This window comes from Lissotriton helveticus, chromosome 11, assembly GCF_964261635.1.
Source record: "Lissotriton helveticus chromosome 11, aLisHel1.1, whole genome shotgun sequence".
Lineage (NCBI taxonomy): Eukaryota > Metazoa > Chordata > Amphibia > Caudata > Salamandridae > Lissotriton > Lissotriton helveticus.
In genome coordinates, this window is record NC_136072.1 from 762,576,313 (window position 1) to 762,720,491 (window position 144,179).

Consider the following 144,179-nt stretch of genomic DNA (forward strand, 5'->3'; position numbering starts at 1 on the left):
AAGCTAATTTAGTAACTATTTTACGATGGCGCTGGCAGCTTGCCGGCGCCATCGTAAATTAGTTACAACAACAGGCCAGGAAGGCTTGAACTTTTGGCCTCGGAATCCGCCGCTCGCGGATTGCGAATTTCCGGTAAATTCGCGAGAGTTCGCGGAACGCGGATTTACCGAAAATTCGCAAAATCCGCGAGCGTAGCGGATTTTGCGCTCATGCTTAATTGTCGGTCTTCCGACCAAGCTGTCTGCAATCGACCATCTACGGTGGCAATAGTTCTAGGCAAGTATAGTACAGTTTGGAAACAAGGTGTTCACCTGTGTCATCCTCAATAAAGGCAATAAGGGGAGTTGAGTTGTATGGAGGAATGGGATAGGTTAGAAAAAGGGCACTCAGGGCACTCTACATACGATGAATAACAAATCTGTCCAGCGGCGTGACATAGGTGAAGCGGGTGTCCGACTGCGAGATAGCATGGCCCTTGGGGAATAAACCTCCAGTGGTATGCAATGTAAATCTACTAAGCATGCGCCTGACGGTGGGGTCAACAATTGGGGGAGCCAGCGATTGCTCATGAGCTGGAGCGCAGGCAAGTATAGGTGCCCCTCCCTCAGGAACCGCTGCAATCAGCGCCATACCCAGCAGGTGGTGGAGAGGGGCTGAGGGAAGCCAATGAGGAGAACAACATTGAGGGGAGTGGATCCCACCAGGTTCCTGTTTATCTGGCTGTATGGGATTCTGGCATCCCCATGGTACCAATGGTACGCATACTGACACTGGGCTACTAGGTAGTAAAGATGAAAATGGAGTAGCTGAAGCCTCCCTCTACATAAGGGAGTATCAGCACGCACCAACCAACATGCAGCCTGTGACCCGCCCAGACCAAATGCGGCAGCAGACCCCACAAAGTATCAAAGAAAGCATTGGAAAGAGGGATTGCTATGTTAAGAAACAGATAAAGAAATCTAGGCAGTACAACCATTTGAGTTAACAGCAGGTTGATCCATCATTCTGCTTGTGATGTTAATTTGTCTACAGCGGGCCTTAGTTAAGGTGGAGAAATGGTTCACTATCGCAGTGGACATGGATACCCAGATATTTAACTATGTCAGCATACCAAAGCAGTGGAAAGTCGCTGTGGAACTGCTGGGAAGCTTCAGTCAATGGAAACTGTTTGGCCTTATTCCAGTTGATTTGGAGCCCCAAGAATAGCCCAAATTTCTTAATCGGTCCGAGGCAGGGTGCTGAAGAAAAAGCAGGATGTCATCCACGTAGAGCAACAGTAACAGCAGTAGTTAAACTGTAACCTTCCCCAGATGTACTTCTCCTGCAGGTGCCGGACCAGCTAGTCAACCACCACAATAAAGAGGAGCAGGAAGAGTGGGTATCCCTGTCTTGTGCCTCTCGCTAGCGTGCATGAAGCAGTCAGCGAGCCATTGGCACAAATGTGGGACGTTGGGCGAGAGTAGAGAAGCTGAATCAGAGATATATAGCTGTGTGCGAGACCGCGATTCAGCAGGGTTGCCCATAGAAAAGGCTACTCAAGGGAGTCAAAGGCCATCTCTGTGTCAAGCAGGGCCATAGCTGCTGGCACCTCTGGAAAGATTCTGTTGACCACGGACAACAACGTGCACAAGTTTCTTAAAATAGAGCGGTGGGGAACGAATCTCGATTGGAGAGGGGAGATAATGGTTTCGGGAAGAAGCGAAAATCTATCCACCAGAACTTTCGCTAGTATTTTAGTATCAAAGTTCAGTAAGGCCAACGGCCTATAAGACTGGCAATATTGTAGGTCTTGCTAGGTATTAATATTAGCATAACCACAATCCCCTTGAGAAGCGCAGGGGGAAGTTCACCTTTTTCCAGGGACTTGGCATAGAGTTCTAGCAGTCAGGGAGCAAGGAAATGTTTGTAAGTCTTATAGAATGGGCCCATAAGCCCGTCGGGGCCAGGGGCCTTCGACCCATCCATGGAGTCAATTGTGGCCTCTATCTCCTCTGCCGAGATCGGATCACTGAGGAACTGCTGCTGTGGGGAGGGCAGCCAGACCATGGCAAGCTTAGACAGATAGCCTGCCAGACCGCAACCCCCCCTCATTGAATCTAGAGGCATAAAGGTGAGTATAATAGTGCAGCAATTCCACAAGGACCTCCCTTCCATCTGTGGAGAATGTGCCATCCCCAAGAACGAGTTCTGATATATAGTCGCTCCTCCGTTGTGGGCGAAGTAGTTTTGCCAGGGTACGGCCCGGCTGCTTACCCTCACCATATCGGTGGGTCCATGCATATTTCTCCAGAAACTGCACCTCGTGCTCCACATGTTCTCGAGATTCCTCCATTGGGGCTGCAACCCGACCCCCAGGATGCAGAGTCCAACCTCCGAAGTGTAGCCTCCACCTGCGCCAAAGAGCACCGTATGTCAAGTAGTATACCGTTATGTTTAGCGATCATCATTCCACAAATGTACACCTTGAAGGCCTCCAAATGATGGCCTGTGCAGCCATTGTGCTCTCAATCAGGTCAAAGTAATGCGTACTGGCAGTATGGAGTTCCTTGCAGAAAGCTGATTCCATGACAGACTGACTTGGAAAGCGCCACATTCATAACACGCCACCAGTGAGCAAAATGTGAAGAACCACATGAACCACAGCATGGTCAGATAGCGTGTGGGGTTGGCATGTCACCTCCCCAGCCAAGGAAAGACTGGGAGCGGGAGGAACCAGAAGCCCAAATGCGATCAAGTGCAATGGGGAGCGGAATAAAACGTGTAGCCTGGGAGATGAGTATGTCGGTGGAGCCAGGCATCTCTAAGGGACCCGCCGGTGCAAGCATCCTGCAAGACACATGTGGCAGGGGCTTACCAGTCCAGGCCATCACCGATAAATCCACTTCTGGATTGAGACATAAGATGAAGTAAACCCCTATTATAGTGTGGTTCACATTAGTCCTGTCAAGGAGTGCTGTCAGTGTCGTATTTTGGCAGTTCCTGAATTAGCGTTTAGCTCAGCTATATGATCTTTTCTCTTAACTTGACTAAAATATACGGGGGCCATTTTGAATCCTTTGGCTTCCATTTGTATGAACACGCTGCCTCGTGGTCAGCATGCCCTTTTGTCCTTTCTCGATACCCTTGGTCGTCTACTTTGCCCAGCAACAAGCTATTTTTAGTACTGGTCAAGCGCACATGCGCATTATACATCAACTGGTCATTCTTTAGGAATGTTATCCCAAACTGACCAGTACTACTGGACTCCTCCCACATGCTGGCTGTGTTCCAAAAATGACCTTATATGTACCTAAAATGTGTAAACTTGTAAACGCCTATCTTTTTATTGCTATTAAACTGTATAAAAGAGGTCGTGCACCGATACTCGGTGTGCTACTTCTTGCATTGCCGAAGGGTGCTGTAGGAATGTACCACCACCCCATGGGGTCTTAATAAACCTGTCTTTTGCATTTTCCAGTGTCCGTGCCAACTTCTATACTAAGGTGTTCGAGAGTTTAGCAAAGTATGTAGGCCTGATTGAACCCAACACCACAATTGGCGACCACGAAGGGACTCATCGGCGACTCGGATGCCCGAAGGAGAGGTCTTGACGAAGGATTGGAAACTCGCCATGGAAGCGATCGCTGCCTTTGAGTGACCCGAGTCTTGGCACCCACGGTGTTTCTTCCTTCCTTCTGATCCGACCTTCCAGTTGTGGCGCCGGTCCTCGACTGAGATTCTGATCTTGGATTGTCGTGTAGTGCCGTTTGGCTGATTCGACTAAAGAACTTGGCAGTTGGACCTTGGACGTTTGAAGGTACTTGGTAAGCTTATGATTGGTAAGGTAGTCTACTGACACTTACTGTGGCTTTTTGAATTTAAATTTGAATTTGTTTGAGTTAGCTAACGTTTGGACCTATGAATTTGACGTATATGTGGAGTGCACCTCACATAGGCAGGCATGTAGGGATATTTCTCTGATTTTGCTTTTTGTTTGAGCGGCACACCGTGTATAAAGTATATTAAGTGCCATTTTATGTAGTATCACGTTTTCGTGATATTTTTGACATGCCTGTTCTCAGCACACTCCGAGGGATGTGCTGCTTTGGAAATGGTACCAGTTATCGATTAAATAAATCACAGCCGGCTCCCCCAGAGGGGACTCCAAATCGAGAGATGTATGTAAAATTTGGCATTCCGCCAATAATGTATAGTTCATTGTGGCATAAGTATACCAAAGCCGATCATGAATTGCAATGGCCACTACATGGGTCATTTGATTTACGAAAGGTGCAATATGTGGAGCAGTGTTTGTTTCAGCGTAGGTCTAGACAGGATATGTTTGTGTGCGTATGTGGGAGAAAGAGGTACGTGAACGATTGAAGCGTGAGGAAGCCTTGGCGGAGAAGGTGCAGCGAAGGGCTGCGCGTGACAAAGCTTTACAGCTACAGGAGAAGGAGTTACAGGAACAGAAAGAGAGGGAGACTCGAGAACGTAATTTGCAGATTAATGGGCAATTCCCTATCCGACGTCCTCTTTATCCGGTCCTTACTAATGAAATAGATGATTTTTCGTTATTAGATCGTTGCCCGCCTCCGTATGTTGCACCTACAGCTCCGAATGAGGAATCGGATGAGGAAGATCAGAATACACAGCGTACTAGGTTATCTTCGGATCGAACTGCGGAATTACGTTCGCTTGCACGAAAACTAAATGTTAATACTATAACTGTTTCTGAGATTAGTAAGCATATGGAACAGTGGTCTGATAAGGAGCGATTGTATTTCTTAGATCATTTTGGAGATGAGGTTGTTGACCGATTTAGAAAGTATTCTTCTGAGTTAGAACCTAAGGATATCTCGAAGGGTCGTGATAACTTTCGTAAAGGTCTCTTTATTCTTTCAGATGCGGATGAGTTTTTCAAGCGTTTGGTTCAGCTACGGAATGAGGCGTCGCGGCTACGGGAGTTGGAAAAGACATCGGGTTCACCTACGTCTGGATCGACGGAAATATCCAAAGAATGCTCTATCTTTGGAACAGATAAGAACGCCGCGATTAATGTTAGACCTATGCGGGAAGCTGCGCCTTTGTATGTCCCTCATAAAGGGGATGGCACAGATGACGATAAAACGTCTAAAGACGCGAAGGGTTATTTTATATATAATTGGGTTTATACGCCTTGGAATAGAGCAGATGTTATGGCGCTTAAGAATGCTCTGCCTGATCCCCGTAAAAATCCAGCGGCTTTCTATGAAAGTGTTGAAAGTGCAATTTCTTCGTGTATTATGACACTAGTTGATATTGATCTGTTTTTTGGGCTGATATTGCCCCCTGATATGTGGAGAGCGATTCGTAAGTTTGATGACCAAACGGTTCTTGGGGCAAGTTGGAAGGATATAGCTCAAGCTGATTTAGACAGGGAACCAGCATGTAAGCCTTGTCAATTAATATTGGAACTCCCAAGGGCTATACTAAACAAATTAAAAACGCTTGTTCCCGCTAAGAAAATTGATTGGACCATGTTGGCCTCTTGTAAACAGAAGATAGATGAATCGGTCTCTGATTTCTTTTCTCGTTTTGAGGAAGCGTTTCATGATTACAGTGGCCAATCATTAACAGAAGATACAGGCAGGCATTTATTTGTTTGTGGCTACCGGAGATTGCAAAACGATTAAAGGCGAGTGAAAGTTCATGGACCACGGCAACCCCTGCTTCTTTATTGACTATGGCTCAATACTATGAACGACAGGAATTGGAGGCAAAGGAAAGTAGTGATAAGAAAGTGAAGGATTTGAAGACGAAGGTAATGTTGGCTCAGGTCCAGGCTACGAGGGGGAATGATAGGGGTAGACGAGGATCGTATAATAATGCGCCTCCTCCCCGTTCCGACATCTCTGGGGATCAGTGTGCATACTGCAAACAGTTTGGACACTGGGTTTTAGATTGTCCGGTGCTGAGAGAACAGCGTAGTCAGCGTGGTCGAGGAAGTGGAAGGTCTAGGAATAATTATGGGGGATCGAGAGGTGGAGCGAATGACCGTGGAACGAGTGAAGTGAGGGGTCGTGGACAGACAGATTATAACACGTTTGATCGACAAAATCAATACCAGATAAATGAGGGTGACTCGCCTGAGTCACGTGACGAGCGTCATGCATAGGGTTGCGTAGGATGGGGTGTGGAATCGGTTGAAGTACCAGTTGATCAAAGGGGTCCATATATAGAAGCACATGTCTTGGGTTCTACTGATCAGTTTCTGGTAGATACAGGAGCTACTCGTAGCGCTTTGTCCAAACACTTGGTTGCAAGGGCTCCCCTGTCTGGCGAGGTAGTTACAGCTATAGGGTTCGATGGAACACCTACTTCTAGCCCATTGTCTCAACCTGTTACATTTTATGTTGATAAATTTGCTGCCCCATGTCCATTTTTGCTGTCCCCAAACACACCAGATAACATTATGGGGCTCGATATGGTAAAACATTTTCGAGCTACTATTCGTTGTGCTCCGGAAGGAGTACGGGTCGTGTTAAATGAAAATTATCCAGAAATTGAGCGAGTGTGTCTTCTCCAAGAATCGGGAGTATTAGCCTCCCTGCCAAAAACGTTGTGGGCCACTTCTGATACTGATGTAGGACAGATGATTATTCCTCCAGTGCGTATTACTGTAAAGGAGGGCGTATCTCTGCCCCGTGTCCCACAATACAAGATATCTAGGGAGGGCGAAATTGCATTGATACACATTGTAAATGATTTGATTACGGCAGGGGTGGTTGAGGAAGTTCCCTATAATGTTTGTAACAGCCCAATTCTTCTGATTCTTAAGAGAGATACAGATACTAAGGTTTATCGTTTTATTATCGATTTGAGGGAAATTAACAAGATAGTAGTGCCTCAGTACCCGGTGGTATCTGACATCACCACGTTGTTTACGTTGGTTCCACCGACGGCAACTACTTTTACAGTTATCGACTTAAAAAATGCACTTTTCTCGATTCCTGTACATCCTGACAGTCGATATCTTTTTGGTTTTACATTAAATACCAAATCGTATAGATTCTGTCGAGTTCCTCAAGGTTATACAGAAAGTCCTAGCATTTATAGTCAGGCTTTAAAAAGACAGCTTGATTCTTTTGAATTACAGGCTGGGGTGGCTCTTATTCAGTACGTGGATGACATTTTACTCGCAGCAGACACACAGGAACAATGTGAGGAGAGTACTTTTTCTTTGCTTTCCTTCCTTGCTAAAAACAATCATAAGGTTTCGAAGAAAAAGTTACAATACTGTAGACCTAAGGTGACCTACCTCGGTCATCTTTTGTCTAAGGAGGGCCGTGCATTAACACCAGACCGAATTCAAGCAGTTTTAGACACACTAGTCCCCCGTACTCAGAAAGATGTTCGTGCCTTCATAGGTCTGACGTCTTTTTGTAGGCAATGGATATTGGGATTTTCTCACATTGCTAAACCATTGCTAGCATTGTTGTCCAAAGATACACCGATTCCCATTGAATGGACAGATGAATGTCAGAATGCTTTTGAGCAATTGAGGCAAGCTCTTTGTTCTGCACCAGTGTTCGGTACACCAGATTACATGAAGATTTTTACATTGTACGTACATGAGAAAGATGGGTGCGCATTATCAGTCTTAGTGCAGATGCACGGAGACAAACAGAGACCCTGTGCATACTTCTCGGCGGTACTCGACCCTGTGGCTCGAGGATTGCCTGGATGTTTTCGAGCAGTTGCAGCGACAGCAGTAGCTATACGGCAAAGTGAGGGGATAGTTTTGTCACACAAATTGTTGGTGTTAGTCCCCCATGCGGTAGATGCTTTGTTGAATCAAACGAAAACACAGCATCTAACTAGTGCACGCCTAACAGGATATGAGCTGACGTTGTTGGCGCCACATATCACACTAAGACGATGTGCTACACTGAACCCCGCTACTTTATTGCCCTATCCTGTTGCTGAGACCCAGAAGGAAGAACAACATGACTGTGTTTTTCTGACTGAGGAACAGACAAAGGGTCGTATCGATTTACAGGATACACCATTTCCAGATGTAGATGGGGAACTGTGGGTTGATGGATCATGTGTGAAATTACCAGATGGAACAACTTCTGCAGCTTATGCGATCACGACACTTAAAACAGTGGTAGAAACAGCACGAATACCCCAGAAATCGGCCCAAGCAGCAGAATTGATAGCCTTAACGAAAGCATGTGAGTTAAGTGCTGGACTATGTGTGAACATCTACATGGATAGTCGCTACGCTTTTGGAGTAGTGCATGATTTTGGCCTACTCTGGAAAGAACGAGGGTTCTTGACTTCACATGGAGTGCATATCATGCATGGAGAATTGGTACGTGATCTCCTGAATGCACTATTATGTCCAGAGAAGGTAGCGATAGTGAAATGCAGTGCACACAAAAAGGTGACAGATAAAATAGGACAAGGAAATGCTTTTGCAGATCGCATTGCGAGAGAGACTGCTATGCTACAAAATAACTCTCCCATGTCTGTGGTGAAATCACAAGCTGAGCGATGGCACGATGCTAGAGAAGAAATATTAGACATACAGAGATCAGCATCTGAAGCAGAACTTGTGAGATGGGCCACTGAAGGAGTGCTGGATGATGAGGGTTGTTGGCGTAGTAAAGATATGGAAAGATGGAAATTACTTACGGCCTATTTACAAACAATGGTTCAAATGACACATGGGCTGGCACATGTTGGAGCTCTTGCAATTACTAAATTGCTTACACGGGTTTGGGAAAATCATGAGATTGCTAGTACGGCCAAGAGAGTGGTTCAGACCTGTCTGATATGTTTACAGCACAATCCTGGACAAGGGACTTATACTCCCAAAGGAGGGTTTGTTCCACCTACTGACCATTCGAAGTACTGCAAATGGATTACATCCAGCTGGAACGCTGTAATAACCTCAAGTATATCTTAGTGGTGGTGTGTGCCTTCAGCAAATGGATTGAGGCTTACCCCACGAAAGATAATACAGCATTGACAACAGCTAAGGTGTTACTCAAAGAGTACTTCCCGCGCTATGGTGTTTGTAAGTTTATGTGGAATGATAATGGTCCTCATTTCATTGGGAAAGTAGTGGAGTACGTCCTGAAAGGATTGGGAATCAAGCAAAGATTCCATGCTGTCTTTCACCCACAATCAGCAGGTTTGGTAGAAAGGTATAATGCAACTCTGAAGCTGAAGCTAGCAAAGATCGTGGCATCCACATCTTTGAAATGGCCGGACGCTTTGCCTTTGGCATTGCTGTCTATTCGATCAGTGCCACATTCCCGATCTGGCCTCACACCCTATGAAGTGGTGTTTGGAAGGCCGATGAATATTTGGGGAGTTCCTAAGCCTCGTTTGATACATGATGTGCTTTGTATAATGATGAACGATTATTTGGCACGATTAACAAATGATTTACTTTCTATTCATCAACAGGTTCGAGAAGCGCTTCCCGATAACTCCACTGGAGAGGCTCACGATCTCCGTCCTGGTGACCATGTTATGATTAAGGTATTTGAGAGAACAAGCAGCCTGGAACCGAGGTGGCGTGGCCCAGAACAAGTGCTGCTAGCAACACGGACGGCTGTGCGCGTCACGAACAAGAAGCGGTGGATACATTCGACGCACTGCCGACGTGTCTCTCCGGACCTGGTGAGCCCTGTGGTGTTATCTGACTACAGATATATTCTGGATGCAGAAAAAAGCCCAGCTGTTAACGAACTGGAGGGAGCCTTCCTCGACCACACTGTTTCTGATGGAGTGAAGTACAATCTACGTCCTAGGAAATAATTTTTCTAGCATTTTTTAAACTGGTTAGTTACCGTTCTGAGGTTTGTGAAACGGAAGCCGGGAATATCAAGGGGGGGGGATCAGTTCTGTCCAGTGTAGCGACACCCGTCTTGAATCTCGGAGAAAAAACCAACGGCAGCCTCAGTCCAGAACTACCTTTTTATTTTTTAGTTTTGCTTCTGAAGAATTTTGTTTCGTGAACTATGGCACCTCCTCCGACAAGAAAGGGGAGAATCTTTGGTGCTGTACTGTTTGCTTTGACTATAGTGGTAATAGCAGTAATAGCTTGGACTATAGAACAATTGTTTCCTGCACGAGAACATTTACTGCCTACCACTCCAAGCCCATCTGAGCATTTCCATTTTACTTTGCCTTATCATGAAGAGAGACATAGACAGACTTATTTGAATAACAGTTTCATTCAGATTTTGCATCACACTCATAACATGACCAACATGTCCAATTGTTGGGTATGTGGAATGTTGCCTGGACATCAGAAAAGGGGAGGAACTCCATTCATTCCTCTCCCGTTTTCTCATAATGGTTCCTGCAATGCTTGGTACACTCTTCTTTTCACTTTACGATGGCCAACGAAAGGTGGACTACTTTTTCGGTTAAATAAAATATGCTTCAATGACAAAGATGGCTATCCACAAGCTGAAGGAACTAAATTTGAATGGGAAGAATACCGTCCGGACAATGTATCTATACCTCGTATTTTTACAAATCAAAGATTCATAAATCTATCGACCTCTCATGTGATAACTGTTATTGATACGAAAGCAGATCTTTGTATTCGAAATAAAGGTACAATCCCTGTAGGCCGCAGCGAATGTAATATCACGCTTACATTTGATACACCAAATGGAATTGCATTCGTAGCATCACGTAATACATATTTTATTTGTGGAAATAAGGGATATCATCGTCTTCCAATTGGATGGTTAGGAGCTTGTTACATATCTTTTGTATTACCGCCTGTATTCATTGCCCCACCTATGTATCATAATGATTATGTATTGTATCATGATTTTGTACTAAATAGGGTTAAAAGAACATTAGATATCGATGGAGTAGACCAGACCGATACCTCTTTACAGAAATATGTAGATTTCAATTTAGGATTATTTTCATTTGTAGGAGCTGCATTAAACAGTAGAAAGATAAGACGACTTACACGTGTTGTGGAAGCAGTTGCTAATGAAATTGCCTCTGCTTTGGGAAACATAACTGAAGAATTGCAGATTACTAGAATTGTAACGCTCCAGAATAGGATGGTTCTAGACGTGATACTAGCTGATCGTGGAGGTGCATGCCGCATTATCGGTAGTAGTTGCTGTGTGTACGTGCCAGATAATTCACCTTCCGTGTATGATGCTATTACTAAGCTGCATAAAATAGCTGCTGAGATTCACCCAGAGAATGGAACATGGACCTTTTCTAGTTGGTTCTGGACTCTACTTAGTACATGGGGTTGGAAGCTATTAACTATTCTATGTATTATTATCTGAGTACTGTTTTCCCTGTGTCTATGTATTCAATGTGGTCCTACCTTATGCTCTGTATGTATCACAGCTTGTATTCCGTCCAAACGAGCTATTATTAAGTAAGAGAAACTAATTAATGATGAAATGATGAAGATAATGGCCATCAATATTGATGATGAATACCCTGATTACTTCAGTTATGAGGTAGCTTTTGCTAAACGCTAAAAGGGCCGTCTGTCGTATTTTGGCAGTTCCTGAATTAGCGTTTAGCTCAGCTATATGATCTTTTCTCTTAACTTGACTAAAATATACGGGGGCCATTTTGAATCCTTTGGCTTCCATTTGTATGAACACGCTGCCTCGTGGTCAGCATGCCCTTTTGTCCTTTCTCGATACCCTTGGTCGTCTACTTTGCCCAGCAACAAGCTATTTTTAGTACTGGTCAAGCGCACATGCGCATTATACATCAACTGGTCATTCTTTAGGAATGTTATCCCAAACTGACCAGTACTACTGGACTCCTCCCACATGCTGGATGTGTTCCAAAAATGACCTTATATGTACCTAAAATGTGTAAACTTGTAAACGCCTATCTTTTTATTGCTATTAAACTGTATAAAAGAGGTCGTGCACCGATACTCGGTGTGCTACTTCTTGCATTGCCGAAGGGTGCTGTAGGAATGTACCACCACCCCATGGGGTCTTAATAAACCTGTCTTTTGCATTTTCCAGTGTCCGTGCCAACTTCTATACTAAGGTGTTCGAGAGTTTAGCAAAGTATGTAGGCCTGATTGAACCCAACACCACTCGGTAAATCCATGTTGGTTGCATAAACATTGAATAGTAGCACAAACTGGCCTGCTAGGCAGCCAACGACGGCAACATATCTCCCTTTGGTGTCAGAGAAACTGTCAGAGAGAGTAAAAGGGATTGAGTGGTGAATCAATATTGACTCTGCTGGAATATGTACTGTAGTTAGATAAAAACCTGTGTGGGCCCTACCCTGAGGCAAAGGTCAGAGAGATGCCAAGGGATAGCTGAGGTTCCTGTAGAAAGGAAATTTTAACCACATGCCTGACCAAATACTGTAATACTAACTTGCCTTTGTGGGGATTGTTGGTGTCTCGGATGTTTCAGGTCATGACTGGTACCTCAAGGTCTCGGGTCACCATGCGTTCAACCCCAGTCATGTATGAAATTGATTAGGTAGGCCCTTCTAGTTGCAATGCCACAAACATTCTAGTATGGTGGTATGCATTCAAAGACAAAGAAAATTTCCTCCCAACCCCTCCCCCCACACATCCAAGGCAAATAGTGCCAGGGAACATTCCAACAAAGAACAGAACCAAAAACCCTCCCCTACTACTGCACAGAACATATTGGTGTACACTTTGGAAGGGGGGCAACACATACATAACTGATCATAAAATGGGTTAGAAACATTAATGAGGAGGCATAACAAAGTTGCTGGTCTAGCATCGCAGTGGGGCACAGCCGGCCAGCCACCGCACCGGAGCCGAGAAACTCACCACTCCAGGGTAGTCTCTGTAAGGTGAGTACAATGCAGCTCAGCCATCAGAACAGTGTCACAAGGAGCAGACGTGAATCTATAGCCATGTTCCAGGCCAGGCGGACAGGTCCTCATCACCAGAATGGCCAATAAGCAGGGCGCAGTGCGTTTGGTCCACTGGGAAGAGATCTGAGCTGTTTGTGGCCTGTAAGTAGGAGGTCGAGCCCCCAGGATTGTTACGGTGCTCCCTGGTACAATTCCTGGGTTTTTGGCAGGGGTGTCAAACACATGCAATTGTTCCTAGACATCGACGCATAGACGTGCCCGGTAGAGCATGCCGTACCAAAGTCCCATCTCACGGAGCAAGGGCTTTACAGCAGAGAACTTGTGGCAAGCCTCCTGTACCATCAACGTAAAATCTGGGTAGAAAGATATTAACGTGCCCTGGTATTAGACCAGCCCACGTTCACATGCCATTCGAAGAGCAGTATCTCTGTCCCTGAAGATGAGTAAGTGCGCGATGATGGGTTGCAGCATCACCTCCAAGGGGGGGGGGGGGTAGGCCCCAGCGATCTATGCGCACGCTCCACCAGGAAAGCAGTAGAAAAGGCTTCATGCTCCACCAGCTTCACCAGCAGCTTTTCGACAAACAGGTCGATTTTCCAGTGGCTGTGGATTCCGCAATCCAGTTATGCGAAGATTGTTGCGGAGCAACCAGGCTTCGAGATCTTTCTTCTTCAGAGATACAATCTTGAGTTGACACTCAAGCTTCTCCAGGCACATCGACATGGTTGCCACGCCATTCTCAAATGCCGAAACATGTTCCTCAACTCCCTCAATCTGGCCCTGCTGACAGTCGAGACGCTCATCCACTCCATCCGACCTGCCTGATAGGGCGTCCAATTGTGAATCCATGGCCCCAACCCCCTCTCGGATCTCAGACTTCAGGGCCTCCACAGTAGCGGGTTGTGTAAGCTCCAAGGGTCCCCCACAGCCCCTGTCTTCTCACCAGGACCATTCACTCCCTCTCATCCTCCTGTGTGCTCAACCTGCAGCTTGCGCTGTTTGGGATCCAAGCTGCTCATCTCAACCTTAGCCAGTCACACAGCAGTTACCAGTGTCCATAACCAGCACCTGCAGAGAGTAGGCACTGTCACCAAGAGTGTTAACTGTGATGGAGAGGCCACACCAGGGGCATATGTAGGGAAAGGAGCTGCAGATCCGGAGGGGCGCGATCTTTACAGACAAGAGTGCCAGGACCAAAGTCTCACCCAGGGCTTAGCATTCACTTCAGGCAGGGACAAAAACGAAGCGGCAAGGGCCCCACCAGTTCTGCCAGGGTCTGTCATGTTCCAATGCCGCAAGGGGGGGAGGGGATGGACTACTTTTCCCCCGGGGGCAACTGCACTGGTATAGGGGTAGGATGGCGCAACCAAGGTGACAGGCCTGGGCCACCATCCCTCGGAAGCCTGCAGCCAAGGCCCGGGCGTGCCACCACTCAACACCCTGCTGTGGGCCCGACCACACCTCTCTCATCACTCCATGGTCCCCAGCCAACCACAGAATCAGGCTAGTAACAGCAGCAGGCAGCCACCGGACCAAGCAGCGCTGGCTAGCCCCGCCTAGCTCCATGGCTTCAAAGCACGGAAGCCAGATGTCTCTCCGTGTCCCCAGTGGGCTGCCTCCTCTTCAGCAGTGATCTGCTGGGTCAGAGCCCACCTCCGCCCAGCAGCCAACAGTGCGGTCTAGGGCACAGCACGAAGGCCAGGTCATGGGACCCAGAGGGGCTCAGTAACCCTGGCCTAAGGCTTGCCCACGGCTCCGTTCTGCGGGTTCTGCCGGGTCTCTGAGGCGAGCCTAGGCCTGCTGCCCAGCAGGATCAGGCAGGGACACTCCCACACCCGGCAACTCCAATCCAGCCAAGGTCAGCACCACTCCAGGACACCGCGCGTGCCCCCATCCGCTGGTGCCAATGTCCACAAAGTTTTATCCCGGGAAACCAGCATATGGAGCTTCAGCGCTGTCCGGACATCTTGGTCACCAGGCCACGCCCCCCCAACCTTCTATACTTGAGACTAGTTGGACTGCAAGCAGAGGGAATAGAATCTGGAAAGAGTGTCTTGTTTTGGGGAGAATGAACCCCGGGATCCACATCAAGCTCATTAGTAGGATGTTGAAGGGCTTACGGGGCACAGCTCCATGATGCATTTCCGCCCTGGGGCTCCACGTGGGAAGGAGGGAGGAGCTATGGCCTATTTATGCCTCCGATCTACATGAATAGCCCTCTCTTTTCCGATCCGAGTCCTAGGAACGTTTCTGTGGCTGCTAACTGCAGTTTATCCCCAATGCCATTTATTTCATAGGGAGTGTGGTGGATTGGCAGCAGACTTAACGAGGATGGGGACCATGCTGAGTTTTGGCAGTGGAGCATGGCGTCGGGATTTGGAGACGGACGGGGGGCCGTGTTGGTGCAGGAGTCTATAGGCTGGTCCCTCGCGTGGATAGAGGTAAGGTGTCGGGGGCTTGGGCTAGTTTGTGGGCAGCCTCCGTGGGGTGAGCGGGTGAGGTTTATCCCGGTAATTTGTTGCTGGGAGCGCAGCCGACCCTCAGAGGCTGCCTTTGAACTGCTTTTGAGGACTCGGCACAAGTTTCCGACACGAGAGGGTACTGGCGGGTGAGGGCGAGGCATAGCGCGATTATAGTGGAGGATCGATTAATTTCAAAGTTCCCGCCTTGATAGCGGACCCCAAAGCTCCCGCCGGAATCGCTTGTAGTGTATGGGATTGTCACGCGGGTTGTTGCAGAGCACGTAGAAGCATAGAGGGCACATTGCGGTGGAGCAGGGGTATTTTAAAGTTCCCGCCTGGCAGAGCGCTGATAAAGTTACGGCCTGAGTCGCGCTGGAGGTTGGAGCGGCACGCGTCAGTTCAGTGCAGGGAAGCGGGCCCTGCTCAAGTGGGGAGTGCCTTAAAAGTAGTGTGAGCGCCCGAAAAGAAGAGCAGGGGAGTGCGAAGAACCAGGGCCCCTCCACAAGCAATTAAGTAGCATTTGCCTGCGGCAATAAAGCAGAGAGCACAGGGTTGGGTGGGCAATCCCAGAATCGGTTCCCAGCATTTGGTGAGCATGGCAAAGCGGGACATGGGCAAGTGCAACAGCCTGATAGTGCATTTTTGAGGTTGCAAAACAGCGTGCGCAATTGTTAAAGGGCATTAGCCAGTGCCAGGGGAATTTTGGGTTGTCAGCAGTCTAGGGAAAGAATGCCTGCAAAGAAGCAAAATAATAAACGCAAGGGGGGTGTGGACCTGGACTTGGCACAGCTCTTGAAGCTGATGCTAGCGAAATTGGGTGAAAACGAGAGTAGCGAGGATGAGCAGGGGGATCAAGAGGTGGAACCGGACAGGGACCAAGACCCAGAGCCGGGCCCAGACATGGAGTAGGTAGATCGCTCGCGCAGACCCAAGGTCCCTACCAGGGCAGCGTTCCCTCCATTAGAAAAAAGGCCCAGGACGCAGACAGGGAAAGGAAAAGGGAAGAGCCCCAAGGCCACTAGGCATACCAAAAATAATAGGAAAGGACTAGGGAGCACTGAACCAGAGCAGCCGCTCCCACAGCCAGAGACTCCCATAGCACCACCCTTACTAAAGCCGGTGCAACCAGGCCAAAAGATAGGGGAGAGCAACGAGGTGGGGACAATACTGGCCAAGATCAGGGGCGCATTGAAAACCTTAGCGCCGGTGCCTAGTCCAGTGCATCCTGCGGGCCAACAGAACCACTAGTGATTATACCTGTGCCCCAGAAGGAGCAGTAGGGGGCACTACCAGTAACAGCTACAGGCCAACCTAAAGAACAGCCAGAAGGAGACACGAACCCCACAGCTAACATTTTGGCATCCGTGGCTACATTGTTGGCGTTGTTAGCGGCCCCGGCAGCAACAAGCAAAACCGACAGTACTCCAGTAGCCCCATAGGTGCCACAGTCTGCCACCGAGATTGCCCTTCAGGAGATTAGTAAACAGGTGGCGATCTTAGGTAAATCGCAAGACAAGGCAGTGATTGTAACTTCCCCGGCGGTGGGTCAAGTGGCCCCCGCTCAATCTGAGTCAACGACAGGGACCGCAAAAGGTAATGCGGTTGGTGACGCTGATAAACCTGCAGAGGGCAAGCCGACAGCAATTGGGGGCCAGGATACAGTGTTATGCAAGCGCTGTAAATTGGCTGCGCATGTGTCACAGGACATGAGGGAGAAGATGTGGAAGGGGGAATTTATTGATATGTATTCCTTAATCAGACCAAGAAGACGGGAAGTTGAGCTAAAAGACAAGGATGACCAAGAGGGATCTTTCAGAGATAGGAAACCTAGAGTGGAAGAGTCTATCACAAATTGGCAGTTTGGTTTGAATGTTTTTTCTTCAGTGATGTCAGATAACAAGCCTGAGTTGACTATCCCATTTATATGTTATGCTAACAAGATTCTGAAGGCTCATACAACATACGGGGGGCTGCTCGGATGTACTATGACAGGGATTTCAGATGGGCGAAGGGATCAAACTGAAGTCAATGTGTGGTTGGAGAGTATAAACAATAGGCATCAACGTAGCAGCCCTTTCGGACTTGACATGGAGGGGCAGGCGAGAAAAATGTGCTGGGCCTTTAATAGGAAAGTGTGTACATGGCCAACAGGGGCATGTAAATTCAAACATGCGGGTGCATTCTGCGGCCATCCCTCTCACCCCAAGTTTAAGTGTAACAAGAATTCAAAAGACAGGGGCAGGGACCACAAGCCGCCACAGCAATAGGTTACCCACCCCAGTGGAGATAGGGAAGCTGATTTTCTGGCTGAATCAGTACCCTGACAGGAACGCAGCCAGAACAATTTTCCAAGGGTTTTCCAAGGGGTTTCGCATTCCAGCTCAAGGGGTGCCTCCAGTGGCATATTGTAACCATTTAGTGTCAGCACGCATGCATGCCTCAGTTGTGTCCCAGAAGGTCGATAAGGAAAGGGTACTGGGGCAGATAGCAGGCCCATTCCTTGCCCCCCCCCGTTGCCTGGTTATGTTTGCTCACCACTGGGAGTGGTCCCCAAAAAGGAGCCGGGCCAGTTCAGGATGATTCATAACTTGCCAGCACCGAGGGGGGCATCAGTGAATGACGCCATAGTTCTGTCGCTGTGCTCAGTGGCTTACTCTTCTTTTGACACAGCATTACAGAAGCTGTGTGATTTAGGGCCCAACGTCTTCACGGCAAAACAGACATTGAGTCAGCCTTCCGGATCATGCCTGTACACCCCGATGACTATCATTTGTTAGGTTTTCAGCTTGAACACCAGTTTTACTATGATAAATGTATGCCAATGGGTTGCGCAGTGTCATGCAGGTAATTCGAGATGTTCAGCTCCATGCTTCAATGGCTCTTTACTGTTAGGACTGGTCGCAAGGACATTGTGCACTACTTGGATGACTTCATGGTCACGGGTCCCCCATCATCGGGCGAATGTAGTCAAGCACTGGGGGAACTAGTTGAGATGTTGCAAGAGTTAGGGGTGCCATTGGCCCCGGGTAAGACCGTAGGTCCCGTAAGATTCATGTCCCTCCTCGGCATTGAGATAGATACAATGGTGGGGGGATGCATATTGCCACTAGACAAGGTCCAGGCTTTTTCAGGGGCAATGGATGCAGCCCTGGCTGGACAAAAAGTAAAATTGCATCAGCTTCAAGTGCTCGTGGTGCAGTTGAATTTTGCATTACGTATCATCCCGATGCGGCGCCCCTTCTCAAGATCAATAGCGAGGGCAATGTCAGGATTGACACAGATTATTTACAACAAGGGGTGGTGATGGACAGAGTCTCTGAATTAAGCAGAGTACTCTCACCCAGTCAAGAGATCAGGGCTAGATCCAACACCGTTTTTTAGCTCATTGCACCATCCCAGTTTCAGAACCTGGCTGTATGCAAATTAGTCTGTCCCTGGCCCAGTGCATCATGGGAACAGGGCAGACCAGACTACAAAAGCCAATTCTTACACTGGGAAGGAAACAAGCTTCCGGGGACCGGTTTCTGCCATTTCAGGCGTCTTCGGCCCGGCTTGCTTGAATCCTGATGGTGCAATGAGCAAGGGACTCACATCTGAGTATACCCTTCCACGCTTAGGGTGGACAAAATTATTTACAACAAGGGGTGGTGATGGACAGAGTCTCTGAATTAAGCAGAGTACTCTCACCCAGTCAAGAGATCTGGGCTAGATCCAACACCGTTTTTTAGCTCATTGCACCATCCCAGTTTCAGAACCTGGCTGTATGCAAATTAGTCTGTCCATGGCCCAGTGCATCATGGGAACAGGGCAGACCAGACTACAAAAGCCAATTCTTACACTGGGAAGGAAACAAGCTTCCGGGGACCGGTTTCTGCCATTTCAGGCGTCTTCGGCCCGGCTTGCTTGAATCCTGATGGTGCAATGAGCAAGGGACTCACATCTGAGTATACCCTTCCACGCTTAGGGTGGACAAAATTATTTACAACAAGGGGTGGTGATGGACAGAGTCTCTGAATTAAGCAGAGTACTCTCACCCAGTCAAGAGATCAGGGCTAGATCCAACACCGTTTTTTAGCTCATTGCACCATCCCAGTTTCAGAACCTGGCTGTATGCAAATTAGTCTGTCCCTGGCCCAGTGCATCATGGGAACAGGGCAGACCAGACTACAAAAGCCAATTCTTACACTGGGAAGGAAACAAGCTTCCGGGGACCGGTTTCTGCCATTTCAGGCGTCTTCGGCCCGGCTTGCTTGAATCCTGATGGTGCAATGAGCAAGGGACTCACATCTGAGTATACCCTTCCACGCTTAGGGTGGACAAAATTATTTACAACAAGGGGTGGTGATGGACAGAGTCTCTGAATTAAGCAGAGTACTCTCACCCAGTCAAGAGATCAGGGCTAGATCCAACACCGTTTTTTAGCTCATTGCACCATCCCAGTTTCAGAACCTGGCTGTATGCAAATTAGTCTGTCCCTGGCCCAGTGCATCATGGGAACAGGGCAGACCAGACTACAAAAGCCAATTCTTACACTGGGAAGGAAACAAGCTTCCGGGGACCGGTTTCTGCCATTTCAGGCGTCTTCGGCCTGGCTTGCTTGAATCCTGATGGTGCAATGAGCAAGGGACTCACATCTGAGTATACCCTACCACGCTTAGGGTGGACAAAATTATTTACAACAAGGGGTGGTGATGGACAGAGTCTCTGAATTAAGCAGAGTACTCTCACCCAGTCAAGAGATCAGGGCTAGATCCAACACCGTTTTTTAGCTCATTGCACCATCCCAGTTCCAGAACCTGGCTGTATGCAAATTAGTCTGTCCCTGGCCCAGTGCATCATGGGAACAGGGCAGGGCAGACCAGACTACAAAAGCCAATTCTTACACTGGGAAGGAAACAAGCTTCCGGGGACCGGTTGCTGCCATTTCAGGCGTCTTCGGCCCGGCTTGCTTGAATCCTGATGGTGCAATGAGCAAGGGACTCACATCTGAGTATACCCTTCCACGCTTAGGGTGGACAAAATTATTTACAACAAGGGGTGGTGATGGACAGAGTCTCTGAATTAAGCAGACTACTCTCACCCAGTCAAGAGATCAGGGCTAGATCCAACACCGTTTTTTAGCTCATTGCACCATCCCAGTTTCAGAACCTGGCTGTATGCAAATTAGTCTGTCCCTGGCCCAGTGCATCATGGGAACAGGGCAGACCAGACTACAAAAGCCAATTCTTACACTGGGAAGGAAACAAGCTTCCGGGGACCGGTTTCTGCCATTTCAGGCGTCTTCGGCCCGGCTTGCTTGAATCCTGATGGGCAATGAGCAAGGGACTCACATCTGAGTATACCCTTCCACGCTTAGGGTGGACAAAATTATTTACAACAAGGGGTGGTGATGGACAGTCTCTGAATTAAGCAGACTACTCTCACCCAGTCAAGAGATCAGGGCTAGATCCAACACCGTTTTTTAGCTCATTGCACCATCCCAGTTTCAGAACCTGGCTGTATGCAAATTAGTCTGTCCCTGGCCCAGTGCATCATGGGAACAGGGCAGACCAGACTACAAATGCCAATTCTTACACTGGGAAGGAAACAAGCTTCCGGGGACCGGTTTCTGCCATTTCAGGCGTCTTCGGCCCGGCTTGCTTGAATCCTGATGGGCAATGAGCAAGGGACTCACATCTGAGTATACCCTTCCACGCTTAGGGTGGACAAAATTATTTACAACAAGGGGTGGTGATGGACAGTCTCTGAATTAAGCAGAGTACTCTCACCCAGTCAAGAGATCAGGGCTAGATCCAACACCGTTTTTTAGCTCATTGCACCATCCCAGTTTCAGAACCTGGCTGTATGCAAATTAGTCTGTCCCTGGCCCAGTGCATCATGGGAACAGGGCAGACCAGACTACAAAAGCCAATTCTTACACTGGGAAGGAAACAAGCTTCCGGGGACCGGTTTCTGCCATTTCAGGCGTCTTCGGCCTGGCTTGCTTGAATCCTGATGGTGCAATGAGCAAGGGACTCACATCTGAGTATATCCTTCCACGCTTAGGGTGGACAAATTTATTTACAACAAGGGGTGGTGATGGACAGAGTCTCTGAATCCCAGTGTAAGAATTGGCTTTTGTAGTTTGGTTTGCCCTGTTCCCATCATGCACTGGGACAGGAACAGACTAATTTGCATACAGCCAGGTTCTGAAACTGGGATGGTGCAATGAGCTAAAAAACGGTGTTGGATCTAGCCCTGATCTCTTGACTGGGTGAGAGTATTCTGCTTAATTCAGAGACTCTGTCCCTCACCACCCCTTGTTGTAAATAAGGATTGACACAGAAGCACCATCATGTGCGACTGCAGGCAGAGGTGAGAGAAGACTTAAAGGTTTGGCGCAGCTTCTTGAGTGAGCTCAACTGTAAAGTTGTGTGGCCAGCGCCGATAATTTCCAGCAAAGAGTTGGGTTTACTCACAGACTCAAATGGGAGTGTGGGATTTAGAGCTGTGTTAGGGATAAGCTGGTGTAGAGAGGACTGGCCAGCGTTGTGGCATGAGATGGGCCTAACCAGAAAGATAGCCTTTTTAGAGTTTTTTCCTATTGTAGCAGCAGTAACAGTTTGGGCACAATTCTTTGAAAACAAATCAGTAGTTTTTTGGTCTGACAATATGGCAGTGGTGGAGGCCATCAACAGGCAAGGGGAATCATGCAAACACGTACTAAGACTGCTGAAACATTTAGTGTTAGCTTGCCTGAAACTGAATTTGCTGTTTAGGGCTGCACATACTCCAGGTGTGGAGAATCAGGCTGCTGACGCTTTGTCTCGCTCCAAGTTACAGGACTTCCGGAGATTCCACCCACAGGCAGAAGATCGGATGACAGTGTTCCCAACATCTCTGTGGAGAATTGGTACCCCGCTTTAACGGGGCTGGTAGGGGCCTCATTGAGCGAGCGCACCTGCAGAATTAATCAACAGCATTTCAAGACATATAGAATGTTTGTACAGCGCGCAGGGCTGGTTTGCCTATTTAGTCCATAAACCATAGGCGGCTTCCTACAGGCTTTAAGGGATCAGGGCAGCTTCATATGCTAGGGCACACATTACAGCCGTGGGTTTCTTTGCAAAATTGGCTGGCGAACGCGATCCGGGTGCAACATTTTTGGTCAGGAAAGCACTTTCCGGTTGGGCCAGACTCTAAGGGGTTAAGAAGGACCACAGACGGTCACTAGATATTATCAAATTGGGAAAAATAGTAGGGACCTTGTGAACAGTATGCTGCTCAGAATATGAGATCACCTTATTTGGGGCGCCTTCTCCTTAGCCTTTTACGGGGCTTTTCGGCTGGGGGAGTTAGTGGGGTCTTGCAAGTCTGACCAAACTGGGCGGGACACAGAGATAGTGCAGGGAACTCTGGTAGTTGTTCTGCACAAGTCCAAAACAGATCACCAATATGCCCAGTGACTAGGATGGTGGCATACTTAAAGATCCACCCAGCAGGGAAAGGGCAAGCCCTTTTCTTACACGAGCAAGGAGATTGTCCGTCCCAGTACCAATTCATGGCGGTGTACAAACCCAACATGACTATGTTGGGGATAGAAACAGGGGGCTACTCCTTGCGCTCATGCAGGATCGGTGCAGCAACTCTGGCGGCAGGCGCAGGTCTACCAGTAGAGGCAGTTAAAAGGGTAGGGCGCTAGTCTTCAGCTTGTTTCCAACACTATGTGCTTCCCGAATTATTATAGGTAAAGCATCATTGAACTGGCCTGATAACTAACTTTTCCATTTCTCTCTATCATTAGTATGCCCCAAAAGGTGGTGTGGGTGTTGGAACACTCGTTTGTGCAGCGCGCCACTGTCCTGTTACAACAGCAACGAGTGTCGAAGCCACCGGGCTTAAAAGGGGTGGCGTTTCTTTGGCGAGGCTTCAGGGACCTGCGGATCCGTCAACTGCGGCAGCTGGTGAAGGAGACAAGCACGCATGAGGGACAGCAGTCTCCGGACCTGATCATTTTGCATTTGGGTGGCAACGACCTGCTGGATCTTGGGCGGCAGACAGTCAGGGAAACACTGCTGACCGAGTTTGCCTGGCTTGGACGAATGTTTCCACGAGCATGGATAGCCTGGTATTGAATGATACCTGCAGGACCTGGGGCACCAGGGCACGAGCATTGAATGTTTTGGTTAAGACGCCATAATGGTGAATTGGCACAGCTGTGCTCAGGTCAGGGCTGCCTGTGTCACTTCCACACAGACTGATCTTGGGAGAGCTAATGTTTCACCACAATGGCATGCATTTATCGGACATTGGAACAGACGTATGGATCAGAGGAATTTGGTATTTTGTACAGAACTTATTCGATAGGGGAGGGTGAAGGACCTTTGGGCCCTGGTCACCCTTGTGGCAGTAAAGAGGCCATAGAGCATTGACTCGCAAAGTTTTAAAGGGAGCCCTTCTTACATACTTCCTAGGCCAGCACTGGGGGATGGACGGTAAGCTCTCCACGGGGAGAATGGGGACACCGGCTGGGGATGCCAGGGCACCAGGTCATGAATTGGGACAGGTGGCAGCGGCCCCTGATTATCCCCTTCTAGCCTCCTTGGCAGCCTGGTGGTAGAGGGGTGGGCCCCAGGTAATGGCGGACAAAGTCCAGAGGGCTGGGGCCTACCTCTCAAGGATGCAGGTGGGTTGCGCCTTGTGTGGTTCTCTATCTGGTAGAGCCGAACCAGAGGGCCCCTCGGTGCTGGGAGCAAGTAATATAAACATTTCTGAAGATATGATTATTGATTTGATTGTTGATATTAAAATTGCCAATATTGATTTATATAAAGCATGTGATATGTGTTATTAATATGCATCATTAATTTTCATGTTTGAATGTGTTATGAAAAATTAAACATGGCCGTTTATACCCACACTTGGAAAGTATTAAGTAGTGTTTGTGGGTAACTTGGGAGTAGGGCGGAGATCGTACTGGGGGGTCTGTGTCCTATGAGTTCTCTGGAATGCAGATCTACCTGTGATGCAGCTGGTGCTGTTTTCCTACGGTTTATGACTTGTAAAGCTTAGAAAGATTAAGTCAGTTCTCCTTTGTACAGCATGTAGCAGCACTGCAGACTGTTCCTTAAAGAGTAGTATTCCATATGTAAACACATAAACAGCATTTTAGAATCCCTTTCAAACATGTACGACCTAAACACAATGATACACTTGTACTGATTACCTAAAACAATGCACTGTTAATTAGAGTCTCCAGTACTGTCTTTCCTCACGCAGATTGAGTCATGCTGTAATCTGTTCCTGGCAGACACTTTCTTGGTAAGTCTTTAACCGTTATTCTGTTCCTTGTATAGGTTTTATATGCCCGCATTTAAGAATAATCAGCATTTTGTAGTAGCGTGTTCCATATTTCTTTCTTACTTTTTGAAAGTTTTATTTCCTTCTTTTACAGGTCCGGAAATAGATATTGAAGATCGGGAGGCTGTGGAAATGAGAACCTTAGCAACAGTGGCAGCAACGAGCCGGGGACGAAAGGTCTTTTTGCAGGTAATTCTTTAGCGGGAACAAGTAACTGTGGCATTTACTGTGGGAGGGTTGCAAGGTAAAGCACTTGGGCCAAATGTACGAACTGCAAAATAGCGCATCACAAATTACGAGTCATTCACTACTTGCAATGTGCGATGCGCTATTTTGCCTGTGCAACAGTTGAACACTGTGTGCGATTCCCAATGGGGTCGCAAATGACGAGGCTCATGAATATTTATGAGCCTCTCGCAATTTGCGAGCCCATTGGAAATGACAGGCCCTCCCAGGGATGGTGGCCTGCTGGGCTCAGCACACCACCATGTCTACGACTGCTTTTTTAATAAAGCAGTTTTTTTTTTATATGAAGCCCGTTTTGCTTTAGCCCCTTCGCTGCGGGGCTAATTCCCCCACCGTGCGAGGGGAGGGGGGCCGTGCGCGGCACCACGGTGCTTGTGACAAGCTTGTCTCGTCATGCTGCACAGTGGCGCTGTGCTCATGACGACCACGCCCGTTTCCTTGGAATGCTCAGCACAGCATTGGAATTATCCCTGTGTGGGCGTTCCACGGCGGTCATGGCGCGCTGAGCTCGTCATGAGCACATTACCACTGTGCCTCATGATGAGCTGAGCTCGTCATGAGCACCCAAGGTGTTAAGGAAAAAGGGATGCATTTAAAAAAGAAAAATTTACCTTTTAATTGTAATTTTTTTAAGCGCAGGCAGTGGTCTCAGGGACCACTGCCTGCTCTTAAAAAATATTTTACAACATACTCACGAAGGGGGATGGGTCCTCTGGGGACCTCTTCACCTTTGTGAGTGGTTTACCACCTACTTGAAGTAGGTGGTAAACTGCAAGTGTTTTGATGCCGAAAATGCGGTTGGAAAACACTAGTACATAGCATGTTGACTCGCTATTAGGAAGGGACGTCCCTTCCTAATAGCACGAGTCGCAAATGCATTTGTACATGCTATTACTCGTTTGCGATGGCAAAAAAAGGTCATACATCTGGCTCCTGGTCAGCATTGCGTGAGGTCTAAATAGAACCACCTCCAATATGGCTGCCGAGATTTGCTTAAGCCTTGCAGGAGTTTAGAAATCTCGTGAGACTTCGGCAAATAAAGAATGCAATCAACAATGCAGGCATGAGGCTCCAAGGAGCGTGTACGGCGACTTGGTAAATCACAAGAGTTCCGTGTTCAGGACAGAATGGCGCACTGAAGCTCGGGGGGCTAAAATCATTTGGGGTAGAAACCTCGGCGAGCTGAAATCATTATGGGTAGAGATCTCGCTGGCCGAGATCATTAAGAGTAATGGCTTGTCGGAACAGGGAGCAAGGGTGGACTGGGGGCAAGGACAGTTTATGACAGGGGACCCCCTAAGAAACTGCCAGTACGGGCAGGGGACCACCACCATGACAAATACTTTTGTTTACTTCTGTGCAAAATGGGCGTTGTCTAGACTGAATTTAAATCAGCTTCTATTTCTGTGATGTAGTTTAGGTTTATGCTCGATTGAACTGAAAGTTATTGCGTTACTTTCGCAGGCCAATTTCGATGCCCCAATAATTAAACATTTATTTATTTATTTATTGCCATTTATAAAGCGCGACAAATACCCGCAGGCGTCTTGGCGCTAGTCAATTTGCATAAATACAGATGGTGTTATTTACTCCAGCAAGTTACCTTCGTTTCACAGGGACTATTGGGAGAACAGCCAAGTCTTAAGTCTTTTCCGAAACTGGATGAGTGTAGAACTTGATCTGATGTCTTGGGGCAGGGTATTCCAAAGTTTTGGGGCAGCGACCAAAAAGCGACGATCACCCCATGACACTGTTTTAGAGCGGGGAATCACTAGGTGGTTGCGATTAGAGGGCCGAAGCTGACGGGACGGTTGATATGGGACCAATTGGTCTGTTAAAAAGTGCGGGCCTTGCTTATTTAGCGCTTTGTAAACTATACATAGTGACTTAAACTTGATCCTATTCTGGATCGTCAGCCAGTGAAGTTTTTTGATAGTGTCCGAAATGGCCGCAAATCTGGGGATTCCAGAGAGCAGGCGTGCTGCCGCATTTTGTATCGACTGCAACTTTCTTGTAACCCTAACCTGCGTGTTTATAAATAAGCCGTTGCAGTAATCCAGTGATGACAAGACCAAGGAACTAACCAAGGTTTTTATGGCGACTGCTGGCAAGAACGGACTGATTTTTTTGATCATACGTCATTTATGGTGGGCTGTGGAGGCAACTTTATTTGCATGATCCATGAAATTTAGGCCGTCATCAAAGGTGACTCCCAAATTTCTGACCTTGGTTACTGGCTTTGGAAGTGCTCCAAATGTGGAAGGCCACCAATGAGATGACCAGTCTGGTGAAAGAGGTCCAAAAATAACTACCTCAGTTTTTTCTGAGTTGAGTTTCAGGCAATTTGTTGCCATCCACTCTCCTATCTCCGTCATTCCTTTTTGGAAGCGTTGGGCGACTTCCCCTCCGTCACCCTTAATTGCCAATACCAATTGCGTGTCGTCCGCATATGAGGTTAGGCTCATCCCGTGTGCTTTGATGACATTAGCAAGGTCCGACACATAGATATTAAATAGTGTCGGACTCAGGGATGAGCCTTGAGGCACCCCACATGGTAACGAGAGCTTAGCAGATTGGTAAGGTCCAAGGGTGACGGCCTGGGTTCTGTCTGTGAGAAACGAGGCGAGCAGGTCTTTTGCTGTAAGGCATATGCCCATCTTTTCGACACGGTCGACCAAGATCTTATGGTCGACCATGTCAAAAGCGGCTGAAAGGTTCAACAGTACCAGAACTGCTGTCCAAACATTAAGCACAGAGAGCCTGTGATGTAAAACTGGTAACTAGATAGAATCAAATGGGCAAGGCATGTGTTTTGTGTTGCCCCTTTGATGTCCTTGGCATTTCAGCAAGTATGGGCACAGGATATGCTGATTAACCCTGGGCGTAGTTCGCGGAGCCGCACTCCGCGGAGCTACGCGAAGACGCAGTTGCACTCCGCGACCTTCGCGTAGCTCCGCGGACATGCGTAGTAGCTTGCTAGACCCGTTCGCGCGCCGTTTTTCGTCTTCGGGAGCGCGGTGCGCGTGTTCGGGGCGCTGCCTGCATGCTCGAGATAGCTAGCGCGCTAAGTTACTCAAGAGGTTTGTCCCGCCCGCTTGCGTTCCCTTATTTCCAAAGTGCGTGATCGCGTCAAATATCGCGCGAACTTACCCCCGGCGCACGCGATAATGTTATTCAGCGCGCGAGAACTACGCTACGCACCGGATCGCGGAGTAATCGACAGCTTCGCATTCTCCGTAGAACGCGGAGTTGCCAAAACTCCGCAAGCTCCGCGAACGGAGCGTAGTTCTTCGCCCAGGGTTAATGCTGATACATTTTCAAGATCACTCTAGAACATTTTCTAGACCCTCTGGCGCCAAGGACTTAGTCAATGTGCCAACCCAAGACAGAAAACCAGTTGTTCTACAATCATCCCACAACCTGCTTATTAATATTGAATGTGATGTGTATCAAGTCAATCCTAGAGGAAATCACAGGAATAGTTAGTGGAACTGCAACCATCTTTCATTTAGTAAGAGCACACACACTAGAAGACTAGGAAACATTGAATTAATTTTAAAGATGTATTTTTAAAAATCAAACTACTGTTCTAGAGCACATAATGCGAACTGTTACTACAATAAAGATAAGCAAAGTGGTAACTGTAATGTTTACTAAAATCATGATCAGGAATAAATATTCAGTCATTTCACAATGTATTTTATAACAATTCCATCCTCATTACTTTACTAGAACAAAAAAAGTCGAGTTTGAATTTCAGAAGGTTCACACCTCATGACTGTTTGAACAATAAGGCTTTTTGTTTGGAATAATAGCAAGGTCTGCTGTACTTGTCTGCGCTCACAGTTGGGCTGATAACCTCAACAGGCGAATCTCCCGTACCTCCTGTTGTCATTCAGAGAGGGTGTTTAATGCAATTCAGTATGGTCTGACTACTCTGTGTCACCAGGCAGGCTGTCTCGTCATGACTCCTTCACACTCTGTGCTGAGCTTATACAACATCATTTAGTCATTGTTAAACCTGTCAAGATAAACAATTAACAGACAATGGCCTGGTGCACTTTTACTTATTTTCATATTGTGAATCTGTATTGTGTAAACAGTAACAGCAAACTAGAAATATAGTTATCAGTTTTCCATGGAACTTTATTCAGTACGTAATAATCATCATTTAGACCAAAATAGCAAGCTCGGATTAAATACTGTAAATATATTTAGGCAGACTTCATTATTATGCTCCAAAGAAAACGTGAGATAAAATAAATGTTCCATTTCATAATAATCAAACACAGTAACCTTTAAATGATTAACAACTGTAAGTTAAAAGGGAAATACCTAGAAGTGAAAAAGCAAAAGAAACATAACAATGTTGGGTACCATCTTAGTGGGACCAGATGGCTCATTCTTTGGTTGATTTTAGTATTAGCCTGCCTGTGGTTTGATGGTGCATCAGAAAGGTGATTCTTTTTGGCAGCGTAATTGTGTATTGGTGCTACTCATGGTACAGGTTTCCGACTAACACTGTTCGATTTCCTGTGCAGACAATGTTGTCTTTCTCCTGGAAAAATTGTAGAACATCTCTACGAAGTACCTTAGTTTCCTGTTGACTTGATTCACAACAGACCTGTTGCTAATGCTGAGCTTTATATTTCTGAGGATTAAGGGGCTCATTAGGATGGCGGGTGGACTTTGTCCGCCCGCCATCCTTACGTGGAATGGGACTGCCCACCATTTGTGCGGGTGTCATGTTGCTGACATTAGGATGCGCCCGCCACCCCGGCGGTCTTTCCGTCCGCCGGGGTCTCCCCGCCATGGTAATGCGGCGAGGGGAAATCCTAAGCAGGCGGGTTTTTAGCGGGCGGATCGCCACCGCCCTCTATCCAGATGACCCCCTAAGAGTTGTTTTCCACGTAGAGTCTGTGATCCCCTCAGATCACCACAACCCTGGACATAGAGGGGTTTGACAAGAATATCTGTTATGAAGCTCGCAGATAGCAGGTGAAAAAGAAGCTTGTTAAAGTGATGACAATTTTCTTGAATGTAAGTACACCTGCTTTAAGAGTCAATGTAAACTTTTTCTGCATGGCTTGTTTGAACCTTTGTATTGAATTTTTTACTGTGGTGACACAGTAGAGTAAATCTTTTTAGTCCTATAATGCACAGATGGTTTCCAGGCCCTGCTTCTAGTTGGTCAAGCCAATTCCTAAATGGGTGGGCATGGACAAAGGAGATTTCAATTAATTTGAGAGAAGGCCTAATGACCCGTCTTGCAAGCATAATGGAGGTACCAGAGTGCAAAGCTCGGATGGATTCTTGCCAAACCTTGGTAGAAATCTACTTCTTCACAAGTAGCTTCATGTCAGTTGCCCACGATTCTAAACAATTTAAGAACCCAAAGGAAAATACCTTTGCTGTAGTGTGGTAGAGTGAAATTAAGTGGTGCTCGTTTTTATAGCCAATTTGTATTGAGTTTTGCACAAGAAAACATTTACAACAAACAGCCGTCTTTAGCCACCATCACAAATACAATTGCCAATTTTTAGAATAAATGCCAAATCATCAGTCAACAGTAGCTGAGCCCACCCATGAGTGCATGTAAACAGCATTAATATAGCATGTCAAACCCAAAGTAGACCTACAACTTACTTCAGACCTTAGTGTGTTTCATTGGGCTTCATACACCGGCCTCTCATGCTGTGCACACTAGTTTACAGCTCAGCACCTTTGGGACACCGAGGACGGTGTGGGTTATTTTCATCCTTAGGCTATATCTTGTTTTGCAACCATAGTGGCCACACCAACTAGCACCCTGTCGGGTCTCATACCCCCATCCCCTCAAAAACTCACAGGAGAACAACTTTTGGGGACAACTCTACCTCCCAAACCAGCACTCCAGATAGCGTCCAAGTCACCTCACCCCAGTAGCGGCAATTAGGGGACATGTCCACACCATATGGTAAAAGTCTACTGGGGCATGGGGACACCTAAAACATGTGGGGCTGGGGAAGAGATTTAACCGGCACTTGTGAAAATAGGCATAGTGCAGGTAGCATGATTGCTCTAGTTGCAATCTATATTAGATTGTTTTGGTGACAGGGGCCATCCTGGGGTCCCACCAGTTTTCTTCTTCTAAGGTTCGGAGCCACTCCTCCTATTGGGCATGCATCTGTGCAAATGTGTCTGGAGTATTGATGATAAAGCAGTGGTAGATTTGGGAAATTCCCCTCTTTAGCAACGCCTGTATCAATAGCTGAGCTTCTAGGGGACTGTGTCCAGGGAGTTCCATGCGTGGAGGGAAATGCAGCCTCAATGCATACCAAGAGCTGAAGGTAATTGTGATATTGCATGGATGACAGGGCATAGGCTGATTGGAGCACCTGGAAGGAGTGTAGGTGGCCACTGGACCAAACGCCCCCCTGCTGGGAGATGCCTATCAAGTCGCATTGGATAACGCCCTCTAGGTCGACCGTCTCATGCAGCCAGATCCTTCTCCGTGAAGGGGTCTGCATCATTACTTTGGATTTCCAGCCCGTGAATCGGAGTGTGGCACGCCAGGAGAAAAACTACCCTAGTCACCTCAGGATTGTTTGGGGCTTGGAGGGGCTATAGAGCATCACTAGCACAGTGTTGAAGCTCATCGAGGCCAGCTCCACCCTGTATGCCGGGTCCAACCAGCCCTGCAAAACTAAGCATTGATGACAAGGGTTTGAGATGCCAAGTAGTATAGGTAGAGATTGATCATGCCTAAGACCCCATCATATGAAGCCTGATGGCATTTGGTTAGAGTAATTCTCGGTCTGGATTTATACCACAGCAACAACTTTGCCAGGAAGTGAATCTCTTTAAAATACTGACGGGGATCCGCTTGCTGGAACTTTTGGAAGAGGTACAAAAAATGCAGTAGAATGATCATTTTGTAAAGTGCGACCCTCCCCATTACGTTAACAGGAGGGCCTCCAATCTCTTCAAGTCGGCTATAACTTTTCGGACCAACGACGCGAGGTTAAGGCTCCACTCCAGTTGAAGAAGGAGAGCAACATTGATCTCAAGGTAACGAAAGCTCAAGAGCCTCACAGGAATGGACAGCTGCCATTCAATATATTCCAGGAAAGAATGGAGTGGAACCAACACCGACTTAGCATGGTTGGCTAGTAGACTGGAGGCCTCCTCGTAGAGCTGAAAGGAATGTGGAGTCAGTGCAGGCCTGTCAATGGTTGAGGAAGTTGACGGCCTACAAAGCGATACAGTATTTTTGGACAATTTTACACCTCCAACCTTGAACCTGAGCATCACAATGGATGTTTTGCCAATGGCTTGATCACAAGGGCAAAAAGGAGGGGGGAGGGGCAACCCTCTCACTTACCCCTGCAAATAGGAAAGGGGTCAGAGACCACACCTTTAATCTGTACCCGTGGAGATGGATTTGAATAAAGTAGTTTGAAATACCCACCGAAGCGGGACCCAGGCCCTACCTGCAGAGGACCTGGAACAAAAAGGACCAGTACACAATGTCAAACGCTTTTTTTTAAATCTATTAATTATTGGGCAATGGATGTTGTCAGTAATTTTCAGCCTGCTATGGTAAAGTGTAGTCTCCTGAGACAGTGCCTCGTGCCTCCAGCCTGCATAAAGCTACATTCATCAGGATGGATAAGGGTGGTCTGGGTCGTCTGTAACCTGGTGACCAGAATTTTTGCAAATAGTTTAACTTTCCCCATTGATCAAGGAAATGGGCTGATAGGAAGTCACTCTGGGAAGAATCTGTATCTCAAAATGTGAAGACATGGCCAGTATGAGTCGAAGATCTATGTGCATGTGAGTGTGGTGTGCTGCTGCTGTGTATTGTCACTCTCTGAATGCCAAAGCCTCTATGTGTTGCATAAACTGAGGGAATCTGCTAAGTTGGATAGCCGGTGGGCCCGTGCTCACCTAGATTTTGAAGGAGTGCCCTTGTAATCAACCTGGGGTTTAGGACAGTGTGGAGTCTCCCCTCACTGTTGTGCCATGGGGAAATGCCAATATGGAATTTGTTAAGGTCTCTAGGAAGGGCTCCTCAACCAGGGGTGTGTAGATGCACAGCAGAATGAGGCTTTGTCCCCCCACTCTACCCTCCAGGGCAATATAAAGGCCATGAGCGTCAGGGAGGACTCAGGTGACTACCGTGGGGAAGGAGCAGTTAAGGAGGGCAGTCACCCCTAGGGAGCCCCACATGAAGTCAGCAGTGATGGTCCTGTGATACCAGTGACGGAGCAAGAAGGAGCATGGAGTGCCCAGCAAGTGCTTTTCCTGAAGCAACAGGATTGCCAGGAGCTAGTGGTGAGACAAACACAGGACTGTAGAACGTTTAATATGGTCCTGCAGCCCAATGATATTCCAGGAATGGACCTGGTAGTCAGTGAGAGCAGGCATGGGAAATTGGGTAAAGCCAAGGTTGGGGGCTTCCCTTTCACATTGAAGGTGGCAGGAGCTCAGAACAATTATCACTGTGCACACAGATGTGGATGATCTGTTGTATGTGTTGGTGTAGCATGGTACCATTCAGAAAGCAACAAGTCAAAATTAAAACTTTCATAATGAAACTAAATAAACCCCAAACTCTCCCACCCCATAATTCCACCCCTGAAGCATCTGTCACCCATCTAACTATAACATAGCCCCTAATCTTTTTGCAGTTGAGACGTAGAGTAGTGGACCCCCTCCTGGAAGGATCCCAGACTAGCCATCATGCAATATAAATTTAAGTTCTGGGTCATTCCATGCTTGTTCTCCTGGTGGTGTAGGTGGTTTTGTGGGCCCAAGACAGGGTTGCAGATTGTCAGCAGCCATTGATACAGTTGTTGTCGGGTTGCAGGAGGGATGGGTCCCCAGAGGCAGTTTTGTGAGTTATGGACTTGAGGGAAGCTAATTCGGTCTGTGATGCCGAAAGCAGGGCCTTTGAGTGTGGGCGAGTGTTTTGGATGAGGGTGATCTGGTCACCCACTGTCCACGACCCCTGTGGAAATAGGTCTGGATTCTTCATCTTGGAGGACAGCTTGTCAGTCCCCCCCTGAGGTGGAGCCTTTCCAGAGGGAAAAGAAGACTGACTCAGCCTATGAATATATGTCTTTCTTCAATCAGTCAGTCCTAGGCCTCTGGCATGTTGAAAAAAAAAATTGCAGTAGAGAATCACTTTTGATTGTGCGGGAAACAAAAGCATGTAGGTCAGGCCCATGGCCCTCAGTTTCGGTCACACCTCTATATATGACCCCCTCTTGGCCTGTAGAACTCTGGTGTAGTCAGAAAAGACCATTGTTTTAGAATTTTTGTAATGCAGGTCTTTGGCTTGGTTGTACTTGCGGAGGATGGAGTCTCTATCATGAATGTGTAGAATGTAGGTAATCATGGGCCTGTGTGGAGCTCCAGGAGGTGGCTTGGGCATTAACACTTTGTGTGCCCACTCCACCGCAAGCCAAGTTGATAACTTATCTGCCCAAACCCAGGATCGAAGCCATATTTCTAGAAACTCTGCAGGGCTCGGCATTTCTGAGCCTACAGGTAAGCCGACCAGCCTGAGGTTGTTATGTCAGGACCGGTTTTCAGTGTCTTTAGCCTGACCCTACAATTTCAGAATTTTGGGACATTAGGAGGTTGAACATTGTATTTAGGTCTGACACATTATCTTCTATCGCCGATATATGGCCTTCATCCTCGGTTACTTTGCCAACCATGTTGTGCAACAGCAGCACATCAATGTGAACTTTTGCAGTTGTGTTTTCCACAGAGCCTGCAATGTGTCAATGGCCTGTAGAATAGTGGAAAGGTCTCCAGATTCTGGAGTCTGGCAGGCCCCTGAGTTCTCCCTGGTATCTGTAGGACTTCCCACTGGACTGGTGATACATTTGTCGATGCATGTCTGGGAGGAGTTGGCCTGGTGAGTCTTGCCCTTCCTTATGATTGTGTCAGTAGTGGAGGCCAGTGAATCACAATGTGTAGGGTCCACCCTGCTTGCCTCACCAAGGTAAGGTAGCATTGGCACCCAGACCACTGAGAGCAGATGGCAAGGGCCCTATGGCTCTATGAGGCAGGGTCAGGCAGGTGAGAGGAGAGTCAGAGGTCCCGCTCAGCACCATCCTGGGTCAGACCACCCCATGATCTCTCCAGGAGCTCTACAGTGGGATTGATCATCGCAGCACAGGAAATAAAAATGGAGGAGGGGAGTAGGAGGGAGGGCCCCCCTCTGACACCTGCCCCATCAGGTATCTCCAGGTGGCTAACCATCCAAAACTCATTTGACCCTCTTGCCCATATCGGGGCAGTGAAACCACAAGGCAGCAGACTTGCATGTTGGAAGGGGGAAGGAAGATTATAAGGGTGAAGTGGCCTGATTAACTGTTTGTGTGTGGGACTGCTGCTGGCCCCACTGTTGCCGGTCGGTAAATATCAGCAACACTCACCTCTGAGACCTCCTGGGCCAGCAATGAGGTGTCCCCGCGTCTGCCAACAGATGAGTGCAGGATAATCAGTGCTGCTGGGCAGGTGTCCAGAGGCCTCGACTCGGCCGCTGACTACAGACAGGCAGTGTAGTCATGCTAGGCCTGGCAATGCAGCTCTTGCCTCCACTGCAGAAGGATTTCCCACTGGCCTCAGGGATATGGCTGCAGATGTACAAGCCCTCACAGGCTCAGAGCGGGATTACCCCCTAACCAAGGCTGCTAGATCAGAGGCACAGGAGGGCCCTCAGCACAGAAAATTCGCAGCAGGCTTGGAGTCCTAGGGAAGCGGCCATCTAGGGAGTTGCTGAAACTCGCTCCTGAGCAGCATTATTTTCTGGGAAGCACTCAGAGAAGCTGCGGTTCCCATTGGTCTCTGCCAGAGAGACCTGGCTCCCACCAATCTCCCGGGCAAGGAGGCACATCAGAGGCACTTGAGGAAGGTGGCTTACGTTGAAAGATCATGGAGGGGTCTGGAGCACTCTAATGCCCTGATTACGAGTCGGGTGATCTGAGCACTGCCAGACTCGAGGGGGCACGGCTGTGGTGGTCCAGCCATCGCCGCACCGGTGGTCTGACTGCCCCGTCGCGAGTTGGGCAGTCGGACCGCCCTAGGAACACCCCCGCTGCCAGACAAGAACTGTTCCCTCATGGTGTTGTGACAGTCAGAGGCTTTAATTTGCTTGGTGGGACCCCTGCTGTCCCTCCAAGCATATTACGAGTTTCCTAGCTGGCAGTGTCATAGAGGTTCTTACTCCATGTACACTGTGGTGGTGAGGAAACAAGGGGGGTCCTGCAAAGCTCCCTGTGCCTCCTCTGCCTGTGAATGCACACAGGGGGCATAACATGTGCCCCCTGTATGCATGCACACCAGTCCCTGCAGGGCACGAACTTTCGAGTCCATGCATGCAGGCACCTTGTTGTGTGGCCTCATTGTTGTGCTGTGCCTTTGAAAGAGGCACCGCCATGGGACTGCCAAGCCACCCACCTGCCAGACAACTTTTAGGTTGTAATCTGGCTGGCAGGTGGCAACGGCTCTTGGCGGTGCGGGGCGCCGGTCCCTGCACCGCCAAAAGTCATATTTGGGCCCTTAGAGTTTGACCACTATTTTGACTGCTGAAGCCACGCCCCTCATTCTGGCTCTTTTTAATTTTCTGTTTGAAAATGTTGTTTTTCGTGGGATCCCTTGCCATCTTTTTGCAAGAGAGCCTAAATGTATAATATAGACAAACAGGGGTGATATAATTCAGACAGTAGGGTAAGGAATACAATGTTAAAGGTGAGTATCATACTGTTGCAAGAGTAAATAAATATGCAGGGCACCTCCAACACATTTATTATGTTGAATTTAATTCTTTTTTGGGAGTTTTATATAGCATGTACATAGACTCGAGCTGAAGGTATCAGAGCGCTTTACATGAGCACCAGTTGGGTTACATTCATTTTGCTAGGCACGGGGAGATCAGTAGAGCTCCCCTCCTGAGACTCGAACAGGGTTCCCCAGGTTCTAGGTCAACTGCTCAAGCCGTTAGGCCACATCCTCATATTGCTTCAATAAAATATTGTTTAGATCAGTTCCAGAACTCAAGCCATTTTTCTATGGGGGATCTGTTAGACCCTTGGTATTTACCATGCAGAAGGGTCACATTCAGATAAAACATACAGAAGAAAACAGAAGTTTCTATCACTCGATTAGTGACCGATAAACCGGTGTGCGCAGAGATTTCCTTTTTAACCTACTTGATTGTGATTGTAACTTAGCAGGCAATAGGTAAAGACCTCAGGGTTTTCTTTGCCTTGTTGTTGTGTAGTACATGAGAGCCTGCAATCTGTGCACAAAAACCTGTCTCCAACTTCCTTATAACTATTAATCTGTGGCATCTCAAGCTACCTGTAATAAGGAAATGACATAGCTGCTCAATGGTAAGAAGTTATAACAGTTGAGTTGTGATGTTATAATGCCTGCCACCAGACCCAGCAGGCAAAGTCAAAGGCAGCCCACATCAATCATTGCAACTACAGTTTAAACAATGAAAGTGATCTTCCAATCTGTTTTTTTCTAAATGAACAGTGATCAGCAGAAAGAGATACCTATGACCAGGGCACAAGTTGGTGGTACACGCTGGTACATGCGGGTAGATAGCATCCACCCACAGTTTTCATAGAGTAGACACGTCTATCCTACCATGAAGTAGGGTCCCACTGAAACTCGCGGACAAATTCAGCAGCGCCTGCATGTTGGCTGCTTTTGTTCAGAGCAGCAACCTGCCAGGGGCTTTGTTATTTTAAATTCCATCTGGGCCTAAAACAAAGGCCGAATTTAATGGACCAATAGGCCTCCTTTTGTTTGAGTACCCTGACTAGGAGCTATGTAGAGCCTCACGTCTAAATACAAATGCAATGGAGGGGAAACAAAGGCACACAGCTAGTTATTACTTTACCATTACTTAGGAGAAGCATGCTTTTGACTTTGTTCAGTCGCTGTAAATAAGAGATATGCTTGCACTGTAAGAATGTCAGGTGCGTTGGTCCATTCCAATATTTACATAAAAAACTATTTGAATACCAGTATTATATTTCTTTTATCGCACTACTCATCCAAATGAAGGGTGACAGAGCGATTTACATCACATTTACACATTATTCATAGACAATAACTCACATAAGGGTGTAAATCAATCTACACAAACTCTTACATGTGTCCGTCATAGCTGACTTTGCTATATTAGAAGGGTTTCTATTTATGAACTGCAAGTAACCTAAGGATCTCTGTGTTAAAAGCAGTAACCCACTTACTGATCTACATAAAATAAAAATCTGTCATCTGCATGTTACATGATATTCTTTGCAGGAGACATATTAATCCTCCAGGCTACTTTGATTCAAAACTAGGAAGAGACAAGACACAGATCTTTCCAGCATTATTAATATTCCCTGATATGTACTGGGTATACAAAGATCTCTACAGCAGGTGCCTCAACCTCATAAGAGTTTTTAAAATGTAGAGTTTGCAACCAATTTAAGCAGAACAGATTTGTTGCCATGTTTTTCATTGTTGCCAATTTCTTTGTGGTAGAGTTAAAAAAAAGAAAGGGCTTATTCATGAGAGCACTGTGTCACTTTTGCACCACGTAAGGTGGCACATGCGTGACAGAAGGTCTGTGTGACTTTGAGTGGCCTCTTAAATCATGAGTAAGGTGACGTAGGGCAAATCTCTGCGTCATCTTACTCCAGGCCAGGGAAGCATTCCATGGGCGTTGAAGTGGGTTTCTACATGCAACACCCATGGAATGTGACACTGCCTCAGATTTACAAAATGATGTAAACCTGGGGAAGCATCAAATACATATGCCTTCCGAGGTGAGGTGTACAGAGGAGAAATATGTTAATTTCGCCACGTTTTTTCCTCTTTCCACGTATGCTGCATTCTGGAAAATGCCATTGCAGGCAGAAAGGACAGGAATATACTGTATTGCTTAAATTCTGTGCATTCCTGCCCTTTCACTTTGGGGTAGGGCAGCGCACAAGGTGCCTTACTGCTCTGCCCTATGCCGAAATGCCATAAATGAGGCTCTAAATGTATACGTTGAAGCCCAGATTTTGCGTCGTGGTTGTGTCACATTTCTAGCACAACCTTGATGCAAAATCTAATTTGTTAAATTTTTCAATGCGTTCCAAAGCACTCATGACAGATTTGCTAATCATGTATGTGAGGTCTTAAGATCCGATGTCACTTTTTATGATGTCACTTTCTATGAGGTCATGGGTGGAGATAACACGTCCTATGATGCTGCGTGTAATGTTGTGCCATGATGTCACATGCTGTGATGTCACTTGCACTCTGCCTATCTTGGCTAGTCCCCTCACTTCTTTCTTTTGGACTTGTGCCCTGTCTATGGCAACTTGTATATCTTTTGAATGATATTATGGGTGTTAGAACCGGGATCTCTAGTTGGCCGGGGTATGCACCCTAGTCCAAGTAGGGAACTCCGCTTCCAACAGAGTAGCTTGGCGCAGAGCAGGAAGGCTTAACTTCAGAGGTAATGTGTAAAGTATTTGTGCAACACCCTTCAAGAATAACCCAGTTAATCACACACACAAAAGGACACCATACTGGTGTTATGCAAAAATAAAAATAACTTTATCTCGAATTTATGCAAAATACCCAAAATGGTAAATTCCACAGATATATATCTAATATAAGCAAAAAGGGATCAGTATAGTGTCTTTGGAAAATGGACAACAGTACTCTTCATTCCAGAGAAAAGAAAACAGTTCCTCAAGTACACAGGGTTGTCTCCTGTTTGCAGTTTTTCGGAATTTATCTTGCCTTGGTAGAGCAGTTCTTTGTATTCAGGGCAACATAGGACTGAAGTCCGCCTGGGCTCCCACTAGGGTCAATATGGTTGGATGTATGTCATTACGACGCGGTGTTTACACCACTCTACCATTACAACGCAGTTATCACAACGCAAGTTGTTACAACGACTTGCACTGGAGACGCTGGACTTAGGAATAGTATGATTTACTATTCCAACTCCAGCCCACGCAACAGTAGGGAAGGTGTTGGAATAGTAAATTATACTATTCCTTAGTATATAGCGCCATCCAGTCGTTGTAACGACTTGCGTTGTGATGACCGCGTAGTAATGGTAGTGCGGTGTAAAGACCGCGTTGTAATGGTCGTCTCCCATATGGTTTTGCTTGGACCTGGGGAAGGAGGCCCAATGCCAAGTAAGCCCCACCAGTCCCCGGCGGCAACACTAATAGACAAAGGCGGTCCCTGGTAGGCCCGTTCTTGTGTGCAGATTGTCCCTGGGGTTAATACAACTCCACCGATGCACCCCAGGGAATGCCCGGTATGCCAATGATTACCGGGCCGGCCCACTACCAGCCATGCCCACAGTCCCGGTAGTTAAGGAAACTTCGAGCCCCCTTATGATGCTTGAAACTGGGAAGTCCCTGGGGGCCAGGTATTACAGTCCCCGCAGTCCGTTATGAGCTGAGGCTGTCCACACATTTTCAACGGGACGGCCCCTCAAGCGAAGTGAGTTAACGATCCTGCCCAGCCCACGATCCGCTCACTCACAGCAACAGGACATGCGGAAAGGTTACCTGCGGAGGGGATTGTAGGCGCTGGTGCAAGGCTCCTCTGGCTCCGGGGCCATTGGTCCACGCTACGCGGGTAGGGAGCGAGGCAGCCCTGCCCACCCACGAGCACGCCTCTTCCTGCAGCGGCAGTCCTTCTTCAGCTCTACGTCGACGAGGGCGCGCCTTGAGGGAATCCCGGTTGCTAGGCGATGCCTGGCATTTACGTGGCTTCCTCGCTGCCCTGAGCCCGAGTCAGAGATTTCAGGAGCGATTCTTGGTGGGCTCTCACTCGGGTCCGCAGCAGTGATTACATGAGCAATTGGCCTACATGGTCGACTCGGGCCTGCATCGGTGATTTCTGGGCTGCTTTCAAAAGCGTTTTGGAGCGCTTTCACCCAGGCCAGCGGTGGCGGTGATATCAGGGGCACATCGCTTTCCCTCGCAGCACTACACAGCACATCCAGGGACCCGGGCTAGCGGTGGTGATTCTGGGGTGAAATTGCGCTTTCCCCCACAGCGCTATACAGTCCAGTTAAGTCCTGGGGGGCGGCGGTGCTTCAAAGGGGGAAGTTCCCCTCACACACTCTCGGTGTTCCTGAGGCAGGCTTTGGAGAAAAGGAACACGTCGCTGCCCTGGTGAATGTTGCAGGGGCAGTTCTTTGAAGAGGGAAATTGTTGTTGCCCTTCTAGATTCTGCAGAGGCAGTTTCCAATGAAAGGAAAACGTTGTGGACCTTAAAGTTCTGCAGAAGCAGTTTTTAGACAAAGGTTGGTAGTCCCATTAAGACAGTTCTTAGGTAGACTGTGGAGACACTCGGGAGGTGTTTCTTTAGGTCTCCCTAGCAGGGCAGGATCAGCAGGCAGTAGGGCAGCTCAGCAGGTTGGGGCAGCAGTTCCTTAGAGCACTCAGTCTCCTTTCAGATGGCAATCCTTCCTGGCGCAGCAGTCCTCATTCCAGCAGGGATTCTTCCAGTTCCAGCAGTGTAACAAAGATGTGAGGCCAGGACCCTCCCTTATATGTCCTACAGTCTAGTGGCTAGAAGGTGGTAGAAGTCTCTAGAAAGGTCTGGGGGCAGTGGTTTCTAGAAGAGTCCAGGGAGTTCTGGGATGTTCCCTGCCTTCCCTGACCTGGCTGTCACGGTGACGAGAAACAGGGCCGTTAAGGCTGCATTGGGCAGCTGGTCACAGCCCATTCCAGGGGAGAAGGTGTGAATTACCACTCCCACCTCCCAACCCAGGCAGGCTATCAGTATGCAGAGTGGAGGGGGTAGTCTACAGTGCCCACACTAAGTGTAGGCAGGAAAAGGTCCACTTTCTAAAAGTGGAATTTCTAACGTAGTAGTGCCCAAACCCCATATATCATTGGAAAGGGTTTCCCGCCCTGAATCCAACAAGACTGCACATGACAGACTTATTAAGTCCCTGTCAGAAATTATCACATAAGGGGGGTTCCCAATGTTAGCCTATGGAGTGTTAAGCCTTACTGCGATAGCAGGGGCCTGTGGCAGATATGCCAGCGTCACAATGTTTTAGGGGAGAGTACCTGCACCTCAGCACTGTTTAGCAGTGGTGAGGCGCCCAGAGCCCTAAGTCCAACAAAAAGTAAGGTAAAAATGGCAGGCAAAAGGGAAAAAATGTAGGGGAAGACCACCCCAAGGCTGACAGGTCCAACAATGGGCCATTGCAGAAAAGAAGGAATATCGCTGCATTTTTCTGCACATTCTGAGTAAAAGCGTTTTAAAAATCTCACTTACAATAGACTGATTCCAATATATTTTTGCAACAAATCACCAACTTCTTTTTGGGGTGTTTAGTTTTGCACCATAGAGTCAACGTTTTTATTCTTCAAAGGTGCTAGCTATTCATGTCATATAACAAGAGCTAAATATTTGCAGCTAAAAATAACTATTAAAACCAAAGGTCATAGGCTGAGGGGTGACAGAAAGTGGTGGGCTGAGGTTGGGGCAGTGGAGCTGTACACATTCGCTAGCTGTCCCCCCGCGCGTGACCCAGCAGGCTTGCACTCAGAGTCAGCGTCTCTAAAGGAAGCACGAGGATTGACAGCATTTGCATATTTCTAATAAGGCCCATTACCGGCACGAACGCTTTCCGGAAGCACAGCCCTGGCAACAGCTGAATGAAATGTAATTTATATAGGCGGACGCTGTAAAGAACATTTTCCAACTGAAGAGGCAGATAGAAGTTAAATGTTTCGGAACGTAATTATTTTAGCAACTGGCTAGTTTTCTAAATAATGATAGCAAAAGATAATCACACAATTACATTTCCAAACAGCAAATTTCCATCTGTAATACAACTCAATTTAACCTCCATGTCTTTGCCCGCGAGATCTCTTTATTCTACAATTATCTCGACTGTAGATGATAGCTCCAGTTTCCCTCCTGAAGGACACTTCAAGCTGAGTTATCATTGTGCCGTGGTGTGACATTTCTTTTTTAACGGTCCATCAAATAAACCCTTTTCCAACATTCGTTGTCAAAATCGACATTCCGGAAAAATAGATGGAGTGTGCTTGACATCGGTGGTATTGGACCAGTCCATATAGAGTGAAACATTTTGCTTGGAAACAAAGGAGTTTGCTTAAGTAGCATTCTAGCATGCATAGTAATTGTGTATTCATAGCCTCAAAGACTCAGCCAGGAAACTCACAAAATGTGATGTGAGCATGCTTACAATATGTCTAACCACTGGCAATTGCTTAAGGTAGCATTCCAAATCATTGTTCTTTAAGCCTATCACGTCATCTCAGGTTGAACCCACCCAAATCAGTCTTGGTCCCACTCCAATAGGAACAGTCCAACCCTAACTGCCATGCTTGATCCTCCAAGAACTGGAACAACTTAGGGGCATATTCTCAAGGACTCATCTCCGAGTTAGTGGCACTTTATCGCAGCCAAAGTGGCGATAAAGTTATCGCCCTATTCATAAGCTGGTGCTAACAGCCGATATCACCGGCTTTCCTGCAATGGCAGCCGCAAAAAAGATTGTCACAGATGACTCCGGCAACTAACGCTAATAATATGCAGAGTAGGCATTCCCGAGCAAAAGGCAGCGACAACACCACTTTGCAACATTCTCAACGACCAGCCAGATCAGCGATAAGATCCCAAAACATGTGATAAGGTGCGTTAGCAGCAGGGATTTAACACCTGCCCTTACCTGGTGTTAAGTCGGACGACAACCTGCACCATAAAAGAGAGCCCAGCCCAGAGCCACACCTGAAGAACAACAGATGCCATGGAGCAACTATTCATGCAGCTTGGAGCCCCAAGAGGGCCACAACACCCACCGCCACCACCCCCAGGCCCGCCATCCCCCCTGACCCACCCCGGACTACCACAGAGGCAGCGCAGACAAAGACAGCGGACCTTCAGAAAACCCACCAGCCTCACAGACATAACACCAGAGCATGTCATTGCCCACCACAGGCTCAAAAGGACAACCATCCTCCGCATCCTGACCATCAGTGCCCACAGGCTGACGGTACCAACACAGCGGACAACCAACATCCCTCCGCAGACAAAGCTGCTGGCTGTGCTGCACGTGTTGGCCTCTGGTACTTTCCAATCAACAACCACCAGAGTCAGAGGAGTCTCACAGCCAGCCCTATCAAAGTTCCTCACACCAGTCTTGGATGCCATCATCAGCTTGGTACCCCAGCACCTTCACTTCCCCCACACTGTGCAGGAACAGTTGGAGACCAATCAAGGCTTCTACGCCATAGCTAACTTCCCACACGTGTTAGGGGCAATTGACTGCACACATGTCCTTCTTGTGCCCCCTGCCGACATTGCACACAATTACCGCAATAGAAAGCACACACATTCCATCAATGTGCAGGCAATAGTGGACCAACGGGGACTCTTCACCAGTGTCGTTGCCAACTACCCAGGCAGTGTGCATGATTCCTTCATCTTCCGATAGTCCATCATCAGCCAGCACTTTGAGGCAGGCACCTATGGAAATGCACTGCTCTTTGGTAAGTATCAAATGAACACACCACACATCTAAACTCCACAAGCATGCAACTCACAACTCTGGGAATGCACATGTTACAAACTCACATACAACATGCCAAACAAAATGCCCACCTACCAGACACGACAGCACAACTTACTGTGGTAACCTGGGCTAGCCATTTACACTGCATTCACATGGTCTAAGATGGTCTGCCATATTTGCGTCTTTGTTGACAATGGCACATTGGAGGTGACGAACAGTTGTTGGTAGTGTTCTATCACCTCCGTAACGATGATCCTGTTTTTCTGCAGAGTGAACCGCATCTTCCTCTTCTCCTTGGCCTTCCCCAACCCAGATGTTCCTTCCTGGTCGTCTGTGGGGCTTGTGGGGTTCGCGTGGTCCTCTGCACTTGGTCCGGGTGCGTCCATGGTGCTACGCAGTTACATTGTTTTATAATGGGTTTTTTCTCTGCTCTTATAGTGCATTTTCCCGCATGACGCGTGGGAATTACAGGCCTGTCACTGGTTATCGCTGATTTTTGTATCGCGATTTGGAACATCGCCACTTTTTTCGCTTTCGTGTTTCGCATTTTTTAGGCATCGCATTAATTTTAGCGCAGTCATTTGATGCGTTATTGTGAGACTATCGCATGGTATCGCCGTGCTGAGAATACAATGCTAACACAGCGTTATTTGTCTGTGTGCGTGTAGATGAATGTTTAAGTGCACTTCAGTTTTCTCAGCAGGGTGTTATTTGCTCATGCTCTTATTGACAGCAATTAAATGAACATTTGAAGATTGTTAGTTCAAGTGGCATGTGTGCACAATTAAAGTGCACCAATAGTCCATCAGCAGCACTCTAAGAGCCTTGGACCAGAGAGCAACACGATTGATGAGACGTCACTCCATGGACTGACAACCATAAGGAGAATCTCTCCTTTCCTCAGCTTTTTTCACCACGTCTGGGATTCCATCTCCCCTGCTATATTCCAAGTTGACTACAAAAACACATTCTATCATCTTGCACCCAAGATGAAGACTCCTACATCTGCAACAACGTGTCCACCTTCGCCCAGAAATATGCACTCCGTAGATAACTTCCTTGAAGGACCTCTGTGTCGTCCATTTTGCATTAACTGTAAAAGACCACTTTTCCCAGAGCTTTAATTCACAAACAGCACTCCAGATGAACCAACCACTCAAAATACCAGGATATTAAAAATTCCACACTGGTGTATCACCCTGCTCGATCAAGAGTGGAAAACTCTGAAAAATGCTCCCTGATCAGATACAAAATCTTGACTGCTGACTAGCCTCTTGGAGCGAGAGACGCAAACAGTGATGTTTCCGCTCTCCTGAGTCATACAGTGCAGTATGGTGATCCAGCGCTCTCACCAAAATTTTGCACAAATGACACTATCTACTACCAACAAAACTTACACTACAACACTAGGCCCATAACAACAATAGAGCGCTTGAATCATGAGGCGATAAGATCTAAATATAGTTGTTTAAACCATCTGCAATAATCAAGACCAGCTTGTCATTTTAGAAAGTTTATTTTAACACATCTAGAAAAACTTAGGTTTTGGTATTTTATTAAACAAGCATTAGAAAAAGTCATAAAGAAAGATTTATTCAGTATTAATAAAAAGAGCATAAATCAAGAATTATTATTCATTAGCAGGAATAAGTAAAATTAAGCATTTCCAAAATCCTAACTATATCTCTGTCTCTACCCTCATCACCTAGTAATAAAGTAATTAATAAAAACTCCTGTCCTCACGTGTAAAGTCCATCAGCATAACATCGTCCTCCAGATTTTCTCGAGCGTAAGCCAACTATGTGTTCTCTGAACCTATTCTTATACCCTAAATTGAGCTGAGCTAACTATTTTTCACATTCCAGCAAACGAATTCTAGTTCTCCATTGGCTGAGCCACCTCGTACCACAGTAAACTGTGACACCTCCTTCTTACATGCCCGGGCAAATTCACTAGTCCATTGTTCATTTAGAAGTCTTGGCAGTTCTTCCTTAGTCTGCTACATTTTGTAGCGACAGCTTCTTTTTAACCTTGAGCCATTCAGCTCTGAACTCCCGTGGCACGTTAGCAAACGTTAGCAAATTTCTCCAAAGAGTCATCTTTTTAGCAGTTCAATCCAAAACCTTTCAAAATAAAAGCTCAGAGGCCTTTTCCATCCTTCTTGGAATTATTTTCACTTGAGCCATTTTCATCATTAGGCCTCTTTCAGAAAGCGTCAATTTTCTGCGCCACTGTCCCTGCGCCACTTTTAAAAGTGTATTATTTTCTTGCAGTCATCTCTAAGCTTCACTTGTAAAACTATTATATAAACAAACACAAAGAATAATTAATGCAAGAAATACAGTTTGTTCTGTTGCCTCCCATCACTGCTAATAATTAACCCATTAGTCTAAATTACCTAGCAGTAAAGCACAAATAAAGCAGCATTTTATATCTACCAGTCTTCATAAATCCATAAAGCCTTATGTGCACCTAGAATAGTAGAAATGACATCACATAGACAAGGGAAGCAAAATAAGCACATGCCATTATTTTAAAAACAGCTGCTATTAGTTATGACATGACAATAGACAAGATTAATTTATTATTTTCCACATATATAAGAATGCAACATAATGCACATTTATGAGCACACATATTAGTTTCCCGCGTGTTTTGTGAAAATGCAACTTTAAACTAGGTTGAATTATTATACACACAGCACAAATTGTTAGCATTATTAATTTATTTATGGAAGTGTGACTTCACGGGTTTAAACAGATTTCTGTTTTCTATCCCGCTCCATCAACTCCCTCATCTGGTGATTAACAAATCACCACACCACCACCCAAAATTTTAGCAAAGAATTTATCTAAGATGAACATGATTCAATTTCACCTGTGTTAGTATTTCTAAAGACTTATCTCATCAGTTTATCTACAATTCTCATATTGAGTTTTAAGAAACCCCTCTAGTTCTATTTCTTTCTCTTGTGTATCATACAACTGAGCTTCAATAAAAGTGTTGCAAAAACTATAACTAATAAAATGTCAGTATCTTGCTTGTCATATTAACCTAAAACTTCTCCTTGTTAATTTCTAAAAGAACAATAACCTAAATTAACCAAAGCTGAATTATATTTTCATTAAGCTTGCAAAGAAAAATAAAACAAAAATTTTAAACATTTTACCTAAATTTTCTAAAAATTTCTAACACCCCCCTTTTTCAATTTTTTTTTTTTTTTTTTTTTATACTCTTTAAACCTTCTAACAGTTTTTCTTCGACCTAATGTCACAAATTAATTTTTCAGCTAACAGAATTTCTTCGACCTTGTGTCATCTAACACATTTTCTTCAGCCTTATGCCAAAAACAGAAAACCTAAAATTTAACAGGTATGTACTTCAATCATTGTCACTATTCTTTTCAATCACTTTTTGACTGTGACTATTTACCTCCATTATAGGTATCACTTCTATTTTCTTTCCTGCCTCACTTTTCTTTTCAGAATCCTTTTGACTTGATTTTTCATCAATCTGTTTCTTTGATCTGTATCTCAATTTGAATTTTAGGCCTTCATTTTCTCCTGGCCATTCATCACTTTTTCTTGGTAATTTCTTCTTTTGCTTGGTCACATTACATTCTGTTCTCCAAGCTCCTTTTCTGAATTTTCTTATTTCAGAATCTTCATCACTTTCATCAGTTTCAGTGTCAGATATTTTCATTCTGGACTCAGGTACTTCTTTACTCAGCAGCTTCACTCCATTAGGAACGTCATCTTTGTAGCTGGTACTTGGCAATTCATTTTCTTCTTCAATTACCTTCAACTTCCCAGTTTCAGAATTCCTGTTCCTGCTTTCAGAGCTACTTTTCTGCTTTTCAATACTCTCCTGGTCTTGAATCACAATCTGATCACATTCTTCTTCTGCTTCTTTTTCTGGCAGATTTCCATCATTTTCTGAGTCTTCAGTCACAACTTTCAAGTCTTCTTCAATCAAGGCTTGTTTTCTATTTATGTTCTCCAGATGTCGACCAACTTGTCGATCTTCAAAATCTGGATTCTCTTCAGGCTCTTCTTCAGAATCTGAATCAGTAGTTGTGACACTATCCTCATCAGGATTTTCAGGTGTAGATACACGAAAAGTATGGCCAGTGTCAATCCACCTCTTCAGTCTTTTGCACTTCTCTGCATTTATTGTGACAAGACTGACTAGCCTCCTTTTCTGCCACCTTGGCACTAGAGAATTTCTTTTTAGACGAACCTTTTTCCTGATTCTTTTTCCTGGTAACAATTCAAGTACTTGCTCTTTTTCTCTTGTTTGCACTTCAGTTTCATCTTCATCAAACACAGAAATCATTTCATCTGATAAATTCCTGCAGTTCTCTAAATTGATGCTATCATTGATAGTCATCATTCTTTTCTCTAGTATGAATGTCTGTCTCATGACTTTGTCCATCATAATCTCACGTGGACTTAAATCTGTCTTTTTATCAGTAGTGTTTCTCAGAAACATCAAAACAAGTGGAAGAACATCTGTCCACTTTGTACCTGCAGCTAGGCACATTTTTGCATCTCTGTCTTTTATAATAACATTCTCATGCTCCTCAACATCTGAAATTTCTAGTCTATCTGTACAATGGAGCAATCTGTTTTCAATATGTTTTCTGTTATCTGATAACTTTGCAACAGTAATTGTATCATCATGTCGCATCTGAAATGTTTCAAACCATTTTGAAAACAAACAGTAAATCACAAAAATGTAGCACAGTTTTTCATGCAGTGACATCTCACAGAAATCCATTTGTAATCTGGTCAATGAACCACTCTCCTGTAATTCTGTTCCTATTCCCACAACTATTCTTTTAATTGTGTTCACTTGCTGATATGTCAAACACCTCTGGTAAAGAAATTCTACGATTTTATGGTACATATTGTCCATGTCAGTAATTATGCTATTTGGTAAAACTACTCTACCATCTTTGTGTGACAAAATCTCATCCTCATCTCGCTGTCTAAAATCTGCACTCAACCATGTACCTTTCTCCTCATGAGTTGCTTCATCTTGTAAGCCTTTGACTACCTGCCATGTTTCAACTACAGATGTTAGTATTAGTGAACTCAAAGCATGTTCATCATTCTTTTTGTATGCTGCACATATCACGACAGCAAACCTTTCTGCCAATTGAATATCATCAATCAATCTTTTAATTAAATTTGCATTTCTGAAAAGTGAACCTGCAGAAGTCAATGTTTTAATCTGTTTATCAATTGTTTCCTTTACCTTGATGTCTTCACTCAAAAGACCATCATTTTCATTCCAATATTCTGGAAGTGCATTTAATCCTTTTGGACTGTTTTCTTGTTCTATATTTAATCCTGTATTTGTTTTCTCTGTCTGTTTATTAACAAAAATTTGCAATGGCAATGAAGCCATCTCAATCTCTTGAGTCATTACCTGTCGCTGTATTTGTAACTGTTCATTCAGCTCATTTATTTCAAACTCCTTTTCCTTTGAACATAATTTTGACTCATCATGCTGTATCAATTTAATCAGGTCAATGTCAGACTTCTCATTTACCAGAACTGAAGTCATCTCTGTTCCTTGCTCTGTTGCAATCCCTACTAATTCAATCTCAAGTACAATGGAATAAACCTTTTCAATTAATGGGACCTTTAAAACAGCGGGATTAGTTTCATCTTTTCTAAGCGTAGGGACTATCTCTGTTCCCATAATTTTCATAGACTCCTTTAAATCATTTGATGAATTCACATGATCAGGAATATTAATTCCAGATGTACCAATCATTTCATCATGTTTTTCAATTGCATTAATTTTAGTAAAAGTCTGAGCTGACATTATGTCAATCTGATCTTGGACTTTTGATGTTACATTAATCTGCTCTGGGGGTCTTCTTGGATTTCTGTTCTGATCCATATTTACAACATTATTTTTACACTGATCTCTATTTTCTACTCTGACATCTTTATTATTTATTTTCACTAATTTTGGAATCTTTAATTTACTCTCGCATTTGGCAACAACCTTTTTCATTTTCTTATATAAGAAAGACATTTTATTTCTCTTTAATTAATTTGGTAAATGTACTCTTTAAATTTGCCTTGCAACGTTCGCTGATCAATTAATTAATTAATTCAACACTATCAGGTGTATAAAACTTTATAATTTGGTCAATTTAATTTTCTCTTAATTTATCTGTATCACTAATTTTAATTAACCTGTAAAGAAAAATATTAATTTGCAAAAACAGTAGCAACGCAAATTTTTTTATTTATAACAGTAAATATCAACATATAATCACATGTGTTTTAAATGTACTTAATTTTCACTTACACACCTTCTGCAACGTATACCTGTGGGAAAAGAAAACCTAATCTAATTGCCTTTAATTTAAATACATTGTTTTGGTGTAAAAAAAAACTTTAGACTTCATGCAGAAATAATGTCTTACTCCTCACACCCAACCGAACAGGCCAAAGATAAACAACTGAAAAGACAATATATTTCCCTTTACGCCTGGCCAAACAAGTTTATTAGGCTGCAGGCTCTATTACGCATCAGCTGTGACACTCTCTTTTCTGTCACCAACACTGCTATTGTAGTCTCTCTTTCATGCTCCAAGCAGCAGTCTCTCCTGCACCATTAATTCAGCGCAGAATGCTCATCATAAAAATCAGTTGTGACACACTTTCATTCTAACTATAGCACGACTATACAGAGGGAAACCAAAACAGGGGATTAATTCTATGCTCAACTATTTTTCATGTGCAACTATGAGAGGACTGCAGAAAAGGATAGTAAAATGCACTAGAATGTGTTCTTTAAATTTATGCTTAATATTGCACACTCACTTGTTAGAATATCTGTAGATACCAGGCATAAACAACAGATAAGGAATGTACTATGATAGCGCTAGAGTTAAAATAGACAACAACACACATCAACCATTTGCAGCCCCTCAGCCAATCACAACACGGCGCTCCAGCCAATCAAAACGCAGCTTTCACTAGCTCAGCCAATCACAGTACGGCTGTAGCTATTCAATCAAAACGCGGCTTTCTCGAGCTCAGTCAATTACAGCTCGCCCTTGCTGTGACATGCACTGTCACTGCAGTCTCTGTTTCTCTCACACTCAGGCCTTAGCGCACTTTCGCTTGCCTGCACCAGCCACAACACGCTCTCCTCCTTGTACAGTAGCGCTTCAGCCAATCAGAGCACAGCTGAGAGAGCCTCGCCCAATCAGCGCGTTGCTCTGTCTATAACGCGACGGGACCTACACCAATTATAGCGCGGTCCCTTCGCAACTTCTCCAACCTCGAGGGAGGCCAACAGGTCAAGATAACACAGCGCATCAATATGGAAAGGCCTCGCCAGAACCCCGCTCAATGATAGCGCGGCTCTCCTATGCAATCCACACTAGATGCTTAGTTACCAGATAACACACGGAGCTCTGCCCAATCAGAGCGCGGCTCCGTGCATGACGCGTCGGCACCCCAGCCAATAGCAGCGCGGCTTTGGCTATGACGCGACGGCGTCTTAACGAATGGGAGCGCGGCGGCTGACGCAAGCAGCCGCTGCAGCTGGCAGCTCTCCCCTTCGTTCTTACTCGCTTACAAAATGCTCAATTAACAAAATGCTCAGCACACAGATTAGTTAGCTATACGCTTTAAAACATTAGTGAATTTAAAACGGGGATGTTCACAAGTGCAACTGAACGAGTCCCACAATGCTACACTTCACTTAGTATAACGCTCTCCAGCATTCATCAATTGAGATGTGACATGTAATGAAGCCAATATTTTTCTTAATTTAGCGCGATCTGCGAGAGAAATAACGAGAACACTTATAAAATAAACAATTTCAAGCATTAATCGCGCCTCAACCAATGAGAGCGCTGCTTTGCTCAGACACTCCAGGGCACATCAACCAATCAGAGCGCGACAAGCTCTGACGTATGCAGAAGCTGCGGCTGCAGGCTCTCCCCCTTCGCGCTCTCACTCACACACAGCCCCTCCCTTACAAATCTTATTTCAATAGAGCGCGCTAAGTTTCTTTTTTTTTTTATATCAGCGTTTGGGAAGAATTATATTTAAAATAAACGGGCATTTATTTCGAGGATGTTTATTTAGATAACAATTTTCAGCAGAAGACACTCCAGACACTTCAATTAAACGGAGTGATATTTTATTATGACACTTTGGGTGCTTGACAGCGAATTTTATTCTTCAAACAGTGCACTTACTACACGCATCAGTTTTTAATTTAGCAGAATTATTAAAACGAAGGGAACAACAGTGGAGGCTTAGCTAGTTACTCCATAACAACGCCTCAACCAATCAGGGGGCAGCTTTTCATTATCAATGCTGACGCTCTAGCCAATCCGAGCGCGGCAATTCTGACGTAGGCAGCTGCTGCAGCTGCAGGCTCTCTCCCCACACGTTCTCACTCCTAAAACAGCCCCTCCCTTACAATTTTCGATCGGGGCACTTTTTAATGGTTTAAAATAGCGCGTAGTGCTTTTAAGTGCATTTAAACAACGCACAATACTTTTAGAAAGTCTTAAAATGGTATAGACTTTATCCTGAACTTTCCTAAGTACCTAAGAATTACTTTTGGTACTATTTAGTAAATATATAAAACGAAACACATCTGTCTGCTTCTCTAATTAGGATAGTTTACATACATTCAAGTATCCACACTTCGGAATAGTCGGCGCTATTCACACTAAGGATAATTTTCATTTGCCAGTAGAGCAACTCTTACCCTACCCTTCTAACACGTAAGAATATGAACTCATTTTCCTCTGAACGCACCGCGAAGTGACAGTATCTAAGAGTTCCACTTGAACATACCTTACAAAACAATCTCGCACTTTCACACTGAAAATTCCCTAACTTCAGACACACATGAAATCCGTACAGGACTCTCACCTGTTTATAGAAATCATGCACCGTTAGCAAAATAACACCGTTATCCGTACAGGGCTCTCACCTGTTTATAGATATAAAACATGTACCCGTACAGGACTCTAACCTGTTTATAGATAATCATGCACCGACATTACCCTGCCCTTCACTCAAGCTTGAATATAACTAATACTCTTATCACAGTGAGTTTTATGGAAGGCGCTTTGTCCCTATTCTCATGCTGCTCTAATTTCTTAGAAAACCCTCACTATTACAAGATTCACACCTAGCCCTAAAACTGTGTTGCACGGCGACAACACTGTATTGCACGGCGACAATACTTCTGGTACACGGCGATACCAACAGTGATACTCGGCGATATCACAGAAACAGATCAGATATTCTGCATGACTACTTTCTCATCACACAGTTTTTGTACCGGTACACACATAGCACAAAATAAAACAAACTCAACATGTGTTAAAACTTAATCCTATGATTTTACCAACATATATGTATCATGCATGTAACATGTATGTCAAAAACAACATATATAAACCGTCCGATGGCTACCAGAAATTGATCCAGCGCTCTCACCAAAATTTTGCACAAATGACACTATCTACTACCAACAAAACTTACACTACAACACTAGGCCCATAACAACAATAGAGCGCTTGAATCATGAGGCGATAAGATCTAAATATAGTTGTTTAAACCATCTGCAATAATCAAGACCAGCTTGTCATTTTAGAAAGTTTATTTTAACACATCTAGAAAAACTTAGGTTTTGGTATTTTATTAAACAAGCATTAGAAAAAGTCATAAAGAAAGATTTATTCAGTATTAATAAAAAGAGCATAAATCAAGAATTATTATTCATTAGCAGGAATAAGTAAAATTAAGCATTTCCAAAATCCTAACTATATCTCTGTCTCTACCCTCATCACCTTGTAATAAAGTAATTAATAAAAACTCCTGTCCTCACGTGTAAAGTCCATCAGCATAACATCGTCCTCCAGATTTTCTCGAGCGTAAGCCAACTATGTGTTCTCTGAACCTATTCTTATACCCTAAATTGAGCTGAGCTAACTATTTTTCACATTCCAGCAAACAAATTCTAGTTCTCCATTGGCTGAGCCACCTCGTACCACAGTAAACTGTGACACCTCCTTCTTACATGCCCGGGCAAATTCACTAGTCCATTGTTCATTTAGAAGTCTTGGCAGTTCTTCCTTAGTCTGCTACATTTTGTAGCGACAGCTTCTTTTTAACCTTGAGCCATTCAGCTCTGAACTCCCGTGGCACGTTAGCAAACGTTAGCAAATTTCTCCAAAGAGTCATCTTTTTAGCAGTTCAATCCAAAACCTTTCAAAATAAAAGCTCAGAGGCCTTTTCCATCCTTCTTGGAATTATTTTCACTTGAGCCATTTTCATCATTAGGCCTCTTTCAGAAAGCGTCAATTTTCTGCGCCACTGTCCCTGCGCCACTTTTAAAAGTGTATTATTTTCTTGCAGTCATCTCTAAGCTTCACTTGTAAAACTATTATATAAACAAACACAAAGAATAATTAATGCAAGAAATACAGTTTGTTCTGTTGCCTCCCATCACTGCTAATAATTAACCCATTAGTCTAAATTACCTAGCAGTAAAGCACAAATAAAGCAGCATTTTATATCTACCAGTCTTCATAAATCCATAAAGCCTTATGTGCACCTAGAATAGTAGAAATGACATCACATAGACAAGGGAAGCAAAATAAGCACATGCCATTATTTTAAAAACAGCTGCTATTAGTTATGACATGACAATAGACAAGATTAATTTATTATTTTCCACATATATAAGAATGCAACATAATGCACATTTATGAGCACACATATTAGTTTCCCGCGTGTTTTGTGAAAATGCAACTTTAAACTAGGTTGAATTATTATACACACAGCACAAATTGTTAGCATTATTAATTTATTTATGGAAGTGTGACTTCACGGGTTTAAACAGATTTCTGTTTTCTATCCCGCTCCATCAATGGTCATATGCACAATGGGTACCAGTGAACACAGAAGACTTTTAAGAACCCACTTGTCGGAAGTAGATACCTCTCATTCCTCCAGAAAGCGCGGGGTCATGCCTCCAACTGTATACCCCAGTCCAGCCCCCATATAGTCAGGACCTCTGCTTTGGCAGAGGCTTTGTTTTCATTTAATTGCCTTCCATAACTTATGAGGCACAGTAAGGGAGCTGCGTTCTTTCGGCTGCCTAATATCTGGGCCATTTTTTCTCCTTAGAAGAGCTCTAACGGTAAGGGAGATATTTGTCAGATATTTCTCTATTCAAGGCATTGTTGCATTGGACAACTGGCAGAGTCCCTGCGCTATTCTGGTAAAGACTATTTAGCCCCGTGGGGCAGAGTATGGATAGTTACACTATAGTTAAATTGGAAACTTCCCTGAGTTCCTTTCTTTCTATTGTGTAATGTGTATGTGCCAGTGTGCCCTTGGGAGAGTTATTTTACCTCTCCTAGGGGCTGTGATCTATGTAGGCCTAGCGAATTTTAAATTATGCTGACATAATTCGCTTAATTTGGGAACTTTCCATTATGCTTGTTACACAAATTCCCATTACGTGCCATTCATGATAACATTTTACAGCTAGCATTGAGGAACAATACGAGGAGCCAGAACACAAGCAGCCATTGCTTGCACTACTTGTGAATTCACACAATGTTTTTTACCGCAAAATGAATCCTTGCATCATAGACATGAGGATTCATTTTGCACTAAAATACAGCATTACATTCGTTTTTTGTGTAATTAGGCAAAAGCAAATTATGTGAATTCTGCACACCCCTACATTCCTCCAACAGAATTGCAACATATTTCAGAAGTTGCCTTAAAGCTGTAAGTGGAAGCGTTCCCTACAATACATGCTCAATAAGCTCACATTGTCATGTGTCTGTGATACTGATAGAGCATTAACTTGGCCAGTTGGTGTTTCTACATCACAAAGGACCTGGGTGCTTGTAAAGGATTCCTGTCTGGAATGGGAAGGTAAGCAGACGAGGAACCAATGCTGGAGGCCTGTACCCCTTAAAGTGTACACCTTAAGCGTATATTACACTCAGTATTCTGAAAATCTTTTCCTGAAATTGCAATGATTAATTCTTAATTTTAGATTGTTGCTGTTGTTTTTGCTTGTGAAGTTCCTCTCATAAATTAGGTTAATTGCAAAGCTATTGTATTTGTTTTGACCAATTTGCGCCTCCCAATAAGCTTGTGAGCCGTTGTATTTTCCTGCCCTGGGTGCAGATTCATGTCTGAACTGACAGCATTCATCTGACAAACACCTAATGGTAGGGTGAGCAGATTTTGATAGAGAAAACCGGGACAGGCCAGACATAAAAGTAGGACTAAAGCCTTTACATTACTTTTATGGCTGGCCAGTCCTGATTTAGCGCACACACATGTGGTAAGTGTGTAAAAAAAAAAGAAAATAAGGAGGTTAAAAAAAAAGTAAGGAGTTGCTACGAGGAGAAACTTTAATATTTCTCCTAGTTTATTCCTCTTTCTATGCGTACTGCATTCTTCAGCACACATAGAAAGAGGAAAACACCTCAAATTATTGGTTTTGTGCATGATGGTGTGCCTTCCTGCATGAAAACAATCTCCCCTAAATCGCAGACACAGACACCCTTGCGCCATGGTGCAAGGGTCCCTGCTTTGCTGCAGGGCAGTCAATCATGTGCCAGCAGAAGGAAAAGGACAGAGATGCGACATATTGTTGTAAATATTACACATCCCTGTGCTTTGAAAGTGATGCAGCGTGGTGCAGACAAATGGCTTGCGGTGCTGCGCCACGGCACTTGCTTGTAAATAATGCCCTATGTATGATTGCCTTTACCTTTATCCTCCTTTTACCTACCTAACTCACTTACCTTAATTCTCATTCGAAATGCAGACTGCATTTCCTCACTACTTAGAAGGGTAAATAGGTACTCCCGATAGTAACTGTCTGTTAAAATGGATCATAGACGCACTCATCTTTCAAAAGCTCTTTCATGCCATTAATATCTCCAGCTTCAGCATCTACATCAGAATGTCTCATTCTGGTTTCTCAACTGGCTTATCCCCCACATTCTAAAGTGATGTCACTGTATATTCACAGTTCTATGCCCTGGGCATCACAAATCAACTCCATAATTTTACACTGTCTCTTTTGCTACCTTGTCTGTTTACCAGACCCTCACGGCTTCCAACAAACAACTTTAACTGGCTGTACAGACAGCATTGTAAATAAAACCTAATCGTATACCTAGAAAGGGCTTTGGGTATGCCCTTGCTTATGACTCAATGATTTTCATATCTATTTTAATTCTATGCTCCTGATTCTATGGCTTTCCTTATTTTTGTGCCTGAGCCACCGCTGAAGCATTTATGGCAGATTTACGACTTCTGGCGCATCTCTGCTAATCAGCAGAGATGCACCAGAAGCGTTGCAACGCATCTGCCCACCCATGCGCCACCACTGATGCGCCGCATTTACAATGTGGCGCACCGTGGCGCTCGGATGGGCAAATGCGTGACGCATCCCCGGCGGAAATGCAGCGCATTGCTGGAGTTGTGTCGCATCTCCAGCAAGGCTCGGGGGTGCCCTATCTCTAACATACTGCGTCAATCCTTACGCCCGCTTCAAGCAGGCGCAGGGCTTTGATGCAGCATGGCCCTAAAAGTGACTGAATGAAATCTTGTAGATTTCACTCAGCCACTTTTAGGAGGCGTTCCTGAACCGGAAACACCCCCACCCCTCCCCCTGCGCAGGAACGCCTTCTTGTGGCGCAGGGCTTTACAACATGACACATCTCCCAGATGCATTGTAAGTACCCCGCACCAAGGCGCTGGATTTGCACCGCCGCTGCGTCACAAAAGTGATGCAACGGCAGCGTAAAAGAGGTGCAAGTGGCTTGTAAATCAGCCCCTTAGTTTTACCCTTCTTTTAAATAGATTGAAGGTATCCTTCCACTGCACACAACAGGGAACTATCTTCCATTGTACATATTTTGCTGGCACTCCAAAATGAGACACATTGGCTTTGCTAATGCTTGTTGTTATTAAGTGCTAAATATGAGTGTTCCTGCACATTTGTACTTCCTCTCACTTTCACTTCATTAGCAAACTGAGGCAACAAGATTAAGCGAGTTAATCGTGATCACCGAATTTTGCAAATGAACACCATTCAGTTTCCATGTTCCCTGGCCAATAGCCTAATAACTAGGGCTGATGGCTTACCCTGAATGCAGGCTTTTGCACAGAAAAATCAAATTGCTGCTTATGCATGTGGGGGAAACTAAATTGCTATATAGACAAACAGGTGTCCATTAGATAGCCCTTTCTGAGGAATACATAGTGATTCCAATTGAATTTGTAATTTCCTTGTGAACCTTTCCAAAAGTTACAACGGAGGGAGGGGACATGTGATTCTAATGTCTGATGTCATTCTGTACAACTTGTTGGACCTGGAAGCTGGTGTCATCAACCCCAGGTCGAATACGTTGAAGTTGTTGAATTGCAAGTGTAAAGGACTTGCAGCACTCTCAAGAAGTTCTTTGGGAAGAGAAGAAAGGCAGCAGAGGGTCTTATAGTTAAAGAGAGGTGTAAAATGAGTAAATGAAAAGTGTAGGAGTACATGCGGAGTCATTAGACCAAGGGACATCTCTATTGTTCAGTGTCTTCCTTCAGAAGAAGGTAGCCCCTTGCATCATGTCACAAGCAACCCTGTACAGGATTTCTGGGCCCGATTCACAGAACTAACTTAAGACAAAATCCTAAACTTACCACCATTTTAATAATCACACAAAGCACTTACTCATTTTGGTATTCACAGAAGGCACTTATTCATTGATTAGTAAGTGCCTTCTGTGAATACCAAAATGAGTAAGTGGTAGTAAGTTTAGGATTTTGTCTTAAGTTAGTTCTATGAATCAGGCCCTCTGAGTCTGGTTGGGTGCTAATGATCTTTATAGACAAGTTGCACACCATGAGGTCCATTTGAGTTGAAATCGAAATAGCTGTGTTGCCCAAAAGTGCACAGCACAGATTCAAATACAGAATGTGCATTTCCCAGTTAACTATGTGCTACATTCAGGTGGCCTGGTAACCCCACTGGGGCGAGGAACGTGGGTTAGCGGCCCTACTGGAATTACAAGATGGAGTATTTTACCCAGTCACTTTAGCTGCTAAAAGATCTTCAGATCATGTTATGAAGATCAATCCTGAGTACCCAGGTTTACTGCATGAAATTTGTTGAACATAAGCAGATCAATGGTAATAGGTTGAGAACTGTAGGATAGGTCAACAGACGGTGCTGAGTGGGACAGACCAAAACACTGCAACGACACGTTCACTTAGCAGCAATATACAGTCTTCCTTCACACATTCAGGGCAGGCACAATAGAGGCAGCAGCACCACAAGTTTCCTGACAAGTAACACAAAGGGAGCAGGAATAACAGATACAACACAGTCACCGCATAAGGGGGAAGCAGTGCATTTTCCCACAAACACAGCACAAAACTAGCAGTCAACAGTTAGTCTTGCTTTCAGCACACACAGCATAGGTACGGCACTGACATAACATCTGGCACAACCACACAGCTCTACTCCCTGTCCTTACTCATGTAGGTAAGTGATATTATAGCGACGGCACTTCTGAAATTTTCCCCTGATAGATTTTGCTAGGTCATACCTGCTGGATTTTATTAGGGAAAATGAGCTGGGAAAACCAATATAAGCTGAAATTGGTGCAGTCAACTAAGTTTCTACCTGTAATTCCCCATTTTCCACACACACACACACACACACTCAGTATAGAACGTATTTACCACCTGTAAAGAAGCCTCTTCTGCATTTAAGTATTTCCCTGTAAATGCCTTACCCTTTACACTCTATATTACTTTCCCTATATGCCTTATGTTAAAATTAGCATTTTGCTTCAAGAGGTGTTGATTAAGTAGAATATGTGTATATATGTGTCAGAGAGGCTTAAAAGAGAGCATTTATATTTCAAAGTGTAGACAATTATGACACTGTTTTCTTCACCTTAACTAGACCTTCAAACATCATTTTTAGGTCTCGTCTGCGTGACATGGCTAGGGAATGCACAATCACTTTCAACACTCTTGTGTTTAATAATGGACTTGGAAGGAACCCGCCCATTGCTTTCCATTTGTTGACATCATTGTCGCTCTTCTTTGCTGCCTTCTAATTGAGCAGCACTTGCAATGTGTCACTTCTTTTTCTTTCTGTGACTCATAGGCCAGGCAGAGATTAAATAGGTTTGATTAATGACCCTCTGCTAGTTATCCACTGCTCGCGCTGCGATTCGGGGACTATAGCAGCATAATGCAGTCTACGCTGGCCGTGTCATAGTTGTGCTTTTTTTTAACCTTCTCCCCACCCTGTCCCTGTTTCTTCTTCCCTACCATATTCACTCCCGTCCCTGTTTCTTCTCCCCCCTACTAACCCCCCCTCACATCCTCAGGGCCGGACTGGCCATAGCGTGCACCCGCGATTCGCCAGTGGGTCACCAGGGTGGGTGCCTGTTTTGGACGCCTGGGGGCAGTTTTGTTACTGTCAGGCGGTTTTGCAATATCGCCCCCTGTATCAAAAGCAGCTGCAGTGTTTTCCAAGCGCACTGCTCCATCCCCCCTGAGGCTGGTCCGATTCAATTACCAGGGTCGGTTTGTGTTCCTAGTCTGGCCCTGCCCCTCCCTGTTTCTTCTCCACCTCCCACCTGCCCCAGTCTGTTTCTTCTCCCCATCCCCACCTGCCCTGCCTTCCCTATTTTCCCCCCACCCACCCGCCCTGTCTCTATTTATTCTACCCACTCCCGACAGGGGGAGAAAAAGCGATATGAAGGGGCCAGCGCTATTCGCTTCTTAGGGCTTTTTTTGTCATTCCATCTTCCAACATCTACCCGCCCACCTATTACCCACCCGCACTCGATTGCCAAAGCCAAGAACTTGCCCATAGGCGAGACCTATTGGCTTGGCCAATGACAGTTAAAGTTAGTCACTACACAAATCTTTAAAACGTGTCAAGTAAAATTTGTATAGCAATCAGCATTGTATGTTTCTTCATCACAACTTACTGCTGTTTTCCAACATTTCCTTGCATGAATATTTCAAGGGAGCAAACGGATGATGTTGGTTATGTAATAAAAAAGCATCTTCTCAACATGGATATTTAATGCAGAGTAGTAAGGCAGCCAATCACGCGGAGTCACAGATTTTCAATTTATTCTGCCAAGCGCAACACTGCCGAGACATAAAAAATGTCAAGTCACAAGGAACCAAACCCTAATACTGGACGTATTGGTAACCCTCATATTGTAATGTCCGAGGACAGCGTAAGCATCAAACTGTAATGTATTCTACCTTACAAACATCACTTAAACCAGCAGGGCAGCTTAGTGAGTTCATGAACTTACTGCAGAGCTCTATGGCAACTTCCAGGTTTTGGACAAGTCCCGGCAGGCCTTTGCGCGATATGAAGTTATTAACGCAAGTATCAGATCTACAGAGCACTAGAAGTTGTATCTAACTTTTGTAAAGCGCCTAGGCGCCGTATTCACAGGAGTATTGTGCGCTACCTTATTATTGTTACCACTCGGGCAGTAGTCTAATATAAAATTGTGTCCCCTCTCCCACCCCCACGCACAACGTAGTTAGGGGCCCCTGAGACGCCCGTATCTCAGTGGTGCTCATACAGCCAGATTCGACAAAGCAAAATCGGCTCGCAAAGGGCCAGATTCTGGGAATCTGGCCCTTTGCGAGCGCTATTTTTATATTTGGGATTCATCATCCCAAATGCAAAAATCGCAAATCTAGAAATCGCTAAATTACGAATAATTGCATTTAAGGAATCTCAATTTGAGATTCCTTAAATGCAATTCATGAACAATTTTAAAATTTCGAATTCGCAATCTGGGGCCGCTATTTACTGCGAAGTCTAACTACGTGGTAAATAGCGAAAAAAATGCACTTTAGTGCATTTTTCTAAGTTGTATGTTACACACACACACATGTCCTTTGGACATGTGTGTGCACAACACCAGTGTACATGACCATTTCAGGAGTGCTACCCCTTGAAATCGCTTCCTTATTTGCGATTCGCTAATTGCTAATCGCACATAAGGAATGACTCCCCATTCATTCCTATGGGCCTAAAAAAGCCATTCCTTATTTGCGATTAGCAATTACCGAATCGCAAATAAGGAAGCAGTAGAAATCGCAAAAAATATTGAGATTTCTACATGCATCCTGTTTTGCGAGTCTTTACTAGCGATTCCTTAAAAATCGCTATTAAGGACTCGCAAAACGGGACTTTGATGAATCTGGGGGATAGTCTTTAGGCTGAATAAGGGGCCCAGAAGCCCTCGCCGTAGGGCCCCCGTGTTACCCCCTGCATCCAGGTTTGGCGTGCTTGTGCCATTGAAAGCAGAAACAGCATCCGTGTTTCCCTGCTTCCAAGGACTGCTTTTCTGTAGATTGTCGCGCACGAGCATCGAGCGCTGCCGAGGGAGGAAATATATTGATATTGATCCGCATTGATTTTATGTTCGATGGGATTTGGCCAATTAGCGCTTGGTTCTAATTCCCGAAGATCAGGTGAATGGAAATGCTGCAGCGGCGTTAAATCTTTACAGAGGATTGAAAAAAACGGCTGACAGAACGCCTTCGCCGGTTTGAAAGGGGCACGATGAATAAAACGCACTAATCAAGGAATCCATATTGTTCTGTATTAGGGGATTTGTAACAGGGACACTTTCAAGTGAACAAAAGCAAACACGATTATACAATTAGCCGTGGAATCGGCCTTTTAAAGAACAACTGACAACTGACATCGACCATGGCCAATGAAGGAGTACCTTTGAGCTAGGCAATAATAACACACAACTCCAGCAGCCGGACGTCGATTCCATTCATGGTGCGTGCCGCACAAATATTTTATTAATATGATTATTAGCAGTAGCAATAGTCATAGCAATGCTACTAGTAGTAATAACAATAACAATAATAATGATTCATAATGTGAACGATCGTGCCTTCTCACGATTCATGTAGTCATGTATATTGATGTTATTTATACTCATTGCATTCACTTCTGTATCAGATTGATGTAATGCCAATTGCTATTTGATATATTCCTGATGTGGCTCATGATATTCATGTTTTTTGTATTTGTGGAAAAAGATCAATATACTTACAAAGTGATGCGACCCTTCTGGGACTTACTAGTTAGAAAGGATTCAAACAACAGCACCATCCTAGTTAGTGTTACTTCCTTCAGGCTATATCAAATACCTGAGAAAGATTCAGTAACATTGTCCTTAACAAATTTTCAGGCTTCTCATAAAATGTGTGCAATTTTCAGAATGTTGTGAATTTCACTGTCCTGACATTTTCCATGAATTCAATCCATGGGAAACTAATCTGAGAGGAAAAATCCTCACAGGAAACACTTTGTCCACGGCAGCGGCAAGATGGCGGCCGGTCACTCGGCTGTGTGAGCTGGTCCAAACACTCCCCCCACCCCCCGGGCGACTTGCTGATCTCTGCAGATTTAATGGATTTCTCTAAGAAGTAGATGGGGGATTTCTTTTGCTTTTGAACTGGCATTATCTTAGCGGCGGAAACATTTTTCAACACTGACCTGAAAAGAAATGCTCCGGTGTCCTCTGGTGTATCGAGGCTGTCTCATCCGCCTGATTTTCTCCCTGAGGCGTTGGGCTGCCGGTGGTTTCTGGTGCGATTCGGCATCTCAGCCGCAGTATTCTCTTTGCTTTGACATGCCTCCGAAGGGACAGTTGAAGAATGTGCCCCGGAGCTCTGCGAAGACCAGTGCTACAGCGGGTCTATCCTCAGGTGCTCAGGCGGGCCTTGCAGTCACCGAAAACATGAAGGGAAGCCAGCGGACGCCTGTTGTTATCGGGGCACCAAAAGTGGCGAAAAACAACAAAACTCTCCCGGCGATGTTTAAACCTTTGGCGGACAAGAAAAAAATGCCACAGAATCTTATCAACATCAAACGCTGCCAGCTGTGTCTCCCAAAGCCTCTGCATTCTTTCCCACTGGTAAGGCTGTCAGTGTCCCCTCCTTACCCTCTTTGGGGCTGACAGCTTATGCTATGGTTGAGGGGGGTTCTCTGGAAAGGGCAGGTGACTCACAAGCTTCGGGGGTGAGCGGTGATAATAATCCTGGGAATTCCTCTAACACCGAAGTCCTGGCGGATCTTGAGGCTCAGCCCAGCGGGCTGTTGGGAGTTGTAGTTCTCCCAGACTTAGCGTCAAATACAGAAATGGTAGCTGCTTCCGCCGCTCAAAAGTTCACAGTGCTCCCACAACTGCAAATTCAGGCTACTCACGGAGAAATGCCTCAAGCCCTCTCACAGAATGCTTCAGTAAATCCTGATGGGTATACAGATGGTGTCAATTTTTTTTCCTTATCAGACCATACTGGGTCCTCTGAGGACGATGGCAGCCTGGATAAAGATTGAACAGATGACGACGATATTGAGATGGGCGACTGGTGAATTAATGAGGTTTTTAATTCAGATGCTATAGCTAAAGGGCTTTGCACAGTTCGGAAGGCACCTAAGGATCAGGGGTCTTTGGTCCCTTGCTCAAATACCGGCTCTTTAGTTTGAGACTATTCATTTTCCACGCAGCCTGGCCTGCAAGGTAATGGTATAGATCAAGCTGCTAATGGTTCTGACCTGCTTCCAGGCGAGATGACACTTGCAATAATATATCAGACAATAATGGCACACCGCGAACAGACCCGGCAGGAGAGTGCTCGAACTCAGGAAACATGTCGCAGGGTTCAAAATTCTATTCGCAGATTGGCTAAAACTTGCGCAGATATCGCCTATAGAATTGGGGAAGCGGAAGAGAGGATCTCCACTCTCGAAGTTAACCTGGCCACTCAAAAAGGCATTATACATCTGTTTAAATCCCAGAGGGACGATATTTAGTGGAAACTTGTTGATATTGAAAATAGAGCTCGGAGGAACAACTTAAGAGTCCTGGGAGTCCCGGAAGGGATTGAAGGGTCCGACATCAGACAGTTTTTGGTTGAATTGTTTATTGAAGCATTTCCGGAGGTTAAACAGTGGGACTGGCAACTCGAAATTCAGCGAGCCCATCGTTTCCCATTCAAGCCAAAGCAATGCTCTGGTCAAACGGATAACAGGCCTCGCGCTATTCTAATTTGTTTGAGCAGCTTTTTAGCCAGGGAAAAGATCTACGATTTGGCAAGGCCGGACAGGAGAAGGGCAGGCAAGGGCTGTGAGTTCTTTGTCAGGCCTGACTTCTGCCCAGCTATCGTTGAACGGAGGTGGCAGCTCCGGCAGCTAATTGCACCCTTTCAGTCCAAGGGAGCACAGGTATTTTTGCTTTTCCATTCCAAACTTAAAGTCATTTATCACGGCCAGACCAGATTTTTTTGTCTCTGTAGTCCAAGCCAAAGAGTTTATGGATTCAATCTAGACTGCTATGCTGCAAAGATTCACTTGTATAGCTCTTCTCTCTTCTTGGAAAATCTTTAGTTCTTTTGTATGGGGTATTGCTCTTTATGTGGGGTTAATGTTTTCTCTGTTTTCGGAATTCTACTTTTTCTCTTTTTTTTTTTCCTATGGGCATATCCCCTATTGGTATTTTTATGTTGGTAATGACTCTGGGGGGCTCTGTGTTTTAACCAGTCCCACCATCACTTAGACCTAGGTCCTGTTGCCTTGTTTGGGGGGTGGTGGGGTGAATATTTAGTTTTATCATGGCTTTTGTGTTTAACAAGGTTATTACTACGATGCTCTTATCTTTTGAAGGGTGGGCTGATATTGTTTTGTATGTTTTAACTAATTCAGGTTTCTCTTTCTCAAGAGTAAATGGCGTTGGGTACAATTCGTACAGGCTCGTGGAATATTTGTGGGCTGAATGAGGGTAAGAAGAGGGCTCTGTTCTCGAAAGTTGTTCAGGCCCTACGTTTAGAGGTACTGTGTCTGCAGGAAACCCATGTACCCTGGAGTAACCGGGACTACTTGAAAATTCCTGGGTTCTAACTAATTGGGTGCTCTCGTCAGACCTGAATGATTAGAGGGGTGGCAATTTTATTAAGATGGGGATTGGGGTCATGTAGGAAAACTAGTCAAGATAGTAGTGGGAGATGGGTAATCACTGAGCTACTAATTAACGGTAGATCTTAACTATTTGCAGTGTTTACTGCTCAAATTTGGACGATCCTGCAGTCCTACATCACTTGAATGTAGAGCTGGCTCTCTGGCCTCACCCCATTTGTTTTTGTGGGGAATTAAACATCAGTTTTCCCGCCGACTTTAATTTAGTTGGGAGTCAAAATTATGTAGGTAAGAAACCTAGAGTCTTTAAGGCACTCCAAGCTCTGGTTCAAGAGCACTGTTTGACTGATATTTGGTCTTATCATTATAAATATTTTGACAGTTATACATATTGTTCTGCTCCCCACAATAAAATGGTTCGTTTAGATTATTTTTTCATGTCCGATCAATTGGCAGACTCTACCTCTATTTTGATTTCGCGTATGATTATGTCAGACCACAATCCGGTGATTATTGAATGTACCTTAACTCGCATTGCAAGGGTCCCAAGGGTCTGGACATTCGAGAGAAAACTGTTATTAAAACAATCATATATAGACCATATGAGGAACTGGATACTGGAATTTTTAAATATCAATAGGGTGTCTGCCTCCAGTAATATTGTCTGGGATACACTAAAGGCAGCAGTCCGGGGGGAAACTAAGAGCTTTTCATCCTTTTGGCAGAGGAAAATGCAAGACCAAACCAATGGGCGGATTGAGGAACTGTGAGCCGCAGAGGTTCAATTAACATGTGCGATGAAGGAGGGTCGGGATACATATCAAAGCCAACTACAGGTCGCTCAAATTAGGCCTTCCCTGCTGGAGTATTTTGGTCAGGACCTTGCTGCAAAGTACTTACAGTTCCTCTCGATGATGTTCGAGTTCGGCGAAAAATCTGGCAGCGTCCTGGCCAAGCGACTCCAGCAGAGAAGTTTGGACAACCGTATTACTAAGATCCAGGACCCTCATGGTCATATTCAGGATACATCTGAGGGGGTCATGGCAGTTTTTCTTCAGTTCTATCGCTCATTGTATACAGAGGAAGTTAGGGATTCAAACCTGGACCTTGACCCTTCATGTTGCTGCTCAGCAGAATGAAGCTCTCTCCGCTCCCATAGAATGGGAGGAGGTCAAATTAGCAATTATTTCATTAACCAATGGTAAAGCTGCTGGTCCCGATTCCATCCCCTTGGAATTCTATAGTGTAATTCGTTCAGAGATTCGGGTGGATTTTCTAACAATTCTTAGAGAGGCGCAGCTAGGGTGCATACCAGACTCATTGCTCCGTACCACCATTATCCTTTTAAAAAAAAAGATAAACCGGAGCTAGACCCCCCATCATTTCGTCCGATATCTTTGATTAATACGGACAGCAAAATATATAAAAAAATCTTGTCCACTAGATTAGCTTTGGTGATCTCTCCATTAGTTTCATTACGCCAGCATGGCTTTATACTAGGTAGGGACATGGCGGACCATGACCGTCATGTTATTGCACTTTTAGACTGGGCCCAAGTCACAAAATCTCCCCTCGGCGCGATCCTGTTGGATGCCGAAAAGGTGTTCGGCAGGGTCGCCTGGTGGGTTTTATGGGCAGTCCTTCGGTGGAAGGGGTTAGCCCTGAGTGTATACAAGCATTGCAATCACTTTATATTGCCCCAGAAGCTACCCTGTCTGTTTCAGGCTCGGTCTCAAGATCTTTTAATATCAGCAGGGGCACTAGGCAGGGTTGCCCCTGCTCGCGCCTGTTGTTTGCCCTTTATATCGACCCCTTTCTAAGTAAAATTGAGAGCTCCCCGAACGTATTTTCAGTCAGGGTCAAAATATCAGAGTATAAGGTGTTGACTTATGCCGATAAAATTATAGTTTTAACTAGTGATGTAGCATCTGCCTTCCCAGCTATTAAGAACTTAGCGGAACAGTATGGCCAGTTCTCTGGCTACAAACTTAATGTCCTCAAAACACAGGTTGTCCAATCAGTGGCTCTGAAGCCCCAGTGGTCCAAAAAGAGTCATATCTTGGGTTACAATCACGGCTGCAATTGACAAAATCCCAGACTTGAATATTTTGCCCATCATTGATTCAGTTAATTCTACTTTGGTAAGATTAGACAATTTGCATTTATCCTTGTATGGTAGGGGTAATGTTCCAAAAATGCTGATCTTACCAAAGTTTTTATATTTATTCAGAACCATCCAACTTGAATTTGCACAATCAAGTCTTGCCCGAGCCAAAAGATGTTGTGATAGATTTCTCTGGAGCTATCATCAACCGTGAAGGGCGGCAAAGTGGATGCACCTTCCGTTGGATCAGGGGGCTGGTCCGTGCCAAACTTGGTGCTTTATTGCTGGTCAGATCTCCTTCAGCATTTTGCTCTACCGCTGTTCGGGGATACGGCGGTGCTCCTGCTTTCTTGTAGACCCTCTTTTTTCGAGATTGGTTTAGGGGAAGATGCTAAGGGGATATTATTGCGGGTTCTTGAACCCAGTTATTATAAAAAGACCAAGTTTAAGGTTACTATGGCAATGTTTTCAGTTTGGCGTAAGATTAGGCGGAAATGGTTAATTCCCAATATCAACTACTACACACCTCTTGCTGCAGCTAGACTATTACCCTCCATTTTCCAAGATCAGACTACATTCAGGTGGATGTCATATGGAATAATGATTTTGGGCGATCTAGGCTGTGATGGAAAATTGCCTCTTTTTCATTTCTAAAGGATAAATTTGGCCTCAATACGAACAAGTTTAAAAAATATTTGCAGATTCGAAGTTATCTAGAAAAATTGATGCTCCAAACCACTATTTTGTTTGATAGGAATACACTTATGGAATTGATCCTGAGGAGGTCAAGAATCGGGGTATTATACCAGAACCTGCTCTCTGGTCTTCAGATGACCTCTTTTCTCAGAATGCTCAATGGGAGAATAAGCTGGGGAAGGCAGGCTTGGATATCCCTCAGGCCTTAGAACTATCAAGCAGTGTGCTAATATCAGGCAGTCTATGATCCCAAAGCGATATGGCTTTATTTGATCTTTATTACACCCTGGCCAAAATTTCTAAATGGGGAGGTAGAGGGGGTCATAGCTGTCCAAGATGTGGTTTGGTAGCTGCCAATGATGTGCATATGTTTTTTACTTGCTTAAAACTTTGGACATTTCTTCAAGACGTAGAATTATTCATTAATTCAAGGTTTAATATTCCGGTCGCCCTATCTTCAGAGCTTGTTATATTTGGCTGCGAGAGCAATTGTCTTCTGGAGAGAACAAGATATGCTTCCGCTTTGTTGTTCATTGGTATGTCTTTAGTACGGGAAACATCCTTTACCACGCAACTTTTACCACGCAGTGCCTTTACAACGCAGGTTTTACAGCAAAAACCATTACAACGCATTGCGCTGGGGGGCGCTCTAGGATAGGGAATAGTTTTAATTTACTATCCAACACCTTCCCTAAAATCCATGGGGACTGGAGTTGGAATAGTAAATTAAACTATTCGCTATACAGCGTCCCCCAAAGCAATGCGTTGTAAAGGCTTGCATTGTAAAACTTGCGTTGTAACAGCATGCGTGGTAAAATCATGCGTTGTAACAACGTACATCCCTTTAGTACGGCTCTGCATAACCTCAGAATGGATCAGCCTTGATCCCCCTACTTTTGTAAACTGGAGAGCGAGGATTCTGGCTCTCTATAATTTAGAATCAGCCTTCTTCCAGAGGTGGGGTAGGAGGAGGCGGGAGCTGGGCCAGAAAATTTGGGCTCCAGTGGAAGAGTGGCTTAGAGAATGACAATGGGATTGTATTGGTGCATGTTACCCTAATTTCATTTATTTGTTTCGACTCTGTAATGGTGTCTTATTTGTTCCACTTTCTCATCCCTTCTCCCTGGCTGGTCTGATTCTTTTCTATGCAAAAATGTTCAAAGGTATAATTTGTTGCCATGATTCATTTTGTCTGTCCATATGTTGTTATTCTTTTCCTTTTCCAAGCTATAATACATTTTATTTTTTAAAGAAACTCTTTGTCCACAAACCTGTCCTCTAACCTCCTTCTCACAAGACTTTTGAACATGAGGTACACTTATATATTTTCCATATTTTAAAACTTTTATAGCGCGCTCTATTACCACGGGGTATCCTGGCGCGGTGAGTAGTCAAACATCATGAGTGATAGATCTGGAGCAAGTCTGTTATAGTGGGGCGTTAAAGAGGTAGGTCTTAAGATCTTTCTTGAAAACAGTAATGGTTGAAGAGGCTCTAAGGTATAGGGGGAGGGCATTCCAAGCGTTAGCTGCCTTAACTGAAATAGATTGGCCTCCCAGTCGAGCATATCTATATTTGGGAACGATCAATTGGCATTGGTTGGCCGATCGCAGGGCACGATTGAGAATATAGAATGAGAATCGTTTCTGCAAATACTTCGGTCCCTGGCCATGAGCTGCTCTAAATGCCACATTACATTTGTACACAAGTGCAAAATTAATTTGATTAAGTGTTGTAAAATAAAAATCAAAGAGAGTTTGGGGCCCCGACAACTCCTTACTAATAAAATTGCACTAATGAGGACTAAAAAAAAAAAAAAAAAAGAAAAAAAAAAAGTTGTAACATTTTGTATAACTTCCACAAAATTTCTAGAGAATTTAAGAATCAAATTGCTGCAATTTCACATAAAATTAGGGCAACTATACCACCTTCAGAGGTTGGCTTCTAGCTACTGTCCAACACTGACATCATGAGATAACCAGCTCTGCAATTAGCTAAGAGCCACTCAAAAAGTCCAAGCACTCAATGAAGTTCCAGCGGTCACATGGAAAGCAGTGGAAAGCCGGCACTGGAAGACAGTGAAGTAGGCATAGACACTCGGCCATGGAAATAGAGAAGCCGGAGCAGTAGCTAGGACATTTTCCTGGTGGGCCAGAATAGGAGGGGGATGCTGTATTTTTTTACTGCGGGCCAGTTTTGCAGCATTGCTGCAATATCGGCCCCCTGTAACAAAAGCAGTATCAGTGCTTCTCGCTGTACACATTCTCCCAGGCCTGTCCAGCTGAATTGCCTGGGCTGCTTTGTTTTCGGGACACATACAGCCACATGGGTCCAAAGATCCTGTGAAACAGGCATTGAGAGTAGAACACAACAACACAGTTCTGAAACTGTAACACAGTAACAGGTGCATCGGCATGGAACACAGATACTAACATACATCCTTAAGAGCATGGGGCAAAAGACACTAGCACATGGATACTATGACACTAAGCCGTTTACACTAGGACAAAGACACTTTGACACAAACATGGTTATGCCAGCTCTTGTCCTGGTAACTGATAGATGCACATGGTTAGGGACGCTGGCTTAAGGGAACAAGCAGTAGAATATACACAGACCCCAGCAAGATATGAAACTTTTATGATAGCATCAAAGCCTCGATGCTATGCAAATGTGCAGACATAGGTCCTGATTATGGGTTGGGTGGTTAATTCTAACCCACTTTTAAATCCCTGTTTATGTACAGGGTGGAATTAGAAGTTGTTAGATATTTAACCCATCTGATAATTATCGGATGCGTTAAATAACTCAACCATCATTACATTTTGACGGGTCAAACCTGCCATTTGAACCATGGAAAACCATAAGGTATCTACTGAATCTTGTGCATTTTGGGGCATTAAACACCAAAATCCTCATGTTTTTCCCCAACAACTCATAATATGTGGTGTTTATTGCATTCGATAAATAACGTACCCCGTGATATCATTATTTAGCATGAAAGATAAATACCACCTAAACTCGTAATCAGGCCCATTGTGTTTTTCAAATATCACTTAAAAATATCAGAAACAATACCACAAACAAAGGACACCAAAACCAAACTCCCACAATTTCCCATTAAAAATTGCTTTGATTTTTATAGTGCCATCCCTGGTACATTTAAAGTTCTGAGGCTGAGGTCAGTAAATACAGACCCATGGGCACTGACTCCATTATATAGTAGCATGGAAGTCTTCCTCAAACAAGGTCCGCATGAGAATCCCAGAACCAAATCTTGAATTTTAGTCATAACACCAATAAAACCATGTATCATTACCATTCCATTTACATGGCACCCAAACACAAGGATCTCAAAGCAATTAACTCATCAAATAAACCTAACGGCTAGGGCGCTCGACCTCGGACCTGGGGATCTGGGTTCGAGTCTTGGTAACGATGCCAAACATCCTGTGATTCTGGGCAAATCACTTAATCTCCCTGTGCCTAACAAAAATGAATGTGTGTCCTCATGTAATTTAACTGGTGCTATGTAAAGCACTCTGATACCTGATTCGGTTCGTGTCTAGTTTGTGCTATATAAAACTCTGCAAAAAAAAAATGAATCCAGGAAAAGTCGTATCATGAACTGTTTTTGTCAGCAATTTCTCTTGGTGCAAGAGAGAGGGTATTTCTGCGTCTGGGTTCGAACAACAGCATTGACTAGTGCCGCCAGCTGTTGTCTAGTACTGTGTAGTACTTAATGAGGACTGAGCTGGCCACAATCATATCTATATTAAGGTATATTCGGTGCTGTGATATTTTAAGGCCATTCCCTCTGAAGATCCTTTTGCATTAATAACAGGCAATGGAACCCAGTACTGGCTTTAATAGGAAGCCAGTGTAAGGTTAGGAGCATTTGAGGAATTATAAGGAATTTGGAGACATCCAACATTACTTTTTCCAAGTGCTTTCGAACGTTGATGTCCCTTTTTTGAAAAATGTCATGGTGCTCCCAAGAAACAAGCTTTAACAGTAATTGATTCTGGTATGCTCAATAGGTTGGCCGCTGGAGGCTTGTACTATCACTTGGAAAAACGGCACAGTTTGTCAAGCAGACAAATTCGAGAGCTGCAGTGTTTTGTGAGCACATTCATCTGAATATCAGAGGAGAGTTGGACCAGTGACGATTGGTGACCCACAAAAATGGTGGGTCGACAAAAATACAATAAAAAAAATTTCATTTAAATATGAAAAAAAAAAGTTTCACTTACTTTAGCCTGCAGTATGTTCTCTGTGTCCTCCAGTCCCTGTCTCCAGACACCTCTGAGCGTGAAGACCCACAGATCCCAGAGGCTGTTATCCAATTCATAGCAAAAAAAGCGAGCAACCCAATATACCCTTGAGGGTTCGGGCAAAGAATATGGAAAGGTGAGCGTACCTTCAAGGGATTCTGTTTATATTACTTAAAGCATAAAGCTCTCAATACAAATTCTTGACCAGGAGTGCTTTGGGTCAATTTGTGCCAAAATGCAACAGTAATTACTTATTCAATTATAGAATAGTCACAATAGGTGATCTAAGAGCAAAAAATAGATCGAGCGGGTGTATATGAAAGATTTGTATTTAATACTCTATACACATTAAAAATCAGTTGAAAAGCAGGCGTAAGGAAAGCAGAGATTACCAAGGTTAGCGCTACTTTTCTTGTCGCTCTGCAGGTTAGCGTGAGGCTAGATAATAGGAATAATATCAGCGACATTTCTCCCGTTATTTTGGGGTAGAGCGCCAACTTTGCATCTCATTAGAGATGCAAAGCTGGGCGTGAAGGAAAAAGGCACTAAGTCAAGGAATCACGCGCTAGCGTGTCCTTGTAAATAATGCGATAAACTTATCGCCGCTTTTCATCTGAAAACTGACGCTAAAGCAGCAATAAAATTATCGTCACTTTTCATCTGAAAACTGACGCTAAAGCAGCAATAATTTTATCGCCCCCTCTTGATGATATGCCCCCATGAGTGGGAAAAATTTGGAAGAAATTAGTTCCCAGAATGAGAAGAGGTAAGAAATTAGGCACTCGCAATCCGAAGGGGGTGATTGAGTTAATATATCTGATGTCCCATCGTTCACAAAAACGCTTACATCGGAAGTTTAATCAGCCCGCCCTTAACTATGCCCCATCCCATGTCTGAGCGAGTTGCCCTTTTGTGCTGTTGGAAGGCCTGTTTGTGCCCGGTTGAAATGACAGACTTGCCATCCACTACACACTCAAAACCGCAGCACCTAAAATGTAACATGGGGGCATATTATCAAGGCGACGCTATAACATTTTCAGCCGAAAAGTGGTTATAATTTTATCGCCTTATCAGCAAATACACGCTATTGCGTGTTTTGCTGACTAAACGGCTGTTTCCAACACGCCTAACTTTACATCGCTAATGAGATGCAAAGGAGGCGTGGCTGCAGCTTTGCGATATTAACAAGGAAGGGTAGCGATTATTTAAATCGCGTTAAGTTTGCCTCAATGCAGGAATTTAAAGTCTGTTAAATTCCTGACTGAGGCATACTTAACAAGGGGGGTGGATTCTGTAGCTAAGACCACAGAGACTATCATCTAGGATATCACCGTTTTCCACCATGGAAAACGGCGTTATCCACACTATCTCTGGAATTTTTATCGCCTCAGCGATGGGCGTTGTTGATAACGAGCTAACCGGGCGATAAATTCCAGAGATAGCCGGCGATAAATATGCAAGCGCTAAGCCTGCTTTGCGATATTTATCAACAGCCCTTGTTAATATGCCGCTTAGTTTAAATCAAGTGTATGCCTTTCTCTCGGTGCAGTTTTACTGAGCCACAGAGAGTAATGCACAGCAGGTAAAACACTTTTAGTTTACCAGTCAGCTAGAAAATGCGTAAAACAGATCCCAGCCATACCTTGACATAGGACCGAAAAAACAGAATATCTGAGAACTAAAGAGAAGAGCACGAGGCTTGCAATGAGCTAGCACAATCAATATTTGATGCTTGATGACATGCTTAATAAATGCACGCCGTGCCTACCATTCAAAAGCGAATTATTTCCATACAAAAAAAAACATGATTATTTAATTAAACATTGAAGGGGAGGCAAGTGTATGTAGTGTTGTATTCACGCCTCAGGTCAATGTGTCATCTAAAGGGAGAACACTAGCCCTCTGCGGCCTGGTCCCAAGAGGGAGTAGACATTGAGTTAGTGGCGACACAGGAGAATAGTCAGCGTAAAGACATCCTCCGAATGTACAGGTGTACCAGTGTATAACTCAGGCCTCTCCAACGAGTAGCTCCTGAGCTGCTGGAAGCTCTCCAACTACCTGTGAGTAGCTCTCATGTGAGCAGGTCAGCTTACTAAATTAATAACATTTGCTCGATTGAATTAATATAGCTATACTAACATTGAAAAGTGCATTTTCATGATAAAAATATGTGTATTTTCATAACACATCAAGAAAAAATAGTTTAATTTGTTGTTAGGAGGCCTTCACCCACCCCAGTCCCCACGAAGTCTGACATCTACCCACAGTCATGGCATGCATGACAAAATACATGTCAGGAGTCTAACTGCTTTCTTGCACTAAAAAGACAACTCTGTTTTATGCACAATGTTTTTAGGTCGAGCCTGGGCTGGGCAAGGCATGCGATAATCTGCGAGCCTTGCTGTATTGGAGTGTGGACTTGCAGCCCCGCCCACTCTCCACCCAGTTTGTCATTGGCCTGTGTCATTATCCTTCCTAAATGCTGGCTTCTGATTCATTAATAGGATTGTTAGTCCCTCCTTACTACCGGCTTGTCTTCATTTGTAACCTCCCATGAGGACTGACCCTTTTACATCGGTTGTTACACAGTATGTCTTATTTACTCTGTAAGCACTAGTTTCTCCTATTGCAGGCACTACATGCTTTCCTGCAATATTCAGCGCATTCAGCACGCCATGCGCGCTTTCACACATCGTTTTTACAAAAGAAGCATTTGGAATGCAATAGGTCTCGCATTTCAAAGAGTTTAAGCTATTAGCATTTTAAATCACAATGCCTTTTATTTATATTTAAAAACCAACACATAAATAAAAGGCATTGGCATTTACAATTCCAATAGCACAAACTCGCCTAAATGCGAGACATATTGCATTGCAAATGCTTGTTTTTCTAGCAGCCTGCACAGCACTGTTAGGGGCCGGAGCTCCTCCACTTCAATGGAGGAACTGCAGCTGAGTTGGACATCAAACAGAAATCCCAATGTATTTACGCTCTTGACTGTGGAAATATCCACTCTTAAAAGAGCAGATCAGTTGTAATGGAAGCTTTCTCTGTTAATAATTAGACATGAGCCAACTACTGGCAGTCATTGGCGGAATCAGTACTCCATTCCCAATTTTTCCAGTAATCCATCATTTCTGAGGGACTTGTCAGGAGGCCACTGCCGCTTGCTCCACCCATTACCCCAGTCAGCGCTGCCAATGGTAGTGCCAACACAACTATTAACCATCACACAAGCACGACAATTCAAACTATTTCACGCCCCTAAAGCTATAAGAATGGGCTTGATGGCAGGTATTAGTCATTTTCGATGTATACTGAGTAACTAAACAACTGTTGGTGTGCCTATCTCTAAAATACACACAGCGCAACCCTGTGGCAGACTGCCATAAGCACCTGTGTTGACAATTAAACACTGGTTCAAGTTAAGCACTGCTCCGAGTACACACGTAATAAGAGTAATATTACCTACCATATCATTATAGATGACCCCTTTTTGGTAACAGCATGTGGGTTAGAAATAAATGGCTGGTTTACAGCCATCTGGTAATGGATCCCATGGTGTTAAGAGCAATTCAGTCTAACATTCATTCACTGATTCTACGGTGAAAGATGTTGCAAGAAACCTTGGAGGTCCTTGACCTTTTAAAAAAACTTAGAATATTGTCTTAATTCCCAGGTAGAGCAGGAGATTGTATTGATGACTATATACAATGTCCTTGCAATGAACTAAAGGGAGTACTTTCCTAAATGACTATAATGGCTATTATCGAGAATGGACCATCTGTCACTCACGCACTCCCTGAGCTACAGTAGACCATATCGTTAAAAAAAAGTCTACATTCTGCAGCCCATTTGGGGTCAGCAGCACTTGTTTGCCCACCTGAAATGGGTATTTTTACGAATCTTTATTCCTAATTAAGCATTACATCCTGCCATTGTGATACACATAACGTCGCACAAGCGCCCCTTTGTACTTCCACGAGGCTGTAATTTCAGATTGTCATTATGGAAAATTATAGGCATACCATTTAACACAAACACTATAATCTCGAGCAGTTTAAAATGCATGACGGGACTGTCTCTCATTACCACCTGCTTTTATGTTTCAACTGCGTCTTTCAAGTTCCTGAAACAGAGAAAAAGGTGAAGAAAGAGCATGAGAGCGGAGGGGGCAAGGAGGGGGTGGGAGAGAGAACTTGTAAAGAAAAGAAAGAAAACAAGAGAAAACAATAAGGAGAAATACAGAAGAAGGCAGGGAAAAGAGACAAAATGAAAGAATTAAACAATGGAAGCAATAATACTAGTGAGGAAAAGAAAACAAGAAGAGCTGGACTAAGAACCGAAAGGACCCTAGAAAAATTGCCCAAATCAGCCCTGCTCCATTTGTCTCCTTGCAAAATTTATCTTCCTATCCATCCATTCTCTCTCTTTTTCTCTCTTCTTCTCTCCCTTTTCTCACTCTCTGATCACTTTCCCTACACCTTCCCATTCCTTTTCTTCCTTTCTGTCTCTCTTGAAGCCTCACTGTGCGTGCTGCAATTAGCCTCGGGGGCCCAAATATGGGGGAGGGAAATACCCAGCCCTCTAATAGGGAAACCGCCGCTGGTAAACACACAGGGCCCGATTCACAGAACTAATTTACTACAAAATCTTAAACTTACTACCATTTTGGTATTCACAGAAGACACTTACTCATTATGGTATTTACAGAATGCACTTACTCATTTTGGTATTCACAGAATGCACTTACTCATATTAACTTTAGGTCCGCACTCGGGCCGGAGATTCGGGCCCGATGGTGGAGATTCCGGCCCAGTGGCGGAGTGACCTTACTTCGGGGGTTGACCTGGAAATTTGGACAAATCAGGACAGCTGGACCACTCTCAGTGCTGGCCCCGGTGGAGCCGACGTCCCTCATTGGCTGGTTTTTCTTTGTTAGGTCAGTCTCTGAATTGGACCACCAATATGTCTTGGCTGCTGCAAGGAGTCCGGTACCAAGGGATTGGTCCTGGAGGACTCCTGGTGGGTATAGCATCTCGTTACTCGCTGGGAAGATGTGGCTGACTCTGGGACCATGGAACACCTCCTCCTGGGTGGCTTCAGCATTGGAGAGTCTGGTGATCAAAAGTTCGGTAAACCAGAGCTTTTATTTCAGTAACTGCTAGGAAGTAGCTCTGCTACTCTATGGGAGAGGCTGGCTGTTTTTGAAGGGATGGCAGTCCTCCCAGGCTTTTGTAGGTTACATACTAGTAGAGCGAGTCATCGCATTTACCAGGAGCAGCACACAAGCTGGCAGATTTTGCACCAAGTCAGTCGCAGATTCTCAATTCTTGCTTATTCAGTACTTCTTTATCCTTCCTTTTCATGAGTCCATCAATTCTGCTTCTCTGGTACCCGGGCTCCCCTAAATACTAGATTTAGGGGCGTTAAGGGGAGCTAAGGGTAGCAGTCATTGTGCTACTTACCTTTGGGGTCACTACACCCCATATATGACCACTTCCTGTCAGTAGAAGAGTGGACATAACCCTGTCCCAGAATTCCTATTTCCTCCAAAAACAATATGGTGGAACCCTTCCTTCGTGGAGCTCATCAGGTAGCACACTTTAGGGGTTTGAATGGTTTTTGTGTGCACTATGCCTACTGGATAGCAAATTTCCCGCATGTTCTGGTGCCAGATGGACCACAGGGCAGGGGGTGGCATTCTCCAGGTCTGGAGGAAGCTGGGGTCGCCCATCAAAGGTGTCAGGGGCTTTGAAGCCTCTGGCATTGATATGCAGATCCACTTGGCATCTGCTTGCATTGGTGATAACACCTTCTGCCAGAGCAAGCATTTTTTCCTACCTCCTGAGAGTGCAGGCTCTCACCCCTGGGGGTCAAAAATGTGGCTGTTGGGTAAGCTGGACAGGACCAGTCAGCCAGCACACTAGAGGACTAGTAGGTTTCAGAGGCCACCTTTAAGGTGCCCTCTTGGTGGAGGTCCTAATAAATCCTATACTAGAATCAATATGGACTTATTAAGACAAGGTGTTTGATATGAAACACCATAGGTTTCAGTGAAGACAATATGTAGCTGAGTAACTCGTATTGGTCAGTGCCCAGTACATGCCTTAACATGGCTTCCTTGTTCAAATGCAATGCCTAGTAATCTAGACTAAAGGTCACTGGGACATATCTGCTCATGCAGATATGTCCTCATGTAGAATATAATGCATCCTTACTTAAGGCTGTTAGGACTGCCGTAGGGGTGGCTCACATATATCATATGAGGTAACTTGAGTATGGCACACAGGGGTGTGTGCAATATTGTGTTTCTACCATGGTGTTTATCATGCCACACAACCTGCAATGGCAATCTGCATGCAATTTGTATTGGGGTCCCTTACGGTGGCTTAAGACATGCTGAAGTCCCTATGGACCTTCTGTGGTATCCCCTGCTCTAGGTTTTTTTTTAACCAATCTTTATTTAGTTTCATCTTAATGTTACAAATGCATGTTATTAGCATTTGGATCAAAACGACTTAAACAGGTACAGCAAATCCATCCCGGGTTCCCTACATGTATTGCAATACTGATAAGTTGGTAGGAGTAATTGGTCCACAATATGAACTTCTGAACATTTGCAAGCTGTTAGTCATAACAGTAAAAGTCATTTGCAGTGGATTGATACATTTAGGGGCATATTCTCAAGGACTTATTGTCGAGTTAGCAGCACTTTATCACAGCTAAAGTCGTGATAAATGTATCGCCCCATTCACAAGCTTGTGCCAACAGCCCATATCACCAGTTTACCTGCGATAGCAGCCACAATAAACATAGTCACAGATTACCCCGGCAACTAATGCTAATGAGATGCAGAGTAGGCATTCCCGTGCAAAAAGCTGAGACAACACCACGTCATAACATTCTCAACGACCAGCCAGATCAGCGATAAGATCACAAAACACGCGATAAGACACGTTAGTAGCAGAAATTGTACACCTGCTCTCACCTGGTGTAAAGTCGGACTACAACCTGCACCACAAAAAGGAGCCCAGCCCAGCCCAGCCCAGAGCCACACCTGAAGAACAACAGATGCCATGGAGCCAACGATCATGCAGCTCGGACACCCAAGCGGGCCACAACACCCACCGCCACCACACCCAGGAACACCCCCTCCCCCACCCCCCGGGGCTCTACCCTGGGCACCCCCACCTTCCCCAGACCAAGAGATTGCACATCAACGTCACAAAATCACGAACCAAATCATTCACCTGACGTCACACAATTCCAACAAATAACATTCAAGTGAGTACAGAAAAAGCAGAATCATCCATTCACCATTGAAAGTCCATACAAAATAACACAATCAAATTCGTCCCCAAACAACTATTTGGAAGAGTAATGGTGGGTCATCCCTGGACAAACTGTAAGTGACAGCCTGCAAGACAATCTCCAAGATAAGAAGGTGTGTCAGGCACTCATCATAGGACAGAGAGAGAGTGTGAAAGAGAGAGAGAGAGAGAGAAAGAGAGAGACTAAACAAGGAGCGCAAGGCCAATCGGGCTTTTGTCTCATACATGCCAATTGTTGCATGTGTTTCGCAATTGGTGCACCCTAAATCTAAGGCCTGGCATCTAGTTAAGTGTGAAGGCCACATCACATTTCAGAAATGTAAGCAGTAGTCAGACTAAAATTAGGTTTGAAAGCTCCTTTGTCTCAATGCACAAGGAGGAAGGACAGCCGAATCTCTGACCTTGGTCTTCAATGCGGTCGGCACCCCCTTAGTGAGATACCATACTAGCCTCTGAGGACTCCCACATCACGAACTGCACAAATGAAAGACCAACTTATCCACACCCCACACACACGTGTCCCTGCTCAAGGTCCACCTGCATTGGATGCCCTTGACACATTGGCAAAAAACACCCCATACGTCCAAACGTTGCACACACATACGACTCCTTGTTCCGAGCTGTGGCATATCGTCTACAGAACTACCACCGGTCTGAGGAGTGCGTGGCTACGAGACCAACAAATGCAATGGCAGCCAATCCTGAGCACATACACACCCGTCACATGGAACTGAACCTTGCACGAATGCTGCATCTGTTGGGATCAGTGCCACTGGCAGTGCTGCAAATCAGTTACCGTCTGAGTTTCCGGCTTGCTTACCTCACATGCGTCCAGCCCTGGTTCCACTGTCGAACATGCACATTCGAGTGGCCCATGGAGGTGTGCCTATCCAACACAACAGTAGCTGAACTGGATTATGACTTGTGTGGCACCCTCTGTTGGCCAACGAACAGGAGTACAACCAGGATACCCGGGCATGGGATGCCTTGATATGTGGTGGTTGTGCCGGCAGCAGTGGATGGGAGATTGCACAAGTCATCGTGTGCAGTGACCACATCGATGCACTCCACTATTGGGCTGTATTGTGGATTGATGAAACTGCGTGGACCGAGCACTTCTGTCTGGACCAGTTCATGGATTGGCTCTCCCTCGTGTTCGTTGAACTCGAGAACAACTTACTTCTGGAACTGATTGCCCATGAAGCTGTGCTCGCATTCATGAATGAGTAACTACTTTCCTGCAGCCACAACTGATTGACACCCAGAGCACAGTTCCCAACACCTTGTTGCATCTTGGAGGAATGGTCAGATATCCCACCACAACAGTGGACATGTCTGCATTCGCCCGGACTCAGAATGCATGTGCTGTTGTTACACACCTGTGCAAGGTGCTGCAGTCCCATGGAGGAGCAGCCCAGCGTCGTTTGGCAACGTTCTGAAATCTGACATACTGCTGGAAGGATAGTACACACATGGCAATGTAGCACTACATGTGACCTTGTTGGACCCTTTCACCTGCTCACTGTCAGCAGAGCACACAGTCGGTGCAGTCTGGTGGTACAGCACTACGCAGATCCCAATGGGCTGGGAGCCGTGTCCCCTGACATGGGGCAAAGAGCAGACTCCAACCATCACATGACTCATCCAGCAAGGCAAGGTTGGCTGAGTCTGATGCCACCCATAATGATTTGTGTTCATTTTTGCATCCCCATTTATTGCACCTCGACATGTTCGCCTGTAAGTGACTTAAGCGTTTGCCTGCATGTTGTCACCCTTGCCTTGCCCTTACTGACACGCACATGCTAATAAAGTCAATGCAACTTCACCAGTGTACAACAGTGATGAGTGTCGATTAGTATGACAAATCGTGTGCCTCGATGTGCATTGTCCGTACAAAGGGAGGGAGAGACTGCCGCATGGACATTGGCAGCTCCACCTCTGTGAGCCAGACATTGTGGTTGGGATTGTTGGTGGTAGACTTGTGCTCTTTTGTGTCTTTAGCAATGTGAGTATGGTGTCCAACTTCTTGCCAAGTGGATCAATGTGATCCATCAATACAGGCTGTGTCCACACAGATGTGTGTGAGTCGGTAATGCAACGAGATGTTCTATTGCCACTTGTGATGGGGGACACTACTTCAGGCCTTCTTAAGAATCTGACGTTTCTACACACAGCCCTAATTAATACATGGACGTGGGGCTTTGATAGGGGGTTGCGAAATTGTTGTTCATGTGTAATGAGGCCACAGCTAGTTCACACCTTCACAGTCATCTAATTGGCCATGTGGGTCAAGGTCAAACATGCACCTTGATGTACTTTACCAGGGTGTATCTTTGAGTGAAATCAATGTCCCTACATAATCTGACCCTCTGATATTCTTTTGTGGTAAATGTAATTAGGGCTTGTATTCAGAGCTGGTCGTTAAATTGCCCTCGGGTCCCCCTTAATTATATGTGTTGTTAACCTACATACATCCATACTTTCATACTTGAGTGAACACAGATATGACACGTCTGTGTGACTTTGAATGTTTAATTCACATTCTGAGGGGTGTCAGAGCACGAGCAGTACATGGCCATGCCAGGCCCAAATTACATGGTTGCCCAGTGGTGGGCCAACCAGAGTCCTTGGGGGAATGAACAGTTAATTGGAAGAGGAAGAGTTCATTCCTCAGCCAGATTGCTGTGCCATTGGTAACCACAGCAGATATGGCAGTCCATGTAGGGGTCCAGGTGAAAGTCGCAGAGTCATTCGGGGGACAGTGGGAGGTGTTTTTCCAGGCCAAGATGCAGAGGGCTGAACCAGACTGGGACAGGCCATATGGCGGGGATGGATGCTACTACCTCCTTCCTCACACAGTTATTACCATCCACATCTTACTCCTCTGATACGTCTTCGGTGTCCGGAGTGTCAGGTGTGTGTGGTGGTGTTATTGCTGAATCACTGTGTTCCACTGACACATCAGGGGACGAAGGTGGAAGGGCTGCATCACTGTGTGCCAATGACACATCAGGGGGTGGAGATGTGTTTGTTGAAGTTCCTGCAGCAGTTATCTGGGACAGGCTACGTGGCAGCAATGGCAAGATGAGGATCTGTCTGGGCATGGAAGATCCCAGCTACATCTCACTGGTGTTTAGCCGTGGCAGCCTTACTTCCAGCCTGCATCGGCTCCATGGTCTCCATTGTCCTCCACATCTGTGCCAACTCTGTGCTGTTATCACTGGAGCCTGACTGACTAGACAGTTCTTGAATCCGAGTAATTTCTCCAGTGAGGTCAGCTAAGGATTGTTGGAGAGTATGGAGCAGACAGTGGGTGTCTGTTAGGGACTTTAAGTGGTCCCTGATGGGACTTAGACACCCACGTATTGCATCTAGTTTGGCTGCCATGAGGTCGAAACCCACACGCAGCTGATCAGCCATATTCTCCTGGCACCCTAAGACACGGCGTTGGAATGCCTTATGTTTATCGGGGGGTCCTGTGAGCCAGCCGTGGTGGTGTGTGCTTCCTGCTGTGTGATGTGTGCAGGGGGTGGGGTCACCTCGATACAGCTGGGCTGACCTTCTCCTGGAGGTGGGGTGCCGAGGCTTTCTACGATACGTTGGAGGGTGTCGGTGCAGATGACCAGGGTGTCCTCTTCATCATCACTGAAGATATGTCTGGTCTGCCCTGCAGGTGGTGTTGATTGTCCCTCTGCAAGGTAAATGAGAGATGCAGGTTAACAGTGTGTCTCTTGTATGTTGACGCATTGTACATGTTCGCAGACAGACAGCATGCCAATGTACTCTGTGACTGTTTTAGAGCAGCTGGCTATTTGATGGGAGACAGTGGACATTTCGACTACATGACGGATATGCGGTTGTGCTCGTACATTATCATCTCAGTTTCATGCAATGCCAGATGTGATTGACCAAGCGGCACCAGTTGTGTCCTCTGTCTTTTGGTGTGAGTGTTGCACTTTGTACCACATTGTCGACAGTGTTGATGTGATGTGATTGCTATGTGTGTGTGCTGAATTGTGGGAGAGTCGCCCCTGCAGCTCTGATTTTGTGGCCCCTTATCCCTTTGAGGAAGTGTGCCTTTGACTTGTGTGCTTTTCTGGTGCTGAGGTGTGGACGACTTGGGACATTTGAGCTCTTGGACGGATTTTGTACTCTTGTGTATTGTTTGTCTGCAGATGTGTTGTTGACATCAGGGGTTGTATGTGCATGTGGATGTGTCATAGTGTGACCTGCTCCTTTGAGGATGTGGTCCACACTGGGCCACCTCAATGTTGTGTCATTTACCATGTCCTGTAGTTTGACTGCAGCCATGCTATCAGTCATCTAGTGTTACTTGCATTGTCAGTGTGGCCCACATAGCCATGGCTTTGCTGGATTCAGCACATGTGCATGGGTAGGTTGTGGGATTCGTGATAGGGGGGCCCTTTGTGCAAATAGTGAACGGGGGCCTACTTGGGCTTTCTTTGTGTGCTACAGTGTGCCAAGGGTATCACGGACATGTTCCACAATCATTGTGGGTGTGCAGTATGCTACACTTGATTGTGCATGTCTGCCATTGAGCCCATCTCCCTCCGTCCCCCCAGTCCCTGGTCGTTACTCACCCTGTTGCTAATGCGTCAGGTCATGTCGAGCTGTGTCTGGGTTCCCGACTCCTTGCACCGTCTCCACACTGATGACTTTGGCTACCATTTCCTCCAGCTCATCCAGCTCCTCCTGTGGTGCAGGACTCCCACCTCCTGTTGCCTTTGCAGCCTTCCTGTTGGCAGTGAGTTTCTGTTTGGTTTGGCTTTGCACATCATGCGAGCACCCCTTGACCTCCTCCATTGTCCTCCTCATCGCTCCGACTGCATTAACGTTGTGGACGATGGACTGCCATATTTCCGTTTGTGTTGCCAATGACGCAGTGGAGGTGACAAACAGTTATTGGTAGTGTTCTATCACCTCCACGACGATGATCCAGTCTTCCTGCGGACTGAACCCCGTCTTCTTCTTCCTCTTCTGCTTGCTCTTCCCCAACCCCGGGTTTCTGGCTGGTCCTCCATGGTACTTGTGGGGTTCAGGTTGTCCTCTGCACACGGTCCGGGTGCATCCATGGTGCTACGAGGTTTGATTAGGTTTTGGTGTGTTTTTTTCGATGCCTTTATAGTGCATTTTCCCGCATGACGCGTGGGATAGCAGGCCTGTCACTGGTTGTCACTGATTTTTGTATCAAGATTTGGGGCATCGCAGCTTCTTTCGCGTCTGTGTTTCGCATTTTTTTGGCATCGCGTTGATTTTTATACAGTCATTTGGTGTGTTATAAAGCTACTATCGCATGTTGACGCCGGGTTGGGAATACGATGTTAATACGGTGTGATTTTGTCGCGATAATCTGCAATATTCAAAGTTGTGTTAAGCTAATTTTGCGACGTTTATCACACGTTCTTGTGAATATCCCCCTCAGAGTGCTGATTTCACCCCATATAATGTTCTCTCGCATTAGACGTTACACGCAGTGCACAACATTTATGAAGGGAACACATCAATATCCCCCAATCACCAGCAATGTAAGTACTCGTCAAATAGGGAAGGAAATAAAGGAGTGGTAGGGTTGGTTAAGCAAATGTGGGGAGCATAGCGCCACTCAGTGATCAGCTGTAAATACTGGTTTGCCAGGGAGGCCCTCTTTGAACGTTTGCAGGTCTTGTACTATGAAGGAAGGCTTGCTCAGGCAGGAAACAAACAAAAAGAAACCTTTGCCATCTTGAAGGAGTTAAGTCAAAAAGTTGAGAAGAAGTCCACAATCGCATCCCCAGATTGTGATGCCTTTCCGGAGATCTTCCTTCAGAAAGTCACGGACATCATCTTAGAAATCACCAGAACTCCTATTGACTTCAGTTCCCTTGACCAGACTAGCCCCCCTTGTCCTAGCATTCCGTTGTCTAAATTTCCTAGTCTTGATTTAGCTACTCTGGTAGCACTAGTAAGGCATATTAAATCAGGCTCCCGAGCGGACCCTTGTCCTCCCAGGGTTTTTCAAATGGCTCTTCCAGGGTTGGAAAAGCAGGTTTTAGGATTACTCAATGATTCTTTAGATTTGGGTTATTTACCAACTAATCTGAAAGAAGCTAGGGACCCCCCCCTGTTGAAAAAGCCTGGTGCGGATACCCTGACCTTAAAAACTATAGGCCTATCTCGCAGCCCCCCTTTCCAGCAAAAATCTTGTAGCAGCATGTATTGAAAATACTTGCAAGGTATCTGGAAGATCATCAACTGCTCCATAATAGACAGGCGGGCTTCAGAGCTCATCATAGCACAGAGCTAGTGATGATGTCCGTCCTGGACGAGCTCATAGTAAACAGCCGAGTGCCCTGATTTTATTAGACTTGTCAGCGGCATTTGATAGGGTCAGCCATAACATACTGCTGAACCGTCTTACGAATTGGGTATAAATGGGCACGTACATCAATGGCTAAGATCTTTTCTGTCAGACCACACTCAGAGAGTTCAGTTGGGTGAGCAGCTGTTGGATCTGGGCTCCCTGTCCTGAGGAGTACCCCAGGGTTCTGCATTATCTCCGCTTCTTTTCTACATCTATCTGTAGCCCTTGGTGGAGGCCTTGATCCATATGGATTTTCAGGTCTTTAATTATGCCGATGACACTCAACTTCTTGTCCGGCTTAATAACCCCTGTCAGGCTCAGGAGTCAGTAAAAAATCTGCTCAGGTTCACTGTAAATTGGATGGCAGCCAATTCTTTGAAAATAAATCCAGATAAAACCAGGTGCTCATTATTCCAACAAATAATTTCAATGTCAGAAGTTCTTATATAGCACAGCTTATCACAGCGAGGTCTCAAGGCTAGCTATGTATAATAGCTCATGGTGTGATTTTGTTTGGCCCTCAGAATTGGGTGTGGTCCCAGTACCAGTCCCGGCGGAAAAAGCTTGGGGCTGAAAATTGATTCGGAATTGTCTGTGTCTTGTCAGGTCTCCTCTGTTGTGGGAATCTGTATGGGTATACATAGGCAGTTACGGAAACTTGTTCTTCTCCTATCCACAACCACTCTGCAGTCAACTGTCTCCATCACTGTCATCTCTCGGCTAGACTATGGGAATGCCCTTTACATCAGCCTTCCCCAAAGCTCCTTTGGAGACTGCAAGTTGTACAAAATGATGCGGCTAGGCTCATTTTTGGACTCCCTAGGAGGACACAAGCCACCCCTCTGGTACATAAATTGCACTGGTTGCCCATCAAACAGCGAGTGCAGCTTAAGGGTCTCTATATTGCCCACAAGGCAATTTATGGTGAGGCACCTAAATATATAAAAGATCGCTTGACGAAGTATGTTCCCGGTTGGGTTCTATGATCATCTGAGGCTTGTAGGCTAGTTCACCCAGGTATGGCTCTAAATCCAAAGGGGGTAGAGCGTTTTCTGTCCTCCTGCCACAGGCCTGGAATGATCTGCCCGGAGTACTTGCGAAAGGAACCAGTTTTGCTCCTCTTTAGGAAGCTCTTAAAGACCTTCCTTTTCAGAGTGGCACTAACAGCTGCGTAATCTCTGCATCCGCTGCTGCCAGTTATTTCTGCTCTAGTGACTTGCTCACTTTCTCTAGAAGCGCTTAGAGACCGGTTGGTGATTTGCGCTATATAAAAATCATATACAATACAATTGTGGTATAGTTTCCCAAGTTGCAGCTATGGTGATCCTGCATAGGTAAGGGACCTCCTCTCGTCTGAACACCACTGATAAGTGTCGAAGTGCACCAGTCTGTCAATCATGTTAGTGTGTCAGCTTTCCAGTGCATCCCTATGGTTCTACAGGCTATGAGTAGAGACAGGTCTATGAAACGATTAGTTACTCTTCCAATTTTATTTTGCTTAAACAGGCCCAGTATCACACCCTCCATAGAGAACAGACCATCACGACCGGCTACCTCTGAAGGTGCACCCATGAGCTCTCGCCATGGGGCCTCCATCATGGGGCATCCCCTAAACATGTGCCCCTTTTTTTTAAAAACAATTTTTATTGGCTTTTTCACGTTTCTTTGCATAAATGCAGACTTAACAGTTGGCCTGATTGTTACAATTGTACATTAGTTTTCTAATGACCTATCAAGGGTGAGGGAGTATACTGAGGTAACAGGTTTGGGTATTGATCAACCTATTGCGGTCGTGTAGTGTCGTAGTGGGCCTTAATGCATTTTTGGTAAGGAGCTATTCTTTTGAAAAAAGTCTCCGGTCCCTTGTAACTAACTGGCGGTGTGAACCTGGAGTGAGCGGGTCAGGGCAGATTAGAACCACTCCTATAGGCATCTAAAAATAGGAAGAATTATGTTTTTACATGCCTTTGTAAGGGGAGGGGAGAGCGGGAGAATGGGATTCTCCAGGAGCGCGGTTCAATTGAGCTTGGGCACTTTATGTGGGTCTCTATGTTCGTGGGGGTGGTGCAAGATCATGTACCTTTTGTGGGGTCTGGGATTAACTGTGTCTGCATGAGTGTTTGGAGTGCTAACTGTGTGGTGGCAAATTGGCATAGTAGTGTAGCCCACTCTGTAGAGATGTGTTTCCCACGCACACCTTGTGCCTCCTCCCACCTGATGGTGTATTCCTCTGCCGAGCCCCACTTTCCAACTGCTCCCGTCCAGGCTACCAATGGGGGTCCCTCCAGGGTCCTCCAGTACATTGTAATACCTCTCTTTGCCAGCAGGAGGGCTAGGGTGTCATGATCACCAACAACCCTACACATGGTATGCCATCTGTCCAATTGTGATATTTCCTTTGGTTACATAAGAACTTTCTTGTCCTTGGATTTTCCTGTCCTGATATACCCTTGAACATTGTTTTCTGTGAGCCCTCATTTGCATTGCATTATATTGTTGTTGAATATAGATCCATGTGTTATTTCTTAAAATTGTGCTAATAACAAGTCTTCCTAGTAAATGAAGAAACTGCCAGACTCATAAAACTACCACTGTAGCCAAATACGTATGTGGCACGTTTTAACTGTCATAATCTGACAACAAGTGTTGAAACAATTAGAGAAGAGCTTGTCGTAATTTGGCAGTACCTGAGTTAGCGTTAAGCTCAGCTACACGAACATTTCTGTAACTTGACTAAACGTGCGGGGCCATTTTGTATTCGGTGGCTTCCATTTTCTATGAACATGCGGCCTCGTGGTCAGCATGCCCTTTCGTCCTTCCTTCATGCCAATGAACCTTTACCCTGCCCAGCAACAGGCTATTTTTAGCAATGGTCAGTCTCGCGCATGCGTACATCTGATCTTTGGACTAGAGAGTGGTCACTCCTTAGGAATGTTCCTCCCAACTGACCAGTGGTATTAAACCCCTCCCTCATGTTGGCTGTGTTCCAAAAATGCCCTTATATGTACCTAAAACTGTTCTAATGTATACCGCCTACCTTTTTATTACCTTTAAAATGTATAAAAGAGGTCGCACACCGATGTTCGGTGTGATACTTCTTGCATTGCCGAAGGGTGCTGTATGAATGTACCACCACCCCATGGGGTCCTAATAAACTTGTCTCTTTGCATTTTCAGTTTCCGTGCCAACTTCTGTTTTATGGTGTGCGAGTGTTTCTGCAAGTATGTAGACCTGATAGAACCCGACACCACAATTGGTGACCACGAAGGGACCTCATCGGCGACTCGGATGCCCGAAGGAGAGGTCACGACGAAGGATTGGAAACTCGCTATGGACGCGTACGCTACCACTGAGTGACCCGAGTCTTGGCACCCACGGTGTTTTTTACTTTCCTTCTGATCTGACCTTCCAGGTGGTGCCGGTCCTCGACTGAGGTTCTGATCGTTTGGCTTGTCGTGTAGTGCCTGTTTTGGCTGATTCGGCTACGGAACTTGGCAGTTGGAATCTGGACACCTTTGAAGATATTTGGTGAGCTTATGTTTGGTAAGGTAGTCTATTGACACTTACTGTGGCTTTTTGAATTTGAATTTGAATTTGTATGAGTTAGCTAACGTTTGGACCTTTGATTTGAATTATATGTGGAGTGCACCTCACATAGGCAGGCATGGAGGGATATTTCTCTGCTTTTGAATTTGTTTGAACGGCACATTGTGCATAAGTACCCTTAAGTGCCATTTTATGTAATATCGCGTTTTTCCGTGATATTTTGAACATGCCTCTCCTCAGCACACTCCGAGGAATGTGCTGCTTTGGAAATGGTACCACTTATCGATTAAATGAATCTCAGCCGGCTCCCCCAGAGGGGACTCCTAATCGCAAAATGTACATTAAATTTGGCCTTCCTCCCATAATGTATAGCACGTTATGGCACAAATACACTAAACCTGATCGTGAATTGCAATGGCCACTACATGGGTCATTCGATTTGCGAAAAGTCCAGTATGAGGAACAGTGTTTGTTTCAGCGCAGGACTAGGCAGGATATGTTTGATTGTGTGCGTATGTGGGAGAAAGCGGTGCGTGAACGAATGAAGCGTGCAGAAGCCTTGGCGGACAAAGAGCAGCGAAAGGCTGCTCGGGATAAAGCTTTACAGCTACAGGAGAAGGAATTGCAGGAACAGAAAGAGAAAGAGAGTCGAGAACGTAACCTGCAGGTTAATGGTCAGTTTCCTATTAGACGTCCTCTTTATCCTGTCCTTACTAATGAATTAGATGATTTTTCATTGTTAGATCGTTGCCCGCCCCTGTATGTTCAGCCTACGGCTCCGGATGTGGAATCGGACGAGGATAATCAGGACAAACAACGTACCAGGTTACAGGTCGAGCGTATGACGGAATTGCGTTCGATTGCCCGTAAACTTAATGTAAATTCTATAACTGTTTCAGAGGTTGATGATTTTATGAGCAAGTGGTCCGAGAAGGAACAATTGTATTTTTTAGATCATCTTGCAGGTGAAGTTGTTGAGCGGTTTAGAAAACACTCTCCTGAGTTGGAACCTAAAGATATATCAGTTGGTCGTGAGAATTTTCGTAAAGGTATTTTTGCTCTTTCAGATGCGGACGAATTCTTCCGGCGGTTGGTTCAGTTACGAGATGAGGCGACGCGATTGCGAGCGGCGAACAAAACATCAGAGCAATCAGCGTCTGGATCGACGGAAAATACCCGAGTGTGCCCTATTTATGGATCAGATAAGAGTGTTGCAATTAATGTTTTGCCTATGCGGGAAGCTGCACCTTTGTATGTCCTCCCTAAAGGGGACGGTACGGATGATGATAAGACGTTTAAAGATTCAAAGGGCTATTTTGTGTATAATTGGGTTTATACGCCATGGAATAGAGCAGATGTTATGGCACTTAAGAATGCTTTGCCTGACCCCCGTAAAAATCCAGCAGCTTTCTATGAAGGTGTGGATGGTGCTATTTCTTCGTGCATTATGACGTTAGTTGATATTGATATTTTCTTTGGGCTGATATTGCCTCCTGATATGTGGAGGGTGATTCGTAAGTTTGACGATCGAACGATATTAGGCGCAGATTGGAAGGACATAGTGAGAGCTGATTCAGATAGGGAACCTGCATGTAAACCGTGTCAGTTGATTTTAGATTTGCCAACAGCTATCTTGAATAAATTAAAAACGCTTGTCCCTCCTAAGAAAATAGATTGAACAGTGTTAGCGTCGTGTAAGCAGAAGCCAGACGAATCGGTTTCTGATTTCTTTTCACGTTTTGAGGAAGCATTCCATGACTACAGTGGTCAATCATTAACAGAGGACACGGGCAGGCACTTATTCGTAGATAAGTATGTGGCTAATCTCCTACCGGACATTGCAAAGCGATTAAAGGCTAGTGAAAGTTCATGGACCACGGCAACGCCTGCCTCCTTAATAACTATGGCTCAGTATTATGAACGTCAGGAACTAGAGGCTAAGGAGAGTAGTGATAAGAAAGCGAAGGACTTAAAGACGAAAGTGATGTTGGCACAGGTTTGTGCTACGCAATCGAGAGGGAACGATAGGGGTAGACGAGGATCGTACGTTACGTCTCCCCCTCGTTCCGACATTTCTGAGGATCAGTGTGCATACTGTAAGCAGTTTGGACATTGGCTCGCAGATTGTCCGGTGCTCCGTGAACAGCGTAGTCAGAGGGGTCGAGGAAGTGGAAGGCCACGGAATAGTTATTCAGGACCAAGAGGTGGAGCGAATGATCGCGGTAGGGGTGAAGAGAGGGGTCGTGGTCAGGTTGAACATAATACTTTTGATCGACGGAATCAGTATCAGATAGCAGAAGGAGAGTATAATGAGTCTCAGGATAAAAATTATGCATAGGGTTGCATAGGATGGGGTGTGGAATCGGTTGAAGTACCAGTCGATCAAAGGGGTCCATATATATCAGCACATGTTTTGGGTTCTACTGATCAGTTTCTGGTCGACACAGGAGCTACTCGAAGTGCTCTGTCTAAACACTTGGTTCCAAGGGCTCCCCTGTCTGGCAAAACGATAACAGCAATAGGGTTCGATGGAACACCTTCACTAAGCCCATTGTCCCAACCCCTTACATTCCATGTTGATAGATTCACTGCCCCATGTCCGTTTCTATTATCTCCAAATACACCAGATAATATTATGGGACTTGATATGCTAAAGCATTTTCGTGCGACAATACGCTGTGCCCCTGAAGGGGTGCGGGTCATTTTGAATGTAAACTACCCAGAAATTGAGAGATCGTGCCTCATGCAAGAGGCCGACGCATTAGCTTCCCTTCCAAGTATGTTATGGGCTACTTCCGATACTGATGTGGGCCAAATGATTATTCCTCCTGTGCGCATTACTGTAAAGGAGGGAGCGGTTTTACCTCGTGTTCCTCAGTACAAGATCTCTAGAGAAGGCGAAATAGCTTTGATACACATTGTGAATGACTTGATAACGGCAGGGGTGGTGGAGGAAGTTCCCTATAATGTTTGCAACAGTCCAATTCTTCCGATCCTAAAGAAAGACACAGATACTAAGATCTATCGTTTTATTATTGATTTGAGGGAAATTAATAAGATAGTTGTACCGCAGTATCCAGTAGTATCTGACATTACCACTTTACTTACTTTGGTTCCACCCACGGCTACTACATTTACAGTGATTGATTTGAAAAACGCTTTCTTTTCAATCCCTATCCATCCTGATAGCCGATATTTGTTCGGCTTTACATTAAATAATAAATCGTATAGATTTTGTCGAGTTCCTCAAGGTTACACCGAAAGTCCTAGCATTTACAGTCAAGCTCTGAAAAGACAACTTGATTCATTTGATTTGCAGTCTGGGGTGGCACTGTTCCAATATGTTGATGACATTCTGCTTGCAGCAGACACACAGGAACAATGCGAGGAGAATACACTCTCCCTGCTTTCTTTCCTTGCGGAACACAATCACAAGGTTTCGCGGAAGACGCTACAATATTGTAGACCAAAGGTGACATATATTGGTCATCTTTTGTCTAAGGAGGGACGTGCATTAACATCAGACCGAATCCAAGCAATCTTAGATACACCAGTCCCTTGCACGCAGAAGGATGTTCGTGCTTTCATAGGGTTGACGTCCTTCTGTAGGCAATGGATATTAGGATTTTCGTACATTGTAAAACCCTTGTTAGCATTGCTGTCCAAAACTGCATCACTCCCCCTCGAATGGACGGACGAATGTCAAAATGCTTTTGAACAACTGAGACAAGCTCTTTGTTCTGCGCCAGTGTTAGGTACACCAGATTATGCAAAGCTCTTTACACTGTATGTACATGAGAAGGATGGGTGCGCATTGTCAGTCTTGGTACAGTTGCACGGAGATAAACAGAGACCTTGCGCATACTTTTCAGCGGTACTCGATCCTGTGGCTCGAGGACTGCCTGGATGCCTTCGAGCAGTTGCAGCAACAGCAGTAGCTATACGGCAGAGTGAGGGAATAGTTCTGTCACACAAATTGTTGGTGCTAGTTCCCCATGCAGTAGATGCGTTATTGAACCAAACGAAAACGCAGCATCTAACCAGTGCCCGTTTAACAGGATACGAGTTAACATTGCTGGCGCCACACATTACATTGAAGAGGTGCGCCACTTTGAATCCCGCTACTTTATTGCCATATCGTTACTGAGACCCAGGAGGAAGAACAACATGATTGTGTTTTTCTGACTGACGAACAAACAAAGGGTCGTGTCAATTTACAGGACACGCCACTTCCAGATGTAGATGAGGAATTGTGGGTTGATGGATCGTATGTGAGATTGCCAGATGGTACGGCTTCCGCAGCCTATGCGATCACAACACTTAAGACAGTGGTAGAAACAGCACGAATACTACAGAAATCTGCTCAAGCGGCTGAATTGATAGCCTTAACGAAAGCATGTGAGTTAAGCGCTGGTCTATGTGTGAATATCTATACTGATAGTCGTTACGCCTTTGGAGTAGCGCACGATTTTGGCCTACTCTGGAGGGAACGAGGGTTTATGACCTCACACGGAACACACATCATGTACGGAGAGTTGGTATGCGACCTCCTGAATGCACTATTATGTCCAAAGAAGGTGGCAATAATAAAATGTAGTGCACATAAGAAATTGACAGACAAAATAAGGCAAGGAAATGCTTGTGCAGACCGCATAGCGAGAGAGACTGCTATGTTGCAAATGACTCCCCTATGTATGTGGTGAAATCGCAAGCCGAGCGATGGCATGATGCTAGAGAAGAAATTCTAGACATACAAAAGTCAGCATCTGAAGTAGAACTTGCAACATGGGCAACAGAGGGAGTATTGGATGATGAGGGTTGTTGGAGAAGCAAAGACATGGAGAAATGGAAACTGCCTGCTGCTTACTTGCAAGCAATGGTTCAAATGACACATGGGCTGGCACATATTGGAGCTCTTGCAATTACGAAATTGCTTACACGAGTTTGGGAGCATCCTGAGATTACCAGCACGGCTAGGAGAATAGTACAGACCTGTCTGATATGCCTACAGTACAATCCTGCAAAAGGGACCTCTACTCCTAAAGGAGGGTTTGTTCCACCTACTGCACCATTCGAAGTACTGCAAATGGACTATATCCAACTGGAGCGCTGTAATAACCTCAAGTATGTCCTAGTCTTGGTGTGTGCTTTCAGTAAATGGGTTGAAGCCTACCCCACGAAGGATAATACAGCATTAACAACAGCTAAGGTGTTACTGAAAGAGTACTTCCCACGTTATGGTGTTCGTAAATTTTTGTGGAATGATAATGGTCCTCATTTCGTTGGGAAAATAGTGGAGCACGTTCTGAAAGGACTGGGAATAAGACAAAAGTTCCACGCTGTATTCCATCCGCAGTCAGCAGGTCTAGTAGAAAGGTATATTGCGACTCTGAAGCTGAAGCTAGCGAAGATCGTGGCATCCACGTCTTTGAAATGGCCGGATGCTTTGCCATTGGCATTATTGTCTATTAGATCAGTGCCACACTCCCGAACTGGCCTCACACCCTATGAAGTGGTGTTTGGAAGGCCCATGAATATCTGGGGAGTTCCAAAGCCTCGTTTGATACATGATGTGCCTTGTATAATGATGAACGATTATTTGGCACGATTAACAAATGATTTACTTTCTATTCATCAACAGGTTCGAGAAGCGCTCCCCGACAACTCCATTGGAGAGGCTCACAATCTTCGTCCTGGCGATCATGTTATGATCCGGGTGTTTGAGAGATCCAGCAGTTTGGAGCCGAGGTGGCGTGGCCCTGAACAAGTGCTGCTGGCAACAATAGTGGTAATAGCAGTAATAGCTTGGACTATAGAAAGACTATTTCCTGCACGAGACTATTTACTGCCTACCACTCCAATTCCATCTGAACATTTCCATTTTACTTTGCCCTATCACGAAGAAAGACATAGACAGACCTATTTGAATAATAGTTTCATTCAGATATTGCACCACACGCATAATATGACCAACACGTCCAATTGTTGGGTATGTGGGATGTTACCTGGGCATCAGAAGAAGGGAGGAACCCCACTTATTCCTCTTCCTTTTTCTCACAATGGGTCATGCAATGCTTGGTACACTCTGCTTTTTACATTGAGATGGCCAACAAAAGGTGGGCTACTTTTTCGATTGAACAAAGTTTGCTATAACGATCGAGATGGCTATCCACAAGCAGAAGGAACTAAATTCGAGTGGGAAGAATATCGACCGGACAATGTATCTACGCCTCGTATCTTCACCAATCAGAGACTTGCAAATATGACCAGTTTACATGTAATTACCGTTATTGATACAAAAGCAGACCTTTGTATTAGGAATAAGGGAACAATTCCGGTGGGGAAAAGTGAATGCAATGTTACTCTTGCCTTTGATATACCCAATGGTGTTTCATTTGTGGCCTCACGAAACACTTACTTTATTTGCGGTAATAAAGGTTATCATCGTCTTCCTCTTGGATGGTTAGGTACATGTTATATATCTTTTGTATTACCCCCTGTGTTTATTGCCCCACCTATGTACCATAATGATTATGTATTGTATCACGATTTTCTATTGAATAGAGTTAAGAGAACATTGGATATTGATGAAGTCGACCAAACTGACACCTCACTACAACAATATGTGGATTTTAATTTAGGGTTGTTCTCTTGTGTAGGTGCTGCCCTAAATAGCAGGAAAATTAGACGGTTAACGCATGTTGTGGAGGCAGTTGCTAATGAGACTGCTTCTGCTTTAGGGAATCTAACTGATGAGCTTCAGATTACAAGAATAGTTATGCTTCAGAACCGGATGGTTCTGGACGTAGTGTTAGCTGATCGTGGGGGTGCATGCCGCATCATTGGAAGTAGTTGTTGTGTTTATGTGCCAGATAATTCACCATCTGTGTATGATGCTATCTCTAGGTTGCACAAAATTGCCTCTGAAATTCACACTGACAATGGTACTAGGACTTTTTCTAGCTGGTTTTGGACTCTGCTTAGTACATGGGGTTGGAAACTGCTAACTGTTCTATGTGTGATTATTGGGATATTTTTCTTCTGTTGCCTATGTATTCAATGTGGTCCTACTTTATGTACTGTATGTATTACAGCCTGTATCCCATCCAAACGAGCTATTGCTAAAAATGTACAGATGAGTAATGCTGAAGTGAAGCAAATCATGATGATTGACATTAATGATGAACATTCGGATTACTTCCATTATGAGGTAGCTTCAGCTAAACGCTAAAAGGGTCGTCTGTCGTAATTTGGCAGTACCTGAGTTAGCGTTAAGCTCAGCTACACGAACATTTCTGTAACTTGACTAAACGTGCGGGGGCCATTTTGTATTCGGTGGCTTCTATTTTCTATGAACATGCGACCTCGTGGTCAGCATGCCCTTTCGTCCTTCCTTCATGCCAATGAACCTTTACCCTGCCCAGCAACAGGCTATTTTTAGCAATGGTCAGTCTCGCGCATGCGTACATCTGATCTTTGGACTAGAGAGTGGTCACTCCTTAGGAATGTTCCTCCCAACTGACCAGTGGTATTAAACCCCTCCCTCATGTTGGCTGTGTTCCAAAAATGCCCTTATATGTACCTAAAACTGTTCTAATGTATACAGCCTACCTTTTTATTACCTTTAAAATGTATAAAAGAGGTCGCACACCGATGTTCGGTGTGATACTTCTTGCATTGCCGAAGGGTGCTGTATGAATGTACCACCACCCCATGGGGTCCTAATAAACTTGTCTCTTTGCATTTTCAGTTTCCGTGCCAACTTCTGTTTTATGGTGTGCGAGTGTTTCTGCAAGTATGTAGACCTGATAGAACCCGACACCACAAGCTGATCGCGTTATACTGGAGATCGTTATGCACGTGTAAGTAAATGAGACACCTCACGTGGCATACACTAGCGGTGCTCAGCTATTTAACCCGCTCACGCTAAATGCTCAGCGCTTGGTCTCATCTTCGTGAAGCCCTTACCTGCACCTCCTGATATCGCGTGCGTCCTGGGATTCCCGTCTGTTCATCCGAGGCTTCTGCTGTTCCCTCAGACGCCTCCCTGGCCTCTGAGTTCGGGAGTGTTTTTCTTCATGCTTGACGCAGAAGACACTCCTTTCCGGTTCTAGGGCCATATTATCAAGAAAGGGCGATACATTATCTCCGCTTTTATCGGCAGGAAACTGCCGCTAAAGCGGCTATAATGTGCTTGATAATATGCCCTTGTGAATTCCCATAGAAGCCCATGTTCTGGTGTTAACCTGGGCTTCTATGGAAATTCACAAGGGCATATTATCAAGCCCATTATCGCCGCTTTAGCGGCAGTTTCCTGCCGATACAATCTTCGATAATGTATCGCCCTTTCTTGATAATATGGCCCCTAGATCTTTAACCCCTGAAAAAACAAACCAAGAGTTAAGTGACTTCCTATTGCAACATTAAACGAAGTAAAACTACGAATCGGTGAGTTATTTGCGGCTTCCTTTTCAACAATAAAGCAACAAGGGCTCTTGCATACAGACTTGGAAATCAAACAGCATTAATCAAAAGATTTTACTGCAACTCTTGAAACCTAAAGACCAAGTGATACTTCAGAACTATAATTACGTGGAACTATAATTCCAAAGACATTAGTTCCTGGGACAATAGTTAACACAACCTACTGTATATTTAGTGGTAAGAAGAATTACTACTTTTAGCAGGTAACCTTGCTCATAAGAGCAAGAAAAGAAAACTTAAGAGTGTTATGTATAGAAGCAAATGGACGCTGTTTTTTTTGTTATGTCTTTTATTTGTTTTTCTTTTTTAGGACAAGAGATCTAAAAGCATAATTAATAGAGAAACCGTTTCTAAAATTGTAGAGGAACAATTCAGAGCTTGTTAGGTAAAAACATGGGCCTGTGAACAAATTGCTAAGAATTGTTTTAAGTGTAACTCTCTTGTATAAGATATCTTAATGTGTTTTGTATTTAGATGATTCTGGACAATTCAGGAAGCAGTTAGCTTTGAGACTATTCATTCAATACAAGGTGGTGAAGAATTCGCAACCAGGCAACTGAGTTTCCTGAGCGCTTGAAATCCAGAGTTTGTTTCTCTTGTCTCTCTACTCCCATCCACCTTTCCCCCTGGGGGCTTTTCAGACAGCGGAGTACGTAATAATTCTGAGGTCTGGGGAGCTTCAAGGGAGATTGGGGTTCGTTCATCGTGAAAGAAGAGCAAAGGAAACCAGGTGAGTGGCTAACCTGACATAGGGAGGTGAAGCTTGTTTGAAATTTGAGGGCTGTTCGTCTGTGGAAGATCCCTATCCCAAGTGTTAATGTCAGGGAGCCCTGTTAGTTCCCCCACAGTCTTCTGTATTGTACTCCAATAGGGTTGAATTGTGGGACATAGTCAAAACATGTGTCTGAATGTTGCATCTACGGATTGACACCTCGGGCATACAATCGTGTGTCTGGGTAAAAACGGTGGAGCCGCGCCATGGTAAGCTAGGCTATGGAGAACTGTATATTTTTAAACTGGACATTCCAGGGCACCGTCTTTGGGTATTCCAAAACGCGTTCCCATTCTTTGTCATGCAATGGGCATTCTATCTCCTCCTTCCATTTCTGTTGCCACGGGGCAAGTGTGGTGGCGGTGAGGTCATAGATTACTTTATAGAGTCATGTAATTAAGTGTCATCCCAGGCCTATGTGAAGAATTTTGTGAAGTACTGGGTGTGTTGCTGGTCCCACCTCAGAGAGATCCCAAATGTGGCGACTGCTGCAGACTATTTGTCTGTGCAGTAAGAACTGCCCCGGCAGGAGACCTGTCTCTTCTGAGAGCTGATCGAATGGCAGCAGTTGATGCTCCATGAACAGGGAATCCCACCTCCAGGACTTAGTGAACCGTCCAGACCTGCATTGCCCAAGCGGAATAGTATCCTTCGTTTCTGGGCAGGCCGGCCAGCGGGAATACCGGGGTATATAGGGGAGCCCTGCCAGACATGCGGTGAAGTTTTTAACATGCATGCTCGCGCCGCCGTCACCTGTACGGAATGCGTCGACGCAGGGCAGCTGCCTGGGAGTAGCAGGTGGCACAAGGATTGTATTGGCACAGATCCTCCCTCCGAGGCGGTCTCCTCCAGATGTCGCCCCGCTGTCCAGTGGGACAGCCATTGGAGTTGTGCTGCAAGAAAATAGGCCTCAAAGGAAGGCACTCCCAGTTCCCCATGATCTATTGGGAGTTGCAACTTTGAGAGGGCTACTCTCCGGCGTCTGCCGTCCCATATAGGGGACCCAGAGCAGGTGCCCCATGTTGTCGTCCAGTGCCCAACACCTGGGACAGGTGGAGATGACCCCAAACATCCTTTAAAGCCTCACTGGGTTGAGATAAGCTCTGTGTAGAATGTTATGTTGTATGTATTGGAATTTAGCATTTTGTGAGAAATATATGTGGATATTGGAGTGCCCTCTTCCATTTCTTTGGCGTCAGTTCTCAACCTATGTCCGTTTCACAGCTCCTGCAGGTTGGTAGTAAGGGGTCCTGTGTGGTGTATGCTTAGGTCCTAGTGAGCTAGCTGATGAGTATGCACTATCGGATGGTGTTCAGGCTTCATGTTAGTGATGCACCACAACTGGCCCTGCTCTGCCAAACACCTAACATAAGCCAAGAAATGTCCAACTGGCAATTCACAGTCAGCCTGCAGTTGGTCCCATGGTATGACCACGCCATCCTGGAATAAGCACCAGGGTTTCCACCCCAGCATCTTCCCAGGCTGTTAGTCCCTCTCTCCAGATTAGTTCATAACATGTCTCAATAGATTTGCCCATTACCTTGAGGAAGTATGGTGAAATGGGTGGCCCTAGACGCAGAGTCCTGTAGAAGTTTTTTTACACTGTGTGTCATAGATTGTTGGCCTCCTGGGGAAGCCTCGCTTGTGGTAGTAATGCCTCTTCAATTGCTCACTGTGCTCGATCTACAGGGGGCAATCCTAAGTCATCCAGCAGGTGCCCGCCAGTCTGTGAGCAGGCCATTGTAACTGTGCTGACCCCTGCCCTAGATACCAGGGGGTCCTATTTTTTAGAGACTTATAAGGGCGCTACAGTGTGTGCCAATTGTATCAGTTTACCTTGTTTAGACAAAGAGCATTGGCACTGGGGCCAGGTTAGCAGGCTTCCAGGCTTCCAGGCTTGCAGTTAAAACATTAGCATTGGTGAGCTAAAAGTAAGGGTGACCAGGAAAAAATGATGCACTTCGCTAGAGGGGCAGATTTTAGGTCAGAGATTGCCAGACAGCACAGCTGCCTGGATTGCTAAATTCATTTTGGGGACATTCAGAAGGCTTCCTTGGGATTGGATTCCACCTGTTGCTTACCATTGGCTTTGTGGATTGTAACTCACTTTTTCTGGCTCACTATTTGCTGCCTTTTTTGTTTTAAGTTGCACAGAGTGAGCTTCAGGGGCGGCTCTAGGCTCATGGCGACCCTGGGCAGGGAGCATAGGTAGGGGGCTCCGGAAGAGGGGGTCCGGGCAGGGCGGAGCCCCCAGGGGGGTCAGGATGTTTGGAAGTGGAACAGAGCCGGAGGCCGCCAAATCCCTGCCAGGGGCCACCACGCAAATATGTATCCATCCTCAGAGGATTATTATATTAAGGATATATATTGGCGTGGCGGCCCCTGGGGTTTGGTGGCCCTGTGCAGCTGCACAGCTTGCACATGCCTAAGGCCGCCCCTGTGAGCTTGTCCCTCACAAGGAGCAAACCCTTTTCACACTACCTCTTCCTTTGTGAGTGCTTCTTACTGTAAATAGGCCTGTGAATATGGTTTGTATCTTGTCACATTTGCTGTGCATTTAAAGACAGAGGTCAAATGTCAGGCTCTGTCTTCTGAGGAAGCTTGGTGTTCGCTTTTCTTTATATGACTTCAAAGTGAGAGGGTTTATGTGATAATCATTCTGGATAAATATGGATTGGAGATGAACTGTGAAAGTATTTGTAAACTGTATAGTTGTATTAGTAAAACTGTATGTATTGGCTGCATCAATTAAAAATGTGTTGTCTGTAATGGCAGTGAGCAACCACACATGCATACTCCACTCAATGTCACTACACTCTACTCTGCACCACTACTCTTTACACCACCCCATACCACTGCACTCTGTGCCACTGCGCTCTACTCCACTCTGCATCACTCTACTCTATGCCACTACACTCTATGCTTCTCTGCTCTCATCTGCATCACTCTACTCTATGCCAATTTACTCTACACCATTCTACTCTACACACTTCACTCTTTGCCAATGCGTTCTACACCACTCCAGTCAAAACCATTGCACTCTACTCTGCACAACACCATTCTACTCTACTCCACTCTACAATATTGCACTCTTCACCAGTGCACTCTATGCACGCACACTCTGTACTCCTCAGCTCTACACCCCTACACTCTTTGCCACTCCACTGTACATCACTCAAATCTACTTTGCACCACTGCACTCCATGCCATTGCACTCTACCCCACTCAACTCTGCGCCACTGCATTCTACCCTGCACAATTCCACTCTGCTCTGAAAGAATCTACTCTGTGTGAATGCACTCTGCGCCAATGCCGTCTACACTGGTTCACTCTACTCTAGTCACGCCACTGTATGCCACTCTATGCCACTGCACTCTACTGTGCACCACTCTACTCTACACCACTGCACTCTACATCAATGCATTCTACCCTCCACCACTGCACTCTATGCCACTATGCCACTCTACTTAACATCACTGTTCTGAATGCCAGAGCACTCTGTACAAATGCACTGTACAACACAGCACTCTACAGCACTCTACTCTGCAACATTACACTCTATGCCAATTCACTCAACAGCAGTTCTCTCTACTCTGATGCCACACCTCTGTATTCCACTTTACAACTGTACTCTACTATGCATCACTCTACTATACTCACCACATTCTAAGACACTGCACTCAACTCTGCACCACTGCACTGTACTCTACTCCACTCTACTCAACACCACTATACTGTACGCCACTGCACTCTACACCACCACATTCCACGCCTCTCTACACCACTGCACTGCACATCATTCCACTCTGCAACACTGCACTCTATGTCACTGAACTCTATGAATCTCACCCTGCACTACTGCAATATATGCTACTGCACTCTATGACACTACACTCTTTGCTATTCTAATCTGCATCACTCAACTCTACACCACTGCACTCTCCAGTACCCCACTACACTCTAAGGCATTATACACTACTCTACACCACTCTACACCAACTTACCCTGCACCACTCTATGCCACTGCACTCTGTGCCACTCTACTCTACTCTGCACCACAGCACTCTATGCGACTGTACTCTACACCACTCGGCTCTACTCTTCAGTGTGGTGGGTGTGGTGCAGCGGCCTGGGCAGCTGACTTCGGAGCACAGGCCTCACGGTTCGATCCCTGGCTCCGGCGGCAGATCAGCTCAGCACCATGTGACTCTTGGCAATAGCTCACTTAATTTCCACAATGGCCCCCAGCGTCTTGAGACCCATAAGGGTGAGTAGTTTGTGGTTTACAGATACCGGATTCGCCATTGCCACTGCACTGTATTATGCAATGCTGTAATCTGTGCCACTGCATTCTATGATGCTGCATTGTCCGCCACTGAATTCTATGCCACAGCACTCTATGGCACAATACTCTGCAGCACTCCACGCCAATGCACCCTACACTACGCCACTTCAATGTACGCCACTCTATGCAACCCCACTCTATGCCACCCCAATACATAACACTTACCCACTCTACTCCACAATTCGCCATTCCACTCCATGACCCTCCACGCAACTCTCCTCTATGCCACTAACATTTAGTCATGCTAGACAGCAGCCACACTGGTGTACAACATGGCTGAAGAACACCGACAAAGACAATAGCTCTCGCATCGGAGAAACCTATTGGCTTTGCCAATGCTTGTTGTGAAAGTTGTCAGTGACGCATTTGGGAATGTTTTTATTCTTGTATTCTTGCTTCTATATTTATGTTGTGGTTCTAAGATTTGCTCACATCCATCCATGGTGATTCCTAAAGTTACTGTTTTTTTCATTTTTTGGGAAACATGTTCCCTACTCTTCATAATTTAGTATAATTTCATGTGCTAATATATTTAGTTTATTTTGTTCGGATTTTTAAAATCTCATTTTGTAAAAAAAATTGTGGTTATGCCCGTAGCTCGTGTAATAATGAAATGTTAATGCGCCATTTTTGCTTAGATATAATTAGTTGTACTTCGAAACATTTGCCCTATTGAAAGCACAGAATGGTTGACTTTCCTCTCTTTTTAGCGTTCATTTAAAAAAAAGATTTTCTATTGAATATTGTTAGTTGCTTTCAATCTATTGTGAATTATTAGAATGCTATGTTGACCTTTCTCTTTTCCTTTTGTTTTCTTAATGGAGTCAGCCTTGAAAAAGCTGTATGGAGGCATCGAAACACTTGTCTGTTGTTTTTCTGGCTCAACTACATCATATAACAAAGGAATTGGAAACAGTAATTTTTGTCCATTAAAATTATGTATTTGTGAGTGTATATTTAATGATTATTAAAGTGATTATTTGGCTCGATGAATTTTTGCAATTCAGTAGTATATCAATATCAGGCCAGGGTGAAATACGCCTAATTTATTTTGCAGAAATTACACAAAATACGCAAACAGTTTTGAAAAAGTATGCAAAATTACGTGGCCTGCCGCTCTGACATTTTGCACTGTTTATAGCCTGGGATGTGTCCTCGTGTCCATTGTACAGCTAAACCAATTTACTTTGGCCAGGAAAAATGGGCAGGCGCCATGTGAACCTCTCCCAAAAAAAACTTGAAAAGAATACATTTTGGGGAAAAACAAAAACTGACAGAGAAAAAATGTAGGGGTTACCTTCCACCACTCAGTTCACAAATACACAATAAATCTGGACTACACTTATTAGGGGGATTTATTAGAAGCCAAACAAATATTGAATAAATGCAAAATGATTATCCCAAAGAACACATTTATTGTACCAACACAGAATATGCAAAACATGAATATATGAAAAGAGGCAACATAATATACTCAAGAAGTGAATTTAGTTAATACTTCTTTCAGCCAAGAATAAGCCATTACATGTCTCACAATAAGAAAATACAGTTCCAAACAGTATTGAAAATTAAAAATCCAATAAAATAGTCTATTCTCATTACTCTTAACCACCATACACATAATTTCCATACCCTTTACTTATTATCAAAGCTGAGCGTATAAAGCTGATAACTGCCTCGCACACGTTTTTTGAATAAACCTCGTGTCTTATTAGCCTTGCCTCTCTATGACTTTTAGCATATAGAGGGGCATATTTAGAAGCCCATTTCGCCAGGGAGTGTCACTTTTTCTGACGCTCCGGTGTTGTAGCGCCACTTTACATATTTACAAAGAGGGGCTAAGCCACTTAGTGGTATATTCACAAGAAGATGTGATAACTACTGCAAGAGTAGAGTAACGCAACGATGAACAACGTAGCCTATCGCGGGAAAATAACCCCGTGTCAACGCGGAATTCACAACGCAGCGGTAGCATGCAATAGTTTGCCGAAACCGCGGACAATGTCCACGATATAACCACCTCGTTTGAGACAAATACACAAACCACAACACTAAAAAACCTGCAATGGGCCAAAGCGCGATGAGGAAACCAGCGATAAGCAGCGCAAGGCCTAAAACACACACCTGGCAGGCGGGAAAAATCACCATAAGATTAGAAAAAACACCCAAACACAAACTGACCAACACCCAAGCACGATGAACGCAGCCGGAGGAGGTGCAGAGGACGAGCGCAACCCTACAAGCAGCCCGGACGACCAACCCGGGACCTCGGGGACAGGGAAGGGCAAGGAGAAGAAGAGGAAGGTGAAGTTCAGTCCACAGGCGAACAGGATCATAGTCATGGAGGTGATGGAACACCATCAACAACTGTTCGTCACCTCCAACGTGTCATTGGGCACTAAAAATGGAATATGGGGGACATCGTGGACAAGTCGAATGCCGTCGGTGAGCACAAGAGGACAATGGACGAGGTCAAGAGGCAATGGAATGACATCAAGCAGCCAACCATGGAGAAATTCTTTGCCAACCAGAAGGCAGCAACGCAGACTCGAGGTGGGGGCCCAGCGCCACAGCTCGAACTGGATGACATGGAGGAGCTGGTGTCGACAGTCATCAGTGTGGAGACTGTGGCCGGAGTCGTGGGATCAGACACTGCTCAACAGGACACAACACAACCGCAACAGGGTGAGTGACCACCAGTTACTGAGGGGATGTGTGGAGATGGGCACAATGGCACATATGCATAATCAAGCAGAGCACAGTGCACACTCACAATGACTCTGGGTCCTCTCCCAGATCTACAGACTGTCACAATGTACAATGCCATAATGTCTGACTGTCAACTTGTACCATGCAGCTCCATACATGTGGACACATTGTAATACACCATCTCCCCTTCACATCACAGGAGCACCATCAAAACCTCCTGCAGAGCAGTCCCAGCCACTCTTCACTGATGACGAGGAGGACAACACCAGCATCGACACCCAAGCCATCCAAGACATCATTGACCTCATCTGCCACTCACCTCCAGGATCATGGCAGCACAGCTACATCGAGGACACCCCACCCACTACCCAAAGCACCCAGCAGGAGGCACCCACTGCCCCGGCCCTCCCTCAAGACACCCAGGAACAACACATGGCCTTCCAACGCCATGTGCTGGAGTGCCAGAGGGACAACGCAGAGCAGGTGCGGTTGGGCTTCGGCAACATGGCAAATAAAACTTGACGCCATCCGTGGGTGTGTAGCCCCGCTCAATGGTCTTCAACGAGCCCTGACTGACATCGCTGGAGTCATGACGTGAAGAGAAGTACACCTGTCCGCTCAGAGTGGCCCAAGTGATACCAGCCATGAGCTGCCACACATGCGGAGGTTCATGGAGGACATGGTGCGGATGGAGGCGGAAAGGATGGCAGCCACCGCTGCACATCTGTGGAATGTAGCTGGGATCTACCATGCCCTGTAGATCCTCATCGTGGCATTGCTGCCACAAGGCGTGGCAATGTTAAATGCTGCTGCCCCCAAACCACCCACATCTCCACACTCTGGTGTGTTTATGCCTCCCTGTGCGGCCGACAATCCACCTCCGGCACCTGATGTGTCAGTGGCACACAGTGCGGCTGACAATCCACCTCCGGCACCTGAGGTGTCAGTGGCACGCAGTGCCGCAGCCGGTACAGCAACACCCACAGGTGGGGCAGGGCACACATCCTGGGACAAGGACGTGGATGTGATTGTGATCAGAAGGACTCAATAGCATTCATTTCTGCCACCTGGCCTGTTCCTGCTTGGTCCTGCACATGGCCTCCTGACCTTCCACTGACCCCTGATTCACTCAGATGCACTCACCTTGGACAGCGACATGGACCGCCACATCCTGTTTGATGACCAATGACAAGGCGACCCGACTGCGGACTGCACCCCTCCTCTTCCGCAGTACTTGTCTTCCACGGATGGACTCTGGCTGGCCCTCCATGGGCACATATTGTGTAGTGTGCTCTGCATTGCCCTGTACCGCTCCAGCTGCAGATCTTCACTGGATGTGCAATAAACATCCAGTGACGCACTGCTGGGTCATGTCTTTCATCATTCATGTATGTATGTGTGGATGAATGTAGGGACAGTAGTTTCCCTTGCGTCAATGATGCTCATCCTGTTGGAGGCTAGTCAGAGGGTGCTACATATCAATTTGTGTAATGGGTCCCGTGGACACCATAACAAGGACACATGCATCAGCCACTTCCTTGTCTGGACATGGACTGAACAACGCCCTGTACCCACGAGTCATTTTTGAAAGACCTGCGCTGTGCCGGCATATGGCAGGCCAGACCACTCCGCTAACGCTTTGAGGAGGGGGGCCTCATTGCTTCCCGTCACAGGTGTACTAGCTGGTGGTGCAGGTCACTGGTATAGTTGCCCTGAGGGCAGGTTTGCATGCACACCACACCCACCTGGCACAGGCGTCACAGGCCATGTGACCCCACAAATATAAGGGGCCGACAAAGTCACATACCCCTCTGCTGGTGGTGACTGGATGATGGACCCGAGGCCGTGAGGCCGTCACAGGCCTACCACCATGTGGACCAGTCTGGGGATGAACAGGGTTTGTGGCACACGCTTCATTGCGGCTGGCACATGCACTCCGCCACGGGACGGTGACTTTGGGTGCACTGAGTAATTGCCACCTTGAGCTGCTGAGTGGGTGCGCAGCCTGCAATGATGCCCCGTCCCGGCGGTCTGGACCGCTCAGGATTTGTGTGCCTTGCTGGATGGATGTATGACATGACAACGTGGGCTTTTACCCCGCGCTGCCATTACGACGCTGCTTTTACAACACAAGTCGTTACAACGACTTGTGCTGTAGCCGCTGGATAGTGGAATAGTTTAATTTTCTATTCCATCTCCAGCCCACGTTACAGTAGGGAAGGTGTTGGAATAGAAAGTTAAACTATTCCTTTCCCAACAGCACCCTCCAACGCAAGTCATTGTAACGACTTGCGTTGTAACAGCAGCGTAGTAATGGCAGCGCGGGGTAAAGCCCGCGTTGTCATGGCTGCTTACCTTGCTGGACGGCACTGTAGGCCGTGCCAGCGGGCTGTGCGGGCCTACCACCACGTGGCCTCGCTTCTGGGTTCACAGAGTAAGTGGCACCCATTGGGCTGAGTGGCTGTGAAGGCTGAGATGTTGCCAGGTGCCATGGTATGTAATATGCCATTGTGTGATCAAGTCCCAACACCAGACGTGTGACCTGGTGGCCTGCGCAGCGTGGATGCATGGTGTGGAGGGTGCCATGTCTGCGGGCCCTGGGCTTGTGGCTTGCAGCAGCATGTGGTGGGACCTGCAGTCTACATGCTGGTGGCGGCAGGGGAGTAGTGAGGTTCAGGTGTGCATTGGCGAGCATGCTCCGATGGACGGCGGGAGGGGCTGGGATGCCTTTGCCTGGGTGTGCACGGGCGGGCGGGAGATGTTGTCTTGTTCAAATGTGTGTACTGTGCCAGTTATGTCTCTGGACTCTGTTTCAGATGACGGCTCTGTCTCAGATGTGTGACCTGGTGTACTGCTATATGTACTGGCGAGTGATTGGAGACACACCGGTGGCAGCAGCTGTGCTGTGTGGCCTGGGTGTGCAGGGTCAGCTCTCTCTCCTCCTTTCTTCTTCTCTCTCTTGCCCCCTCTCTTCTTCTTTCTCTCTCTCCCCCTCTCTTCTTCTCTCTCTCTCTCTCCCCCTTACTTCTTCTCTCTCTCTGTCTCTCCCCCTCTTTTCTTTTCTCTCTTTTCCCCTCTGTTCTTCTCTTTCTCTCCTTCGCTCTCTCTCTGTCTTTTGATCTGCACAGGACACACCTTCTCATCATGTTTTTTGTCTTGCAGGCTGTGACTGACAGATTGTGTCGAGGGGAGCCGCCACGCGTCTTCATTTAATTTCTGTGTTAATTTAAATAAAGTTTCATTGTTTGCTTCGAAATTAAATGTGTGATGCTCATTTCTGTGACGACACATGCATGTCACCAGATGTGATTGTGCGACATCAGGCGGATTATTTCGTACATGTTTCGGTGTAGCTGATGTGGCATGTCTTTGGTTGGAGGGTGCCAGGGTGGGGTGGTCCTGGGGGTGGTGTCGGTGGGTGTTGTGGCCCTCTTGGGTGTCTGTGCTGCATTTTCAGTTGCTCCATTGCTTCTGTTGCCGTTCTGATGACGCCCTGGGCTGGGACCCCTATAGTGGTGCAGGCTGCCGTCCGACTTTACACCAGGTCAGAGCAGGTGTAAATTACCTGCTGCTAACGCGCCTTATTGCATGTTTTGTGTTCTTATCGCCGATCTGTCTGGTCGCTGTGAATGTTGAGGTGTAGTGTTGTTGCTGTTTTTTTGCACGGGAACACCTACTCTGCATCTCCTTAGCTATAGTTGCGGGGGTCCTCTGTGGCAATGTTTTTTGTGGCTGCTATCACGGGAAAACTGGTGCTGTGGGCTGTTAGCACCAGCTTGTGAATGGTGGGGTAAATTTATCTCGACTTTGGCTGTGATAAAGTGCCGTTATTTCGGCGATAGCTCCTTGTGAATATGCCCCTAAATGTGCTTAACGCCACCTTGTAAATATGCCCCTCTCTGCCGCAGTCTGCTGCAGCAAAGGGGAGGGTAATGGGTGTTGCAGTGGGCATTCCACCACAACACCCATTGCTTTTTGATGCTTCCCAGATTTACAAAGTTGGGGCAGCAGCAAAAACTAAGGCCAGGTGGTAATACCTGGTCTTAGAATGGCGATACAAGGAGAAATAATTAATTTCTCGTCATTTTTTGCTCTTTCCATGTATGTTGCATTCTGCAGCATACATAAAAAGACCAAACCGCAATTATTGATTGTTTATGTGCAGGAAGGTTTCTGTTCATGCACATAAACAATTGCCCCTGCAGCTAAGGCACCCTTGCAACATGGCGCAAGGGTGCCTCTGCTGGCACTAGGCAACTTTTTTAGCGCTAGTGGAAATGCAGGGGTGCCCAATATTTTTGTAAATACAGCACATTCCTGTGTTTTAAAAATTTCAGAGTGTGGCGTTGCCAAATTTGGCGTAACACTGTGTTCCGATATTTGTTTGTCCCCTAAAGTTTTCAATGCAAGGAGCAGAAAACCTTTGCAGGGGAGGATGTATAAAGTGCAAAATAACAATGTGTGTAATGTGCTTTGTGCCCATACATTGTCACTTGGTCAGGAGAAAGACCAAAAAAACAAGTGCCTTAAAAGCGAGTGCAACATATTCAATCTTAAACGAATAAAACAGAATCTAAACTGTGCATTTTGAACATGCACTAAATAAGGAACAATCATTTTGATGAAACCCAGGCTGATTATTCCATCACTACTGAACTATTCCACACGTTCTCCAATCTTTTAGTCTCCTGTTCTTTATAAAACAAGTTCTTCACTCTTAAGTTACTTAATATATTCCGGATCCTCAAACAACTCTGGCACCCCCAGATCAGCAATAGTTGTTTTACAAACTGGAGCAAAGATATGGCTATCATATTAGCCAGAACCAAACAGTCCTTGATTATGGATTGTGCTGTTTCATCTTTTGCTCAGATTGAAACCTACAGCGAGATTGGGCGGGTTTTTATAAACTCACTATTGTAAAGAGTATCAGTTTCCGAGTGACTAATAAACGTTGGCGCAACTTTTTGGAACTGCCATCAGCCGTTGTAGAAAATCACTTTCACCTTTTTGGTGATGCTTGATATAACGCCAAGCCCCAACTCCATAAGAGCCCATGGAGGTAAACTTAGATTCATGTATCTCAAGTGCAGGCTGAATTGGCTTTTCTCCGAATTTTGCGGCAAATCTGTACACTGCCTCAGAAGATCTCAATATTTGTTGAGTTTAGTGGTGAGAAGGTGCCTCCCATCTAAGGATGAGGCAAATGGTAAACCAAAGTAATTAAAGTGGGTTACTCTCTCTAACCTTCTATTATCAGACGAATGTCATAACACATGATTTGGGGGGGAAACATCATTTACAACGAAGGCATCACTACGCGTAACGTTTACAACGAGGCACTTACCACGTAAACGTCTTTCCCACGCGTATGCCTTCAACGATCGTCTTTACCACGAAAGAAACGTTCCGGTCAACAATCCTACGTTCTGCGTGTACTAAAAAGAAAAGTCCTTTTTTTATTTTGATAGGTGTTTTCACGCATTAATTAAATACGTTATAAGTAGTAAAGGGATGGGTGTAAATGGAAAAAAATAAAAAAGGGGGGCTGGGGGGGTCTCCCCCCCAAAAAAAAATCAAATAAAAATAATTTTAAAAAAGGGGGGCTGGGGGGGGTCTCCCCCCCAAACAAACAACAAAAATCATTAATGAATCTACATTAAAAAACAATTAAAAGAGATAAGTGAATGTGTAAATAAAACATGTATTACTAATTAACAAATGATATTCTTTGAAGAAATATTCAGCCATCTTGCTTGAGGGTCAGTGAAAGTGAAAAAAGACAAACAATGTCACTACTGAAGACGTATTTTTTTTACCTATCAGTTTCATTATGTTTATTTAAGTGTTTTTTTGGGCATAATCGACGCTGGATGAATACTAACGTATTTATGCGTGTTAAAATGCTGCGTTCTATTATTCTGCGTGGTAAAGACTCTAGCGATGTAAAATTCGCGTGGTAAAGCCATGCGTTGTATTTGATATCGTGGTAACGTCATATATTCATTTGGGGAGATCAATGCTCAAATCCAGTTCAGTCATGAAAAGAGGGAAGAAGTCTAACAGTGATTGAAAATCATTTTTCGTCCTTGCTGACAAAATATCATCGTCCACATTGAGCAAAAGTGGGACAGGTGACCTCCCAAGCTGTGACCAGAACTTTTTCTAGCCCAACAATATAGATGGAAAATTAAATAGGCACCAACCCGCATCCCTGTCTCACGTCTCTGGATAAATGGACAGACCTATTTTCCAGTGCAAAACAGTTTAGTGCCACAGTGTACCATTGCACTCGTTGCTGATGTAATCTCCTTAACAGGGAGATTAAAGGTTTTCCCACCCCCAAAGATTCCAGCCATAAATTGGACCAGTAAACTTAGTCAAAGGTGCAAGTTAAGTCTATGAAACCCAGGTAAATCAATTTCTTCTTGGCCTTCCTGCAGGGCCGGACTGACTACCAGGCAGTTTGGAATGCTGCCGAGCTGGGGGCTGATTTCACTGGGGTGGGGGCTGATTTCGTTCACGGAGACCTGCGTGTGCTTCGAAATAATTAAAGCAAAACGAATTTCGTTCAGCACACACAGGTCTCCATGAACGAAATTTATTTATTTTTTATTTTTGAAATTTGTAAAGCGTACAAATGCCCTGGGGCGTCTCTGCGCAGCGGACAGCAAGCAAAATCATTGGGCAAGATTATTGGTTGAACAGCCAGGTCTTTAGCTTCTTTCTAAATAGAAGCAATGACTGACAAGCTCTGATCTCCAACGGGAGAGTGTTCCAGAGTCTGGCTGCCGTGACAACAAATCGTTTGTCACCCCAGGATACAGTTTTTGTCCGTGATACAATTAGCTGACATGCCGTAGAGGAGCGAAGCGATCTTTTAGGAAGATAATTGACTAGCTGATTTATGAGGAACTGTGGGCTTATTTTACGTGAAGCTTTATAGGCAATACATAATGTCTTAAATTTTATGCAATTCCTGACTGACAGCCAGTGGTATCTTTTGATAATGTGAGAGATTGGTTTGAACTTGGGTGTTCTGGACAACATTCTGGCAGCCGCATTTTGAACGGTCTGCAATTTTTGGAACACCCTGCTTTGAGCATTGACAAACAGCCCATTGCAGTAGTCCACGGATGACATCACTAGTGTGCTAACCAAAGTTTTACCAGCATTTTCGGGGACAATTGAACAAATATTTTTAATCAATCGAAGTTTATGAAACGCTGCCGATGCCACCCAATTCACATGAGGTACAAATGTCAGTTTGTCGTCGAACAAGATGCCTAGGTTCCTAACCTTGGGAACTGGGTTGGGGGGGGGAGCCCAGTGAAGGGGGCCACCAGCAACTGGACCAAGCAGGGGATAGTTTCCCAAAGATGATGACTTCTGTTTTTTCGGAGTTAAGTTTTAGACAGTTGCTGGCCATCCAGTTGCTGATGGCCAGCATGCCCTGTTGACAGTTGGCTGCTACTCTTTCTCCGTTGTTATGAACCGCCAGCACCAGCTGGGTGTCGTCGGCATATGATGTAATGCCCATCCCATACTCCTTGATGACACTTGCTAGGTCCGACACATAGATGTTAAAAAGTGTCGGACTTAGGGATGAGCCTTGTGGAACTCCGCACGGCAGTGTTAATTGGGCAGAATGGAAGGAACCTAGAGTCACCGCCTGAGTCCGGTTGGAAAGAAAGGATGACAGAAGGTTTTTTGCATTGTCCTGAATACCCAGTGCAGTGACACAGTCGATCAGGATGGTGTGATCGACCGTATCAAATGCAGCCGACATATCTAAGAGTATGAGCACAGCCGTACCTCCCTGATCCATGATGGTTCTGATATCTTCCGAGGCTTTGATTAAAGCTGTTTCTGTGCCATGTGCTTTCCGGAACCCAAATTGGGTGTTATCTAACAATTGGTGATGTTCTATGTAATTGGAGAGTTGTTGGTTCATCACCTTTTCCACCACTTTGGCCGGAAAGGGTAGGCTGGCTATGGGCCTGTAGTTCTTATTCTCCTCAGGATTTAAATGAGTTTTTTTTAGCAGCGGTTTTAAAATGGTCTTTTTCCATGTTGTAGGGTAGATCCCTTATGTAAAGATGGAGTTACAAATATTTGCTAATACAGGCGCTATTAAGTCCGTGATAGGAGCAAGGACCTTAGGTGGACAGGGGTCAGTTGCTGTTTCGTTCTAATTGTAGTCATTACCTGAGCGATTTGATCCCCGGAGACTATATCAAACTGCCCTAGGATGTGATCAGAGGGGGTTGAGGTTATGGACTGAGTATTATGATGTGCGTGTGCTGAAAACTCCAGGTAAATCAGGTTTACTTTCTCATAGAAATAATTCGCTAGTGAATTGCAAATAGATTGTGATGGTATAGGAGCTGCCACTGATGAGTGACGCACTAATTTGTTAACTACTTGATATAGTTGTTTATTTGAGTTTTTGGCTTGTTCGATTTGGGCTGTATAAAATTTACTTTTTTCATGCATGATCATTGTTTTATATTTAGCGAGTTCTTCCCGATAACAAAGTTTATCTTCACCTGCATAGAGTTTGCGCCAGTGTCTTTCTCGATTTCTATACTTTTTTTTTGTTCCCAGAGAGAGTCAGTGAACCAGGGTGCTGATGGAGAGGTCCTATTTTTCGAGATTTTTTTGTGCGACACCAGTAGATTGATCGCATTATTAAGCCAATTTGTGTATTTAGTGGTGGCTGTATTAGGGTCGGCCGGGACCTCAGGAAGCGTGGAAAGCAGAAGAGTTTTAAACTGTTCATTATTTATGTTTTTCCATGCTTTGAACACCTCTGGGCCAGTTATTGGCGTATTGGTGAGCTGATTTTTATCATGTAAAATATTGAATATTATGGTGTGGTGATCGATCCATGCTAATGGCAGTATTTCTGTGACTAAAATGTTTTTAGAGTTGGAGAAAATACCATCCAGGGTATGGCCTGCCTCGGGGGTGGGCTTAGTAACTAACTGTACTAAGCCCATGGATTGCATGTCTGCTAGCAGCGTGTTGGTATCATTGTTGTGTGTGTTTTCCAGGTGGAAATTGAAGTCTCCTAGGATGGTAAAGGAGTCTTCAGCCACCAAACATTCCGCCAAATTGTTAACAGTGGCTAGGAATTCTGACCTTGTTCCCGGGGGTCGGTAAAGTAACATTCCTGCAAACCTTTGTGAGGGGTTTAATGAGATAGAGAAGTAAATTGCTTCAGACATTAAGGAGGGCACATGAACTATTCTGGTTGAAAGATTACTATGCGCGATTATGGCCAGTCCACCTCCTTTTTTATTTACTCTATCCTGTCTCTGGGAAGCATAGCCTTCAGGGGTGGCTACTACAATATCTGGCTCAGAGGTTTGGTCGGTCCATGTTTCAGTAATAAACAATAGATCGATGTTGCGATCAATTATCAGGTCTGCTATTTCTTGCTTATGTTTTCTCAGAGAGCGAGCATTGATAAGAGCAGATACTATAAGAGGTCCCTTAATATTGTCCCTACAGCGCGTATTGGCAATATTGAAATTTGGTATGATGGGTAGGTTGACCCCACAGTTGGGGCATGGAGATTCGTATTTATTGGCCACGCCATCGAATACAAGTAGAGTGCAGGCGTGATTAAGTGGTGGGCGCAACTGACGAAGTTCCTTCCCTGAGTAGGCTTTCTTTACATTTGTGGAATGACACGAGGGGGTATGGCCCTAGGCCCGGTCCAGCTGCGTGTGCACTTTCTCTCGTGGTCCGCTGCGTGTGCACTTTCTCTCGTGGTTAAATACTGGATGACCCCAGCATGGGCAAAAGAGGAAGTATGAGTCCCGACAGCCCTCCAATCAATCGGCACAAGCCGTGTCGGAACCGGGGCTTGGGGAAGCAAGAGTGATGGTAGGTAAGCAAGTCAGTCAGCAGTAAGAAAAATATTAAAAGCAAATTCTTTTAAAAATGAAATAACCTTTACGTGCTCATGCAGCTAGCAGCATATAAATTTGTACAGCGAGTGCTATGTCCGAAATCAGCCTCCAGCTCAGTAGCATTCCAACTGCCTGGTAGCTAGTCCAGCCCTGCCTTCCTGTATTTTCCTTCTAACAATAAAAGGTTGAGGCACTAATCCACTGTATCCAGGCCTAGGTGGAAACCGTATTGGGTCTCAGACAACACTCAGCTTTCCTCTACACAGCCTTCTAGCCTTGTAAGCAGAACTCCGTCCAGGAGTTTTGCTGTAGAGTCAAGGAACGGAATGGAGGATGGTTTCTATCTCCATGTTCAAAGGTAGGAATTATCAGCTACTGATCAGATTGGTGGTAATGTTCAGAGAATGGCAGCCTGGATCTCATTGGTCAGGAGAGGGCCCACAAAGCAATATTGCTCTTAAAAACATCTACTGGTGCACTGTCTTGGCCTGGCGCTTTGCCTGATGAACAGGAAGTTAATGCATCGGTCACCTCCTGGACCTGAATAGAGTATGGGCGAAATTTGCGAATTCGCGTTTTGTGAATTCGCGCGAAATCGAATTCGTAATCCGCAAAATCCGCGAATTAGTACGAATTTGAGGATTTTTGTTTTTTTGCGCGTTCGCGGGGTTTTTTGCGTGTTCGCGGGGCTTTTTGCGTGTTCGTGGGGCTTTTTGCGTGTTCGCGGGCCGCTTGTATGGCGAAGTTACACATGAGGTCGTGTATGGGCACAGCACCCTCTGGTTCACCACTGCCACCCTCTGGTTCATCACTGCCACCCTCTGGTTCACCACTGCCACCCTCTGGTTCACCCCTGCCACCCTCTGGTTCACCACTGCCACCCTCTGGTTCAGCTCTGCCACTCTTTGGTTCACCCCTGCCACCCTCTGGTTCAGCACTGTCAGCCTCTGGTTCACCACTGCCACCATCTGGTTCACGACTGCCACCCTCTGGTTCATCACAGCACCTCTGGTTCACCACTGCCACCCTCTGGTTAACCACTGTCACCCTCTGGTTCAGCACTGACACCCTCTGGTTCACCACTGCCACCCTCTGGTTCACCCCTGCCACCCTCTGGTTCACCACTGCCACCCTCTGGTTCATCACAGCACCCTCTGGTTCACCCCTGCCACCATCTGGTTCATCACTTCCACCCTCTGGTTTACCCCTGCCACCCTCTGGTTCACCCCTGCCACCCTCTGGTTCAGCACTGCCACCCTCTGGTTCAGCACTGTCATCCTCTGGTTCACCCCTGCCACCCTGTGGTTCATCACTGTCACCCTCTGGTTCATCACTGCCACCCTCTGGTTCACCACTGCCACCCTCTACCGAGACCTTTTGTGACGCAGCGGCAGCACAAAAGATGCGCCATGGTGCTGGGTATTACCAACGTGACGCATCTGAGAGATGCGTCACGTTGTAAAGCCCTACGCCATCAGGAGGCACTCCGGCGCAGGGGAGGGCGTTCCTGCGCAGGAACGCCTCCTAAAAGTGGCTGAGTGAAATCTACAAGATTTCATTCAGTCACTTTTAGGCCAATGCTACGTCAAAACCCTGCGCCTGCTTGAAGCAGGCGCAAGGTTTGATGCAGCATTGGGGAAATAGGGCCCCCAGAACATTGCTGGAGCTGCGTCGCAAGCGCGATGCAGCTCCAGCAATGCGCTGCTTTTACCACATGGTGCGTCGCATTGTAAATGCGGCGCACCATGGGTGGCGGAGCTGCGGCGCACAATAACTGGCGCATCCCTGGGGATGCGCCAGTTATTGTAAATCTGCCCCTATACATTTAGCCAATGAGGGAGCACTTACTGATTAGACAGTAGAAAGTACTCCAGTTGAGTAGAGGTACTGCACAAAAAGATGACATCTTCGTGGACAAACACGCAGGGCGGGATTCATTCTGCCCCCTGTTAGACTCGTTTTTTGTGCCCTTCTGCCCTCTGTTAGACTCGTTTTTCCCTTGTTTTTGTGCCCTTCTGCCCTCTGTTAGACTCGTTTTTCCCTTGTTTTTCTGCCCTTCTGCCGCCTGTTAGACTCGTTTTTTGTGCCCTTGTGCCCTCTGTTATTCCCTTGTTTTTGTGCCCTTCTGCCCTCTGTTAGACTCGTTTTTTGTGCCCTTCTGCCCTCTGTTAGACTCGTTTTTGTGCCTTTCCGTCCCGTTAGACTCGTTTTTTGTGCCCTTCTGCCCTGTTAGACTCGTTTTTCCCTTGTTTTTCTGCCCTTCTGTCCTCTGTTAGACTGTTTTTTGTGCCCTTCTGCCCTCTGTTAGACTGTTTTCCCTTGATTTTCTGCCCTTCTGCCCTCTGTTAGACTGCTTTTTGTGCCTTTCTGCCCTCTGCATCACCACATCATCACTCAGCGCTACCCCAGCATCACTCAGCACCACCACGGTATCACTCGGCACCACCACGTTATCACTCAGCACCACCACAGCATCACTCAGCACCACCACATTATCACTCAGCACCACCACAGCATCACTCAGCACTACCACAGCATCACTCAGCACCACCACAGTATCACTCAGCACCACCACAGCACCACTCAGCATCACCACAGCACCACTCAGCACCAACACAGCACCACTCAGCGCCACCCCAGCATCAATCTGCGCAACCATTCAACAACAACTGGTTCAAATATGTTCTCTCAATGTTTCAAACTTTATTACAAATGTCACAAATACAAAACATGTTGCATTACAAATGCTATAGGTGTCACACTTGCGAAAGTTATAACTATTGGCATTGTAAATGACAAAGCTATTAATTTAGCTATTTACAAAACCAACATATAAATAAAAAAATTGTCATTTACAAGACCAATAGCTCAAACTTTCCTAATGCGAGACCTATTGCATTGCAAATGCTTGTTTTTATATCTGTCAGTGCTTGAGGTTTAATTTTTGTGACAGGCGCCTCATTGCCTACTTGTAACTATTCTCTGACCCTGCTTCAAGGGTCAGAGCAGGGTTAGAGAATAGTTGCAAGTAGGCAATGAGGCGCCAGGAAGCACTTACAGGCTTACAGCAGCAGGTGCCCAAGTTGAAGTGAATTTCTTTGTAACCCTTTTGTAAATGGTTACAAAAAATTAGCTCCAACTTTTGCACCTGCTGCTGTAAACCTGTAAGTGCTTGGCTGAAAATTCGTCCCCGCTGATTCGCGGATTTTACCGCGATTTCGCGAGATTCGCGGATTGCGAAATCGCGAAAAATCCGCAAATTCCACGAGCGGAACGAATTATCAGCCCATGCTTAAAAATTACATTGACCCCTCCCCTGCAACCACTAGTTCATGAGACTTAAAGGCGCTGTGGGTCTCACTAGAGGTAGCACTTTAGAAAGATGGTTAACTTACGTATCAGCTGAAATTATGGTTTCTGGAGAGGTAGTAGAAATGGTATTAAAATAAGGTGCATCCACCACCCTCCAAAAAGTTCTGGCATCTTTACGTTTACCAGACAGTTCTAGGTTATCCCAAGCTTTTTCCTTAATCTCCTTTCTCCCCTTTTTTAGGACCTGATTATAAATATTTCTACATTGACTAATTTCCAGACTAGACTGAAGTACTTTCTTAAGGGCCAGCATAAGCTGTTTATGGCAACAAGAGCATGCTGGATTAAATCAGCCTGGCCTGGGTTTATGCAGGCACTGTCTTTGGCTGATCAACCTAGGTCTGATGTTTTCATAGAGTAACTAGAAGGCACATATCATTTTAGAAGGATCACTTCTCTGTGTGTTCAACTTCGTCGGGCATAAGGTTTCTCCAAAAACAGGCAGGGTCAATTTTCTCCTGGTTAAGCCAAACACCTTCATTTTTAGACAATTTGACTGCCAGGCCACTCTTAAATTTACATTTCTCTCATGCGCAGATGAACATTGAACAGTGGCGGCTGCTGCTTAATCCGAGTGGTGATGTGGGTGGGGATGAATAATAAAAACAAAATCACTTACCTGCAGGCCACCCGCCACCTCTCGGTTCTCTTTGGTTGACTCCAGATGCAGGAAGCACACAGGTTCCCAGACTCCCCTAGCCAATCATGATGCTGCTGTTACCAGCATGACCATAAAAGCAGTGTTGTGATTGGTCTGAGTGCCATGGTTTGGCGCTTAGACGACTGGGTGCCTGTGCATGTTCTCCACCCAGGCTGTGCAATACAGCCAGGTGGAGAGTTTAGCTAAGAGCGCATTACTGTTTTGCCAGCACAAAACGGCCAGCCAAACCATCATGCGCACTTAAGAGAGTGCCCACCACTCCTCCCTCTGTGACAGCCCAACCCCTGCCCCTCCCCACACCTAGAATAAAAACAAGCTAAGTCAGGACGAAAAATAAAATTATAGTATCATTGGTTAAAATCATTTTCTCTTTCCTTTTTCAACTGCTCATAATGCAGTGGGTGATGCTCCTCTGCCTTAGTGGAGGAGCCGCCGCTGACATTGAAAGTGGACTATGATCACTATAACATTTTGGGGTGACTTTAAAATTAAACATTACAGAGTGCGTAAAGGGACAGATAATAAAATGAAATCAGTGGTGCTCCCTTTCCCTGTAAAAGATGGGGAAATAAGATTGTCTGGGTACATCTGATGTGGGCGTGCAGATTTTTAATTATATTTCATAATTAACTTTTTTTTAAAATTAATTGTAGTGCTCATGCTTAAAATGAGACACACATTCCCTATCAGTATTTAAACAGGCACAGACCCTTGCACTCATTTATTCATAAATTGTGATATTAAAATGTCCCCCCCATATAATTAGCGGGGGAGAATGGGATTTTCTCATCTGTTTGTCTAACTCGTATTCTAAACCTTTAACTACAGAACTATTTGAGTGATCAAAAATATTATGATAATCGTTGACTAATGGAATTTTATCATCACGCCCTATTTTTGACGGCAAGAAGTCCATTTTCTACAGTCTCTGTTGATTGGAATTAGTATCGTAGAGAGTCACCTTCGAGAGAGGTGGAGAACATCATTGCTTACATAGTTGACTAGGGCAGACTGTCAGTGAGAATGAAGTGGGATGTGACCCATTATCCTTGGGGAAAAAACTCCATGCAAGCATATGGACCTCTCTGACCCAGAGAAATGAAGGAATCCTCGTTGTTTAGTCTTGTGGCACAGGCGTGAGAAAATTGGCCTGTGATATCTGATGGAGCATGTGAATAATCTACTGTGAATTCTTGCAGTCCTTCTAAAGTGTTATACACAAATATATGTGAAATTGCATACCAAAGCACATAAGGACTAATCTAAACACTAAACTCTATATGAACTCTAGAAATAAAGGCACGCTCTCATAATATCCCAAAAATGAACAATTGTTTAAAAACAATATGAACATTATGTGACTGTGACAAAGTGGACTACTGGTTGTGGGCATTGAAACCCTACTCAAAAAGCAACCACAATCCTTATCAGGGTGAGGCACCAGCAAACCCCAAATTAATCTGTGCTCAACCTTCTGGTAACTTGGCACATAACTTAGAGGCAAAATGTACAGTATTTATGCAGCACTTCAAACAGTAATAAAGGGAAAACACAATACAATAAAAATCCCTCACCAATTTAGAAAAATAGAGCACAATTTAATATATAAATCAAGAACAAAATGACAAAAAAATTAATAGAACTAGTGTTATGCAATTTTAAAGTTTTAAATGAAAATAGCTCTAAAACACCAAAGCATCATTGAAGGTTATCAGGTTGTGCGAGATTAGGAGAAAGTCACAAGTTCAGGCAAACCGAGATGGAGCTTGGGCCAGATACAGAGACCAGGTAATTTCAGCTAAAAATTTACCTTATTAGTCTAGCGCAAAGAGTCCCGTTCATGGCCGACGGTCTGCGAGGAGCAGAGAAACGATCGTAGCGCAAAGAGCAGATAAGGTGTCGTGGGCAAGTGTCTCTGTAGCAAAAAGATCCTACTTTTGTCATATACAGTTGTGCCGGGCCTTTGCGATCACGCTCACCGTGAGCGGTCAAAGCTGTAGCACGTTGGGCACATGCAGGACAACAATACAAAACAAAGTTTCAACACAAGCAACTTTATTTAGAACATGGTGGTGTAAGAGCTTAACTTTCATATAGACCCTGCACTGAGTGACATGGCACTCTGGTGACTTTATTTATGTTATTGCCGATGCAATTTGTGATTTTATCTCCCACATCACTTGTGTGGTCAAGATCAGTGGAAGAACTCTCCCACCTTATGTTGTTCACCATAACTAGTGAATAGCAGTGGATGTTAGTTTTTTTTTATTGTCACCACAATGTACCTTCAACTGATGGTTTTTTCAAAGAAGGCCCTTGACCTCTATTGGTCTTGCTGCACTGCTCCCCACTGACACTGATAAGCCTGCTTGAATCTACCTTGCTGTCTGCTCCTCAGTCCTTGAGCCCAGGTTTGTGCCCGCTGTGCTCCTGCTTGCTGTTCTGCTGTATTCTCCTTAATTGATCTACACTGTTTCACTTGCAAATTTTGTTTACTGTTATTGGCTTACTGTGTTCTTACTGTGGTTTGTGCTGTATTAATCAGGAGTCTTTCCCAAGTGTTTATTTTGTCGTCGATCTCTCCCGCCAATTCCCGATCCTGCCCTCCCACCTTCCTGCCGGCCCCTCCAACCTCCCCGGACTATTTCTGGACGGTGCTGTGTGGCCGTGCAGCTAACTCGCGCCACGGGTGTGCCGAAGACGCACCAAAGGCAAGCCCGCCTGCCCTTGTGCATGCCTGGACCTCGCCCAGCCCCAGGGGTCCTGACCCACCCACCACCTGCCACTAAACTATCGAAGAGCTTTTGGCCCTAGACTCCAGAATGCAACAATTCCTGCTGCACGGCCTTCCCACGACAGACCACAGGACCTTTCACCTGCTGTCACTGCCACTTCTCCTGCAAAACAAGACCACCAGTGCACACTGTACACACTGCCTCCTCTGCACAGTAGACCGTGAATCACTCAGAACCACTCAAATGAACCCTGTTCAATGTCTGTTCCCTCTGCAAACACACCATGGAAACCTCAGACACCATCACCTCCCTCTCCCCTAATATAGCCATCATCACCAAAGCATGTCTCAATCCCTCCTCAAACCTCAACTTCGCCAACGCAACACCCACCAGCTACAAAATATTACACCAAGACCGCACCAACAAGCACGGTGGAGGCATTGCCATCATCTTCAAGGAAACCATCTGATGCACCATAGCAACTGCGACCTCAGAAAACAACCATTACAAAGCATGTCACTACAAGGTATGCCATTACAACACGTGTCACTGCAGCACATGCCATTACAATGCATTATAAGGTAAGTAATGGGGAATAGTAATTTTTATCCCTACACTATCCAACACTTACCCTACTGTTGCACTCACTGGAGTGGGAATAGTAATTTCTACCCCTGCACCATCCAACACTTACCCTACTGTTGACCTAAAAGTATTAAGCATTATAATGGTATGCATTGTCATGGTATGCATTGTAATGGAATGCGTTGTAAATATAGTTTCTAAAACTGCATTGTGATGGCATGCGTTGTAAAATCATGTGTTATAATGGATATTGTGATGTAAAAACTGCGTTGTAAAGGCATGCATTGTAAATGTTTGCGTTGTAACGTGTCCTATTCGGGTCCCCACGTCTCTCATCGAACCCCTCAACTTCCAATTACAGATCGACGCCAAGACCATGATAAGAGACACCCTCGTCTTCAGACCCCAAGGACCCAGACCGGCCTTCTGTGATGCCATCTGCAACCTTATCACTCCCCTAGACATTGACTGCCACCACTACATCCTACTCTGCAACCTAAATTTCCACATCAATGACCCCAACAATGCCAACTCCACTTCCCTCCCGGAAAAACGGAGCAACATTGGCCCCACCTAACTTGTCCCCAAACCGACGCACAAAGCCAGACAGACATTCGACCCCATCTTCACCTCCAGCGACAGAATAAAGTTCAGCCACATCACAAATCGCACCTGGACTGACCACGTCATTGTACACTTTACAATCACAGATGTTCAACACACCATCGCCAAGAATCACAGCTCCTCCCTTTGCAGCTGTGGCAAAGTAACCAAGACACAGTGGACACCAGCCCTCAGCTCCACCTAACCTGGACCCGGCTACCTAGAATTTCTCCGCGTGGATCACCAAATACACTGACAGAGTTGCCCCGCTGAAACCAGTAAAAAGAAACAAAGCCTCAAAACAAGCCAGCTGGTACACCCGAGAGCTCAATACCAACAAGCGCAACTGCTACCAACTCGAGAAACGCTTGAGCGCCACAAGAAACCCCTCTGACAGAGCCACTTACAAAGCTGCCCTCAACAACTACCACTGGTGCATCAAAGAAACCAAGAAAGCAGCCATGACAGCCTGCATCATTACTGCAGCCAACCACATGAGGGAATTCTTAAAAATAGTCAAAGAATTTTCCAAGCTGGAGCCATAGAAAATGCCATCCACCCCTTCCAAGAACTCTGCGACACCCTCTCGGACTACTTCCACAGCAAGACTGCCACCATCTACAATGATTTTGACCGCCCAACCCACCACCCTCAACCTCAGTAACCTCATCCACCCAGCACACACCAGCTGAATGGTCACCACCTGGACTCCACTCACCATTTAGACCACTAGGGTCATCATATCTTTCGTATATTCTAGGGCGCCCACCGGCCCCTACCCCCACATCTATTTAACCTCGGAACCAACACTATCAACACGCAAATCACTAGAATCATCAACACCTACATCTCCACAGCAGCCTTCCCGGTCAAATGAAAACACGCACAGGTACACCCCTCTTAAAGGAACCCCAGTGATCTAAAATATTATCGGCCGATCTCCCTGCTCCCCTACCCGGCCAAAATACTTGTGAAAGCCTTGAACCTACAGCTCACCGATTACCTGGACCAAAACCACCTTCTCAACATTTCTCAATCAGGATTCTGTGCCAATCACACCACTGAGACATCAGAACTCTCTTCGTCCGCAGGGACACAGTACCTCTGATTCTCCTCCACCTCTCCACTGTGTTTGACACCGTTTCCCACCACACCTTCATCGATAGACTCCACAACATCGTTATACAGCAAAATGCCCGCAAGTGGAACTCATCGATCCATACAAAATGCACACAGAGCATCCGACTGCCTCCCTTCACCTCCATACCCAAGGATATCATATGCAGCATTCCCTAAAAATCTTCTCTCAGCCCCACCGTGTTTAACATCTACATGACTCCCCTTGCAGACATCATCAGATCCCACGGACTCAACATAATCTCCTATGCTGATGACATTCAACTAATTCTCTCACTCACCGAGGACCCCTCCCAACCCAAAATCAACTACCACAATGCCAAGACCAAAGTGGCCAACTGGATGAGAGACAACTGCCTCAAACTCAACTCTGGAAAGAAGGCAGCACTGATCTACGGAAAGAACACTTTTGTTTGGGACCACAGTTGGTGGCCAGCAGAACTAATACTAACACCCACACTGACAGACCGCTCACAGTACCTAGACATCATCCTCAACAGTGAACTGACCATAAAATGACAAGTCAATGCAGTTGCCTCCTCCTGCTTCCACACCCTCTGCATGCTCTGCAGAATCTTCAGATTGATACCAATCAACACCAGAAAGACTGTCACACAGGCCCTTGTCACCAGCCGTCTCAACTACTCTCTCTCAATGCTCTCCATACTGGCACCACCACACCCAGCTCCTCAGATGACTCCAAACCATACAGGACGATGCAGCCATACTCATCCTAGACCTCCCTAAACAAACCCACATCACCCCCAACCTCAGAAACCTACATTGGCTCCCACATCTACAAAATATGCTATTCAAGATCCTTACACATTCCTATAAGGCCCTACATGATCAAGGACCAGCTTACATCAATCATCAACTAAGGTTCCAGCTTCCCATAAGACACCTTCGCTCGTAATCTTGTGCACTCACGCACACCACTGGCATTTGTCTCAGCTGCAGTGGGGGCAACTCCTTCTCCTACATTGCTACCAAGACCTGGAATTACCTGCCTCTACACCTCCGAACACCACCCTCCCTGGTAAACTTCAGGAAGAACCTCAAGACCTGACTCTTTGACAGGGACACATCACCCTCAGCACCTAAAAACCCCTAGGGATGACAGTACTGGTCCAAATATATGCTGCTGGATTGATTGGTTGATTGATTAATGTTTGTTTATAAGGAAAGTTATTTTGTTCTCTGAGTAAAGAAGCATATCATTATTTTAACATATCCCACATAGTTTAATTGATGGCTAAAGGAAAAATCCACCTCATACTGTCTTTGGCTATGTGCAACAAGATCTAAGAGAAGGGTATAGCTGCCGGCCTTTGGACTTTGCTGTACATAGCTGGCACTGGGTGAAGACTATGGACTCTACCACATCAAAAACTTACCAGGCAGAATGAATCCGGTTATGATAAGAAAATCTTTGTCTAATTTAGATGCCTATGTGGTTTGAGTCAATCTGTAAAGCATTTTTGAGCAATTCAGAGGGGCCAAAGGGGGTAAACGATAATGAAAGCATTAAAGCTAACACTATCAGAATTTTATGATTCGCAATACACCTTCACTATAACAAGATTCAGAGTATTCACCCAGAGACATGGAAATTGAGTTGTCATGCAGAGGTTGTTGAGCACTTCTTTGTTGATGTGAGGCCTTGACTAGGAGGAAGGGGAGACTCCTTTCTGCAGCCACTGTACCGTCTGTAGCAAGGGTATCCTGCAGCGGGCAAGTGCCTTTAGAAAGAAACCACTGTGAAAGAGGAAAAAGGCAAAGCAAAAAAAGTCCAACAATTTACCAGGGCAGAGATGAACCCAAAACACCGGAGCAATATGAACTACAAGTCAAAAAACAGGATTTAGCAGAAGAACAAATGGAACAATAATACACAAAACAAGAGCGTTGTGAAGCGCTGCCACCTTAGCTAGCCCTGCTAAAATATACGCAGGAGCAGCCTGTGCAGATAAGAGCGGTAGGGCGGTGGGAGGGAGTGCGGATGCAGTTGGAAGATGACGATGAGGGAAAATAAAATTAAAATAAAAGAAATACACTTACCTTGCCCTCACATCATTGCCGACTCGGTGATGCGGCGAGCACAATGTAAATGTTTTTCTTTTTTCTTTTTTTAATCTTTTTTATTATTATGAAACACATCGCCATTACAGATCACTTTTCAACATGATCAGGAGACCACATACCTTCCATTGCTTCAGACCTGGGTTACAGAGTTTCAAATCACAATAAACAAAATGTGTCCATTAGGGGGTTACAAGAGTCTCGTCCTCAGTCAAGGGTGTTGGCGGGGTACAGATATTTCCTCAATGGGAGTTCCAGGGTCCCCATACTTTGCACCATTTCCCAGGATGTTTTTCTTTTTTTTTAATTTAATTTTCCCTTGTTGTTGTCTGTCGACTCCCGCCTCACCACTCTTGCCTGCACAGGCCGCTCCTGAATACACATCCTTAACTAGTAGGTAGGTGGTGAGCCCACGAACCATTATCCTCCATCTTCAGCAGGTTCGAGGCTATAGTTGGAACTGTGTGGCACCATCTTGGATTGAGACCATATAAGATATTCGAATTGGATCCCATATGCACAGAAATGCCAAAGACCCCGCACAAGAATGGCAGAGTACACACGGAGGCCGGAGGCGCACTGCTGGACAAAATATAAACTTCTTCTTGTCGCGGGTGTCCCGCAGAGTTAATGCATGTTTGAGGCCTGTAGTCAGGTCGTTATTCGGAATGCATTCTCCCAAAACGCAGTCATCTAATCCAACGGGAGTGGGATTTGATAGAACGAAAGCCTGCGCAGCTTTTACAGGGTCAAATGCGATTTCTGACTATTCCCCTGATCTAAGGCTGCTTCTTAATCTAAAATTATGAGAATAAAAAAAACAAGTCACATGAGAAAATAATTTCAAAGCACCATAAATGCAATAAAAAAACTCATAGTATAATATCTATACTGTTACATTTTGTGGTAAAGTAAATACTAAAATCCTGCAATAGTACCATAATTCATCCATAGGCAAATTGTAGGTAAATTAAGCATGAATTTGATAAGTATTCTTGTTGAGATTCTGACCTTAACTATAAAAAGCCCATTTAAAATGTCTTTAATGTTTATACCGTTTTTTTATTATTGTTCTTTATCAGGGGACATATAATTTAGAGAAGTGGCTTTCCATTACTGTTAAGGTTGACAGACCAATTGACTGCAATATACATTTTTGCATCGTTTTGAGCCTGCGGTTTTTAGTGCTATCCACCAGTACTCATTAGTGGCGCCTGATTTTTCCATCATCAGACTCTGACCCAGCATGGAGAGAAAAAGGCAGACAAGTTGGAAACAAAAGATGAAGAGAATGACGGAAGAATAGTGCCAAGGGGATAAAGAAGGGATGGAAAAGAACCCGCAAAAGTGAGATAAAAGGCTAGAGTGGATGGTGGTGGATAAAAGAGGCATGAGGTGAACTCAAGACTAGACAGCCTTTCTATTCTGCAACGTCAACATTCGGCAGTGTCGGCCACTGGGTTCTGAGAAAAGGTTTGAGTACCAGCACCAATTATTTTACAAATGAAGAACTACACCCCCTGACCTGTTGGTAGCAAACTTCGGATAACACGATGTCAAGTTCAAACGTCCATCCTGTAAGACTTGGTGCAGAATAGGGGAAACGTTATGACGAGTTGGTACTAAAACAGTTGCTTCAGGAAGGACTTTGGAGTTTGTCAAGCAATGAGTTCTTTCTTCCATCTGTTTTTCACGTCAAGCCTGCATGTACTGTCCCTTGGCAACAATCTGTTTTATCAAAGATGTATTTTTTAAAATCTAAAATGGGTCTTCTAGCCGCCTCATTACTCTTTAATCCTGCTTTATAATTCAGAAGCACCTGAAATGAGCCACTTCCTGCTCTTTGTGTAGAGACTGATTTATCTTACTTAGTATCCGGTCACTCAAGTCAAGTTTCTTTATTATGATAAAGGAACTCTTTATGAGGTCCACATAAAAGCCAGAATATACATACAAAGCAAGAGGCACATAAAATGTCATTTCAACACTAAAAACAAATAAAGTAAACATCTTAATACAGGTCCAAAAAACATTTAAAGAAACCGTACAGTTTAAAACAAAACATTTCATTAGGTGGGTTAATCAAGGCCGCCTGAAATGACGAAGCTGAGAGAATGTTGAGTTGTTGGCAAATTGCTCGTAACCATCTACGCCTGAAAGGCATCAGGGCAGGGCAAACAAAAATAACATGATTTAAGTCCTGGTCATACATCTGACAAAGATCACAAAGTGCTGAATGGCCATACCATCTGGCACAAAGAACTTTCAACGGAAGCAGATTTTGTCTTATTAAGTACACTAAGCGACGAACGCCATGAGAGATGTTCCAGTACATATAAGGTTGAGCTTTCCGCAAAATACAGGACTCAATAACAGGAGTACAACCTTTTTTTATCAGCCGGGAATCTCTGTCCTTACAAAACCCCAGTTCCCATGTGGAAGATTTCAAGATGGTTTTTAATTGGTAAGAGGATAAAGAAAATAAAATCTCTTTATCCAGTTTCAATTGGGCCACGGCAAATCTGAAGTTTTTTACAATTAAGGAATAGTCATTGAAGTTTCCCAGCAATTCATTTTTTATAAGATGTCTTAAGGTGTTAGACTCACTTTTTGCTATACCTGCTACCCAACGTATGATACTAGCCAAACCTTGAACCCAGCTACTGCGTATACCAAGTTCCTGTCTCAAGGAAGCAGTCGAATTTGCTGTACTAACAGATAATAAACTACGCAGAATTTTCCCTTCTGCGGAGTTTAAAAAACTCCACTTTTTTAGATCTATTAACTCTATTCCGTATAACAGGGAGGCTGGAACTTTCGCTCTAAATACTTCTAAAAGAATAGAAAAATGCCTTCTACCTGTGGCTTTATACAAGGATACTAAACTCTTTCCCTGTGAGATAGCCTTCCGGGAGTTATTGTCTATATGTTCTTTGTCACTTAGATTATTTGTGACAATTTTGCCAAGGAAGGTGTAGGATTTCACAATTTCCAATTTTTGATCCCCCACAGCCCAAGGAAAGTTAAGGAATTTAGGTTTCTTCCTGCCGGAGAAACACATCACTTTGCTTTTTGCCGTGTTTATCAATAGGTAATGGTTTTCAGCGTATTCAGAAAGCGCTTGCAAGCGATTATTCAACCCCTTCGGGGTAAGATCCAAAATCAAGATATCATCTGCATACATAAGGCATGCAATTGGAACTCCACCCAAAGACGGGGCAATCCCAGCGCATGCTGAGAGGGCAACAGGTAAATCAACTGTATAAAGGGAAAACAGCAAAGGAGCCAAAAGGCAACCTTGCTTTAACCCATTAGAGGTAAAAATTATTTTAGATAAACCACGTTCACCTCCCAGTAGAACTCTGCACCAGGTATCTGAGTAGAGTGCGCGAGTTAATTTAATAAGAAAGGGGGGCATACCTAAATCAAATAACTTTCTCCACAGCAATATTCTATCCACTTTATCAAATGCGGTGGAGAAGTCGATAAAAGCGCCATATACCTGCCCACCACGGACTTTCACATATTTTTCCGTGATAACATGTAGTGCCGTCAAGTTATCTAGAGTTCCGTGATTTTGTCTGAAACCTGTTTGTTCAATAGGCAGGATATTAAACTCAGTTACCCATTGGTTCATTAAGGTAAGAATACATTTTGCGAAAACCTTACCGATGGCGTCAAGGAAAACGATTTGACGATAATTTTGGGGAAGATCTCTTGCCCCTTTTTTATATAAAGGAACAATGATACTTCCTTTCCAGGAGGGGGGGACTGTTCCACTAGAGAAGCAAAATTTAAACACTGGAAAGAGGATTTTGCTCCAAAGTTTGCTCTGTTGTTTTAATACAGAGATGGGGACCTTATCTGGACCCATCGCACCAGAGGAACGCATGTTCATAATAGCAAATTCAATTTCCTTTTCCGACGGACAATCAAATACACGTGAGACATAATTAGATTCCTCCATGAATAATTGTGGATTATTGTTACTGTACAAATTCTCGATATATTGGACCCAAATCTGTTCCTCAACGGCAATAGGAGTGGCACTTGTTCTGGTCCCACAACCCTTGCCGATTAAAGACCAGAAAGTCTTGGCTTGGCCGTTATAAGAAGCTTCCCTCAGTTGTATCCAAAGAGAGTCTTCCTTATTGCGTTTTAAACGGGCCTTAAGCCTAACTCTCCTTCTTTTTAAAATTTACAACTTATGCTTGGCTTCTTGGGTAAATGATAAATATTGCCCCCTTATTACTTTATTTATTTCTATATTTATAGCCCGCAGTGGATGAGGGACTGCAAAAGATTTTTTCACACCGGGTTTCTTTTTCGCTATGGAAAGTACCAATTCTAAAAAGTTAGCAAATCCCAACAGCTCTCTCCCTTCCCAGAGAGATAAACTCTTAACAGTTTGATTCAAAAGGGGCACCAAACTTTCAAAGGAGTGAAAATTCCAGAAACATTTCCCTGAATTGAAGTCAAAATTCACCAGATCCGTATCCATACTCCAAGAATCCACTTTCGGAAGACTGACAGAGACTAAAAGCATCAACGCATTATGGTCACTAAGATTGGACTCTATTACTTTCATATTTTTCAACTGGGAAAATAAAGCATAATCTGCCATAACATAATCAATGATAGATTTTCCCTTATTTGATTTATGCGTAAAAGCTGCCGGGGTGTCAGAGGGGAGCCTCCCATTTACAATTAAGCAGTCAACTTTATGCAGGCCTTCTAGGACAAGTTTACCTCTTTTGTTAGTTTTAACTTTAGTAGGGAACTGGGCCGATGGTATATTCAGAGACTCTTCCCTAGGGTTGTTTCTAAATAAATCCAGCCCACAATTGGATATATTGCAGTTCAAATCCCCAAACATTAATACATGAGGAGACGGGGAAGCATCCATCATTTTAGTTAAAAAGGAGAACAGTGTTTTTAGACCATCATTAAAGCAACAATTTGGGGGAATATAGATGTTTATCACTACCAGAGATCTATTAGGGCAATCTTCAAATACATCATTTAAGGTTATTGCCTGGAACAATTTCCCTGGATCGAGATAATGTGAATAATTCCATTTTATTCTATTTGTTAACAAGCATGCTATTCCTCCCTTTGCATGGCCTCTTCTAGAGGAGGTAGCACTATTTTCCAAAACAAAGTAATCTTTTTCTAGAGCTAATCTACCTTCCACCCATGTTTCTTGTAGACAGATTATATCCGCCTTAAGGGAATGCAAGAAGCATAGTTTCTCCTTATGATCTTTAAAACCTGCAGTATTCCACGAGATGATCTTCAACTCTCTGTTAAAAATTTGAATGCGGTTTGGGGCAGGAAGCAGATTTACTCGCTAAAACTCCAGGTAACCAACTCCATTTAGACTGATCATCCTTCACAGTTTGTTTAAGAGGAGGATTTTTATATGACACTCGCCTTTCATTCCTGGACACACATATTTTTAAGTCCTCTGATCTAGACCTAGACCAATCCGACGACATCAAACCCGTATTGGAGGGAGATGACAAATTGGAAGAAGCACATTGATTTCGTTTTTCTCCAAAATATGGCATGACATCTATTCCTTTGATTTGTAATTCCTCTGCCCACTGTAGAATAAAATTTAACACTACTTTAGATTGGAATTTCACCCTTGTGGATCTCCCTATCAAAGAGTTAAGAAGGAATACTACATCCAAATCAGATGTTTGAATTAATTTTAAACTTTCAATGTCTTTGAAACAAATAAGTAAGGCAGATCTATTTAAAATTAAATCAGTTTCAAATAAGGGGAAAAAATCAAGAAATAAAGTATCTACATTTATTTTTTCTTTAGGAGGAATGACTACAATAGAGGGTGCCTCTTGAAAAGGCCTTGCTAAAGGATTGAGAGAGGAAAGGGAAGGATTAACAGAAGAAGGGATGACCTTGGGTACATCTTGGAGAGGCTGTGCTGAAGGGATGAAATAGGAGAGGAAAGGATTAACAGAGGGTGAAGTGACCTTGGGGAGGAAAGGGTTAGTGGAACTTATGGGACCTAAGCTTGTAGACATGAGTTCCACTTTAGGGGAAGCAATCATATCTTCCTGAGAGGCAGAGGACTGCTCAGCCTGAGGAGGATCTTCTAAAATTGGTTCCACACTTTTATCAAATAGAAGTTTTCTCTGTCTTTTTTTAGAGAATCTTCGAATGAGTTTTCTCTTCTTTATTCTGATCTTTTTTTGTTTTGGGGGAATCAATTTATCAACCATTCCAGTATTTGCTATACAGATCTCCTCATTTTTTGACTGTAAGGAAAATATAGGGAAAAGAGAGGGAGTTTCAATTTTATGGATGACTGGGGACGTAGATACTGCCTCTATCTTATCACTAATAAAAGCTATACAATTAGCACCGGACGAAACCGCGTTGCAAATCTTAAGGTCAGCTGGTAGCGCTACTGGAATCATTGCTTTTTTGCCATCCTTGAGGAGAGGAGTTTGAGCTGAATCCAGTGCTACTTGAATACTTGGAGAACTCTTTTTAGGGATCTCCATCAGAGTAGCAGGCATTGGAGGGCAATCTATCACTCTAATTGAGGTACTTTCTTTATTTTTTTTTTAGCTCTTTACATGTGCCTTCGTTATATTACACAAGTTCACATTCATGTTTTTGCAGGCAAGGAGATTAAGTAGATTTCCCAGAATCAAGGATTTTAAGGTCGTGCCCTGCTCGAACCTGGCTCCTCAGTTTGGAATGCAGCATCTTTTTCCATAGCGCAACATCCTTCTCCCCCCTCACCCACCCTACATTCAGGTTTTGTGTGGTAGGGGACAGGTCCAAATCCTGTATAATTAATAATTAGTCACAGTTACAACATGATCTATTGTGTGGCACCTCGTGTGCATTGACCTCGTTTTCTATAGTAAGCGAACCAAGTCTATTGCTGTGAGTACCAAGTGCATTTTAGAGATGTGTCCAGAATCACATCTTCCCCCTTCATTTCTTGGCAATTTATGGTAGGTTGACTGTAGGAGTCTTCCTGAAAGACGTGGGACTATTAAAGTCAAGAAGAGCTGGTGCAGAGCCATTCACAATCAACCAATCAATCCGAGAACTTGTAAAGCGCGCTATTTACCCGTGAGGGTCTCAAGGAGCTGAGGGGGGGTTTAGTGCTGCTACCGCTCGATGAGCCAGGTCTTGAGGAGCCTTCTGAAGGTGAGCAGGTCTTGGGCCTGCCGCAGGTTGGTGGGGAGGGTGTTCCAGGTCTTGGCGGTGAGGAAGGAGAAGCATCTGCCGCCGGAGGTCGTTCATTGGATGTGCGGGATGGAGGCAAGGGCGAGGCTGGCAGAGCGGAGTTGCCGGGCTGGGATGTAGAAGTTGAGTCTGTCGTTCAGGTAGGCTGGTCCGGTGTTGTGGAGTGCCTTGTGTGCGTGGGTGAGGAGTTTGAAGGTGATCCTCTTGTTGACGGGGAGCCAGTGCAGGTCTCTTAGGTGGGAGGTGATGTGACTGCGGCGGGGAACGTTGAGGATCAGTTGGGCTGAGGTGTTCTGGATGCGTTGTAGTCGTCGCAGGTGTTTGGCCGGGATGCCTGTGTAGAGTGCGTTGCCGTAGCCCAGCCTGCTGCTGACGAGGGCTTGGGTCACTGTTCTTCTTGTTTCTATCGGGATCCACTTGTAGATCCTGCATAGCATGCGAAGGGTGTTGTAGCAGGAGGAGGAGATGGTGCTGATCTGCTTTGACATGGAGAGGGAGGAGTCAAGGATGAATCCTAGGTTGCGTGCGTGGTCCGTGGGTGTTGGCGATGCTCCCAGTGTGGTCGGCCACCAGGAGTCGTCCCACGCAGAGGGGGTGGGACCTAGGATGAGGACCTCCGTCGTGTCCGAGTTCAGTTTCAGATGGCTGTTCCTCATCCACTCGGCGACGGCCTTCATTCCCTCGTGGAAGCTGGTTTTGGCAGTGTGCGGGTCATTGGTGAGGCAGAGGATGATCTGGGTGTCGTCGGTGTAGGAGATGATGTTCAGGTTGTGCTGGCGGGCCACTTGTGCGAGGGGGGGTATGTAGATATTGAACAGGGTCGGGCTGCGGGCTGAGGGCGCAGATTATGTCGGTGGCTTCGGATAGGAAGGACGTGGTCCAGTCCAGGGCCTTCTTTTGGATTCCGGCTTCTTGGAGGAGTGTTCTTAGTGTGCAGTGGCAGACCGTGTCGAAGGCGGCTGACAGGTCCAGGAGGATGAGGGCTGAAGTTTCGGCGTTCTCTATCTGGCACCTGACGTCATCTGTGACGGCGATGAGGGCAGTCTCGGTGCTGTGGTTGAGTCTGAATCCGGACTGGGATGGGTCCAGGATGTTGTTGTCCTCGAGGTGGTGGGTCAGCTGTGTGTTAGCGATTTTCTCGATGACATTCGCCGGGAAGGGGAGCAGGGAGATGGGCCGGAAATTCTTGAGGTCTTTCGGGTCCGCCTTGGGCTTCTTGAGGAGGGTGTTAATTTCGGCATGCTTCCAACTTTCCGGGAATGTCGCTGTGTCGAAGGAGATGTTGATGATCTTCCGCAGTTGGGGTGCAATGGTTGTGTCAGCTTTGTTGAAAACGTGTTGTGGGCAGGGGTCTGATGGGGAACCAGAGTGGATGGAGTTTATAACCTTGCATGTCTCCTCTTCATTGACGTGGCACCAGAAGGTCAGCTGGTTGGTGCCGTAGGTGTTCGGGGTGTGGTCTGATGCGGTCGGGGCAGATGAGGAGTTGAAGCTGTCGTGGATGTTGGCGATCTTGCGATGGAAGAAGGTGGCCAGTGAATCGCACAGATCTTGCGAGGGCGGGATGTCGCTGGTGTTGGCGCTGGGGTTGGAGAGTTCCTATACTATGTTGAACAGTTCGTTGCTGTCGTGTGCGTTGTTATCCAGTCGGGCTTTGAAGGACGATCTCTTGGCTGTTCTGATGAGGTGGTGATGTCTGCGGATGGCGTCCTTGTGGGCTGCGTGGCTTTCTGGTGCGCGGTCGTGTTGCCATTTCTTCTCCAACTCCAGCATGTTCGTTTGGAGATCTGAAGTTCTTCGGTGAACCAGGCGGCTGTCTTGCTGGGGTGTTGGTGGAGGGTTTCTTGATCGGGGTGAGGGTGTTGGCGCAGTCATCGATCCACTGTCTGAAGTTTTGGGCGGCGGCGGCTGTGTCGGTGGGGTCTGGGTGAGGGTGGGGGTCAGCTGGTCTTCAGTGATTTTGCTCCAGCAGCGGCGGGGCAGCTGTTGGGTGCAGTGGCGCGTGGTTGGTTTATTGAAGGTGAAGTGGATGCATCTGTGGTCAGTCCAGTGGAGTTCGGTCGTGTCGTTGAAAGTGACGTGGGTGCTGGTGGAGAATACGGGGTTGAGCGTGTGGCCTGCGGCATGGGTGGGTTTGGTGACGAGTTGTCGGAGGCCGAGGTTGACGAGGTTGTCGATCAGGGCAGTGGAGTTGGCGTCGTTGTTGTTCTGGAGGTGGAAGTTCAGGTCCCCGAGGAGGATGTAATCCGTGGAGGCGAGTGCGTGGGTGCTGGCGAGGTCGGCAACGGAGTCGCTAAAGAGGATCCGGGGTCCAGGGGGACTGTAGATGAGTGTTCCTCTGAGGGTGTTGTTGGGGTCGGTGTGGATCCGGAAGTGAAGGTGTTCGGCGGAGTTTCGGGAGTCGTCTGCGAGGGTGTGGACCTGGAGCGTGGACTTGCGGATGATGACTATTCCTCCTCCCATCCCATTGGTGCGGGATGGCTATGGCGATGTCAAGTGCCAATGAGTCGTTCCACCAGGTCTCGGTCAGGAAGGCAACATCTGGGGCGGTGGTGTTGAGCAGGTCCCAGAGCTTGATGGCATGTTTGCGTACGGAGCAAGTGCTGAGGAGTATGCAGCGGAGGTGGTTGGGTCCATTCCTTGGGGGTTTGGTGGTTCTGTCGCATGTGAAGTTGCAGGTGAGGCAGGAGAAGGGTCCTTGGGTGCATTTCGGGGTGGCCTGGAAGCAGTGGTGGTCTCGGCCGATGTTGAGAGCGTGGAGAATGTTGGCGTTGTATCGAATTCTGGCATTGTGGTGTGTGCGGGGACCAGGTGTTCTGGCGCTGGACGCGGTCCAGGCGCAGACCGGGGCAGACAAGCTTGCCTTTGGCGCACCTACGCGCGTCCGCTGCGGGTCCTGGCAGTGGCCGGCGTATAAGGCGGGGAGGGAGGAAGGAGCAGCTCGGAGGCGGGAGCGAGGTGGCGAGAGCGTGTGGCCGCGGGGTCAGCGGCGGGAAGAGAGCAGGCACAGAAGCAAAGAAGGGGGGTGGGGGGGAACAATACTGGGCTACAGTGGCTGAAAATACAAGCAATGGAGACAGAAATAACAATGCACAAGAGTGGAGAAACAAAAAACAAAACTGACGGCAAAGCAAAGCGGCACAAAGGTCCTGGGGCACTGAAGACTTGAACACGCAGAGAACGGCAGCAGCGGGGCGAGCACACACAGGTGGTGCTGCTCAGCAGTAGGGGGTGCGACCTGGCCTGCAAGAAGGGTCAGGGGTCACCTCCCCTGTTGGGCAGCGACCGGCATATAAGGCGGGGAGGGAGGGAGGGAGGAGCAGCTGGGAGGCGGGAGCGGGGTAGCGAGCGGGGAGTGGCCGAGGGGTCAGCGGCAGGAAGAGAGCGGGCACAGAAGCAAAGCATTCACAAGGATCTACCGATAGATAAATCCAACACTTCACCATATAAGCAAGCCAGCCCCTGTTTTTAACTAGTCCACTGCTTTCAGGTTTAAAGCTGCCTTTAGTCTTTCTTTGCTGAACCGAGCCGGTGGCTGGATGTACCAAGTGTTTTTGACGGATAATGTCTCAGTGGCAGTAGGTGTGTTTTTCCCACGATCTTATCTACTTCAAAACTGACCGAAGGCTAACAGAAAGTGAACTAGTTAGCCGAGTGCCATGTTTTGGCAAGTTAGAAAGTACATGACTATTTGAACAGGGCTGTAACTGGGGCCCCCATTGCCCCAGTGGTGTGAGGGGCCCACCCACCCTATAAGCCATGCCATTAACATGACTTGCAGATGCTGCTATGGCATGGAATAAGAACTACTTAAACACTCAGGAAAGATACTCTGCTTTACCGAGGATGTATGATGATACAATGCGTACCATCACAACGCGGTATGTTACATTACGGTTTTGACAACGCAAGTTGTTACATCGACTTGCGCTGGAGGGCGCTGGCCTTAGGAATAGTGTGAAATTCTATTCCAACCAGTCTAGGTACAGTAGGGAAGGTGTTGGAATAGTAATTCACACTATTCCTTAATCTAGAGCGCCCTCCAGTGCAAGTTGATGTAACAACTTGCGATGTTAAAACCACGATGTAACCATACCGCGTTTTAATGGTTTCCTGGTAAAGGATGTTTCCCTTTTACCGTGCTCGCCATGCACTACAGTGGGGGTGGGGGGCAACCTTTTGGAGCCCCCATTTAGCCCATTTCGCAGGGGGCCCCATCATTTTGTCTTACACCACTGTATTTTAACGAGGCCTTGCTAGTCTTGTAGTAAAACAAATTAATGACAGCACAACTGCTTCACAAGGCCGCAATTTGACCTTGTTTCATTTGTTTTAACTTTACTCCATACCACAATTGTGAGCATGTGTGTGCTTTGATTTCTAGTACCAGATGAGCTGTTAGCAGTGTTGTGGTAAAGAAAATAGTGTGCCCAATAGCAGACTCCCATTCATCATATGAATTCATTTCTTCCCCGTTAAAGCTCAGCGTGACACATTTACTTAAATGTTAGCAATTCGTTTTTTATTCCAGGCAATCAACCTGCAGCACATCCTGTTGCACTTCACATATTTATTTCTCCAGAGTTTTCATTGGCCACTGCTCCATCAGTCATGTGTACTGAAAGCAACACTGTATATGTGAGTATTGTACCTAGTTTATGCCGCACTCTTTCACTTATTTACCATTCTGCACAGGATGGCTAAAAAACACTGATAAAGCCAATAGGCTAAACCTATTGGCATTGCCAATACTTGTTTCTTTGACTGGTGTATCTTCATTCAGCTGTAGATATCTGTGAAAATATGTCTTCTGTGCATGTGGCAATATAATAGGCATCCAAGAACAATTCAAAATAATCAGAAAAACATTCTGATTGACTGCTGTCTCATTTTGTTTCTACCGTCTTTTAGACACAGCAGCTAAGAGTTGGCATGGTGTGCAGACTATTTCTGTGTTTTTAGGTCTCGCTTGCGCTGTCTCTTTGAGACATGGTGTATCAAGGAGATGGGCTTAAAAATACACTCATCTTTTTCATTGGTTCTTGTTGCTGTCCTTTAGAAACGCTGGCTTTTCATTGCTGAATACACTTAGTAGTCCTTTCTTTTGGAATTGTGTATCCTCCCATGAGGACTACCCCTCTTACATGTGTTCTTATTGATAGGTTATTTATACTTAGAGAGAACTCTTTTTTAGTTAGCTTGCCTCTTTGCTTGTTAACTGTTCTGTTTACTTTTGCAGTGAAACGTCTGTAGTATCATTTGCTTGCCATTGCTTTATCACCTGTGCCTCCCCCTCACACCTCTGACAACACTGGTTTGGTTGCTTCCTATCCCTCAAATCTCCTGTGCTTCCTCCTCACCCCTTTCACAACACTGCTCATAGTCCCCGACCACCCCTCTCAGGCCATTGCAGTTTTACTCGTACCTTGCCATGGGCTCAGGAAAATTAAACAATAAGCCCATTATTACAGAATGTTCAGCTGACATCAGACTCAAATTTGATCCCCAGCTCACCAGTGGGCAGCTCTCACCTCTGTGCCATATCCTTTACCTAGCCATGTTGCAGGGTTCAGTACCATATGTGGCCAAAAGAAGTCCCAATGGACACCTAGTGACAGCTTGTGGTACTGCTGTCTCACAACACCGCTTGCTTTCTGTGCACTAGCTTTACGTTTTCTCTTTAAACAGTGATTATCCTGTGCGGACCTTCTTGCCTGTGAAGCTCCTCCTCTACCCATCGGTTGCCTTTGGAGCTTGTAAATATCATACCATGTATAAGGTGCTCAAACAAAACAGTATAGGAACTTGCCACATGTACCACAGCTGCAGACACATCCCGGGCACGGCCATTACATGTCACTGCCTTGTACCGTCTCTCCCACGCCCTGCAGGTCCGCTCTAAAACCCTTAAATCTATACCCCATGCAGTTCAGCCTCATGCACATGCAGTCAGTGAAAAACCACCAGCAGTCCCGACCCATGGATCAGCGAATGCCACAGACCTGAATTGAGAAATAAAAGGTTGCAAAGAACATGTGAGGTCCCCAAACCTGCTAACCAAGACTAACCTTTACTTACTTTCGACCTCTCAAACAGTACACCATTGGACACATAGCACTAGTTATTGCATTAGGACTTGGGCCTTCTATGACACTAAAACCTGGGTTAAACTGGTGACTGCTGTCCATGACCTCCGCTGCAACTGACAACTCTGCACATTCCATGTTGGTGTAAAAAAAAATCCCTGGATTTTTAACATTCTGTGTACTCATGCAGATAAAATAGTATTGCTGTGTATTGTTCTTAAAAGTACTGAAATCGCACTGGACATGCCACACTTATATACAATTTTTCACTGCAGGGGACACGGTGCTGGTGCTCAGATGCAGTGTTTCATGTGCAGGAAGGGATACTGGCCCAAAGCTACCCCCCTGACTACTTCTGTTACACACTCAACAGACAACAGAAACGAGGGGGGGGGGGCTTGCTATCATCTACCATCATTCCATCTCTGCTTCCTTCAATTTCTTAACTACAGAAGAGTGCAAAGCACTAGAATTTTGTGTTAAACTCTCCCATCACTACACCTTTAGAGGCACCTTTCTATACAGAGCACCAGGCCAGAGAAGCCAGTTTCTAACTCAAATCAGTAGCATATTAGAAAGGGGCAATTGCTCCAACTCTTATACTATCTTAGGTGATTTCAACTACCATCTGGAATAACACTTGGATCCTGACACATCTAATTTACTAGACCTCATGAGAGGAGGCAACTTGGAGCAACTAGTCAGCGGTACGACACATCTAGCAGGCCTCACCTTAGACGGCATCTTTTCTAACAATCTTCAACTTTCTATAACTAAAACACTGGCGCTAGTATGGTCTGATCATTCTGCAGTATTTTTTAAGCTTTTAATACCGGACCGCAAAACAGAAATTATCCCTACGCCACTCTAAAAATAGAGCATGGAACAAGATACAAGCGGAAGACTTAATTCATACACTAACCGATTCCATCACTCCCATTACTACCAACTTAGATGACGCAACCAGTTCATACACCAAATGGCTGGAAGCTGCGGGGAACAAGTTAGCCCCCCTAAAATGCTTCAACCATACCAGACAGCGTCCCTCCATCCCATGGTACTCGAAGAAGCTGAAGGACCAAAAGCTGGCCTGCAAACACTTGGAGAAAATATGGAGGGGGAATTATGAGGACAATCATAAAAAGGAATATAAAGCAAGCTTGGCACTTTACAAACAACTGCTTAAAGCAACTAAACAAGATTTTTTTAGCAATAAAATTTCGTCAGCAAAAAACTCCCGTAAAGAACTTTTTAAAATTGTTAAATCACTGGCTCACCCCCAGACTCCTCCACTTGTGGCCAGTCAGGAGCTCTGTGACAGAATTGCCCAAAGTTTCTTTGACAAAGTCAACAGTATTTTCCTTACATTTTCAGAATAATGGTCTGGCTACAACATCAGTCCAACTGAATGTCCTCAGGTTACTAATCCTGATAGGCCAACTTTGAACCGTTCTGAACCGTTTTGCCAACTTAGAGGTAGCAAATACTCTTAAACGTCTAGACAAAGCTAAATCAGGTTCTCCAAAAGATCCTTGTCCATGCTCAATTGGCAGCGAGGCCTGTTGCTACACAATTGACCAACATTTTTAACAGCATTCATCAAGAGGGATATTTCCCTAAGGAATGGAAACACGCCTCCATCCTACCCCTCTTAAAAAAATCCAACCTGGATGCTGGTGATCCCAACAATTTCAGACCTATTTCTAGGCTACCACTTCCCGCAAAACTCAGGGAAAGTAATTTGAATTCTCAACTCAACAAATTTCTGCAGGACTCACGGGCCCTTGACCCAACCCAATATGGGTTCAGAGAGGCACACAGTACAGAAACAGCTCTTTTGAAGCCCGCGGAAGAAATTAGAACTATTTTGGACCGTGGGGGGAAAGCCGTATTGAACATGTTAGACCTATCTGCAGCTTTTGACGTGGTTCATCATACTCTGCTGATGGACCGGTTGGACAAGCTAGGGATAAATGACAAAGCCTGGAAACTTCTTAAATCATTTCTCAATAATAGAACCCAAACAGTAACATTAAATGGATTTGAAGCCAACTCCTTCACCCTGCCCTGTGGTGTGCCGCAGGGGTCATCATTGAGCCCTACTCTGTTCAATGTATACGTGTCATCTCTAGCCCCCCTGATCTGGAGCTTTGGGTTTGAACTACCCTCATATGCTGATGACACCCAAATTGTGGTGACACTACTCCCCGGGAATTTTTATGAAACAGCGACTAAGATCAAGGAATGTATTAAAGCAGTAGGAGACTGGATATTCTAGAACTGTTATGTTATGTTCTGTTATAGAGGATTTGTATCGTGCACTAATACTCTAGAGTGTCCTGGCGCGGAAGTGGGCTGGGGTAGAAGTGTGAGACAGTTAGACGGTCAGACTAAACAGATGTGTTTTCAGGTGTTTTTAAAAAAGTTGAACATCTTGGATAAGCTGAAGGTCCACAGGGAGCGAATTTCAGGCTACTGCAGCTTTGACAGAAAGCGACTGGCCTCCCATACGAATTCTGCAGAAGCGCAGGATAATCATCCGGCGGAAGGAAGCAGACCGCAGAGGTCGATTTGGCATATAGAAGGCAAAGCGCTTCCTAAGATAGATGGGACCGTGTCC